The following is a 115622-nucleotide window of genomic DNA, read 5'->3' as shown; positions in this document are numbered from 1 at the left end:
TACAAGATGATTTGTATTGGAGACAAAGAGCGAAAACTCACTGGTATAAGGATGGTGATCTGAATACTAAGTTTTTCCACGCTTCAGCCACAGCAAGGAAAAAAGTCAATAAAATTCAATTTTTAGAAAAGGAAGATGGCATGAGGGTGTCAGATGGAGTTGGTATGGCAAGTGTAGCTAAAGAATATTTTAATGAACTGTTTCAGGCCAAGGATTGTGTAAGAGCACCGCTCTTGAGTGCTCTCCGACAAGTGGTTACTAATGAAGATAACATCCAACTTACGACACCATTTCAAATAGAGGAGTTTAAAGAAGCGATGTTTTCTATGCAGTCAGATAAATGCCCAGGGCCAGATGGATTTAATCCGGGTTTCTATCAACATTTTTGGAAGGTTTGTAGTCCTGATATTTTTAAGGATTGTGTTTCTTGGTTAGCAAATGGTCAATTACCATCTTCCCTAAACGCTACCAACATTGCTCTCATCCCAAAAGGCGCGGAACAACGTGCTATGAAAGATTGGCGGCCTATAGCTCTTTGTAATGTTCTGTATAAAGTGTTATCAAAGGTGCTAGTAAATCAGTTAAAGGTAGTGTTACATAAGTGTATCTCGGATAACCAGTCTGCATTTGTTCCAGGGAGGTCTATCTTGGATAATGCAATGGTTGCCATTGAAGTTGTTCATTATATGAAACTGAAAACTAATGGAAAAATAGGAAATATAGCCTTGAAGCTTGACATTAGCAAGGCATATGATAGAATTGACTGGATGTATTTAAAAGAGGTGATGTTAAAGATGGGTTTTTGCCAGCAATGGGTGGATTGGATTATGATGTGTGTAGAGACTATGAACTATTCAGTGATATTCAATCAAGAGTCAGTCGGGCCTGTTATACCTGGTAGGGGCCTTCGTCAAGGAGACCCGTTGTTTCCCTATCTATTTATCTTATGTGCTGAAGTTCTCTCGGCCCTCATTCACCAGGAAAAAATCATAGGGGAATTACATGGCGCAAAAATTTGTCGGAATGCACCTATTGTTACTCACCTTCTATTTGCAGATGACTGCTTTTTATTTTTCAGGGCTACACAAGAAGAGACGCAAAAAATGAAGGGTATCCTCAACATGTATGAAGCTGCATCAAGTCAAGCTATTAGCTTGCCAAAGTCTGAAATCTATTACAGTAGGAATGTGCATAGTGATATTCAAAGTTAGATTACTTCGACTCTTGGAGTGCAAGCGGTTCTAGGAACTGGAAAATATCTAGGGTTACCATCTATGATAGGCAGGAACAAGCAAGCAACCTTCAGTTTCATTAAAGATAGAGTGTGTGGCAGAAAATCACTTCATGGAGCAGTAAATGCTTGTCGAAAGCTGGAAGGGAAGTGTTGATTAAGTCGGTGTTGCAATCCATTCCGTCTTATGTCATGAGTATATTTCTATTACCTTCTACTCTTATTGATTCTATTGAAAAAATGATAAATGGCTTCTGGTGGGGAAATGGGGGTAATGGCAGTAGAGGAATTCACTGGCTTTCTTGGGATAAGCTCACGGTTCATAAGACAAAAGGAGGGATGGGTTTTCGAGACTTGACAGCCTTCAACTTGGCGATGTTAGGCAAGCAGGGTTGGAAGTTTCAAACTCAACCTGAGTGTTTGGTTACAAGATTATTTAAAGCTCGTTATTTCCCTCGCAATGATTATCTAGAGGCGAAGATAGGTCATAATCCGAGTTTTGTATGGAGAAGTATTTTTAGTGCAAGAAGGGTGGTTCGTGAAGGTACCAGATGGAGAATCGGGAATGGTATAAAAATCCCCATTTTTGAAGCGTCTTGGTTAATAAATGGAGGTTGTATCTCAGGTGTTGGCCAATCCAATGAGGTTACACAGGCTAAAGTTCATTCTCTCATTGATCATAATAATGATTGTTGGAATTATAACTTGATTATTATTATTTTGATCAAGACACAGTTCATGAGATTCTTAATACTCCTCTTATTCGTCAAGTTAAAGAAGATAAATTAATTTGGAGAGCTGAGAAAAATGGGCACTATTCTGTTAAAAGTGCGTACAGGTTGTGTATGGAAAATATAGCAGATAATTCTCACTTGCATCGCTCGGGTGACTGGGCTAATATTTGGAAGCTTAAAGTCCCTCCGAAAGTAAAAAATCTACTGTGGAGAATTTGAAGGGAATGTTTGCCTACTCGAGCACGGTTATTGGATAAAGGAGTGAACTACACATCATTGTGCGTTATGTGTGAAGAAAGCTATGAAGATGCGAGTCATGTGTTGTTCGATTGTCCGCGAGCAAGGAAAATATGACAGGATTGTTTGCTACTAAGTAAGGTGAATTCAGTGATGCTAAATAATAACACAACGGCTGAACTCATTTTTGCGTTGCTATGAGAACTGTCATGTGTTCAAGCTGAGTTGTTTGCAACGGTTCTTTGGAGTTTGTGGAAGAGCCATAATATGAGATTGTGGCAGAATGTCATGGAAACAAGTCAAGCCATATTAGAACGCGCAAGGCAGCTGCTTTTCTGCTGGAGGGATGCGAATCGGAAGCAGCAGAACAACAGGCTGGCTGTACAGCAACATGACAGCACAGCTGCTACACCAGCTGGGCTGATTTCAGCTGTTCAGCAGTTAACAGATGGGGAAAATGTTGTACAGCAGGTTCAGGTTAGATGGTAGAAGCCGGAACATGGAAGATTGAAATGTAACATTGATGCATCATTTTCGGAAGCTTTAAACTGTGTTGGTTTTGGTTTTTGCATTCGGGATGAGGCTGGAAATTTTGTACAAGCACAAACAATGTGGTCGAATCCGGTTTGCTCAACGGATGTTGGAGAAGCTTTGGGACTCTCACATGCTATCTGATGGGTACATGTGCTACAACTAACAAATGTGGATTTTGAATTGGATGCAAAGAAAGTTGTGGACTATTTCAATAAAGGGAGTAATGATATAACTGAGTTTCGAGCAATAATGGAAGAATGTAGAAGAAGTTGTAATCTTCACTTTGAAAACTCTAAGGTAGAGTTTACTCGGAGACAAGCGAATGAGGTCGCTCACACTCTAGCTCGAGAGGCCACGTTCTTAGCTAGTCCCCATACCTTTAATGTTGCACCTCTTTGTATTGCGACTTTGATTATTAATGAAAAGCTATAAGCTATTTTCCCTCAAAAAAAAAATAAATCAATACAATATATTAAGTACGGTTCATTAACTTTTTTTACCCATACAATATATTAACATGTGAAATTTTCTTATTATAAATTAAGTAATTAACAATGAATTGATTCAAAAGGTAAAGAATCAGACCTTTTAAGTGTGTGTTTGGTTCAACTTTGAATATAATTGATTCTGACAGAATTGATTCTGAGAGAATTGATTTATGTTTGGATACAATTATGTAGAATTGATTAAACAAACTGAATGTTGTTTGGATGATTTTGATCAAAATTGCTTTTGAATGTATAATTACTAAAATACACATAGAATTTAGACATAGTTGAATGTGTATGTAGATCAAAACTAAATGTAGATATATTATTTAATTTAAATAAATATATTTTCTATATATTAATTTAAAAATAATAAATACGATCATTAAAGAAATGCACCTCGATATGCAGATGATTATTTGTGCTGAAGGACTCTCTTCTCTTATCCGTGAAGCTGAACGTTGCAATAATATTAGAGGTACCTCGATATGCAGAAATGCACCAATTATTTCTCACCTCTTCTTTGCAAATGATTGTTTTTTTTCTTTAGAGCTTGTGCAAGTGAGGCTGTTTATATAAAAAATATTTTGACTACTTATGAAGAAGCCTCGGGGCAAGCCATTAATCTCCAGAAGTCAGAATTGTTTTGCAGTCGTAATACTCCAGATGATTTAAAGAATCTCATTGCTACTACACTTGGTGTTCGTCAAGTGTTGGGTACAGGTAAATATCTTGGACTACCATCAATGATTGGTCGTAGCAAACATGAAACTTTTAAATTTATTAAGGATCGTATCTGGAACAAAATAAATTCTTGGAGTAGTAGATGTCTCTCGCAGGCTGGTAGGGAGGTTCGTATTAAGTCTGTTTTGCAATCTATTCCTTCCTATGTGATGAGTATTTTCCTTCTTCCGGGATCCCTAATAAATGAGATAGAAAAAATGTTAAATTCTTTTTGGTGGGGACATAATTCAGCAAATTCTCGAGGATTACACTGGCTATCTTGGGAACGTCTTTCAGTTCCAAAGGTGTTTGGAGGTATGGGAGTTAAGAGCCTTAAGGCATTTAATATGGCTATGGTTGGAAAGCAGGCATGGAAGTTGGTTTCTTCTCCAGAATCTCTAATTACTCGATTACTCAAAGCTAAATATTTTCTTCGAAGTGACTATTTTGGAACTAGTTTAGGCCATAATCCTAGTTATGTTTGGCGTAGTATTTGGAGCGCCAAAGATGTGATTCGACGCGGTTTTCAGTGGATTATAGGCACAAGCGAACACATACCAGTTTGGGATCACCCTTGGATCAGTAATGTTGCACGAGTGTTACCCTCAACTCCTCATCAACTGGAGTGGCCATCCATCATTGTTTCTGATTTGTTGACTGCACCCCATAAACAATGGAATATGGAGTTCATTAATGCTTTTTTTGACAATGCAACTGCTAGAAATATTTTTAACACTCCTTTGCTTTCTTCTGTAATTCATGATGTGCCGGTTTGGAAGTTCGAGAGGGATGGTACTTACTCAGTTAAAAGTGCTTATAAGGATATTTTGAATCATGATGTGGCAGTTGTTCAACACCGTGTGCCGGGTAACTGGAATTGTATCTGGAGTTTAAAATTGCCTCCGAAAGTTAAGAATTTCCTTTGGCGAGCTTGTCGTAACTGCTTGCCCACAAGAATCCGTTTGCAATCTAAGGGAGTTCAGTGTACTGATAGGTGTGCAGTGTGTGATGATTCTGGCGAGGATAGTACTCATCTGTTTTTTCTGTGTAATAAAAGTATGTTATGTTGGCAACGTATTGGTTTATGGAGCCCTTTGATGGCTGTTTTTGACATTACTGCCAGTTTTTCAACCAATGTGTTTGCTATCCTACTACATCTAGATATGCAGCAAAAGCACATTTTTAGTGTAACCCTCTGAAGTATTTGGAAGCATCAAAATAATAAGGTATGGAATAACATTACTGAAACAACTCAAGCTATTTGTGCCCGTGCAGATTCTCTTCTTACTAGTTGGAGGAATGCTCAACATATTAGACATTCTATCCCTCATAATCCTGACACCTCGAACAATTCAAAGTGGATCAAACCAAGTCCTGGCAGGTTTACTTGTAATGTTGATGCATCCTTCTCTCAAGCTCGGAATCGAGTTGGTATTGGTGTTTGCATTCGAGATGATGAAGGTCGTTTTGTTTTAGCCAAGATTGAATGGATGACTCCGCTCCTTGATGTGGATTTGGGTGAAGCTTTGGGCTTGTTATCAGCAATGTACTGGGTTCGTGATCTGCATCTCAGTATTGTGGACTTTGAGCTTGACTCTAAAACTGTGGTAGATAGTATCTATGGTAGTAAAAGTGGCGTCTCTAATTTTAGCGCAGTCATTAATGATTGTAGACGTCTGTTAGCTTCTGATTTAGTAACCTCTGATGTTAGGTTCATTCGGAGACAAGCCAACGAAGTCACTCATAGCTTTGCTAGAGTGGCTTTGCGTCATGCTAGTTTCCATATTCATATTAGGATTCTATCTTGTATCTCTACTATTATTATGAATGAAATGCAATAAGCTTCTTCTTGTCAAAAAAAAAAAACGATCATTAAACAAATTTTTTTACAAAAATATTTGTTCATATATTTTATATTTTTTTACAAAAATATTTGTTCATATATTTTATATTTTTTGATAAAATATATTTAAGTTAAACAATACTAGAGTTTGTTGCCAAAAATAATAAAGTTTTTTGATTACCACTTTCAAAAAAAAGTTTTGAAAAAATTCGTTAATTTTTTTGATTACCACTTTCAAAAAAAAAGTTTTTTGATTACCATAAACTTTTTTTTAAGTTACAAAAATATTCGTTAACTTTTTTTTTAAGTTTCAAAAAAAATAAACTTTCAAAAATAATAAAGTTTTTTTAAGTTAGAAAAATATTCGTTAATTTTTTTGATTACCACTTTCAAAAAAAAAGTTTTTTGATTACCATAAACTTTTTTTTTCTTGTAAAAAAAAGTTTTTTGATTAAATTTGGTTCATCAAATTAAATTACAAACAAAAAGAAGGAGAATTGATAAAGGGCAATAAAGGAAAATAATAGATTGTAATAATAAAATATAAAATTTATTGGAGAATTGATTCAGCTAGAAGCTAGGATTTGTAGCTTCAAGGATAATTGCTTTTGGGGGATAGAAACAATTTTGAAAAGCCAAACCAAACACCATTGAAAATCCAGTTTTTCACTTTTGAGACTCTATAATTGCTTCTGGTCGTAGAATAAGGTGAACCAAACAGACTCTAAGTAAGTGAGGTTTAATCTGGGAGGAGAGAACCCACATCTCTCCCTTTAATGAATGTTGTTCAATAAACTTTTGATAAAATCTGATCAAAATTAAATGTAACTTTTGATCGACTTTTTTCAATAAGATAAATGATTTTGATGGACATATTGAACAACTATCCTCTTCAATTGAGCCCTCCCTGGCCCACGTACCCTGGGTAAGGGATTGATAGTGGGAAGGTTCTATCCGTAATAGTGTTGTAATATTAGCTAATGGATTCATTCATTCAAATGGTTAACAAACAGGTCACATGGAGGGAAAGATTAGAATCCTATGCTATAGTTGAACGGCCCCCCTTTTTTATCATTAAAAATCTATGCTATTGTGATCACCAATAATTGGCAGGTTCAACACTATCATAATAATGTGAAGTCATTGTTATCCTATCTATCACCCCCATATTCTTGCTATTATTATATAAACAAACTACGTACACCACAAAGAAAAAAGCCAAATTACATGAAAAAAATAATCTAAACAAGTTTATATATACTTGTAGATTGTTTATTCTAGTTACACCCCATATTTTCTTGGTAACTGCCCCAAAATCAAAATATTTAACGGCAATACCCAAAATATCCTTAGCATAAACATACTTGAAATGAATTTTTGTAAACTTACTTGAACTAAGTTTGTGTAAAAATTCAAAAGGTACATGTGATGTGACCGAGTTTGCGTAAACCACACTTGAGTTGAGTTTGTATAAATGTATTTAAACCTAATTTGTGTAAACATTCTTGAATTGAGTTTAATTAAGTAAATGCACATGAATTACGTTTAGGTACGATTCTCAACCATGAAAAACGATACAAAAAATCATTCAACTAGAAATATTTACGTACACTGGTGTGAAACAAGTTCACATATTTTGTTAATTTTTTTTAATCGTACTTAAATTTCATTCACTTAAATGTATACCTATTAATCCGTAGAAATCTCCAAATCTAAATTACTAACGAGCAATGCTATATCTCTAGAAAAATAACATCAAGAATTCTTCAAGAATAAAGAGTAGCCAATCACAATGCACTATTTGCCACAATTCAAGGAGGTGTGGCTGAAAAATAGGAAGTGGACAAATAAATCATCCAATTAAAATTTGCCAACTGTGTCTTGAAAAATTCTTGAAGCTATTTTTCTTGAGAAGTAGCATTTTCCATTACTAAATAAAAAAACTTAATCTCAACAATAAGCATTTGAAAAGGTCACATGAGATGACAAAATCGAAGATGCTTGCTGTGATTGCTTCTTCATTTTCATGGCTAGAATTGATGCTACACATTTACATTTGGAGACATCATGTGTTCATGATTGCGAACTTGTTCTGGTGCTTATGATGGAGGTCGCAGATTCAGTTCACGTGGAAAGAAAGAGAAGGAGATGTGGTTGTGGATGTTCTGGTTAGTGTTTTGAAAATTTGAATTAATTACAAGATATATTGTTCCTTTTGTTATGTTTAAAATGTGTAGCGGTGGTCCTATAAAGTCCTAGCTCAACTGGCAAAAATGTCGAAATTATTAGGTTGGACGTCATGACCGGGGTTCGAACCCCCGTACCTCCACTTTGTGTGTGTGAGTTTATGATAGCTTTGCCATCTCGTCTATCTACAAAAAAAAAAGTGTAGCAGGTGTAACTAGATAAAAAGAGGGTGTAACTAACAAAAACCTTATTCACTCATACAAGGTCCTTCTCACTTGATATACCGGCCCTTTCATTTTTTTATAGGGTAATGCTACTTATCACGAGCATTTTTTCTCGCGAATCATTCTGAGAAGTTAGTCATATCTATGAGTTATTGTAGCAGACGCCATATTTTCTATCCCGCCGTTCATTTATGCCGCCAAATGAGAATACTGCGACACTATTCGTGATAGGTTCGTGATGCCATACCTCACGAGAAATAGCAGTACTCTTTTTTATATGAGAATGAAATGAACAATTATATCTTATAACCTTATATACTAGTGATAATACATTCTCACTTGATATACCGGTCCTTTTGTTATGTTTTGAATCATATTATATGTCTATCGAGAAGTCACTTGGTTGAAAGATTATCCTTCCACCTCAAGGTACTCTCGAGTCTTCGAGACTTGGGCAGAGAGAGAATAAGAGAGAAAGTCGATCATATATTCACATTATCCAACATGACGGTGTAGTTGGCTATATACCACTAGATTAAGAGAGAAAATTACATCTATATACAAACAAATTCCACATTAAACTGTCTTCAAATAACCAAGGTTACACACCACCATGGATTAATTAAGACAAGCAGTAATATTAAATGTTCAATTAGGTAGAATAAAACTACTTATTCAATTTTATTTTTGAAGAACCACTTATTTCACATAAAGAGGCTTGATGAGCTTGAATATCTTTGCTTTTGGAGCTTTCAAAGCTTGGCAATTAACCCATTCTGACTAGGCTTGGCAGGCATACCATTTTCCTTATCATCCAAATCACCTGGGCTTGGTGGAACATCTACTGCTGGTGAGCAATTGAAAAATCCATGTGGCTGCATCATAAATAAATTGTGTATATATGTACACAATCAGATTAAGATCTTGTATATTTGAGTGTCAAGTGTTTCAATATCAAACTCATTTCAATTTTGGAAAGAAAGAGTGACAAAGACTTATAAGTTAAGGCGAACGGAAATACCATAAGCATAAAACCAATGTGTTCCACGGGCATAACAGGCCAGTCTTCCAATCGAGGAATGTGTGTCACCCCAAATACGTACCTGAAATATTTCCGCTAAATAAGAAAATATTATGTACAAAAATTAATGATAACAGTATCAAAGGCTTAAGTACATTTTTGGTCCATATAATTTTTTTTCGTTTTAGTGTTGAATATTTGGTTCATGTTCGATTAGTCTTTGGTCATTGAAATCATCAACCACAATCACAAACTACCTAAGGTACTTGTAATAAGCTCCAATTCATGCAAATGGATTAGATAATCCATGCACATATATTATCTTTGACAATATGATATCATATTTTGAAAAAAAGTGAAGACACTAACCAGAGAACTATGTCAGCTTCTTCAAGTGGTCGATTTTGCTTAACCCAAGTAGCCAATCCCTCTCCAACGCGGGGATTTTGATTAGGGAACTCTCCTCCAGGATGCAATTCATCGCGTGCGTAAGGTGTAACCCATAGATTGTGCTTCAAGAAAGCTGCTCTTCTTAAAAACTTAGCCTCTGATCCAGCTAAAGGTAAACAATTTGAACCAGGAACTAGTTTGTAACCCGTTAGATGCCCGGTTCGGTTCACACTCCTCGTGTTCCTAACCTAAAAACAGAAGATGTACCTGAGCAACTCTAGGTAGACGCTAGAGACGGTGTATATGTTTGTAGGAAATGTGCACTTGGGAAATTTGAGTAAAGATAAATTAGTAGAAATAGAAGATGAACTAATTAACTTAAATGCATTCTAGTGGCATAGATGTTCATGAATATGATTTTAAAAACAAGATTGCATATAAATCTACAAGAAAAAATTGGTCTAATTAATTGTCTATGCTTTCTTAATAGACGTGGATATGATACTACTATGTTACAATATTCTTGAACTAATAGCCTACCAGAATCATGAATTTCCTGCAACAAAAACAATATTTATTTATGTGAATACAATATGAGTGTAATGGAGAATCATTGACGGTCAATAATAACTCGTGATATTGCCATGTAACGTAAATATTTGGACATCGGTGTAAAACTAGTTTTAATCGACAATGTATGTTCTATTTCCTCATAAAATATATATAATACATGCAGCACAAAAACTTGGCAACATCTTCCATAACTTACAGAACAACAGATGAAGCATAGAACAGCAGCCAGATTTGAAAATATACAGATTGTCCCTGTTACAATTTCTACAGTGGAGTGTGATAGAGGAAAGATCATATAGGAAAAATAATTAACCTCTGATGATTTTTCTTTCCTTTTTTTGGGGATAAAAAATGAAGGAATGAAAACTTACAATCCAATGACGAGCAGATAAAGGGTCACAATCACGCATTGCTTCTAATTCTGATTTTAGCAGTTTTTCCTCGGCATAAAATGCATTGTTGTGAACATTATTCTTTCCCGGCTCTTCAACTTTGACATTCACCTCAACAACCTGGGAAGACCGAAGGTGAATATCGGTTTATTTATGCATCGCCATTGTTTTTTTCTTTCTTGAAGACTAGAAGTTCCTTTTACTTTTCTAGGAATTAAATTGGATTTCTCACGGATTAAAACGAGTCTCCATTCAAAATATAATAGCATGCTGACCTGATTAAATGCTTCACCGGGCTTGCAATCAACTGCCATGTCCATACGAGCAACAAAAAAGTGTTGGTGGACAGGCGCATATAATCCAGGTGCAATCGTTGTGCCATATTTTCGAGTTTCACCTTGTTGCAATGCACCTAAGCTGAGAATTCCTGTGAGCTTGACCTCAGCTTCTATTTTTCCATCCTACAAGGAAGAAATAACAAATACTTAATCACAGAGAAACTCAACTCGCATGCTTGATGTTCAAACATTTGCATCTAAAAGAAAGCCATGATTAGATGCTCGGAAAGAATTTTGGAATATCAGATAAGAAAAAGCAAAAATTCAATAACCATACGCTTGTTGAAAACATTGAAATCGAATATGCATTCACAGTCAGCATAACTATAGCATAATGATCCAAGTGATGCTATTAATTGAACTTTTATCCTAATCTAGAGTACATTGCTCGACTCTTCCATTGAGTCTCTTTGAATACTCTATACAAAAACTACCTGAAATATTACCTTCTATGCAATTAGGCCTGTTTGGATAAACAATTCAATTAAGTTCACATGTGTAAGTTATTTCTATAATAAAAGGTAAAATTATTGAATGGTTTTACCAATGTAGTATAACAGACAAGATAAATGCATGACTAATTGACTTGCCTGATAAAAGTGCCAGTAAAATCCATACTCATAGTTAGCAACAGTGCATATAAAAGACACTGTCAACCTTCTAGACCGTCGAACTTCAGCCAAACCTGTTCTCCAATCTTGATGCTTCCATAATATACCATGATCTTCTTCATGCATGCAAACACAATTCTCGATTGTTTCAACGCCTCCATAAAAGTTTGTAAAGTGTGCATCGAAGTACTTGATATAGCCTAAACAATCACAACCCTGAAACAATGGCAACAATGGCATCAAGCAAAACAAATTCAATAACATCTAAACTAAAGAAAAAATTAGAGAAGACTAAGGTATGAATGGTCGTAACCACAAGCAAATAAATGCATTGACCTTCTTGAGTGAATGAGCATTTTTACCGAGGCCATCTTCCCCGGCATCAAAAGCATTTTTCCTATAATGAGGATCATTTGGATCTCCATAAGGGACAACCATCTCAACAAAACTCAATCTGTGGGCCACAGGCCTTCGGCCACGACTTCCATCAATATAAGCTACTGAATAAATAACCAAACCCTCCCTAGGAGTGAATCCAATACGAAAGTTCCACTGCAAAATCGACAATTAGTTTTAGCATTTCTCAATGTAGCTCATATGAAATAAATTTAGAAAAAGCAAATAGAAAATTAGTTTTAGCACCTTCTGCCATTGAATGAAGTTCCCATTGACACGAAAGCTTGGACCATCTGGCTGAATAATCTGTAAGGGTTTCACATCACTTCGATCAACTCCTCCCCGTGTTTCACCAGAAGTATAATTTCTTAATGGATCAGCCTGTGGAAGGGGAACAAGCTTACGATCTTCAAACTCAAGGACAACCATATTTTGCATATCGACAAGTACATGTATTCCTTCAACTGGACGAGCATAGCCGTTTTCCATAGGACAGTCACTCTCAGTCCTACAAAAGAATAGTGGTTTAGCAAGTCTGCGGCTTGGAGCATCACCTTCACTATGATATCCGGCACACCTATAAGATTCAACATCACAATCATTAGAAAGGAAAGGCTGAAATAAATTGTAACGTGTCAATCAAAATCATCTTGATTTAGCAGCTAACCATGGATCCACCATCACAAGATCCATATCTTCAATTCCTCTCTTCTTCATTGCCTCTCGAAATGGAGGAAAGTCCTTTACAACAGCTTCACATTCAGCATACTCCACAGCATCCTATAGGTGCAGAGTGAATTATGCAAATAAACAATTTTGAATTAGATTATTGGTTATATTAATAATCCCAATTTTTCTAATCCCGCCAGACATGTGTATCTTTCCAAATCCATTCAAATTGATTAATAGTATATATTTACCATGGGAGGCTGAACATCGGGAACAACTGTAGAAGTAATCACTTTTCCCCTATGATGACCGCCACGAGTTGTTGCATGAACTTCTGTAAGTTCAACAATCCATATGCTTGTCTCATTTGACTTCTTATTATAGACAACCAATCTCGCTTTCCTTGGAGGCAATTTAGATGGAATCACAGGTCCACCTTTTATTCTCGGGAGCAACGAGGGTTGGAAAGGTGGGAAGAAGTACGCATCTGCTAACGCAACAACTTGCTTTTCTGGTTCTACCAAACCTACTTCAATGAACCGCATTCCGTCCCTCACCTAACAAGATTATCAAAGATCTTCATCGGTGTGCAGACTCAAGAAAAATCTACACCAAAAGAGAAGAATGTTTAATGTACCTCAGGTGTTGCTCCGGCTGCTCGAACAGTTGCAACAGCTACGGATATTTCAGCAGCAGAAAGTGGATCCAAAGGATGGCAGGTTTGTGCTTTCGCCATTACTGTAATACCTATGTCAAAGGAAATGGTTTCTTTTCTATCTTTTAATTCTGATAGAAGAAAAAATTTCATTGAAGAGAAATAGAGGTTAAACTAGGCAGCAAAAATCAAGATCAACAACAAAAAAGCCAAGAAAAATGCAGGTATGAAACTTAGTGTACAACAAGGCTTCCTAATCCACCACCAAACAAAACATAGCAACAAAGTTGAAGCATCCATAAACAGAACACTGCATAGACGCTAAATCCTATAGTCCTAATTCTGTTCCAATCGAAAATGGAGGTAAAATAAAAAACAGGTCGGTTATTTAACAACTAAAATTTGACAACTTCCGTGACAACTAAAATATGTTATTAATTATGTTCGGTATATGGTAAATTGATACACCAAGTGTCGAAACTCATTAACAACCGGTGTAACTTCATCAAACACGAATTTGGACGTGCTTAACCATATTTTTAGGTGTTCAACTACATGTAGATTTGAACACCTTAAAATTGTGGTTAATCATGTTCAAATTTGTGAAAATTTGAAACCCGTAATATCCATTTTAGTGTAATTAACCACCTATTTGAACCGTGTTAACCATTTAAAAGGTTGTCACGAAAGTTGTCTAAATTTGATTGTACAAAAATTATTTCTCCTTCTCCCATATGATAAGTTAACACTTCTACTTATCCAGCAACCAAGCATACAGAGAAAGAAAACAAGAACAAGGTATAGAAGTAAGCAACACACAAAAAAGCAAAACAACAAAAGAGAAAAGATTGAGAACCAGCATATATAAAAGAACATGCAGTGTATAATTACCATCAATGCTTTGAGGTGAAGTTATATGAGAACAATAATACTAAAACTTGAAATTAAATTCGGAGTCAGATAATTAGAATAAAGAAAGACAAATAAATAGACTCAGTACAATACTACCCTGAGAAAACATGGAGTGAATTTATAGCCATATTATACGTACAAAGTATTCAACGAAGTTCGATTTGACTAATCTCTGCCGGGAAACTTGTTGGACACACAAGGTAAGTTCTCCCTCCCAACTGAAATTTTTCCATACACATACTCAGAGATTGAACTCTTGACCACTTATTTAAGGTACTCGAGTCCCTTACCACTTGGATCAACCACGCGTTATTGCTAACTCGTGCTTTACTTAGACACAATAAAATTTGACTCAAAAACAACACTAATTTAATTTGACTGACTTGTTTATTCCACCCCAACAACCTAAAGTTAAACTCTTTCTATCCTTTCAAATAATTTATTACCATAACAAGCGTAATCACAAGCGTAATCGCGACCACTACCACAATTTAAAACTATGGCAGTGTTGATCAAGTCAAACACCAAAACGATCACATCAAAAATAAATAAATACTTCAACAAATAAAAATATTTTGAAATTAAAGAAGAACCTTTGGAAGAAGCGGATTTTGGAGGAGGATCAAGGCGCGAATCAACGGCAGAAATGAAAGGTGGGTGTTGTTTTTGCTGAGGAACATTAGCAGAGGTTGCACTTGCAGCTGCAGCAGTTTTGTTGTTGTTTTGGAGGGAACAACAAATAGGCGTCGTTTTTTCCTCAACTGTGGCCATTGCAAAGGATTAGCAAGCTCACCGTAGTAAATTCCACTGTAATATTCCACTGACATACAGTAATAGTAATCACACTTGTTTCACCTTCCTTCCTTCCACCACTCTCACTCTCTGCAACTCAATGCCAAGATCAACACAAACACACACACGAACACTCTCTTTTGAAGTAGCTAGAGGAATGAGGAGTTGTGATTGGATGGAAGATACTTAGTTTTATAATAAGTAGATTTTTAATGCTTTCCAGCTAGACCACCAATGTCACTTAAAAAACAAAAATGTTTCCTAGTAATCCATTTTTCTACGCATGCGACATCTGGTTAATCACATGCAAAAAATGTTACTTATGTAGTTGAACTAACCATAATTTTGATAGTAAATTGAATGCCATAATTTTGATAGTAAATTGAATTAATCATTTACTCAAGTGATTAATCAGGTGTCACGCTAATGTACAATGTAACTTCAAAAAATAAAAATATTTCCTACTAATCCATTTTTCTATGCATGCGACATCTGGTTAATCACAAAAAAATATTAATTATATAGTTGAATTAACCCTATTTTTGATCGTAAATTAAATTAATCATTTACTCAAGTGATTAATCAGTAGCAAAGGTGTCCATGTGTTATTAGTGCTTAAAAAATAAGTGGGGTTTGGTGAATATTCCAAAAACATTCATGGCTATTGTTTTAGAAATGGAAATGAAGGAATGACGAATTAAGTGGTCGAAGTGGGAATGTGAGGTTGATGTGTGGGAAGAGAGAGTGGTGACGTGAGGAACAAGACAAAGGTTGCCAAATCAGCTAGTTAACCACCACTCAATATGAGACAACAAGACCCAAACTTAATGGAAATGAAGCATCCAATAATGCAACTCAAATAATGGCATGTTGTAGGACCCATTCTTCTTTTTAAAGAAAAAAACAAACATTGGTGAGGAACTTTGGTTTAGTGGATGAGACGGAGAAGTTTAATATGATAAAAAGATTGAGAGTTCAATCTACACTCAAATATTTGTGTATGGACCCCCTATGGAGGATCTAACACCATCCCAAATGCAGGGAACCTAGCTCCATAAGCCTTAGTATTAAATATGTATTTTTATTTGGGGAGAAAAAGTGAGTGGTGTTTGTGGAGTAGAAGAGCTAATTTACTTTTGTGGGTGTGGAACAACTTTAAACGACATGTAGTGAGGTAAATTGGTGATGGTAGAAATAACAACTTTTGGTTGGATAAGTGGGTTCTATGTAATGTGGAGTTTCTCCTATTAGCTTCTCAAAATTACATTGACATCACTCTTTTTGTGAGAGATACTTTGAATCAAAATGGGGAGTGAGATGTGAGATACTTGAGTGAGAACCTTCCTAATGCCATTGTGAATCAAGTGATTGCATTTTCGTCTCTTAAAGATATTGACGGTCTTGTATTTATTTTGGTGTGTGAAGGAATCATCACCCGCCTGTTTACCGTTCAAAGTGCTTACACTTAAATGATCATACTATTTCTATGCCTCATGCAGTTGAGGGTGATTGGAAGACTTTATAGGGTTAGAAAGGTCTCAATCGTATTTAAACTTTTATGTGGCTGGCTGCTCATGAGCGCATTCTCACAAATGCTCGTAGGAGCAAGTGGGGAGTGAGAATCAACTCCAAAGTGTAAAAATTTATTAATTAATGTATTTTCATTAACCACGAATTTACACGAATTTAATCGTCACTATAACCACAATTTAGAAGTGCTCAAATATACATATATTAAACACCTAAAATTATAGTTATACCCATCCACAAACATTCATGGCTAATGAATATGTGATGGTGGTTAATAAAAAAAAATTTGGTGTTAACTCTCCGGTTACCAGGGAAAGGGGTCATAGTATTCCGGAGTTCGATTGTAATGTAAGAATAATCTGGTTAAGAATTGTTCCACCCAAAAATCGAACCCGGTTCTCTCAAACGATTCGTCTTTGGTGAAACTCATTTACCATTTTAGCTCAATTGTTTGGTTGGTGGTTAATAAGTTTTGGTACTTAGTAAATTTATCAATGGATCTACCGAACTTGTATTTACTTCAATAAAAATCATCTCTTTTTTTTCCTCAAAAAATAAAAATCATCTCTTTTTTTTTTTTGTTCTTAAAAATCATCTCTCTTTATTTATACAACTCTACTATTAAGTTGTTATAAGTATTATACAATGAAGGCTGTTATAGGAATTAAACTATTTAATTGCTTATGATATGTCCTATTTATGAGTTTGTATATATGAATCTATATATTCTTTTTTGTAATGTTTATCAATAAACTATTTAATTGCTTATGATATGTCCTATTTATGAGTTTGTATATATGAATCTATATATTCTTTTTTGTAATATTTATAAATTCTCCGTTTAATCGTCTCTTTTAATTCCCTATGATATACTGTATTATATTTTTTTTTAAATTAAGGATGTCCTATTTTTTTAGAGAGACATATTATTACTATCCTATTTATCCATCCATATATACCACGTTTGCATGAGTGAGGCTAGCAAAGAAACCATGTAGCGTGAACATACTTAGTCTCACGTTGACAATTTTGTGAAGAATATAGAACAAGGAGCATTGCTATATCATGCGAAAGAATTCTCATGAAAGCTTTCCGAAACTAATTTGGCCAATCAAAATTGTAACCCAGCGAAATCATACACGTAAGTCAAGTTCCATGATTCCATCCAAAATCTATCAGCTTCTCCTCAGGGCAAATTGTTTGCATTAACTAGACTTTCCACCCGTGCGCAGCACGGGTCATATACATTGTAAATGTAGTAGACAAAAGCAAAATTTTATATTACAATACCAACTTATAATTTTAATGTCATAATTTTAAATACAACTATAAAAGGAAATTGTATATTTGATTCAAAATATTTTTAGTGACATTAAGCAGCAATCTATAATTTAATAACAAAAGAGATTTTGCCAAAAACTCTACACACATCTCTTTTTCTCGTGAGTCAATTACATTCAAAATTGATGTACTATAGATCACTTAAACAAAGATACACAAATTTTGGTTACATTGAGCAACAATCTATAATTTTAACAAATGAGAAAAGTACAATGTTATTATACAGCTCAATTACAATAGGCCTACGGTTGGGATCAGCATCCAAATTTATAAGGCACCTCTCACAAAATATAACAACTCCAAATGAATGTGGTGAGCAGAAAAACATCCTGAAATGAATAGTATGCAAGCTGCATCTCTGCTGATAGTGATACAACAACTTCCCACTCAAGATATAGCTGCCAAGATCCTAAAACAATATGGATATATCAACACCGTTAAAACTGGAAGACACTACTTGTGCAATTCCAACTTGATGACAGGCTAAATCAAAAGCAAAAGGACCACACCCAATCATATGAGATGCATCCAACAGGAACCGAAGCATATGGTCTGCATATCAAGAAATCAGCCAAAAAATATAGATTCCGGTCCTAAATTAACTAATAAAACTATACTAATTCTTTCAATACTAAACGTAGAACTAATTGCTCTATCCCAATTCAAAAGACTACAAAATATACAATACCATTTAATTACCTAATAGTTCAGCCACCAAAATATAGAATTCTGTCAAGTGTTAGAAAGATTTAGCTCATGGCATACAAAAGCAAAACTAATCACATCAGTGTCATTCATTCAGATAAAAAATTAAAAGACAATAGTTTGAATACAATATCATTACCCAATAGTTCAGCCACCAATTCTCTTATCCAATCCTCAAATTACCTCAAAACATTTTTTGTATAAGCTGTCAATATATCAGCAGCCATGTGCCTTAAATGCCCACGATCCTGATGTAGTCTGTACACATTCCCATTACAAAACTAAGTTTTCATAAAAGAAATAAGTTAGAACTCACATGTCACTCCATTACAAAACTAAATTTTCATAAAAGAATTAAGTTAGAACTCACATGTCACTAACTTTCAGCATAATAGCATGCATAGTTATCATGTTATTATCATTTCAAAAGTTATCAAATTGTAGTTGCCTTTGGTCATTATTCAGTAGGAATAGAAGTCACATGTAAAGTTAAGAATCAAAAAACAATATATCATGCTCAATCACCCTATATGCAGCGATGCTCAATGCTAAATACATCAATGCATCCAAAAACAAAAACAGGAAAATGAACCAACTTACCCAGCCTGACCATAATTAAATGGACAAATAAAACCTTTCGATAAGGAACCTAGTATGACAAGGAACCCTGCAAAGAAACTTCATCATTGTCGTGATGTATACCAAAATCTATGTTGGAGAGAATGTTGGAGAGGGAGAGATATGTGGCTTACCAAAGCAAAAGGAAGAAAGTCTTTGGAGGTGTTCATGTCTGCTCCTTGTTGTTTGTTACCTCTGCGATTCTTACGTAGACAACTCGAGCCAGAATCGTTCTTCTAAGAATTGGAATCAGGAATCGAATTCCTTCAGTTGTTTATGTTCAAACACACGTCGCATTATTCTTGTTTTTTTTTTAATCAACAAATTTAATCTCGACAGGTTGTGTAAGGCATACTAACCCGCGGTAAACCAAGAATAATGATTACAAACTCGGCACCGTATATATGCGGATTACCATAACAACAACCAAGAAAAACAAACGCCAAATACCTCTAACTAACCACAAAGAGGCGCCCCAATAGAAATGAATAATTCCACTTAAAAATGAGGCTAAGGTATACATTAAATAGGACACCAGTGAGCTAAAAACAACATCTGGATCCTATAAAACACAACCCAAACGCATATCCCTGCCTCAAGATTATGGAAAGAAAAACAAAAGAAAAAGGCTAGGCACAAAACAAAAGAGGTGCAGCCCCCTAAATCACAATCAGCACAATGATTCCTAATGACATAACCAAAAATCTGCTACCTAAAAGAGCAGCAGCCTCACACAGCCAACACAGAAGCACTACACACGTCGCATTATTCATAGTTTCAAAATCACTTAAAAATTTCTCTTGATTAGACCGGAACCCGCCATTCTTTTTACCACTGTACATTATGGAAAACATCATCGTTTAACCATCAGAAAAAATACAAAAAATTAAGCAATTTAATGTTAACTCACAAACCTCATGAATCCTTAAAAAAGAAAAACACATGAACCTCATGAAACAGAGACTAATTCATAGTGCTGTATTTATTTCTCATTTACTTAAGTCGTCTTATCTTATGACCGGTTGAAATTCTTTGAGCTATTTTTGTGCTCATTGGAGTAGTTTTTTTTTTTTTTTCATTTGTTTTATTTCATTTGAGCTAACGAGTCGAACCGAGTTGTTTATGAGTTTGAATCGAGTGGAGTTTAAGCTAAAAAAAAATAATTGACAAACTTGAGTCAAGTTTCGAGCCGGTCTAATTCTTATATCGAGTCTAGACGAACTCAGCCAAGTTCAATTCAACTTAACTCATTTCCAGCTACATCGTAGCCTATGTATGACTTGCCCAATTTCTACTTTTTCTCAATCTCTCAAGAGATTTACAAAAGTGACAAAAATATTTATCTCTAATTGCTCCTTAATTTATCTTTTTTCCTCTCTCAACCTCTCACTTGAATATCACTCAATACAAAGATATAAAACTTTTGATCCTTCCTCCAATAAAATCATATTATACAAGGTGTTTGGAATGTTTTTCCCAATCTCAAAATCACACTCAAAAGACACAAATCTTGGCCCTTAAATTTTCCAAGTGTCTCCTCTTTTTGTTCTCACTCTAGGTTACCAAATTATCACAATAAAATAAAATTATATACTACTAGGTCCGCTACTGGCGCAAACTACCAGAATCGTAGAAAACTGATTTAAGGCAACTTTTTCAACATACTCCCTCCGGTCTCAAATATAAGAAAAGATTCCTTTTTTAGGTTCATTAAATAATTAATGTATCTGCTTTACAATGTGGACCACATACATTAACTACTCAATGAATCTAAAAAAGGAATATTTTCTTATATTTGAGACCGGAGAGAGTATATCTTTTATATGTTCTGCCCCTCGCAAATTTTGGCCAAGCTCCACCACGGTTTAAAGTTGATCTAATTGAAGAGGAAAGCAGACTATTGACATTGTTGTATGCTTTGAGTTTTAATTTGGAAGTAATGTAATAAGCATAAGTGTATAATGTTTGCAAGTGCATCAGTGACTTACAAGAGATATTATGGTTTATATATTTTTGTACACAAATTGGACTAATTTCACTCTAGGAAAAATTTGATAAAGGGGACAGATCAACACTGTCAGTATGCTAGAATGATAGTTAGAGATTAATTAGTTGAGCTAATGATAATTTACAGCTATTAACTTAGGAGACTATATAAAGCACTTTTATTCTGCTAATGCAATTCATTCAATCAGAATCATATTCATTTTCTCTTCGCAAATTCGCTCGTTTCAGTTTCTCAGCTCTTCATAAAATAACAAGGAAAATGTTAATAAATGTTGTAAAAATAGTATTTGTTAAGGAATCTATTATAGTAATAAACTCTTGGAAGTTGTGTAGACAATTCTTTAAAAATCTAAAAAGTGTTATTTTTAGGGAAATGATATTTGTACAATCATTTTTGTGACAACTTTCACTTTCAAACTCACATTGTGTTTTTACTTTTTCTCTCATTGTTTTGGTTTTCGTGTTAATACATGTTTCTCTTTGTTTACCTTTGATTGTCTCATAAGTTGTCCAACAAACAAAAAGATGATACAATTTACAAACAAACAAAAAGAAGATGCATGTTATTCGTATAAGTAGTACCAATTTTTTTTTATAAGTATTCCTTTAACCATGTAGTCCCATACCTGCACGGTCTCAGGATCTCTCTCATTCTGATGTGGACTCAGTTTGCCTAGAAGCTTTCAGGAGCCGTTCATTGTCATGCCTTGTGCACCAACGAGAACTCCTCACCCTCATCAGCCTTAGGCATTACATGCCCACCAACTTCTGCTTGGTTCTTCCACGAGCCACATCGTACTAGGAGAGGTCTTCTCTTATACCATTTATAACACCACATACGACTTTCAGGATTGTCGACTGACCCTACAAACCAACTCAAGTCTTTTCAGCATGGTTTGTCCTTACTCGCATGTTTTCTGTAAACATTTCAAGAAGATGACTCATCCCAAAATTGGTCCAAGTCAAACAAGCTTAACTGTTGAGTTTTGATGGGATTTGGTGCAATAGTGATGATATGATGGTTGTAACTAACTAACTAACTAAAATACCTTAATTTTAAAACAAACAAAAAGTTACTTACACAACAAGTTACAAACTCAAGCTAACTTGAGTTACGCATCTCTCAACAAATCGCCTTAATTCATGTTAGTCAATGATACAATTCCCATTAAACCTCTCAACTTCTTAAACCCTTCGATTGTAACTCCTTTAGTCAATAAATTTGTCACTTGATCTTCACTTCTACAATGCTCCTATTTAAATTTTCTTTATTTTTTTTACTTGCTCTCTCCAGTAATGAAACCTCATCTTTTATGCTTACTTATCTCATGTGAAATCAGATTTTGGCTAGATTGGTGGCAAAAATGTTTTTAATTTTGATTATCACGGCTTGTTCAAAAAAAATTTGATTATCACGGTATCACATTTCTCATTACTAAGTTCCTCTATCAAATTCATTAACCAGAAAACTTGACAAGCACTCAAAGATGTTGTTATATATTCTGCTTCATAGGATGAGAGAGCTACCATTGGTTCCTTCCTTGAGTACCAAGATATTGGAGCTCCTCTGACTAGAAAAATGTATCTTGCAGTAGATTTTCTGTCATCTTTGTGACCACGGCAATTTAAATCAATATACCCAAGCAATTTGAACATTTTTCCATGATCAACTGCTAGAAACAACATATCACTATCAATTGTGTCTCTGATGTATCTCAACATTCTCTTTATTGCTACGAAGTGAGACGATTTTGGTTTCACCGTGAATCTACTCACAAATACCTACACTATATGTCAAATATGGCTTTGTGTTTCAAAGGTATCTCGATGATCCAATGAGTCTTTTGTATTGAGTTGGATCCACTTCTCTCTCTTTTATTTCTTTTGATAATTGTGGTCTTGGTTCAATAGGGGTTACATCAAGATTGCGATGCTCCATTTAAAACCTTTTAAGAATTTCACTAGCATATATGTCTCTTTTGATGAATTAGAAGCCCTATACTTGTTCTTTGAAACTCCAGTACGGCAAGGAAAGGAAATATGAAATGTGACGTAGATCAACCATCTCAAATTCCTTCATCAAATCATTCTTAAAGTCGTTTATGTAAGATCCATTGCTACATGTGACAAGAAAATCATTTACATAAAGACATAGAATGATTACCCCTTTGCATGTGTCATTAATGAAATACATTCCATGTTCTGAGTCACATTTGTTGAAACCAGTTTAATTTAGGAACCCATCTATTTTCTTGTTTCATGCTTTTGGGTTCTTACTTGAGCCCATATAATGCCTTTCTCAATTTGTAAACATTTGATTCATGATTCCTCACATCAAAGCCAGGAGGTTGTGCAACAAATACCTCTTAATCTAGTGCATCGTCTATTTTCACAACCATTTAATACTTTGTCTCTCTACTATGGATTATATTGCTTGGATTGCATACATTCTTCACACACTAATACTGACATTTAAATTTTAAGCATCCTTACGCCTTGTTTCTGCATAAGATTGAGATCTCTAAAATTGAGATGTCCAAGCATATAGTGCCAAGTAGAAATAAATAATAGGGGTGAGTAAGCTAGTTGACTAATTCAAATTTTTATCATGCTTAGTGAGACGTGTGAAATTGCAACTGAAGCATTTCCTTTCTTTTAGGAAAATCCTTCTAAAAATTAATAACCGTATAATGCCTTGATCTTCCTATAAGATAGCTACATGTTTAGATTCATGGCTTATAAAACTGAGATGAGATCATTTGGTTCCAAATCCTGTTACTCAATTTTAATTCTACAAAACCATCCATGTGTATCATTTCTTGTAATCTGTCTTTAGTTTACTTAATTCTTTCTATTTTTCTTCCCATACTTTTCTACCTTTCACACATATCTTACATGCTTCCATTCTTCATTTTGAGATAAGCCATAAACCACTTCATTGTGGACTAGTTTGATTTCAACAATTATCTTATACAAAAATTAGGATCGTACGTATATTCTTTACCATAAGCTAGCATGTCAAACCGTTTCCCCCACTTTTGATTTCATACACTCGGTTTCACTTCATGCTGCCTAAATCTCCAGTTTAAAATTCTCTCACTTTTCTCGTTAATTATATATAGAAGCAATTAGAATCACGTTCATCTCTCTCATTCCCTCACACTTCACAAAAGTGGGAACTTTTGCAGAGCTTCCAGAGAGACATAGAGAGACATTTTCATAGCCATTGCCTTGGGGGTAGACTTAGCAGAGTAAAGAACAAATTGCATGGATTAGAGTTCTTCTGCTAGGAAGTAAAGTGGCCAAGGTAAGGGCTCTAGTCTTGACCATGATTTAAATGAAAATAATAGGTTATGATATTGAATTTAATATGCTTCATGATTCAATGGATGAGTGAAGAGATTAATTAATTATTATTAATAAATATAAGAATTGTTATTTAGTAATTTTGTTAAAAAAAATTGATTTTGATGAATAGGTGAATTTTGATAATATTGATTTATATATATGATTGTTGATATGTTAAATTGAGAATTTTATCCGTTGTTTTATCTTTAGATGTCTAAAGAAATTTTATTAATTATGAGGAGTTGGTGATTTTGTGGAATTGATAAGGTGGTTTGTGAGTATAAAACTACAAAGATTTAAAGAAAGATTACATTGCATGCATAACACTGCATATAAAGCATATCATATAGAGCAGTGCTATTGATCCCGATTGGAAACACAGCGAATTCATCCAGAAAGATTGTAACCGTTAGATGTTGCCTTTACACAATACATGAATGGCTGGCCAAAAAAGAGTTGGAGAAGGGTATTATAATTTGTACGGTCGGGACGTTTTCGTGATTATTTTTCTCGGGAAAAGTAGTATTTCCCTATCATATAATAGTGTCATAAGTGCCAAATGAGGCGATTCATATCCATGTGCCAAATGGGACAATTAAAAATTATTTTGCCAGATGGGGCGATTAAAATTAGTATGTCAATTGAGGCGATATTTGGATCATGGTCTAGTTGCATTTCATGCATTTGCATTAACATTAAATCTTGTGTCTTCTTCACAAAAAATAAAAAAACATTGAGCTTTTGTGTTTGTTTTTCTAGTATATTTTGGAGTGATGAATATTTTAAACATTTTAAATTAAAAAGAATTAACACAATTCCTTGATGATGTGGTATATTCATATTTGATGTTATAATTTATTATTGATTTTATTTCATGGGTGTTGAAGACTAATCCTTACGACCAACAATTTAAGTATCAAAGGAGATAGGATTTGTGCTTGATTTTTTTGCTTGAAGCGTATACGCGGGAAATAAATTTGGGTTTTTCTGAATTGTAATTTAAAATAGTTTTTGAAGTTTATTGTTTCCTAGTTAACTCGACTTGAAATGTTAGGTTTGTAATTAAATTAGTTTAACTATATTTGTTAAGTTCTATTTAGGAATTTATAATGCTTGACTATTGTTAAAAAAATAGCGTTGCTATATATCGCGACCCATTTGTCCTGAGCGCTTCGCGAATATAATTTCATCCAATTAAATCAGGCTTTGCACAAAAAACAAGGAGAGATTGTGCGTGATGTGGGTCACACATTATATAGCACACTGCCATCGGGATATCCTCGTGAAGCAAAATTCAAGATATCCACCATTATTGTAAAAAAAAAATAGTCATATTTTTCTAAAAAGAAAGAACTAGACGTAATGTCTTAGATCAAAAATCATGTGTGTTACATCCAATGTCCATATCTTCGAGGTTCATATGAGTTGAACTTCAAATGTCCAAATACCATTGATCACCACATGTCCATTTCTTCTTTGGTCGTCACCATTAACATGACTGGTTCATGATCTTTATCTTGTCTTTATCGGTCTTGCTTCATCTTCATGTGGTTCTTTCTTGTTGGCATAACACTCATCTGCAACGGGTCCATATCTTTGACAATTGTATCATTAAAGTTTACCTTTCACACATTTCTTCTTGCCACCTCTTCCTCTATTGTTGTTGTCGCATATATAATTTCTACTTGAGCCACCACAACGATGGTTGTTGTTGATGCTATTTTGTTGATGCCACCTCTTCCTCTCCCATTTGAAATAATTTCCTTTGCCTCTATTTCTAGATCATTTTCCTTTCTTTTCTGCTTCTCTTATGTTTATCCTTTGTTTGTGTGCTTCAAGTGAATCATGTAGTTCATCTATGCTCACACTTGCAAGGTCTTTTGTTTCTTCAATGGCTACGCCGGCTACCATTATATAATCAAATCTTTGTTAAACTGACCTCAAGATATTTTCAACCATAAAATGATTAATGATAGCTACTCCACAACTGTTCATTTGGGTCACCAATTTTGCAGTTCACGTAAATAAACCGTCGATACTTTCTTTATCTTCCATTTGAAGTAATTTATAGTGTTGTATTGGAGTTTATAACCTCACTTTTTCACTTTCTTAGCTCCTGCATATACATTCCCCCAAGCTCTCTCATGTCTACTTCGATTATTCTTTTACTCCAACCCTTTCAAAGTTATATGCATTGACAAACTAATGAATTATGAATAAAGCCTTGAAATCTTTCTTCTTTGCCTTTTTATGCGCAACCTTTTAAGCATAAGTTTTTTGAATCAGAATTTTTTTATTAAAAATCAGGTCTCTGCACAAGACGAAGAGAGACTGATGTTACCCTTTTAAGCATAAGTTGAATTCCCATTGATGGGATCAACATCATACTTCACTAAATCTCATACGTCCTGATATCCAAACAACCTTCATTTGTTTGCACCATTTATATCATAATTCTAATTTCCATCCAAGATGGGAAGATTTGTTGAAAACTAACCACTAAATCTCATACCATGTGTTATAGCAAGAAAACTATTTTTTATTGTGCACACTCACTCGCTCTATATAGATATCTTTGAAAGAGAGAAAGATGAGAAGATTGAAAAAAGATAACATACAATATTTCACTTGAATAAGATATTCAAATATTACTATCAACCAAATCACTTTGTTAAGAAGTTTAAAGAAGAAATTTTGTTTTGAGATTGTTGCATTCAATACATTAAAAAGTAATTTTTTTTACATAAAACTTATCAATTATTTTTATTTTAGAATCTTTAACAAGTGTCCTTATGACACTTGTTAGCGAGACACTTTATATATATTTACACAAATTGAATGTCACACACATTTGGATCATAAAACAAAAACGTTTGTAACAAACTGAAAAACGAGAATTTTTAAACTAAAAATATCAGTTACTTGCAAGCCAAGTTACTAACTCAAACTAACATGAATTACACATCTCAACACTATATATATTTGCCATTTTAACATCAATCTAATCTCTCTCTCCAAGTTGACTTAGTAGATGAGATATCATTTTATTTTCTCTAGTAATAATAATTAAGAGAAAACCAATTAATGTTGCAGTGAACGTGGGCACTTGTCCAATATTGGTGATAGATATGCATGTGGTGAGATTTGATGGCAGCAATAAAAGCGGGGGCTTGGAGGTCACCTTGACCAATTATAATTTATATTGTTTGGTTTGAAATGGGTTTAACCCAAATAAGAAAACAAAAAAGGGGGTTGGATTCTACTCCCTCTGGTCTTTTATACAAGAAACAATTGACTTTTTAGATATATTGGATAGTTAATGTATTTGATCTATATTTTAGACTAGATACATCAATTATCAAATGTATCTAAAAAGTCAATTATTTCTTATATATAGGACCGGAGGGAGTATCTAACAAATCTTATTGACTGGGATTAAATATTGGTATCATTTAATTAGTAAATAATATTGTGTGCAGGCCTAGAACGAGATTTGTTTATCTTATCACATGATTCTTTTATCTTCTTATTTTAAAGGTTTGGATTTTTAAATTTTAGTTAAACTTTAATTTTTATATAGTGTTGAAAATTTTACACCGTTAACAAATCATACTCAATCATTTTTTATTTTGGAAGTAGTTACAATTGAAATCAAATGTTTTTTTTTCATGATAAGACAACTATGCCCGATTGTGAGTATGAAAAAAAATATAATGAATTATGTCAATTATTTAACTTGTTGTCTTTTATGATTGTCTTCTCTAACAAATTATAACAAAAAGTCATTAAGAGATCAATTCAAATGATCGATGAAATTAGGTAAAGAATATATTTGAGAGAATTTTGAGTTTGAATACTAATTGTTACATCATTGATCATATTTTACTTATTTTTCAACCATATTTCAACAACTATAGGAGCCCTTGTCCCACAATCAAAAAAGGTTAAGAGCAACAAAATATTAAACAAGAGTGCATGTATTACACGAGGAACCATGTGTAGGACATAACATTTACTTCACCATCTTTCCCTTTCATTCTTTATATATAAACACTAAACTAGAATTTTCTATGTAAGAGAAATTTTCATTCATAACTTCAAATCTTCTTCAATAGTCTATAGATCATATGGAGGAAAATGACACACAAACCTTCCCACTCCTCACACCATTAAACAACCAACAACATGATCAAATCAACACAGCAGTATTCACAGCTAAATCCGATGATATTTCTCCGATCATCGGTGCCGGAGACTTTGCCAGAGAATTTCTCAATGAATCTAAGAAACTTTGGTACCTTGCTGGACCTGCCATATTCACCTCCATCTCTCAATATTCTCTTGGTGCTGTTACTCAAGTCTTTGCTGGTCAAGTTGGGACTCTTCAACTTGCGGCTGTTTCCGTCGAAAACTCCGTCATCGCCGGCTTTTGCTTAGGCATCACGGTAATATCAAAATCCTAATATCGAAAATAATCTGCAAAACTATGTTTCGTATAATTTCATAATTTTTTTTTCTCGTTTGAATTTTGAATTATTTCTATTTTTTTCTTTCTTTTGGACGTTTTATTGTAATTTGTAACTTGTAAATGAAACAAAAAAATATTAGTATAACTTTATCAACTCAATTTCTCTTTTTCTTCTCGTTCTAGACAAAGGCTATGACTAATCATTCAATACGACAAAAAAATTTAAAAAGTAATTAAGGAGCAAAATTTAATTTATTAAAGAATAATAAAAATTGTAAAATTAGATATAGTCATTTAAAAAAGTCAGATTGTAACCAAAAAAAAAATTAAAAAAGTCAGATATTTGATTGGATAAAATATGATAAAGTTACATATAAATGAAAATAGTTTAAATAATATATATACACACACACATATAATTAAAAAGAAAATAGTGAGATCATAAATTTGAAATTCTCTTTATATCTTAATAGAGATACCCCATTGATACCACTGCTAATAATTTTTGTTTGAATTTATTTATTTTCTCATTCCATTGTAACTAAATAAAAACTACAAATGAGCTCGAAAACTCAAAACTAATCGATGAAGTATTAACTTAGTGGTAAGAGATTATCATTGTAGTTGTAAATAACAAAGTTTAAAATTCCTATAAAAAGGTTTTAAAATAGTTATTAATGTCATTTTAATTAATAATAATTTCATCTTCGCTATTTATTTTTAAAAAAAACATAAAACTGTGTTTGAACCGAACTGTTTTGTTTCCAGATGGGGATGGGAAGCGCATTGGAGACACTATGTGGACAAGCTTTTGGAGCCGGAAAACTGAACATGTTAGGAATATACATGCAAAGATCATGGTTGATTCTCAGCGCCACCGCGCTTATTCTTAGCTTTCTCTACATTTTCGCGTCGCCTCTTCTAAAACTTATAGGCCAAACAACCGCGATATCAGAGGCAGCCGGAGTTTTTGCACTATGGATGATTCCTCAACTCTTCGCCTACGCGATAAACTTTCCAACCCAAAAGTTCTTGCAAGCCCAGAGTAAGATCATGGCTATGGCATGGATTTCTGCGGTAGCGTTGGTGGGACACACATTTTTTAGTTGGTTCCTTATGTTGCACCTAGGGTGGGGACTTGTTGGTGCAGCCGTGGTGCTTAATTCTTCTTGGTGGTTTATTGTTTTGGCTCAAATTGTTTATGTTTTGAGTGGTTCTTGTGGTGAAGCTTGGAGTGGTTTTTCTTTTCAAGCCTTTCAGAATCTTTGGGGTTTTGTTCGTCTCTCACTAGCTTCTGCTGTTATGATGTGGTTTGTTCTTTTAACTTTCTTAAAAGTTTATGCTACTATTTCTGTAAAAAAAAAAATTCAGTCTTTTTTATAGCAAAAAAGTACATAGTTATAATTATACATTTCATCTTGTAGGTTAGGAAAAATTAATATAACCAAATTTTTTATTAAAATGATATATATATATATATATATATATATATATATATAATTAATTAAAAAGCTAAATGAATTTTGTCTATGTTTGGATGAATTTCATTTAATTATTTGACTTTTCGTTATATTTAAGATTGGAGAGTATATAAAAAGAAGAAGGAAAAAGTAAACAATAATGAAATCATTTGATTCAATAAATTTGATGGACTATACCATTGAAAGTATATATGATTTTTATTATAGATCACATACATTTAAATGAATGAATCTAAAATGTTGATTTTATGATGTATGTGATCTATAATAAAAATTTATGAATCCAAATGAAATCATATATATTAGGTTATATTAGGGATCTATAATTAAATGAATCTAAAATATTAATTTTTGTTTATAATAATGACCATGGTGTATATTAATAGTACCCTAATATAAGAATGATGTTGGCAACTCACTCTAGCACCCTCTTCTTACACACATGTATCTAATTTGAGGAGTATATATGACCATACACGTACTATTAATGAGATAAGATTATAGTTATGAATTTATGATATTTTGGTTGGCGTTGTTAATTATGCAGCCTTGAAGTATGGTATTTTATGGCATTAATACTATTTGCTGGATATCTGGAGAATGCAGAAGTTTCAGTTGATGCATTGTCTATACTAGTATTCGACCCGTGCAACGCACGGGAAAAAAAATGCATTAGTGTAGTGCATTAGAATGTTGACGCTCAACACAAATAACAAAATACTTTAATATATATTGTCATTCATATATATTTATATGAATATGATGATTATCTTGTTACAACCGATAAAGCAAATGAATGACAACCATCATACTATTTTAGTTAGGTTTCACGGTAATGTCTTTTAGTCATCAAATGACCACATTAATGACAAACAAATACAAAGTACATAAATAGCAAAAAAAGCAATCAAAAAATGTCCTTCAATGCATTTGCTACCCCTTTATAGCTCCAAAATAAACAAAAGATATCTCAATATTATTTCTATAGTTTTAACCACATGAGTAAAAGTCACCCAAAAAAGATGAACATAAAAAAAATCTTTCTCAACAACAGATTCAACATCTTTTGATGACTTCAAATATCACTACAAAAAATTGTTTCTCAACAATATATTCAACATCTCTTCTGATAAATGAAATTTATTGTATATAATATATTATTTAAACATATCCAATATATTAAAACATATATATTGAATACCTACAGCCCCATGTTTGAGGATATCCAATATATTGGAACATAAATTAAATACTTATAGCCCCCCGTGTTTATAGAATATAAAACTTTGGACTTACATCAAATACCTATAACCTCCGCATTTGAGGAAAATAAAATTTCAGAATTAAATTAAACTGTGAGATATTGCATTTCGGACTTAAATGGATATGGTTTCTAATGAATGATAGATGATAACATTTCGGACTCACAGCACAAAATAAGCTCTAATATAGAATCATGCACAAAACCTTATAGCATAGTATTTGACGGGGAATATCATGCACATTACAAAGCTTTACACAAAAAGGACATTGCAAGAAACTAATTCCAACCATATGAGTAAATACATTAAAGTATGTGCCCCTTAGAGTATATTGAGATAAACAAAACTATGCAATTAAACAGTTAATTAAATAATAACTAATAATTTCACCTTGCAATGACCGATTCCAAAACTTTAATCACATAGAATCCATTTGAATGAGAAATTCCTGAAGAAAAAAGAAAAAAAAAAAAAAGAGACATTTCCAACATGAGATATAATTTCAACCAAAGAAAAACTATAAAAGTAAGAATTTGCAACTCTTATTTCCAATTGCGAGACTCTTTGTGGCCTTTTAAAGATTCAATTTAAAATAGAATCCTTATTTCAAATTGTTGGACACGCTATAATTACGCTAGCACACATCACATTTCTGTCTAGTACACATTATACAATAAACAAAGCCTTCTGTTTTTGGGAAGAGATTCCAAGCTTAAGCAACTCAAAACACGGTGCATCGCAAACTTAATGAATTCCAAGGGTGTAAGGAAGATTAATCTATACAACTATATAACACCATCCTATTAACATAGACGGTCTATAATATTAACAAAACTAATACATGTATATACTTGTGATTATAATGTCATCCAATAATATAACTTAAAAGTTTCTGTTATAAGAAATGATGAATAGGGAATAAAAGTGGACAGTTAATTATACAATGAATCATGTATTGGACAGTTAAGAGAATGCAAACGAAAAATGACTAAGTGAAAGGACATCAAACTGCTATATTTGCTTCCCAATATTGAGCTTAATGATGTCGAAGGCTGTATTAAAGGATCAAAATCGAGTGGCTCTACAATCCGAAAATGAACATGTTTCTGGAATCAGTGGTTCATGCTAAAAAAATTAATTAGTTTGATAAACCCTCTAACATGCATTTTCTTCATTCATGACTTTTATACTTTGGAAAATGTATTTGAACATGTTTGTAAATTAAAAATATTTAAGATTGAAAGACATAATGAGGATTGAAACATATAAAGTCAAAATAGGTAGAGATCATACGTTAATTGGCATGCCTAATTCCACAAATTCATCCTCAAATTCATGAGCAGCAATCTCTGATCGAACATGAGCAAAAAACGGTTTTAGTAGAGTAAGAAACAATATAATGTCAGATTGAAGGAACAAATCAGAGTGGTTTAAGATTTGAATGGGTGTTAGTTGCAGGAATTGTTTTTTTATTATCAAAACTGAAAAAATAGGTACTAATTCTAGCATCAAAAGATGATGAATCAAATTAAGGAATGAGAAACAACTTTATGGCACAAATAGCTCCAAACAAATTATGAAGTGAATAAGCTATGAGAAGCAAAAGATATCATATGACCATGACAGATTTTTACTATCATTTAGGCAATTATATGACTATAATTAGAAATATAAGTCAATGAAAAAATGGTTATTAAAAAATAAGATGCCTATAATTAAAAAATTATCAATTCCACATGGTTGAGTAACATAAACTAAAAACAGACCTGAATAACGTAAACTAAAAACAACATATCACCATGTGTGATGTAAGCATTGTGCTATCAAGTACAGTAGAATAGAATTAAGGTGGCAAACATGTGGACTTTTTTACACATTTAACTATAACTATTTTTTAGATTTTCCAAAGTATCTAATGAGGGCCATAATCTGTATTATCCAAACAGGGCTATAAACTATATTGTTATTATGAATCCTTCATATTACACTCCATTACTATCGCTTCTTTTACTTGGGATTCAATTCAAACCTCATGAAAATTAAGTCAACTCCAGGCATTTGATGTTTGCATTTTAGTAATCTTTTTGCTGCAAGAAAGCCACTACCTACTTCTCAAACTTGCTCATTTTAGGATGCCATTTTTTTTAAGAGCAAGAAAAATAGACAGACACCGTCTACCAAACTATCATTAACAAAGAATGGCATAAAACCAACACAGTAGTGTTCTTACACCAACCAACCATATAAATAAAATCAAGCAGTTCGCATGTTATATATCATGTGGCTCATATATAAAAGCAGTAAAAAATAAAAGCCAATATAACAAAAGGATTATTCTTTTATAACAAAAGATCAACAATCTGAAGTAACTTGTGAAGAGCCAATGTAAGTCTCAATACTGCTACATCCATTATGCATAAGAAAATACATTTCAAGGTTGTTGAATAGCTCATTGCTTCTTTCATTGATTCAAACAATTATACAAACATCTTATAGATTGTATATTCATCAGCCTTGAATATACAAAATTAAAAAGGTCAAAACAGAGAGCATTTGAATTAAAAATTATACCAGAAAGTTGTATAAGAATCCCTGATAACTCAGCAAATGCTTCAATCACTTAAAAGCCCACCTGATTTGGAGAGAGAAACATGCCTAATACAGATAAGAGAAAAAGGATCTTTAGAAGGAAAAAAAAAAAAACCAATACAGTTAATGAAAGAAATCAAAAAAAGTAAAAAAAGAAATCATCTATTAAACTCATGAATGATTAATAAAATAAGATTAATTAATAAAAGTAAAAAAAAAATAGTAATTTTCAGAGACCTACCTTCAAACTATTATCAGAAAGTGTTTTGAGAAGCTTGTTTTCGCTGCATCTTGCTCAACACGTGTTTTTGCGGCATCAACGACAAAATCAAGTTTTCAAAAATCAAAAAACGATTTGAAGTGATTTTGATATCATAAATTTGGGGATTTCGAGTTACTTACCTTCTGATTGTAACTCCGGTACGGCAGAAGCGGATTCCGGCGGACGAAGAGGGGTTTGCGGCAAGAGAAAAGATTGGAGGATGAGTTTTGTGAGGATTTAGAGAAACCAAAGCTATTAATTGATGACATAGAAGAGTAGAAAGGAATAGATCACTGAGAGAGATGTAATGGTGAGAAAGAAAAGAAAAAGAGAGAGAATTGAATTTGAATTTGAATTTGAATTGTTACAAACCCAACATTTTACATGCTGATGTTTCAGAAAGAAGAAAGACAGAGTGTGGTACAGAGGTGTGTTATGGGGTTTGTCTGAAAGCACAAAATTTGTTCACAATCTGGGTTGGAGGGTACTTGTTTGAGCGTGAGAAGAGGGAAAAGCTTCCCTTTTTGCCAACTGCATTTATTGTTTCTGAAGAAAAGGTTTAAAGGGTTAGGTTTGAGTGTTGGGCTTACCAAAACATGGGCCTAATTTGAAATTGAACTTTGTTTTTTTCTGCAAAATAGGTCTGAAAATGATATTTCTTGGAGGGAAATTAAGCAATTTAAATTTTGTTGGTTAAAAGTGAATATTGATGATGTAAAAATTGTGAAAAATTGTGGATTTCATGGTTTTCTTATCCAAATTACTATAAGAGATGATAAAATGTACTTTGAAAATTTGATGACTTGGCATTGGATGCTTGAGAGTGTGACACATTGGATTAGAGGTCTTAAAATTGTTCCCCATTTGTATATTATTAAGATGGTGAGTCTAATCTATCTACACGCGGTGGTGACCCATCTCTCTAAATGGTGAGACCCCGTACGTTAATTTAATAAATATTCCATTCATGTATTTTACTACACCACTAGTACTAGCTACCCCGTTAATTAACTATATAAAACAAAAATAGCTATGTCACACACACACTATCATTAATAAATGGAGAAAATGATGGTGGTACGTGGCAGTTAGAGTTCACCATCCAACAGTCAGAAAAATATATATATTTATATATAAATAAAATAGAAAAATCATATATTTAAAATTGCACATATGAATATCAAGGAGACAAGACAAGGACGATGGTTTTGTCAAAAAAGAGCAATTCTTACATGGTCACAGACCCAAATCAAATTTATTTGGTCACACACACAAATGTAATAAATTTAAAGAAAAATTATTTAGTCACATCATTCAAATTCATTCTCTTTTATTTTTTCTTCATTTATGAGTGTGAAATGAAATTAATTTAGGGTTGTGTCCAAGTTATAATTTCTCGTCAAAAAATATCAAGTATGATGCTGTAGACCCCACCTTGTTGCTTCACTTTTTCAATTTTTCAACTAAGACGACAAAATAGAATTTTATATTATCCTTCTATTCCACAATTTTTTGACCAGATTATAATTGAGTTGGAAAGGTTTAAGGTTCCAGATGCCCCAGAATTGCATCATAGTGAGAGTTCTTGCTCATTATTATGAGTATGTGCATCAATTTTTGTTTTTGAAAGATAATCATTATTCCTGTTCATAACCCACTCTCTAACACATATCAAATGAAAGAATATACTTATTTACTAAGGATGTGTTAAAAAATTTCTTGTTAGCATTATTCTTTATGTAACAAAAACACAATTTCGAAGAAGAAAAACTTATTTCTTTCCACTTGCTAAACAATACACTTAGGTTAAATCCTTCAAAAAAAAAAAAATACACTTAGGTTAAATAAAAAAGAAATACATTTAGAACACTCATTAGTATGTCCTCTCTCTGTCACATATTAAGTGACTTACTTGATTTTTTTTTATAGATTATAAGAAAATTGTATAAATGAAAGAGAGAACATAATATTTTTACTAAATTATGTTTTTTCGTAAACAAATTATAGAATTTTTACTAAATTATCCAATGATGTATTCATAATTGTCATAAATATAAAGTGAAAGACATTGAATTCAGGATACAATCGAAAAAATAATTAATATTATATTCAAAATTGAAATTGTCATTTATTTTAAGACAAAATATTTTTCAAAATACCAGCAATTTTTAGTCACACCCTAAAAATTTCCTCATTACATCTAATTTTAATTAAAGTTAAATGATAATGCTAAAATTGCTTTTGCACATTCAATATTATTTACGTCTAAAAATTTAATATTTAAAAAATACAAAATTTAGTTTACATGTACATTCCTGAATTTACATGTATGCTACATAAAACTCAGATTATACATCGTAAACTCAGATTACATACAATGAATATGTAAACTCAATTTAGGAGCACCACATGACTTAAAATACAATTGGAAATTGATATTATTGGAAGAATATTTTGTGTAATTAGATTTTTTTTTTTAAATGTGACTGAAAATTGTCATAGGTACTGCGTTATAAATTAATGGTACGTGAATATCATTTGTTAGAAGAAAAAGCTGGCCAAAATCAACCGAAAAATTAACTTTTTAGTGCTTAAAGTATATACTATATGCTGCCAGGCAGGCTTTTTCCTGCCAAAAGTGAAATCACAGTTGGCTACAAACAACAAACTCCTCAGTGTACCTATGAAATAATGTAACTTTGTGAACAATAATTTGTTTTTAAAGGGAATTTTAAAAAAAATTAAATATTTTGTCTTGACAATTGACGTCTATAATTTAAGCAACTTTTTAATTTTATGCGAAATTTTCATTTTTTTTTTAACAAATATGTTAAAGATACTTTATGAATGGATAAGAGATCTCAAACCTAATTGGTATGACGATCTTCTGTATTGCTTTGTTGATATTATACTAAGTTCTTTTCAAAATTAATTGTTAGACCGTTAAAGATTTAGATATTTAAATACTTATTTTATGATATTAGTGAACTAATAAGATGATATAAAATACTACTTTAATTTATAATACTTCAAATAAATATATAATACTATGATTTATCAAACTAAGGAAATTAAGAGAGAAAGAAGTAGGATGGAATGTTTTGATTTCTCAAAAATGGTGTGTTTTTACATGAACCAAAGTCTGGTATTTATACTACAAAATTTATCACTATTACATGTGTGAAATTATTTGTTTTACTATTCTAATTTGGCATTTACCTAGGTAATAGATAATTATCACTTACTATTGTAAGTTGACAATTTGGATAGATATTTCAACCTAAATAGTAAAAACTATAGTAATTATGTTTATACAATTTATTATAACACTCCCCCTTTGAAATATCTATCACGGTACTCCATTGATGTCTTGTTGAGGATAATTTGATTGGAACATATGTTGCCTCGTTAAAAACCTTATTAGGAAAAATCCATTGGGATAAAAACCTTAATAAGGGAAAAAGAGTACAACATTATGCCCCCCTCAACCAAACACATGTTCTTCTTCTTTAAAGATCTCGAAGCTGACGCATTCCAATACTTTGTATGTGCTTCTTGAAAACTGATGTAGGGAGTGCCTTTGTGAAGAGGTCTGCCACATTATCACTCGAATGGATATATTGAATATCCACTTCTTTGTTTCTTTCAAGTTCTTGTGCGAATGAGAAGAACTTAGGGGGGTTATGTTTGGTTCTATCACTTTTGATGTAACCTTCTTTCATTTGAGTAACACATGCAGCATTGTCTTCATACAAGATTGTTGGATTCTTATCAACTGTTAAACAAGACGCTCCTTGGATTTGTCGCAAAACCGAACGTAATCATCTACACTCTTTGCTTGCTTCATGAAGGGCTATTACTTCAGCATGATTTGAAGAAGTTGCTACAAGCGTTTGCTTTTGAGATATCCATGATATTGCAGTGCCACCATATGTAAATACATATCCAGTTTGTGATTTAGCATTATGTGGATCTGACAAATATCCTGCATCTGCATAGCCAAGCAAAACTGGTTTTGTATTGTTAGAATAAAACAAACCAATATCAGATGTATCTCATATATATCGAAATATATGTTTTATTCCTTTCCAATGTCTATTTATAGGACATGAACTGAATCTCGCCAGTAAATTTACTGCAAAAGCTATATCAGGTCTTGTACAGTTAGCAAGGTACATGAGTGCCCCAATGGCACTTAGATATGGTACTTCAGAGCCAAGATCCTTTTCATTATCTTCCTTAGGTCTAAAGGGATCCCTTTCAACGTTAAGTGTTCTTCCCATCATTGGAGTACTCAAAGGGTTTGCCTTGTCCATGTTAAACCTTTTTAACACTCTTTCTGTATAATTTGATTGATGTACTAATGTACCATTTTTAGTATACTCAATTTGTAAATCAAGGCAAAACCTAGTTTTCCCTAGATCTTTCATTTCAAATTCTTTCTTTAAGTACTCTCTTGCTTCTTTAATTTCTTTAGTAGTTCCAATGATATTTAAATCATCAACATAAACATCAATTATTACAAAACCGGATATTGTTTTCTTATAAAAACACAGGGGCAAATTGGGATCATCATTTTCATTTGTAATTTCACATGCAATGGAGAATGAAAATATTTCATCAATATTTATGTCTTTTCGGCTCCACAAATTTCCTGTATTAACATAATTAATTCAAATCTCGAGATCATTCTTGTTTTCAGTTTCATTATCAATGATTTCATTATCATCATCTTGTGCTTTTTCGAGAGCACACTTTTCATTTTCAGATTTATCATTATCTAGTGTCTTTTCAAGATCACATTTAATCATATTCACCTTTTTTTGTTCCCTTTCTTTTTCGGGGATTTTTGTCTTTGGAACCTATAGGTCGGCCACGCTTTAAGCGTGCCTTAGATGTACTTGTTACATTATTTAGTTTCGAAATCTTAATCCGAGATGGGACATTTACAGTAGGTACATGTGACTTTGTCACCTTTTTCAAATCAGTAAATAAATCTGGCAGTTGATTTACTAAATCTTGTAAGTGTACTATTTTCTTTACATTTTCTTCCCATGATTTATTATATGGGTCCAAATGTAATAAATGTGGTACATGCCATGTTATTTCATTTTCCAATGGTTTATTTTCTCCCCTAGTGTTGGAAATTTTGTTTCGTCAAAAAGACAGTCAGCAAATCTTGCTTGAAAAACATCACTTGTTAAAGGTTCAAGATATCTAATAATTGATGGTGATTCATACCCCACATATATTCATATCCTTCTTTGAGGTCCCATTTTTGTTCTTTGTGGTGGAGCTATTAGTACATATATTGCACAACCAAAAATCCTTAAATGAGAGATATTTGGTTCCTTACCAATTGCAAGATGATAAAGGGTATGTTTATGATCAGCACTTGGCCTTAGACGTATGAGTGCTGCAACATGTAAAATTGCATGAACCCAAACTGTAATTGGTAGCTTAGTTCTCAATATTAAAGGTCTAGCAATATATTGAAGATGTTTGATTAATGACTCAGCTAAACCATTTTGTGTATGTACATGAGGAACATGATGTTCGACAGTAATTCCAATTGACATTCAATTATTATTGAATGATTCATATGAAAATTCACCGGCATTGTCAAGTCTAATTTTCTTTATAGTATAATCAGGAAATTGTGCCCTTAATTTAATTATTTGTGCAAGAAATTTTGCAAATGCCATATCACGACTTGACAGTAAACAGACATATGACCATCTACTAGATGCATCAATTAATACCATAAAGTACCTGAATGGTCCTAACGGTGGATGGATGGGTCCACATATATCTCCTTGGATTCTTTCAAGAAATGCAGGTGATTCTGTCTGAATCTTGTCTGACGAATGTTTTGTTATTAATTTGCCAAGAGAACAAGCTTCACATGGTCTATCTTCTCTTGTAAACTTTAAACCTTTCAATGAATGACCATGAGTACTTTCAACTATTTTACGCATCATTGTTGAACCAGGGTGACCTAAGCGGTCATGCCATAAAGTCATAGTTTTGGGTTCTTCTTTTACCACTAAATTACATTCAATTTCATGTATATATGTATAATGTAATCCAGAAGGCAATTTTGGTAGTTTTTCTAAAATTTTCTTAATTCCCAAAATATTAGTAGTAATATTAATGTATTTTATATTACCTTCGGTTGTAGTTTCAGTATCATATCCTTGACTATATATGTCATTAAAACTCAACAAATTTCTCTTTGATTTCGGAGAGTATAGAGCATTATTAATGACAAACTTTGTCTCATTTGGTAACATGAACATAGCATTACCTATTCCTTCAATTAAATCTGCAGGACCTGCGATTGTGTTTATTACACCTTTAGTAGGAAATATTTTGGTGAAATATTTCTTACTTTTGAGGATCGTATGGGTAGTTCCACTGTCTGGAATGCAAATGTCTTTGTCATGATCCATTTCTAACCTTCTTAAAATAAAAATAAGATTAACGAAAGAGAGAGAGTAAAGCAAAACAACAAATTTAACAATATTATTTTATATAAACCATGGAAATATTGCGTATTACACAAGTCACGCAACATGCAAATTCTTAATTAAGTACATATTAAAAATATAAAAGTAATTCGAGCAACACACACATTATTCAAATACATATATATATATATATATATATATATATATATATATATATATATATATATATATATATATATATATATATATATATAGGTTATGTTACAAGACACCCTTTGGTGGTGTCTTTTATCAAGCAACACCTTAAGGTGTGATTTTCACTTTTTAGTTATAACTTTGCTAAAAGACACCTTCATAAAAGTAAGTTGGTGTCTTATCGCAAAAGCTCATAGAGTAACTTGATAAAAGACACATTCACAAAAGGTGTCTTCTATCATAACCCTATATATATATATATATATATATATATATATATATATATATATATATATAGGGTTATGTTACAAGCCACCCTTTGGTGGTGTCTTTTATCAAGTCACACCTTAAGGTGTGATTTTCACTTTTTAGTTATAACTTTGATAAAAGACACCTTCCTAAAAGTAAGTTGGTGTCTTTTCGCAAATGCTCATAGAGTAACTTAATAAAAGACACCTTCATAAAAGGTGTCTTCTATCATAACCCATATATATATATATATATATATATATATATATTAAGTAATTAATTAATCCATATTAATTTCTCCTCCAACGTAATCAGCAGCCTCAAGGCAGGTAGTATCATCCTTGATTTCAATTTCATTAAAATTTACTTCCTTTTCCTTTCCATCTATAGATGCCTTGTATCTTTTACACAGATATTCTGGTGTCCTACATGCTTTAGACCAATGACCTTTCTTTCTGCATCTATAACAAAGATCATCATTATTTCTAGAGGGACCTTCTTGGATGTATTTACCCTTACCTTGATGATTCTTGTTGGTTTGGTCATTTTTGGGAGGCCTATAATTCATATAACCTCGTCCACGGCTTCCACCACGAAAATGGTTTCAACCATGATTTCTGCCTCTACCACGACCACCAAAACGAGCATGACCACCACGTCCTTTTTGGCGACTATAACCACCACGCCCTTGATTAAAAGTTGTGGCAATTATTTCAGGATATGTCATTGTTCCTGTAGGACGCAACTGATCATTTTTTATGAGGAGCTCGTTATTTTGTTCAGCCACTAGTTGGGCTGCAACCAAATCAGAGTACTCAGTAAATCCCCTCAGTATATATTGTTGTTGCAACAACACCTGAGATGCATGGAAAGTTGAGAATGTTTTCTCCAACTTTTCCTCTTCAGTTATAATTACGCAACAAAATTCTAATTGTGCTATAATTTGGTGCATGACAGTGTTATATGCAACAACACTTTTATAATCTTGGAACCTTAATTTGTTTCATTGATCCATCAACGAGGGCAGTAAAACTTTTCTATGATGCCCAAATATTTCCTTAAGCTTGTCCCACAAGATCTTGGGATCCTTTGCATTCGAGTACTCTGTTTGTAATCCATTATCAAGGTGGTGCTTGATTATCCGATTTACTTTCGACTTTTTCTTTGCCAATTCCTCTGGGACATCTCCCAAATCGTCTCCTTCAAGAATTTTGTCGAGTCCCTCACATGCAAGATACTCAATTAAGTTGTTGTTCCAAGTTATGTGTTGTCTCCAGTTATGTTTAAAATTTTGAATTGGTGCTTAACATTCGACATGATTATATCTAGAATACAGAAGATCATAATCAACATTTAATATATATATATATATATATATATATATATATATATATATATATATATGTACTATGACGAAAATAAAAATATCATTTTATTTAATAGCAACGATTACAAAAACATGATAATATTTTAATCTAAGTCTCTACCAAAACAAAAAAGTAACCACACAAGCTAACCCCAATAATGGTAAAACACTAATTATAATTAATCCTACAAAATCTTTTCATAATTCTTCAATATGGATGAAACTGAGGAAGAACAAAATAACAACAAGTAGAGTGATGCATGGAAGAAAGATTTTAGTCATTTTGAAAGTATGGGTAAATATTTTGAGATGTGAAAATTATGAATGAAGGTGAGGTGTTTATAGAGTGAATTTTGTAAAAATTACCGTTAATTTCACTATTCATGATCGTTGAAATCACTGTTCATGACCGTTGATTTTACTGCTCATGATAATCAACGTTCATGAACATTGATTTCAACGGTCATGAATAGTGAAATTAACGGTAACAGTAACGGTCATTTTTACAAAATTCACTCTATAAATACATCACCTTCATTCATAATTTTCACATCTCAAAATATTTACCTATACTTTCAAAATGACTAAAATCTTTCTTCTATGCATCATTCTACTTGTTGTTATTTTGTTCTTCCTCAGTTTCACCCATATTGAAGAATTAGAAAAAAGATTTTGTAGGATTAGTTATAATTAGCGTTTTACCATTACTGGGCTTAGCTTGTGTGGTTACTTTTCGTTTTGGTAGAGACTTAGATTAAAATATTATCATGTTTTTGTAATCGTTGCTATTAAATAAAATGATATTTTTATTTTCGTCATAGTATATATATTAAATGTTGATTATGCTCTTCTGTAGTCTAGATATAATCATGTCGAATGTTAAGCACCAATTCAAAATTTTAAACATAACTGGAGACAACTACATAACTTGGAACAACAACTTAATTGAGTATCTTGCATGTGAGGGACTCGACAAAATTCTTGAAGGAGACGATTTGGGAGATGTCCCAGAGGAATTGGCAAAGAAAAAGTCGAAAGTAAATCGGATAATCAAGCACCATCTTGATGATGGATTACAAACAGAGTACTCGAATGCAAAGGATCCCAAGATCTTGTGAGACAAGCTTAAGGCAAGATTTGGGCATTAGAGGAAAGTCTTACTGCCCTCGTTGATGGATCAATGGAACAAATTAAGGTTTCAAGATTATAAAAGTGTTATTGCATATAACTCTGCCATGCACCAAATTATAGCACGATTAGAATTTTGTGGCGTAATTATAACTGAAGAGGAAAAGTTGGAGAAAACATTCTCAACTTTCCATGCATCTCAGGTGTTGCAACAACAATATAGACTGAGGGGATTTACTGAGTACTCTGATTTGGTTTTGAGCCCTTCTGGTGGCTGAACAAAATAACAAGTTCCTCATAAAAAACCATCAATTGCGTCCTACAGGAATAATGACATATCCTGAAATAAATGCCACAACTTTTAATCAAGGGCGTGGTGGTTATGGTCTCGTTTTAGTGGTCGTGGTCGAGCCAGAAATCATGGTCAAAACCATTTTCGTGGTGGAAGTCGTGGACGAGGTTATATGAATTATAGGCCTCCCAAAAATGACCAAACCAACGAGAATCATCAAGGTAAGGGTAAATACATCCAAGAAGGTCCCTCTAGAAATAATGATGATCTTTGTTATAGATGCGGAAAGAAAGGTCATTGGTCTAAAGCATGTAGGACACCAAAATATATGTGTAAAAGATACAAGGCATCTATAGATGGAAAGGAAAAGGAAGTAAATTTTAATGAAATTGAAACCAAGGATGATACTACCTGCCTCGAGGCTGCTGATTTCGTTGGAGGAGAAATTAATATTGATTAATTAATTACTTAATATATATATATATATATATATATATATATATATATGTATTTTAATAATGTGTGTTGTGCTCGAATTACTTTTATATTTTTAATATGTACTTAATTAAGAATTTGCATGTTGCGTGACTTGTATAATACATAATATTTCCATGGTCTATATAAATAATATTGTTAAATATGTTGTTTTGCTTTACTCTCTCACTTTCGTTAATCTTATTTTTATTTTAAGAAGGTTAGAAATGGATCATGGCAAAGACGTTTGCATTCCAGACAGTGGAACTACCCATACAATCCTCAAAAGTAAGAAATATTTCACCAAAATATTTCCTACTAAAGGTGAAATAAACACAATCTTAGGTCCTGCAGATTTAATTGAAGGAACAGGTAATGTTATGTTCATGTTACCAAATGGGACAAATTTTGTCATTAATAATGCTCTATACTCTCCGAAATCAAAGAGAAATTTGTTGAGGTTTAATGACATATATAGTCAATGATATGATACTGAAACTACAACCGAAAGTAATATGAAATACATTAATATTACTACTAATATTTTGGGAAAGAAGAAAATTTTAGAAAAACTACCAAAATTGCCTTCTGGATTACATTATACATATATACATGAAATTGAATGTAATTTAGTGGTAAAAGAATATCCCAAAACCATGACTTTATGGCATGACCGCTTAGGTCACCCTGGTTCAACAATGATGAGTAAAATAGTTGAAAGTACTCATGGTCATTCATTGAAAGGTTTAAAGCTTACAAGAGAAGATAGACCATTTGAAGCTTGTTCTCTTGGCAAATTAATAACAAAACATTCGCCAGGCAAGATTCAGACAGAATCACCTGCATTTCTTGAAAGAATCCAAGCAGATATATGTGGACCCATCCATCCACCGTCAGGACCATTCAGGTACTTTATGGTATTAACTGATGCATCTAGTAGATGGTCATATGTTTGTTTACTGTCAAGTCGTGATATGGCATTTGCAAAATTTCTTGCACAAATAATTAAATTTAGGGCACAATTTCCTGATTATACTATAAAGAAGATTAGACTTGACAATGCCGGTGAATTTTCATCTGAATCTTTCAATAATAATTGCATGTCAATTGGAATTACTGTTGAACATCATGTTCCTCATGTACATACACAAAATGGTTTAGCTGAGTCATTAATCAAACGTCTTCAATATATTGATATACCTTTAATAATGAGAACTAAGCTACCAGTTACAGTTTGGGGTCATGCAATTTTACATGCTGCAACACTCATAGGTCTAAGGCCAAGTACTGATCATAAACATACCACTTATCAACTTGCAATTGGTAAGGAACCAAATATCTCTCATTTAAGGATTTTTGGTTGTGCAGTATATGTATCAATAGCTCCACCACAAAGAACAAAAATGGGACCTCAAAGAAGGTTAGGAATATATGTGGGGTATGAATCACCATCAATTATTAGATATCTTGAACCTTTAACAAGTGATGTTTTTCAGGCAAGATTTGCTGATTGTCATTTTGACGAAACAAAATTTCCAACACTAGGGGGAGAAAATAAACCATTGGAAAATGAAATAACATGGCATGTACCACATTTATTACATTTGGACCCATATAATAAATCATGGGAAGAAAATGCAAAGAAAATAGTACACTTACAAGATTTAGCAAATCAACTGTCAGATTCATTTACTGATTTGAAAAAGGTGACAAAGTCACATGTACCAGCTGTAAATGTCCCAGCACGGATTGAGATTTCGAAACTAAATGATGTAGCAAGTACATCTAAGGCACGCTTAAAGTGTGGCCGATCTATAGGTTCCAAAGACAAAAATCCCCGAAAAAGAAAAGGTGAATATGATTGAAAGTGATCTTGAAAAGACACTAGATAATGATAAATCTGAAAATAAAAAGTGTGCTCTCAAAAAAGCACAAGATGATGATAATGAGATCATTGATAATGAAACTAAAAACAAGAATGATCTCCAGATTTCAATTACTTATGTTAATACGGGAAATTTGTGGAGCCGAAAACATAAATATTGATGAAATATTTTCATTCTCCATTTCATGTGAAATTACAAATGAAAATGATGATCTCGAACCCAGAACTGTTAATGAATGTCAAAATAGACATGATTGGAAAAATTGGAAAGATGCAATAGATACTGAATTAAATTCTCTTAAAAATTGAAAAGTATTTGGACCTATTGTGGTTATACCTGAAGGTATGAAACTTGTTGGTTATAAGTGGGTTTTTGTAAGAAAACGAAATGAGAAAAATGAAATTGTTAGATACAAGGTCCGTCTTGTTGCACAAGGTTTTTCCCAACGACCAGGAATTGATTACGAGGTAACATATTCTCCTGTTACGGATACCATTACTTTTCGTTATTTAATTGGTTTATCATTATTTAATAATCTTGATATGTATCTTATGGATGTTGTTACTGCTTATTTATATGGATCACTTGATAATGATATATACATGAAAATACCAGAGGGACTTAAGATGCATGATACATCAAAACCAAGAGAAATGTATGCAATTAAGTTGCAAAGATCATTATATGGATTAAAACAATCCGGGCGCATGTGGTACAATAGTCTAAGTGAATATTTGCTTAAAGAAGGCTACGAGAATAATCCAATTTGCCCCTGTGTTTTTATAAGAAAAACAATATCCAGTTTTGTAATAATTGTTGTTTATGTTGATGATTTAAATATCATTGGAACTACTAAAGAAATTAAAGAAGAAAAAGAGTACTTAAAGAAAGAATTTGAAATTAAAGATCTAGGGAAAACTAGGTTTTGCGTTGGTTTACAAATTAAGTATACTAAAAATGGTATATTAGTACATCAATCAAATTATACATAAAGAGTGTTAAAAATGTTTAACATGGACAAGGCAAACCCTTTGAGTACTCCAATGATGGGAAGAACACTTAACGTTGAAAAGGATCCCTTTAGACCTAAGGAAGATAATGAAAAGGATCTTGGCTCTGAAGTACTGTTTTTCCCTTATTAAGGTTTTTATCCCAATGCGTTTTTCCTAATAAGGTTTTTAACGAGACAACATATATTCCAATCAAATTATCCTTAACAAGACTTCAATGGAGCACCGTGATAGATATTTCAAAGGGGGAGTGTTATAATAAATTATATAAACATAATGATTATAGTTTTTACTATTTAGGTTGAAATATCTATCCAAATTGCCAACTTACAATAGTAAGTGATAATTGGAATATTTACCCCATACCCCTACATCTATACCTTCACCCTTACATTTCACACAAACTTCCTATTATACCCTCCTATATTAACAGAAGCATCCAGTTTACTCATTTTTTCTCTCAAAAACTCGTCGCCTTCCTTCTGAGTAATCTTTGTTCCTTCATAAACCTCATAGTGTGTGTTCCGGTTTCGATCTGTTGCTTAGAAATCTCAAATTTGGGTTGGTTTTGAGATCTCTGTTTTAATCTGGTGTTTATGAATCGTTGGCTGGATTTTTCAGTTTTGATTTATTGTTCGCATCTCAAATTGAGTTTCGACCTGTTTTTCGATTTTTAAGATGTTAGCTTCTAGATCTGTTGTTATAATGAGAATTGAGAATTGAGAAGCATAGCCCACATATAAAAAATTAGTAGTTAGAATCCAATTCAAAGAATTCAAAAAAACACAAGCAAGTACCAATACCCTCGCTTGCCATTTTAACATCACCTTTCATTTTATTACTTTTTATGTTGTTAACATCTCTATCTCTTGCAATTCTGCAATTCTGAAAATGTGCTAATTGAGCTTTGTTAAATGTTCACCCACCAGAACAATTTCAAAGGTTTTTCAGATTTATTTTACTTAAAGTAAACATGAGTTTTTCACACAATTAATGTCAACCAGAAATGTCATTTAGAGTATTCCGTGAAGAAATTAATGTGAACCAGAAATGTCATTTAGAGTATTCCGTGAAGAAATATCATGTAGGGGTGAAGACTTAAAAATTGAAACTGAAGGTGAAAAATTAAGGGGTCAAGAGTTAAATGATAAAAAGGCTAAGATTGGAATTTTTAATAATTTGTAAGGGTGAAAGTATAGATGTAGGGGTATAGGGTAAAATTTCCGTGATAATTATCTATTACCTAGGTAAATGCCAAATTAGAATAGTAAAACAAATAATTTCACACATGTAATAGTGGTGAATTTAGTAGTATAAATACCACACTTTGGTTCATGTAAAAACACACAATTTTTGAGAAATCAAAACATTCCATCCTACTTCATTCTCTCTTAATTTCCTTAGTTTGATAAATCATAGTGTTATATATTTATTTGAAGTATTATAAATTAAAGTAGTATTTTATATCATCTTATTAGTTCACTAATATCATAAAATAAGTATTTAAATATCTAAATCTTTAACAGTCTAACAATTTGTTATACCCTAATTTTGGACCTAAAAATACTTGATCAATTCTTCTTTTCTTGCATTATAAGTCATTTGATATGTCTCTGATCAATTGCATCCTTCTCTGCATTTTATTTCAATGTTATTTGCAAAATTCATGTAAAAGGGTATTTTAGTCATTTCTTGCATTCAACTCATCTTAATCCTTGAAAAGTGTTTGAGTCTTTTAAATTGATTTGCATAAGTCCTTGTTTCAATCCCATGTCAAAATTCATTTCAAAAATATCAGTCGAGTCATTTTTTAGTCAGTTTAGCCTCTAGGGGGCATTTTAGTCATTTCCCATGTCAAAATCTCTTTCAATCTTTAAAAATTTGTTTGAGTCCTTTCAAATAGTGTGAATAAGTCTTCATTTCAATTCTATGTCAAAATCCATTTCAAAAAACTGCATTTGAAGTCATTTTGGGTCAGTTTTGCCCCTAGGGGCATTTTAGTCTTTTCACGTGATAAAACCCTGTTTAAATCCTAAAAATTGTCTCTGAGTCTTTTAATTTTGCTTGTATGAGTCTTTGATTCAATTTCTGTTAAAAATCCATTTTTAAATTGCATCTGAGTCATTTTTAGTCGTTTTAAGCCCCTAGGGGCATTTTGGTCATTTCACATAATATTTCTGTTTCATTTTAATCTGCTTTGTTGTTTTAATCGTCTCGCTTTACGTTAATTTTCAGTTTACTTTTTCGATTCAATTTTAGTTTTAATTTTCATTTTAGTCCGCGCACTTTTGTTATTTACGTTTTAATCCCTTTTAAGTTTGTTAGAGTCCAAGTGCCATGTGTCCAAGTGTTATTGGTCCTTAAAAGTTTGTTACAAGTCAAGTCCATGTGGCATTTCCTCATTGGTCCAAGCATCCCTTTCATCACCTATATAAGTCAAACTATGGTCAAAATTTCACAATTTCAATCATTTTCACAAAAACTCCAAAAAATCACAAAATCATTTTAATTATTTTCTCTCTATTTTCCCTCTCTAACCAACTTTTTCCACCTCCATCACCACCCTAACTAACTTTCCACCACCACTTCCTCCACCCTAACAAACTCTAACAACCTCTATCATCATCATAACAACCACCACAAAACTTCCATAACCAAAAGCTTGAAACCTTCATCACAAACCATATTCACCTCAATTTCGAATCCATCATCAATTTTCAATCCAAACCAAAAACACAAACTCAGAATTGCGGTATTCATCTTCGTTCGTAAACAACAATTTTTCCATTATCGAAATTAAACAACAGTAGTACCGCAGTGTTCGACTCGTTCCGAATATCAACATCAGCAAGGTCAATTCGAGTTTGGAGAAGCAAGAAGAAGGTGGATTGGAATTGGAATCGCAACCGTAAAGAAACAAAGAAGATCTGAGCAGCAACAGGATCACGTGGGAAGGATAGGAGCATATTCGAATCAATCCCCACACATCCAACGAGTGCGAATACAAACCAAACGTGAACCATTGAGAGGCACAAGTCGGAATAATCACAACTGCAGTTCCAGATTGAACAAAGAAAGAAGCATACGAACCAGTTTGAATCATGAAGAATAGCAAAAGATAGAATCGGAACAGCAACGTACTTTGCTTTCTCCAGAAGCACGAATCTGTAAAGCTCATCTCCACCTTGCTCAAGCCAGATTCACGATTTAAAGAACAAGAGGTATTCCACCTTCCTTTTGGTGTTCTATTTGAATGTTAGATCTAGAATGTTTGTGATTTATTTTGAAAATTAGGAGTCCGGATTTGAGTTTAGAACAAAAAAGGATGTGTGAATATGTAATTTGTTTTGAATTTGGAGTGTTTTGAAACTCCGGCACGGTGGTGCCACCACCGACCACCGTGCCGGAAAATGAGCCTTTACCGAAGAAGAAGGAGTTAGGCGGCGCTGTTCATGAGTGGTGAGGGAGGGAGTACACGTGAAGGGAGAAAAGGAACACTTGGTGACTTGTTGTTTTACCACACAGCAATCTTATATTTACTTCCTTCACAATTGTATGACCCTACCCACTATCCATGGGTCTTACCCGCTCCATGTACCCATACCCTACCCATTTCGTTTGGGCTTGGGCCTAATCTGCCTACAGCCTCTGTTTATTCTAATATTTTGCTGTTCCTACACCATTTCTTGCTTTTTGCGCCTCTGTTCATCGAAAATCCTCAAAAAAAATTCCTAGAAAATGTTCAGATCGTTTCCTTGACATTTTTTGATGAATCTTGATATATTTGTATGTTAAGTATTCATCAAAAAATTGAGGAAATATTTTAACACTTGTGATTTCAATTCTCTTTCCATTTCTTGTTAAACCTTGCTAAAATTCCTAAAATCTTGTTAATTGTTTTGCAATCATATTTGATGCTTGAAATTGGTCTCTCATGATATTTTGGCATGTCAAAAAAATGATAAAAATGTATGTAAAATTTCCTTGTAATCTTGTGATACTTCTTGTCAACTTTTATGAAGTTTTTTTTTGTGTTTTCGATCCTAATATTTTGCCACCTTGTGTTGATACTTCATATGCAAATGTGTAATATACTTACTTCTGAAAATTGTGTTTGTTTGGCTATTTTGAAAGTGCAAGTTGTGAATTTCTTGTTTTGTAAGTAATGTGTGTTGTTACCATGAGAAATAATGTGTAAAATGGACTTGAAAGTGCACTATAAGTCTTGGCTCATACTTGTCCTTATGATTCTCATAATGTGGCTGAAATGAACCATTTGAAAATTACCATTGATATGAGAATTTTAAGCCTTAAATTTGCTTTGGCGTTAGTGCAATTTCTTCAAGTCCATTTTCCCATTTTTTTGGCTAAAGTGTTTGTTACTTTTTGGTTAAGTCTTGTTCATTTTGTTATGCAATTTCTACTTGCTTCATTTTCCATATTATATCTTGTACTACTAATCCCTTTGCTTCATGTTTCATCATTTCATAAGCACTCCCATTTTATTCCACATCTCATCTCTTTCTCCACTTTTATTTCTTGCAATTTAATTTGTACCAAGACTTAGAATGTAAAGGTTTAGGAGTTCTTGTAATATTTTTACTTTCATGCTTTTAATTTCTTGGCAAAGAGGCCATAGAATGTATCTAGGGTATGATGTAAAGGACAATGGACTCTAATGATGTACACCGACACAAGCACCGACACATGCACACACTTCACTTTAGATAAATAGTTAGAATATGCATGTTTAGATGTATGCTTAGGATTGTATGTTTAGATGAATGCCTAGGACTTATACTTAGAAAAACCCAATTTTCCAAACAAATGTGAACAACTTCACTCAAACCTTTTCCAAATAAACCTTGGGATCCAATATCCCATTGTATTTTCTTTTCCATTTTCTTAATCAAATTTCAATGAAAATAATCAAACTTTGACTTCTTTTGCAATTCACTAATCCAACCTCACTATTTCCTAATCTCATGCCCTTGAGGCCTCTTTCTATTCTTTCAAAATCCATTTTCAAACTTAAAATCAACCAACAAAAACAAAAAACATTTTTGAGAGAGAACTACGGTGGATTTGATCCCTTAAACGGGTACGTAGGCAAGGAACAAAATTCCTTCAATTCAACTAAAATAAAAATCCAAAAACATTCTTCTCCCTCCAATTCTTCATTTAGTAACTTTTAGGTGTAAATAACATTTTCAAATAGCATTTAAAAATAAAGCGCGCGCGTAGAAATTAAAGACGGTTCCTATAGGTTACTATAGTCGTTATGGGTGCCTAACACCTTCCCGTAGCGAAAACAACTCCCGGACCTCGATTCTCAAGGGTTTTGCTTACTTTTTCCCTTCCCAAGAAAAAATAAGATATCACCGGTTTAAAAGGTTCAAACGTAATCAATGTTTGACACCCGAAAACCAAGATAAAACAGCTGGCGACTTCACTGGGGAGTCAAGAGTTACGCCTAGTCTTTATTTCCACGCTTGCGCTTGTATTTTTACTTGTTTCTTTTACTTGCTTTCCTATGTGAATAAATGTTCAATTTCTTGCAAACGTGTGGGGTGAGAATATCAAAAGTCCTGCACCCGGGCTGAGTGAACTTAGGATTTAGGAGGGATATAATCGACAATTCATTCCGGGGGTTGCCTCGTGTTTTGGATTATGCGATCAATCCCACATAGCTGAGGCATTTTGGGGGTGATGTTGTCGGCGCGTGTACGTCGCGTTTAGGCACTTTGCTTCTAATTGTTCTATGACGCTATGAACCGTAGATAACCAAACCCATCCATGGCCATTTTCTAGGACGTAGTGCGGAGGCTAAACCGAGTGTCGTCTCGAGTTTTAGTCGTCACGCGATACTACACTCAAGTTAGACCTTCCACGTATAATCATGGAGCGAGGGTTGTCTCGTGACACCATGAGATACGTCGGAGAGGTTGCAACTTGGGAACCTTTTTAGAACCCGGTTACTATTATCCTAAAACCCTAGTTTCACCGGACACCGTGTCCACCCGTGACTCCTCGACTTTGAACTTCAAACCCACCATGTTTTCTCCGAACTTGAACATAATCATGCATTCATGCATACATGCATAAACTTTTTTCCACGCATTTATCGGAGGACTTAGACGAGTCATCTTTTGAACATCACGGATGTGAACACCAAGTGATACCGTCTCAACTAAACTTCTAGTTTTGCTCAAGATCTTCAAATAAAACCGTGTTTCTCCGTGATGTTCACAACCACTTTGACAAGTCTTCTGACAAAAAAAGAGTCTTTTTACATTTGCATATCATGCATCATATGCATCATTCATCGGTCACAAATGGCTTCCCGCGCTCATTGTCTCCTGGTTTTGTCCGCCGCAGTCTGAAAAGTGGCTCGTGCTCGCAAAGTTTACCAACCAGTTAGAGTTCATCAGACAAGATTGTACAAGAGAAGAAACATGGCTAACCTTGAGGAAGAGAATGCCAGCCCCTCGGGCCAGCCCATTAAAGAGTCTAATCTGGACGAAATTCTGAGGCTCATCAAAAAGAGCGATTATAAAATTGTTGACCAGCTGCTGCAAACTCCATCAGAGATATCCATCTTGTCCCTGCTCTTGAGCTCAGAAGCTCACAGGAAAGTGTTAATGAAAGTACTTGAGCAAGCATATGTTGATCACGAAGTCTCTGTGGAGCAATTCAATGGAATAGTGGGTAATATCACTGCTTGCAACAATTTGGGATTCGGTGATGATGAACTCCCCGAAGCAGGGAAACACCACAATTTAGCTCTGCATATCTCGGTACACTGCAAGTCTGACATGATATCCAATGTGCTGGTGGACACTGGATCGTCGTTGAATGTAATGCCTGAGTCCACACTAAGGCAATTGAGTCATCATGGAATTTCTCTGAGGGGTAGCAGCTATCTGGTTAAGGCTTTTGATGGATCCCGCAAAGATGTTCTCGGGGAAGTGGACTTGCCAATCACCATTGGTCCTGAGACATTTCAGATAACTTTCCAAGTCATGGATATCAATGCCTCTTACAGCTGTCTCCTCGGAAGACCGTGGATCCACGACGCAGGAGCAGTTACTTCCACTTTGCATCAGAAGCTCAAGTTCATGAGGAATGGTAAGATTGTCACTGTGCATGGTGAAGAAGCATATCTAGTTAGCCAGGTATCCTCGTTCTCTTGTGTTGAAGCAGGGTCCGCTGAAGGGACGTCGTTTCAAGGATTGACTGTTGAGGGTGCAGAGCCCCGGAGGGCTGGTGCTAGCATGGCTTCACTAAAGGACGCCCAGAAGGCTGTTCAAGCAGGGCAAGCTGCTGGCTGGGGCAAAGTGATTCAGATTCTGGAAAACAAGCGTAAAGAGGGCCTTGGATTCTCCCCGACATCTGCTGTTTCAAAGGGAACCTTCTACAGTGCTGGGTTCATCAATGCTATTACTGAAGATGCTGCTGAAGGTGGTTACGTGCCTGCTTTTGTTATACCAGGAGGCACTGTGAGAAATTGGGAAGCCATTGATGTTCCTTTAGTCATGCATGCTTCCATGTAATGTGTTTTGTTGCTCATGTCTTTTGTTTTCAAAATAACAATCCTTTCGCTCTGCCCAAGGCGAAAGTGATATCATTGTAAGGGCGTGTTTGTTTTGGCATTGCCGTTATCAATAAAAGTTGTCGTCTTTCTCACGACTCTTTGTTTTTTATTTTTTTAGTGCCTTTTTCTTGGAAATAATGGTAATGCCAGAAAAAACCAAAACATCTGTATTTTCTTATTAATTTCAAAAATCTGCATAAAAACTTTTTCTAAAAATCATCCCAATCATATTATGCAGATTGAACCATAATAAACCCGTTGAACACAGTGACCCTATGGTTCCTCCAAATTTTGAATTCCCTGTATATGAAGCTGAAGATGAGGATGATGATTACGAAGAGATACCGTATGAGATCACTCGACAGCTCGAGCAAGAAAGAAGAGCCATTCAGCCTCACCAGGAAGAAGTTGAACTCATCAACCTGGGTACTGAAGAGAACAAGCGAGAGATCAAGATCGGTGCCGCACTTGAGCCAGAGGTGAAAAAGAAGATTATTCAGCTTCTCCATGATTATCCAGATGTCTTTGCATGGTCCTATGAAGATATGCCGGGTCTAGATCCCAAGATTGTGGAACATCGGATACCGACAAGACCCGAATGTCCTCCCGTCAAACAGAAATTGAGAAGGTCTCGTCCAGACATGGCTCTTAAGATCAAGGCTGAAGTACAGAAGCAGATTGATGCGGGCTTCCTCATGACAGCTGAATACCCTGAGTGGATTGCCAACATCGTACCAGTACCAAAGAAAGATGGGAAAGTTCGAATGTGTGTTGATTACAGAGATCTGAATAAAGCCAGTCCAAAAGATAACTTCCCATTGCCTCATATTGATGTGCTTATTGACAGTACTGCTCAATCAAAAGTGTTCTCCTTTATGGATGGTTTCTCTGGTTATAATCAAATACGAATGTCTCCTGAAGATAGAGAAAAGACGTCCTTCATCACTCCGTGGGGAACGTTCTGTTACAAAGTGATGCCATTCGGCTTGATAAACGCTGGTGCTACCTATCAAAGGGGTATGACCACTCTGTTTCATGATATGATTCACAAAGAGATTGAAGTATACGTTGATGATATGATTGTGAAGTCAAGTGATGAAGAGCAGCATGTTGTGTATTTGAAAAAGATGTTTGAAAGATTGAGAAAGTACAAGCTGCGGCTGAATCCTAACAAGTGCACATTTGGTGTAAGTTCCGGAAAGTTGCTAGGCTTCATTGTCAGCCAGAGAGGCATTGAAGTTGATCCTGACAAAGTCCGAGCCATCAGAGAGATGCCGGCCCCTCAAACTGAGAAGCAAGTCAGAGGTTTCCTCGGACGTCTGAATTATATTTCAAGATTCATATCTCACATGACTACTACTTGTGGTCCAATTTTCAAATTGCTCAGAAAGAATCAGCCTGTTGTATGGAATGATGAATGCCAAGCAGCTTTTGATAGCATTAAAGAATACCTGTTGGAGCCACCTATCCTTGTCCCGCCAGTGGAAGGAAGGCCTTTGATTATGTATCTGTCAGTGTTAGATGATTCAGTGGGCTGTGTTCTCGGTCAGCAAGATGAGACTGGTAAGAAAGAGCATGCTATCTACTATCTGAGCAAGAAGTTCACCGACTGCGAGACTCGGTATACGATGCTTGAAAAAACTTGTTGTGCTTTAGCTTGGGCTGCCAAACGCCTGCGTCATTATATGGTGAATCATACAACTTGGTTGATATCCCGAATGGATCCAATCAAGTACATCTTTGAAAAGCCTGCTGTTACTGGAAAGATCGCACGTTGGCAGATGTTGTTGTCTGAATATGATATTGCGTACAAAGCTCAGAAAGCAATCAAAGGAAGTATCCTTGCTGAGCATCTTGCTTGTCAGCCTCTTAATGATTACCAGCCAATTAATTTTGATTTCCCTGATGAAGAGATTATGTATCTGAAAGCAAAAGATTGTGAAGAGCCACTGATCAATGAAGGGCCAGATCCCAACAGCAAATGGGGATTGGTGTTTGATGGTGCTGTTAATGCTTATGGTAAAGGAATTGGAGCCATCATTGTAACTCCACAGGGGCACCACATTCCTTTCACCGCTCGAATAACTTTTGAATGCACGAACAACATAGCTGAATATGAAGCATGTATTTTGGGCATTGAAGAAGCCCTTGACCTGAGAATCAAACACCTTGACATCTATGGAGATTCTGCACTTGTTATTAATCAGATAAAGGGTGAATGGGAGACTCATCATGAGAAGCTGATCCCATACCGTCACTATGCAAGACGTCTGTTGACATACTTTACCAAGGTTGAGCTGCACCATATCCCTCGGGATGAAAATCAGATGGCTGATGCTCTCGCAACTTTGTCTTCCATGTTTCGTGTCAATCATTGGAATGATGTGCCCGTAATCAAAGTACAGCGTCTTGATAGACCCGCTCATGTGTTCACTATTGAAAATATGCCAGATCAAGCTGATAAAGACGTGAATAATAAAAAGCCTTGGTATTACAACATCAAGCAATTCTTGCAGAATCATGAATATCCACCTGGTGCTTCCAACAGGGATAAAAAGACCTTGAGACGATGGGCTAGCAGATTCCTTCTGGACGGAGAAATCCTATACAAGAGGAACTACGACATGGTCTTGTTGAGATGTGTTGACAAACAAGAAGCTGAGAAATTGATGCATGATGTGCATGACGGTACTTTTGGGACCCATGCTTCGGGTCACACCATGTCAAGGAAGCTGTTAAGAGCCGGCTATTACTGGATAACTATGGAGCGTGACTGCAACAAACATGCTAAAAGATGCCACAAATGTCAAATTTATGCTGACAAGATTCATGTGCCTCCACATGCTCTCAATGTTATATCTTCCCCATGGCCTTTCTCTATGTGGGGCATTGACATGATCGGAAGAATTGAACCAAAGGCTTCCAATGGGCATCGTTTCATTCTAGTGGCAATTGATTACTTCACCAAGTGGGTTGAGGCTGCCTCCTATGCAAACGTGACCAAGCAAGTGGTTGTCAAGTTTATCAAGAATAACATCATCTGTCGATATGGTGTTCCCAACAAAATCATCACTGACAATGGTTCCAATCTGAACAATAGCATGATGCAAGCTTTATGTGAAGAATTCAAGATTGAACATCACAACTCTTCTCCTTACAGACCTCAGATGAATGGTGCAGTTGAGGCCGCTAACAAGAACATCAAGAAGATTGTTCAGAAGATGGTCACTACTTACAAAGACTGGCATGAAATGCTACCTTTTGCCTTGCATGGTTACCGTACTACAGTGCGCAGTTCAACCGGGGCAACTCCCTTCTCTCTTGTATATGGTATGGAAGCAGTTCTCCCTCTGGAAGTGGAGATTCCATCTCTTCGAGTAATCATGGAAGCAAAGTTAACTGAGGCTGAATGGTGTCAAAGTCGGTATGATCAATTGAATCTGATTGAAGAAAAACGTATGGATGCTATGACTCATGGACAGTTGTATCAAGTGCGAATGAAGAATGCTTTTGACAAGAAGGTCCGACCTCGAGAATTCAAGGAAGGAGAACTTGTATTGAAAAGAAGAATAAGTCAGCAACCCGACCCAAGGGGCAAGTGGACACCTAACTATGAAGGTCCTTATGTCGTCAAGAAGGCTTTCTCTGGTGGTGCTTTGATTCTTACACACATGGATGGTGTTGAACTCCCAAATCCTGTTAATGCCGATATAGTCAAGAAATACTTTGTCTAAAAAGAAAAGAACAGCGTGGTAGGTCGAAAACCCGAAAGGGCGGCCTAGGCAAAAATGCGCTTCCCGGTGGATCGAAAACCCGAAAGGGCGATCCAGGCAAAAGTTAGGGACAAAAAAAATGAATATGAAAAAGCTCGCTGAGATTGTACGCAACTCAGGCAAGAATGAGCGCCTCGATGAGCCGAAAACCCGAAAGGGCGGTTCATGCAAAAATGAGGTTGATAAAAGACAAGTAACTATATCTGGCAAATCACCATCACCCCTTGGGGCATCTGCAACTGTCAATGATCTTCTTCATCAGAGGCTTCTGTACTTGCGAATTCAAAATTTCTATGAAATGTAGCGGTCATCGTGTTCAATGTATCACCAACCAATAAAATTACCATTTTCCAAGCTTTGTAAATCCGTGGAGTCATGCCCTTGGCTGACTTTCACTCTTCTACATCAATTTGAGCCTTTCTATTGTTTGAAACTCTACTTTTCTTTCTACTTTCAATGCTTTATACAAAATATTTTCTTTCTATTTGATAATGTCAGTGTCTGAAACAAACATCTTTTGAAAACTAAACAATCTTTTTCCGTCTATTTTGAAAGCAAACCTGAGCAACAGGGTACATTTCAATGAAACATGCATGAATGAATGAATATCAATGTCTATTTCAATACATGTTACAAGCAGGTTACTCCCCAGGATGATCTGTGGTCAATGGCAAGAATGAAAAAACAGAATGAAAATGAAAGTGAAAAAATGAAAAATGAAAATAAAAAGCTCGCTAAGTTGAAAACCCGAAAGGGCGGTTCAGGCAAGAGTGGGGTTTGAAAGAATGAAAATATAAAAGCATTGACCACAGATGCGAACATCCAATGTCTACCCAGCACTGACACGCCTAGCAACGGCGACCTGTATTCAAGGACTTTCCAAGGGTCCCTCCTTTACAAGTTTTATTGCCCTCAGCCATGGTTTTGATACGTCTCCCAACGACGGTCTCTCCAAAAGAGGTTTTTCCCCCGTGAATATGTTGCAGCACGAGCCACTACGTGCCCAATCTTCCAATGTTTCATCTGCCTTTGCGAAACTTTCTCTGCCAAATTGCCAATCAATCATGCATTTCAAGCATTCATACATGCATAATCATGCATTTTATGTGCTCATACATCCAATAATCTTTGCTATACCATACATACATGTTGCATATCCAACTTTCAACTGCCAAATTCAATACAAGTTTCCACTCTCCAACTTCAATTCCAATCATGTCAACTGTCAAATTCGAAGCAATTTCCAATCTCCAATGTCAATTCCAATCTCAATCTCAACTGTCAACTGTCAAAATTCAATTTCAAATGTCAATATCCAATTGCCAATGTCAATGTCAATGTCAATGTCAACGTCAATGTCAATGTCAATGTCAATATCCAATGTCAATGTCAAATGTCAATGTCAATGTCAATGTCAATGTCAATTTTCAATTCAATTCCAATATCCAATGTCAATTCTCTCTTAATTTGCTTTTGGGCCAACAAAAATGGTCATGTCTATTTTCAAATCAAATCAATAACAACTTACCCTCAATTGGTATCTTGTTAAATCCAACTTCCAATTTGTATCCTGTTATGGGTCAAGTGGCTAGTTCGATCCAAAGAACAGCTTGTACCTGCTTATATGCCTATGTTTCCGGTCAAACGGCAAGTTCGATCCAAAGAACAGTTTGTACCCAGCTTATGCTTTGTTATCGGTCAAACGGCAAGTTCGATCCAAAAGAACAGTTTGTACCCAGCCTATGCTTTGTTATCGGTCAAACGGCAAGTTCGATAGAACAGTTTGTACCCAGTCTATGCTTTGTTATCGGTCAAACGGCAAGTTCGATAGAACAGTTTGTACCCAGTCTATGTTTTGTTACCAGTCAGACGGCAAGTTCAATCTGAAGAACAGTTTGTACCCAGCTTATGCTTTGTTATCGGTCAAACGACAAGTTCGATCTAAGAGAACAGTCTGCACTCTCCCACATGATGTGGTGATAATCCAACAAGCAAGTTCGATCCAAAGAAACAGCTTGTATCAACCCTTTTGTCTATAGCTCCAGCCAAACGGCCAGTTCAATCCGAAGAACAGTTTGTGTCTGTCTATCTGTTTGTATTTTCAATCAAGTGTCAAGTTCGATCCAAAGAACAGCTTGTATCTGCCTATATGTCTATGTTTCCGATCAAGTGTCAAGTTCGATCCAAAGAACAGCTTGTATCTGCCTATATGTCTATGTTTCCGGTCAAGTGGCAAGTTCGATCCAAAGAACAGCTTGTACCCGTCTCTTGTTTGTATCTCTCGGTCAAGTGGCAAGTTCGATCCAAAGAACAGCTTGTACCTGTCTATTTGTTGCCCGTTCTTTCTACCTTGATGTCTATAAATCCCTTGGTGGTGTGACACAGCCCGTAGATTCCGGTTCGATTGTCTTGCATTCATAATCAAAATGTTGCATGGCATTCATGTTTTTGAAAATCTGAAAGCGTATTTTTATGTCCAAAAGCAGTGCAAATGTTAATATTTAAGTATCTTCGTCCCGTCAATTCTAAGACTTCGTCTCTTGACTCTCCGGACAAAGAAACTTAAATAGGGGCAGCTGTTATACCCTAATTTTGGACCTAAAAATACTTGATCAATTCTTCTTTTCTTGCATTATAAGTCATTTGATATGTCTCTGATCAATTGCATCCTTCTCTGCATTTTATTTCAATGTTATTTGCAAAATTCATGTAAAAGGGTATTTTAGTCATTTCTTGCATTCAACTCATCTTAATCCTTGAAAATTGTTTGAGTCTTTTAAATTGATTTGCATAAGTCCTTGTTTCAATCCCATGTCAAAATTCATTTCAAAAATATCAGTCGAGTCATTTTTTAGTCAGTTTAGCCTCTAGGGGGCATTTTAGTCATTTCCCATGTCAAAATCTCTTTCAATCTTTAAAAATTTGTTTGAGTCCTTTCAAATAGTGTGAATAAGTCTTCATTTCAATTCTATGTCAAAATCCATTTCAAAAAACTGCATTTGAAGTCATTTTGGGTCAGTTTTGCCCCTAGGGGCATTTTAGTCTTTTCACGTGATAAAACCCTGTTTAAATCCTAAAAATTGTCTCTGAGTCTTTTAATTTTGCTTGTATGAGTCTTTGATTCAATTTCTGTTAAAAATCCATTTTTAAATTGCATCTGAGTCATTTTTAGTCGTTTTAAGCCCCTAGGGGCATTTTGGTCATTTCACATAATATTTCTGTTTCATTTTAATCTGCTTTGTTGTTTTAATCGTCTCGCTTTACGTTAATTTTCAGTTTACTTTTTCGATTCAATTTTAGTTTTAATTTTCATTTTAGTCCGCGCACTTTTGTTATTTACGTTTTAATCCCTTTTAAGTTTGTTAGAGTCCAAGTGCCATGTGTCCAAGTGTTATTGGTCCTTAAAAGTTTGTTACAAGTCAAGTCCATGTGGCATTTCCTCATTGGTCCAAGCATCCCTTTCATCACCTATATAAGTCAAACTATGGTCAAAATTTCACAATTTCAATCATTTTCACAAAAACTCCAAAAAATCACAAAATCATTTTAATTATTTTCTCTCTATTTTCCCTCTCTAACCAACTTTTTCCACCTCCATCACCACCCTAACTAACTTTCCACCACCACTTCCTCCACCCTAACAAACTCTAACAACCTCTATCATCATCATAACAACCACCACAAAACTTCCATAACCAAAAGCTTGAAACCTTCATCACAAACCATATTCACCTCAATTTCGAATCCATCATCAATTTTCAATCCAAACCAAAAACACAAACTCAGAATTGCGGTATTCATCTTCGTTCGTAAACAACAATTTTTCCATTATCGAAATTAAACAACAGTAGTACCGCAGTGTTCGACTCGTTCCGAATATCAACATCAGCAAGGTCAATTCGAGTTTGGAGAAGCAAGAAGAAGGTGGATTGGAATTGGAATCGCAACCGTAAAGAAACAAAGAAGATCTGAGCAGCAACAGGATCACGTGGGAAGGATAGGAGCATATTCGAATCAATCCCCACACATCCAACGAGTGCGAATACAAACCAAACGTGAACCATTGAGAGGCACAAGTCGGAATAATCACAACTGCAGTTCCAGATTGAACAAAGAAAGAAGCATACGAACCAGTTTGAATCATGAAGAATAGCAAAAGATAGAATCGGAACAGCAACGTACTTTGCTTTCTCCAGAAGCACGAATCTGTAAAGCTCATCTCCACCTTGCTCAAGCCAGATTCACGATTTAAAGAACAAGAGGTATTCCACCTTCCTTTTGGTGTTCTATTTGAATGTTAGATCTAGAATGTTTGTGATTTATTTTGAAAATTAGGAGTCCGGATTTGAGTTTAGAACAAAAAAGGATGTGTGAATATGTAATTTGTTTTGAATTTGGAGTGTTTTGAAACTCCGGCACGGTGGTGCCACCACCGACCACCGTGCCGGAAAATGAGCCTTTACCGAAGAAGAAGGAGTTAGGCGGCGCTGTTCATGAGTGGTGAGGGAGGGAGTACACGTGAAGGGAGAAAAGGAACACTTGGTGACTTGTTGTTTTACCACACAGCAATCTTATATTTACTTCCTTCACAATTGTATGACCCTACCCACTATCCATGGGTCTTACCCGCTCCATGTACCCATACCCTACCCATTTCGTTTGGGCTTGGGCCTAATCTGCCTACAGCCTCTGTTTATTCTAATATTTTGCTGTTCCTACACCATTTCTTGCTTTTTGCGCCTCTGTTCATCGAAAATCCTCAAAAAAAATTCCTAGAAAATGTTCAGATCGTTTCCTTGACATTTTTTGATGAATCTTGATATATTTGTATGTTAAGTATTCATCAAAAAATTGAGGAAATATTTTAACACTTGTGATTTCAATTCTCTTTCCATTTCTTGTTAAACCTTGCTAAAATTCCTAAAATCTTGTTAATTGTTTTGCAATCATATTTGATGCTTGAAATTGGTCTCTCATGATATTTTGGCATGTCAAAAAAATGATAAAAATGTATGTAAAATTTCCTTGTAATCTTGTGATACTTCTTGTCAACTTTTATGAAGTTTTTTTTTGTGTTTTCGATCCTAATATTTTGCCACCTTGTGTTGATACTTCATATGCAAATGTGTAATATACTTACTTCTGAAAATTGTGTTTGTTTGGCTATTTTGAAAGTGCAAGTTGTGAATTTCTTGTTTTGTAAGTAATGTGTGTTGTTACCATGAGAAATAATGTGTAAAATGGACTTGAAAGTGCACTATAAGTCTTGGCTCATACTTGTCCTTATGATTCTCATAATGTGGCTGAAATGAACCATTTGAAAATTACCATTGATATGAGAATTTTAAGCCTTAAATTTGCTTTGGCGTTAGTGCAATTTCTTCAAGTCCATTTTCCCATTTTTTTGGCTAAAGTGTTTGTTACTTTTTGGTTAAGTCTTGTTCATTTTGTTATGCAATTTCTACTTGCTTCATTTTCCATATTATATCTTGTACTACTAATCCCTTTGCTTCATGTTTCATCATTTCATAAGCACTCCCATTTTATTCCACATCTCATCTCTTTCTCCACTTTTATTTCTTGCAATTTAATTTGTACCAAGACTTAGAATGTAAAGGTTTAGGAGTTCTTGTAATATTTTTACTTTCATGCTTTTAATTTCTTGGCAAAGAGGCCATAGAATGTATCTAGGGTATGATGTAAAGGACAATGGACTCTAATGATGTACACCGACACAAGCACCGACACATGCACACACTTCACTTTAGATAAATAGTTAGAATATGCATGTTTAGATGTATGCTTAGGATTGTATGTTTAGATGAATGCCTAGGACTTATACTTAGAAAAACCCAATTTTCCAAACAAATGTGAACAACTTCACTCAAACCTTTTCCAAATAAACCTTGGGATCCAATATCCCATTGTATTTTCTTTTCCATTTTCTTAATCAAATTTCAATGAAAATAATCAAACTTTGACTTCTTTTGCAATTCACTAATCCAACCTCACTATTTCCTAATCTCATGCCCTTGAGGCCTCTTTCTATTCTTTCAAAATCCATTTTCAAACTTAAAATCAACCAACAAAAACAAAAAACATTTTTGAGAGAGAACTACGGTGGATTTGATCCCTTAAACGGGTACGTAGGCAAGGAACAAAATTCCTTCAATTCAACTAAAATAAAAATCCAAAAACATTCTTCTCCCTCCAATTCTTCATTTAGTAACTTTTAGGTGTAAATAACATTTTCAAATAGCATTTAAAAATAAAGCGCGCGCGTAGAAATTAAAGACGGTTCCTATAGGTTACTATAGTCGTTATGGGTGCCTAACACCTTCCCGTAGCGAAAACAACTCCCGGACCTCGATTCTCAAGGGTTTTGCTTACTTTTTCCCTTCCCAAGAAAAAATAAGATATCACCGGTTTAAAAGGTTCAAACGTAATCAATGTTTGACACCCGAAAACCAAGATAAAACACAATTAATTTTGAAAAGAACTTAATATAATATCAACAAAGCAATACAAAGCCACCATCATAATATCTATATATTGAACAAAACTTGTGAGAAAAAGAAATCATATGCAAACATATATTTCCTTTAGATTCAAGCATAAACCAAAATATAGATAGATCATATTTAGTGGCCTCAAGTATAAGAAACTGTTTGAAGAATATTACTCCCTCCGTCTCGGAATAACTGACCTATTTTCTAAAAAAAAGTGTCTCAAAATAACTGACTCATTTCAATTTTCAATACAACTTTCATCATTCCCAATACAATATAACACTAAATAATACTACTTTTATCATTCTCAATACAATATATTCCACTTTCCCCTTTATTTATACACTTTTCTTAATCTGTGTGAAAAACCAAAGTAGGTCAATTATACCGGGACGGAGGTAGTAGCACTTTTTTTACAAAAATGTTTGGTAGACATTTTTTCTGAGTAAATGTTGGTAGGCATGTCAATAGATGTATATTTGTAAAAAAGAATGTCAGTAGATGTATAGAGGGAGATGATATACGAGAGCAATGCGATAGATGTGATAGCATGATCATGAGATAAGAATAAATAAATAGCGAGAAAATAATATGTTGAATGTATGTTGGAAAAAATTAAAGTGTTTAAATATAATGTATGTTCAAACCCTGGTATTTTTACTTATACTAGTATTTGATTGGATAGGAAAGTATGCGTATCATTAATATGCGTATCATTAACATATGCGTATCATTAATATGTGTATCATTATTTTTACTTATACTAGTATTTGATTGGATAGGAAAGTACACACTAACACTGGTATAACATGGGGAAGGAAAACCATTCTTTTAAACGACAATCATATGTTTGAACATCTCAAATATTCATATACTGGTTCAACGTCTCATTTTATGTCTATTTTTTTCTTTTCTTTTTCATGTTACTTTCTTTTATCTCCATCTCTTTCATGATGTACATGTTTTGGATGTCTAACAAACATTTTCCTTTTTTCTTTTCTCTCTCAAGTCACCTATTTTCAAAATTTGAAGTTTATTGAGAGACAACCAAATGAGTTCGCCATTTAACAAGTGCCCTTAGTTGCATTCACAACTAGTCCAAGTTTTTTTTTTATTCTCCCTCCTTGTATTGCTCCATTGATTATTACTTTTTTATCTATATATTATATTTGTCATCTCAATAAAAATAAAAATTGCTCCAATTAAATGGCTTAAACTTCTCCTGCTATAAAAATTATGATTTGAAGGATCAATAATGTGTCCCTCATGTTTTTGTATTTAATTTGCAGCGCAAACATATTGGGGTGGACTGTCATGGCATCCTTTGGAATTAATGCAGCCATAAGGTTTGTTTCATTTACAGGCATCTTCGTCACAAAATGCTTCAAGCCTTCCAATACATGCAAAAAAAGAAAAATTACTTTGCTGGACTTTACTATTGATTTTAATAAAATATGTCTATGAATAAAAATGTTAAAATTAGATCCTTAAACTTTTTACTGATTTGTAACTAAGTCTTCAATCTTAATTTGGTCCCTAAACTTTTAAGAGATTTATAATTAGACCTTTGAACTTTGAAAATTATTTAAAAGTATAAAAACCTAACTACAAATTATTAAAATATTTAGGGATCCAATTTAAAACTTGTTTAGCTTACTTCTTCAAAAAAAAAAAAAAAACTTGTTTAGCTTAAATTATTGATAAATTCAAAGATCCAACTACAAATATTTTTAGTTCAAAGACTTGATTATTTAAAAATATTCAAATATTTTAGAGATATTCACAATTATTAAATCAATTATAAAAAAATTGTTAAATGGTCTGGATCTCACTCTCAAAAGTTAACTTATAAGATGAAGTTGTCTAATCACATATACACATCCAATATTCCAAGAACTTTAGTAAGGGCTCTCATACGTACCATGGTAAATGGATTTGAATCTCACCTTCAAAAGATAGCTTTAGATCATAAGATGATCGTCTCAAACAAAGTTAAAATTTATATATAATTTCTTCACTATATTTAGGCACAAAGTTAACTAGATCAAACATATCTATTTTTCACTTGTGTAATTCAAGATTTTGTTCATAATGAATCGTAGGTCTACTTAACTTAAATTCGAATTATAATTAAAATAATGCAGTGTGAGGGTATCAAATGAATTGGGAGCATCTCATCCAAGAGCAGCAAAATTCTCACTAGTGGTCGCAGTGATTACATCATTTGTCCTTGGTCTCATTCTTTCACTGATTTTAATAATCTTCCGGAAACAATATCCAGTGTTATTTTCAAATGATCCAGAAGTGAGAGAGGTAGTGATTGAGTTGACACCAATGTTGGCATTATGCATTGTCATCAACAACATTCAGCCTGTTCTTTCAGGTGTTGCCATTGGTGCTGGGTGGCAATCAGCTGTTGCTTATGTAAATATTGCATGTTACTATCTCTTTGGTATTCCTTTGGGTCTTTTCTTTGGGTACTATCTTGACTTTGGTGTCTTGGTAAGTCTTTTTCTTTCTCTATCTTCAATTATGATTACCTTATTATTTGTTTTTATTCGTTGGTACTACTATCACCTTGATTGTAAGCAAAATTAACATAGTTCACACTTATTAAAACTTTAATTAATTACAATTGAATTTCTTTATCTCATGTAAAAGAAATAAGTGTATTCTCAAAAATCACATTCATAGGAACTAAAGTATTTAAGCTTATTTATATTTAATTTAAGACCACCAAAATGACATCACCAATGAAGTACTACCTATTTTTCACAACATAGTGAACTAATGTTTGAATTCTAAGTGAAAGAAGTACTAAAATTTAATGTTCAACACACCATGAATATGATTACCTCCAATGGAAGGAAATTGTGAGAACTTGAAAAGAAAAATAAAGTAATTGTGTTTAATTTGGGTACAAAATATTACAAAAATACCTTTGTATATTGATCTATTCAATTCCAACTTTTTACAAATTACTAGTATTAAAAAAATAATATATTATTTTTAGATAAAGGTTGTTTAAATGAATTGGTAGTAATTTAAACAAGTCAATATTGACACATTAAAAGCCAAATGAACAATAATAATTAAGAACAGAGGACACATCCAGCATACTTTTATGCATTTGAAAGAAGATAGTAGGAGTGACTCATTAATTTAGTTTGTTGAATTGTAAGTGCCGGGTAATTTAATCTCTACAATTGACAAAATTTTAAAATGGTTTTTTTTAGGAATTTTTTTAAAATGGTTTATAAAATTAAGAATTCACAATTACATTATTCCTCTTTGAAATACTAATATAATAACAAATTCAATTCATATATTGTTTGGTTTGTAGTTTCAATTTGTCTCCATTGTTTTTTTTTTACAAGAATTTGTCTCCATTGTTGTAATTTAATTGATTTCTTGATGGATTAATAATTCTTGTATGGTGGATGATTTCCAGGGGATTTGGTCTGGAATGCTGTCAGGGACAGTCCTACAAACTCTTGTGTTATTCTTCATGGTCTATAGAACTGACTGGAATAATGAGGTAAAAACATATTTAGTATAGTGTATACATATTGCCAACAAAAACAAGTAACAATCCAGCTCAATAATTTTTCTGTGAATATTTGATGATATTATTAATAAGGGTGTAAATATATTAGTTACGCTAATTTTTTATGTCAATGACAGGCATCACTTGCGGAAGAAAGGATAAGCAAGTGGGGTGGGCAAAAAGTTTTAAAGATGAACGATAATGGAAAAGATATTCAAGAAACATGAAACTTCTGCAAATTATAGCTGATTTTTGTGGCTATGCGTCTGCAATTGCAGTATAAGAGATTAAGAAATATGTGATTCTGAAAGATGAAATATGTGATTCATGGGATGAAATTTGAGCCTATACGTTTGAACTTTAGAATCACAGTAGAGTTGGTCAACCGTGATTCACCACAAATTTGTTTTTGTTTGTGGCTTCCAAAGATGGAGCATGTCCAAGAATCATACAAGCAGTAAATTCAATCAATGACTATATAAATTCAATCAATGGATTCAATCGATGGCTATGTCGAAGAGACATAACCTTTGGTTTAGTGTGCATTTGGTTTCTTGTTTACAACACACAAACTCAATGTGTTTTTATCGTGATTTCCAAAAGCTTCAAATACTAGCTTCTACATTAGTGGCTTTTAGCCGCACTTTTGATCAAAGTGACATTTTACAATCGCAGTACCAAACAGAAGCTTGGTTCTATTATTGATTCTATGTTCACTCAATAAATGTTTCTACCACTGTGTCAAGCTGGAACTCACGAGACAGCAGCTAGTTCCAACTTCCAACTAAATTTTCTCAAGCTGTTATAACAGGTTAATGTGTTCTAGAATGCACACCATAAAATCATATAATACCTTTACCGATAAAAACTGGACAAAAATTTCTCAAGAGAGTGTCATATTTACAGACAGGAGAAAGAAAAATCTTAGCAGTGTTATATTTACAGAGACATGATGCAGTAATTAATAAAAAGTTGTCATGCAGAAAATCCCAAGATCATTTCACAAACGCTAATGAGAAAAATGTTACGCTTGTTTTCTGACAACATTGGTTAAACATGTGCAAGTACTCTAAACTAATTTGCTTACTTAAGAACAGCTACACTAGTACACAGTAGATGAGTCGATAAGATTGCACTAAGCAGCCCCTATCTAAGTGCTATATCAAAATATACATCGGTCGACTTTACAGGGTTGAAATTGTATGGTAAAAACTAGGAATGAAAAGCAAATTCAAAACTATTGCTTGCAAACTTTGAAAGCACAACTAACGGATCACAGGGTATGCATTCTACATCATTCTTGTATTAAGCACCATTTTGTCAATTTCTAACATTGTTGTACGAAACGTACGTGTCTATCGAACTAATGAGACCTCCAAAACAGGGTTTAATTACTACAAACCATCATAATCAAAACAAAACTGTTGCTCAAATAAGACAACCATACACACTGTGGGTTCACATTTCAATCAGCTAATTCGAACTAGGTTGATTTTCAAAACATTGATTAATATCAGCTTATTTCAACACCAAAAAATCATAAATGATCACTAATGCAAAAGTTGCAGACTCTAAAACAACACAACACATCCAATGAAAATTCCAAGAACAAGTTGTTCTCAACATCTAAAACCACCAAATCAAATTTAGTTTTCAATTATCATCAAGACCTAAACCACTAGAGTTCAGCTTTGCTCCATTAATTGTCCATTTATGCGAGAGAGAGATAGATAAGTGATTTAGTGAAACCCACTAAAGCTATCACTTGTGTCTATCTCGGGAAAATGAACAATAACTAAAGCAAAGTAAATGGGGTAAAGTCGAACTTCTAAACTACACATTCTAATACCACGTACCACATTTCAAAAATTATCATCAAAAAACTAAAACTACAACATTCTATCATAAATTATTCCACAAAAATTCTACAAACCAATGCTAATAATCAAAACAAACAAACCAAAATCAGAATTATACTTCAAAAATCATGAAACCAACCATTTCATATAAAACAAAGTCTAATATCAATTATGAGTTCAAATAGATAAAAACTCTAAAACATTAGCTTAAAATCTTAAAACATAACATCTAAAACAAAAAAACCTAATTAAGCAGTAAGAAGAACAGCACCACCAGCTTCCTTAATCTTCTTCTCAGCAATCTTCGAAACCAGCTTCGCTTTAACAACAACACTCTGATTCTTCGGCAACACACCTTTCCCAAGAACCTTAAAGAACCCAAACTGCGTAACATCAATCACAGGAGCAACATCCTTCGACTTTGATGCCTTGTCCTTCACTTCTTGAGGTAGAAGAGACCAGAGAGTATCGATGTTCACGGTGGGACAGTGGAATTTGTTGCGGAGTTTGTGAAAGTAACGCATACCCACTTTGCCGAAGTAACCAGGGTGATACTTGTCGAAGAGGATGCGGTGGTGGTGCATTCCTCCGGCGTTTCCTCGGCCTCCCGGGTGTTTGCGGTGTTTGCCGATACGGCCGTGGCCGGCGCTTACGTGGCCGCGCTTCTTCCGGTTTTTCTTGAGGCTGGTTGTCATTTTTTTTCTGGTTTTCTGGTTAGGTTTCGGCGCTGTGATGAGTGTGGAAATGGAGTGAGGATTGTTTTTTGGAACGAAATGAAAATTGCGTTTTTGTATATATTTTTGGGTTTTGAGTTGGGCTTTTTGTAACATGAGTTAAGAATCTACAAAATTACTATTCTCACTTTCAAAATTTCTCGTTTTAGATCCAGTGAATCACTTTTTAAATTGGTTTAACTAATTTAAAAAGTATCTTAAACGGAGTAGTTAACAACCGTTGTGGATATGTGGATAAATGAATAATTTTGTGGTGGATTGGAGAAATTTTAGAAGCCTAAAGAATAACATGAGAGTTGCTTCATAGACCCTTGTATTGCTCAAAATTTAGTGGAGACACTTGTCAAAATATAGCTTCTGGTAGGCTGGGCTCTGTAAGAAAAAAATTTATTAGAATAAATGTATCACATATATTCTCATATTCTTTAATTTGTATACACTGACAGTGTAATTTTTTTATGTATGCATTCTCGATTAAATAACGCTATGCAGATATTTGTAAAGATATTTTTAAAAACTAATATGTAAAAGTGGCACTATGGGGTGATTTAATTGGATGTACGTGGGAAAAAAATACACTGCATTAAAATATTTCTCTTTCATGCATGTCTTTCTCCCTTTTAACTTTTTTTTCTTTTCATTCATTTTCTTCTTCCTTTTTCATTGGCCAATTTTACCTATTATCTTCCTATTTACAGGAAGTGTTGTTTATTATCTTCCTATTTACAGGAAGGGTTGTTGTAAACAGTGTTGGTCTTCCAATTTTACCCATCGTCTTCCACTAACCAATTCCGTTTTCTTTTTAGAGTAGTGCTAGAGATATTTTTTTTTAGGAAGTAGTGCTAGAGATATTCACTCTAACACTCTTTCTAATACTCCTATCTAATTGAATAAAATGCATGTTGGTCCCTCGCAACACTTACTCTATCCCCTGGCGAGCAACGTGCTATTGGTCTAAGCAACAACACAGTGGTTAATACTTGAATCTTTAAACCATTTTAGTTAAGGTTTGGTGTTTTTTTTTTTTTTTAATCAGCAAATTTTATTATGCTAGGCTAGCACGAATTGCGCTATACCCGCAAGGAGGAAAAAGAGTACAAATGCATGCCAAAACCAGCAGCACAGGTTCGGTGCTTGGAAATCTACGCGTTACAAATAGGTCGATGCCATATCACCGTAACATATGCACTTGCGTGCAAGAACATATTTGTTTATCCAAAAAAAAAAAATTTGTTCAACACCTAAGTATTTGGTCACTAAGTCATTCATAATATCTTTGCCTTTTAGACTCAATACATGAGGCGTCTAGTACAGTAGGACCAAGCATACGTTAGAGCATCCACAATGGTAGTCCCCTAACAAGGACTCCTTAAATAGACCCCACGTGACACATCACTTATTTATAATTTTTTAATAAAAGTGACTCAATGACTCCAATGACAATACACTAATAAGGACTCCAATGAAAAATACTTAAATATGTTTCAGTATCTTTACATATTAAACAAAAATAATTTATCTATTACTCATTTTTACAAGTGAGACAAAGTAGTACACATTTTATTATTTCTTTATGCAAGTGGGACCAAGTAGTACATATTTTATTACTTTTTTAAACGTGGAACCCGTTAGTTACCCAGGAGAGAGAGGGTCCTTATATAGTTGTCCATTCCTTAACGATGACTCAATTTTTCTTCCTCCAATGGAGTGTCCTTAACGAGGAGTGGTCCCCATTGGAGATGCTCTTACTAAAGGACTTGGTAGAATGGAGGTTGTTAAGAGGATTTCATAATTGAAAAGTATATGAATCGCTTTGTCACTATAAATCGGGAATGGAGTTGATCTGCTAATCAACCCAAAGCTGATGCTCTCCATTATGTTTTCAGACGTGAACACTATCAAAGCAGCTAATTGATGACAAAATTTATCATAGACATTGCACACTTTAATTCATTTCACACGAGTTTCTTTGGAAGCTAATGACGTGTATTATGGCGGGGGCACCATTTGCTAGAAAAGTGTAAAGTTTCTTGATGGAGATGCATTCTGTATGCATTTGTCTTTCAAAAGCTAAGTTTCAGAGGTAACATATGGGCTGCATTACATTCAAATCAAACCACAGCACCCCAAAAAAAAAAAAAAACAGACCTGAGGAGGGTTGAAGTTGAATTACAGCAGAACAGGTGCTTTGTTCTTTTTGTAAACCTACCACAGAAACACAGTTAATAGACATTACTATAAAAATTTGTAATTTCAACAGACTATTTTTTTCATATACAACTGTAACAATTATATTTGAACTTACAATCTTGTAATTTCAAGAGGACAACCAAACGGGGAAATATAATAAAATAACATATTTTTCCTATTTGTGACATACAATAATTTTACAGCATGGACTATACACTACAAACTAAAATGAAAAATTATAGCACAAAATTAGAATCGTCATAAATTGGAGAAGTGGAACTCTGTATGGAAGTCTCTTCTTCATCTTTGAATGTAGAGAGCAGCACCAACTAATACCAACCATATGGTCAAACCAATCCAGAAAGCTCGATTTTTCCCTAATCCAGCAGGAGGTCTCCACACAAGCAAGTCCAAAAAGTTATCTTTAGATGATGGAAATGGACTGTTGACTGTTCCACTCTTTCGATCCTTGTTTTTATCGCTCCATGTTCCCGCATAACTACAGATGTAAAAATAACAAATACATGATACATCTTATTTTCTCAGTCACAAAAGTATTATCAATAATACAGTAATTTAGAGTTTGCAGTTATAAACAAACCAGCATAAAAACAAGTATATATAGTCAAAATGTTACTCGATATCGATGCTAATGAAAGTTCTTTTCATAGGGAAGCAGAAAATTAATGAAGAGTATGAAACATTGATAATAACAGCATGAGACATGTTAGCAAGTAGTCGGAAAAAATTAATCTTGTATTCAAAACCGAATAAGCCCTGATAATGACAATAAGAAATGAGGGTAACAAAACCAATACGGTAGGAGCAACCATAATTGATAATTGCATTCTTGATTCAAGCAACAGATTCAGTTCTGCATGCTTTATCTGTTTTTCTTCAGTTTCTACAAATAGAAGATAGATATTATGAGTTAACATAAGATAGTAACAGCAAAGCAATTCAGCTTTGCTAGTGATATTTGTCGAGTTATTTATAAAAAAAATAGTATCATTGATATTGACATTGTTTGTTAAATGTCGGGAGTTCGAGACAAATTTTAGTATATTGGTTAGGTTAGTATTTTCTCCTTCGCCAGCGTTTGAACCTTGATCGTTAACTAACTCCTTCTACTCCTTTAATTCTTAGATCAACCAGTTAAACTACCCAACCCCCTTACAATATGTTTGATATGAAGAGAGTAAAGAAGATGGAATATAGAAATCAAACTGTGCTTATATTGTGAAGAGAACACTCCTAAAGATGAAGTTTGCCCCCACAGCTGCGGAAAAAACCATTTGATGTCATCCCAGTGATATGCAATTCATTCTATTTATAATATAATTGTTGAAGGAACAATGAATGTTGGTGATTGGTGATTTTAACTGTCAGGCTAATATCCCTTCATGGCCGCAGCTTAAGAAGTGGTTTCTAGGAGCCTAGTGTGGTTGGAAAACTCAAAAATCTTGGTTAAAAATATCAATGGAAAAGAAGCTATGCGTTGGAGGGAGCTTCTAAAAATCATGGTGGGAGAGCTCTAAACTCATGATGGCGGTTGGCCACCGCTGAACAAAACACACATGTGCAACAGGCAGAAAAGGCTAATGCCACTGCTCAGCCATCATCTAAAAAAAATCAGGACGTAGCCTAAGAGCAATCCCTTTGGATTCCCATTGTGAAAACCCACTATAGAACTCTACCCTGCTTTACAACGATCTTAACAATTTTCCACTTAGTTTGTATAGATACAAAAATCTGATAGCATTTAGTTAGAGATGAGACGGCTCTCAATTTGAACTTCACTTAATGTAAGTATATTTTGAAGTTTCAACATTTTTTGTGCTAGTTAAATGCTTTGAACCACTATCAGTCTATCACTTGTGTTAGAATAAAAAATACCACAGGCATAATCACATTATACTTTATGTTAATGCCGGATGGAACATAATTAGGCAAATTATTAGGTCTGGTTGTAATTACTATGCTGTTATTATTGTATGTATATAGCAAGTTATAACTGTAACATTCCCCTACAATATTTTTTGTCAAAAAAGATTCTCCTACAATATTTATAGGTTGTAACTTGTAACTGCCACAGTATTCTGGACTTGGGATGAATGGTGCATCTGAATTGACTTATAAACAACTTATTTGGGCTTATCTACTAACATATGCACTTGTATGAGTGTAAAAGCTTATGAAAATAGCGTATAACATGTTTATAAGCTAGTTGTTGAGTATTTCAATAATCTCTTTAGGATAACTTATGGAACAGTTTAACCACATTTTCTCCTTGTTTATAGAGAAACAGCTAATACATATTTTTTGGTGAATAAACAGCTTATACATAAGTTCATAATAAAGTTGTTTATCCAAACGCCCCCAAAATCTATACAGTCTCTATTGTCGTGTATATCTAGAAGATTTGTTTTCTGTCTATATAGGCCTCAAAACTTGGTAGCACTGACGCGTCCGGTCCAACACGTATGATTACATTCACATAATTCATTTTCTTAAATTGTTACCAGCATTGAATGTCAATGTCGTGTCTATGTCGGTGCTTCATAGTTTGTAGCCTCAAAGAGCTTTTACAGTTTCCCTAAATCGTATGTCTTGACTTTTATCATGGTATCTTAGTTTTTGACAACTCAAGACCAATTCACTAAAAATAAATAGCACTGGCATGGACAGTCTCTGCTGCATCCTAATTCCTAGTTTATGACCATTTCAAAAGTCAACCTAAACTTTTGAGGTGGCACCACTCCCTGCGGTTTTCTATTATGGGTTTATTTAACATGCCTTAGTTAATTTTAATAAGACAGTAACAATCATTCGAAGAACTTGGAATGCTTATATCTCTCTAGTGGTTCAAGTCATTTTAGCTTGTATCCATACTTAAGTTTATCATTGATATGATTTTTGCAAGAAATCAAAGCATGCTTTAATTTGTGTGGCACTGATTTATTTATAACTGTAGTATAATGTGCTAACCTATTATGCCATTATGAACATTATCATCTAAGAACCAGTGATCTTACCAACAACAAAGAAATGGAAACAAACACGAAAAACAGCACTCTCATATTGCAAAGAAAAATGAAGAACGTGATAAACAAAAAGACTTGAATGAATCGTAATTAGTAACATGAAGAATCAAATGACCTGTCATAACTGGAACCAATCAAGGGTATAGTCACCATCTCTTCTTGGGTTATCTTGAGCTTTGGTGCTTCCAAAATGTAACGAAGTTCTGCAGCTTGACGTTTGATGCTAATACTAGGGTGCGACTTTTCTAATTGCTTGTAAAGAGCAATGCAGTCTTTATGGCGATTATTGGCCTCATAAGCCATAGCCAGCCATATTTGTATCTGAAATTCACAATTTTTTTTAATAAAAAAACTCCTTTAACTTACTCTTCAATCAATTAAAGACAAATGAAAATAAATCAAAGAAGAAAATGTAGAGATTCTTATTTAGTTAAGAATGGACTAACCTCACCACCAAATAATGTAGATCTTGGTATGATGGTGAGTGCACCTTCAAGAAACTCAACAGCACGTCCGTACGTGCCTCTCCCGTAAGCTTTCTTACCTAAATCATACATCAACTGAGCTGTGGCCCTCCTCTCTGCCTGCTCCTTAGCCACCTGATTCGTCAAACCACAAACAATATGTCAACGAGTGCCAATTTAATCATCACCCTCCACCCGAGAGGAGAAAAATAATGGTCATCTCAACAACTTCAGTTTTGCTTACAAATATTTGTTTAGGAAACTATGAAAACAATATGTATTGAAAATAAGTAGTAGTTTAGTTTTAAGAAATAAGATTGAAAACATAAAGTATAATTAAGAATGAAAACATAACTCCTCAAACAAAAAGTATGAAAACAAAATAATAAAAATAGAAAACATTTTCTCAAACCAAAAAACCAAGAATAGTTATTATGCACCATATAATATTACAATCCATCTTAATGTTTCACTTCTAGTGACTTGTTAGGACAATTGTGTCAGTTGTCTAATGATAAAGGTTGACAAACACCAACGAGACATCGCTTAATTGGTGTATGTAAAGAAAACAAAAGGAAATAACCACAAAGTTTCACGATAACAGTGGGTACAACAACAATGAGTGCGTGCAAGAATTCTTTCTAAACATAACCAATCAACAAATTAGTCAAAAAAAATAGCAAATATTAAAATATTAAAAACATACTTCTTCTTGTCTCAATTATAAGCAACTTTTCATTTTTTAAGTCCGTTGAATAAATGATGTATATGATCTATATTATGGACCACATACATCATTTATTCAATGAACCTAAAAAATAAAAAATTGCTTATAATTGAGACTAGAGGGAGTACAAACATACACTCTCTCGATCTTTTTGTTGGGACTTATGGGAAGCCTTAAAACACTAGAGAGGATCATCACATTAGAGTAAGAACAATTACACAAGTATGTCTAGATACTAGGTCATCGCCCAAAACCCGAAAGCAGTTATATGGCAGGGCTCAACATCTATTTTTTAGTAGTAAATTTTAACTCTAACACATCAACAAACTTATGATACACAGTTATGAGAAAATCATTTGGGTTAATATACTAATTTCTATGATAAAATATACTTCCTTTAAGAAATTATCCTTGTTAAACAGTAGTTTAGTATTTAGGCCTTTCCAAAAACAAAAACTACAAAATTGAGATATATTAATTGATATATTTCAAACTATTACATATGAGACAGAGGAGTACTAATTAAGGAAAGAAGACAAGAAAATCGTATAATTATAGAAGTAATAATAATTAGTTTAATTAATTAACTCAAACCTTTTCAAGCTCTTTCCTAACTCTCATCCTCTTCTCTTCCTCACTCTCTTCCTCACCATCATCACCCTTACTCTCCAAATACTCTTCAGCTTTCTTCTCAAGCTCTCTCCTCTCCTCAAACTCCTTAACTCTCCTCCTTATCTTCGTATCAAAATCATCTCCATCCCCTAACCCTCCTTCCTCATCACTCTCCGAGTCAAAGTCCACTCCATTCTGCTCCGAGTTTGACTTCCCACGAGCCACCACCACTCGTCCACGCCCCTCCCCCTCAAAAGCATAACTACAACAGCAAGAGGATGAAGTTGAAGAAGATGAAGAGTCTCTCTTGAGAGGTAACGTGAGAAGAGGTTTTCTGTCGAGAGTTAAGCTTCGTGGTGAAGATATGTCGAGGAGTAAGGTTAGGTTTCCTAAGCTTACAGCCATGGTGGAAAAGAGAGAAGAAAGAAGGTTTTGAATGTTGAAAAGGAAGAGGTGAAGATATTTTATGTGGTTGTAGTAACTTGTAAGGAAGAAGATGGCTATGGGATATTTGTCGGTTTTGCAGTAACGTGGAAATGTGTAGGCCAGTGACGTGTGGCAGCTTCTCTCAACTAAAACGACGTGGTTTTGAGTTTACTCATTGTTATACTAGTCAACATGCATGGACCCAAACAATATTATTTGGATAGTTATTTTGTTTCTTTGAACGTGTAATGAATAATCAATTTATTTTTTTTATGTATCAAAATTTTAGAATAATTTATGATTTTAAACTTTTTTAATTGAAATAGTTTTTGATGTTAAAAAATAATAGTTCTTCAATGCTAATATTAACTTTTTTTATATAGAAAGAAAGTAGACTAGTAAAGCGGACAGAACAGACTTAAGGAGTATCACACGACCCCTATCGACAAGTTATTACTCTTCAACCCAGACAACCAATTTCTAACCCGATCAATCAGCGGATACCAAAAATTCAATTTCCTAGGATCGCCCCCAATAGGCAGCCCCAAATTCAAAAAAGGGAGACTGTCATGTTTACAATTCATAACCAACGCAGTCTCATGTAACCAAGAATCAGAGGTATTCACCCAAACAACCTACTCTTATGGAAGTTAACTTTTAGGCCAGAAATAACTTCAAACAGTAACAACACTGCTTTCAAAGCACGAATGTTCACCCAACTTTTAGTATCAACAAACAATGTATCATCGGCGAACTGAAGATGAGTTGTAGTAACATTACCTTACGAGTTACGACCCCATATCATAACCTTGAAACAACCCCTTCTTGACCACTGCCTTCATCATAACATTTAACCCCTCTGTCGCGAGCAAAAATAGTAAAGGCGACAAAGGGTCCCCTTGATGAAGGTTTCTTTCCATCTTGATTTCATTTGTAGAGCTGCAATTCACAAGAACAGACATAGATACTGATGAAATACATTCGAGCATCCATGTCCTCCATTTGCTTGGAAAATTCATTTTACCCATCACATCAATTAAATAACATCAATCCACCGAATCGTACGCTTTTTCAAAATCCAGTTTGAACAATAATAATTCTTTTTTCCTACTAGTTGCATCATCAACCAGCTCATTTGCAATTAGAATTCCATCAAGTATCTGACGCCCCTTCACAAAAGCTGACTGTGTGTCTGAAATTACGGTACCAATAACTTGACACAGACGATTAGCCAGAACCTTTGAAAGAATTTTGTACACGTTGTTCACCAAAGAAATGGGCCGAAAGTCAGCCAAACACCGAGGACTCTCGACTTTAGGGATCAACACAATGAAGGTGTTATTTATTCCACGAGTCAATTTACCGTACTGGTGGAACTCATCAAAGAACCGCTTCAAATCATTTTTACCTCCTCCCAAAAATCCTTAAAAAAACCAAAATTAATTTCATCCGACCTTGGACTTTTGATGCTATCACACTCCCACACCGGATTCTTAATCTCTTCCTCAGAAAAAGGTGATGTCAACAACACACCACCCTCCTCCGATATTGGAGATGGTCCCCATTGGAGATGCTCTTACTAAAGGACTTGGTAGAATGGAGGTTGTTAAGAGGATTTCATAATTGAAAAGTATATGAATCGCTTTGTCACTATAAATCGGGAATGGAGTTGATCTGCTAATCAACCCAAAGCTGATGCTCTCCATTATGTTTTCAGACGTGAACACTATCAAAGCAGCTAATTGATGACAAAATTTATCATAGACATTGCACACTTTAATTCATTTCACACGAGTTTCTTTGGAAGCTAATGACGTGTATTATGGCGGGGGCACCATTTGCTAGAAAAGTGTAAAGTTTCTTGATGGAGATGCATTCTGTATGCATTTGTCTTTCAAAAGCTAAGTTTCAGAGGTAACATATGGGCTGCATTACATTCAAATCAAACCACAGCACCCCAAAAAAAAAAAAAAACAGACCTGAGGAGGGTTGAAGTTGAATTACAGCAGAACAGGTGCTTTGTTCTTTTTGTAAACCTACCACAGAAACACAGTTAATAGACATTACTATAAAAATTTGTAATTTCAACAGACTATTTTTTTCATATACAACTGTAACAATTATATTTGAACTTACAATCTTGTAATTTCAAGAGGACAACCAAACGGGGAAATATAATAAAATAACATATTTTTCCTATTTGTGACATACAATAATTTTACAGCATGGACTATACACTACAAACTAAAATGAAAAATTATAGCACAAAATTAGAATCGTCATAAATTGGAGAAGTGGAACTCTGTATGGAAGTCTCTTCTTCATCTTTGAATGTAGAGAGCAGCACCAACTAATACCAACCATATGGTCAAACCAATCCAGAAAGCTCGATTTTTCCCTAATCCAGCAGGAGGTCTCCACACAAGCAAGTCCAAAAAGTTATCTTTAGATGATGGAAATGGACTGTTGACTGTTCCACTCTTTCGATCCTTGTTTTTATCGCTCCATGTTCCCGCATAACTACAGATGTAAAAATAACAAATACATGATACATCTTATTTTCTCAGTCACAAAAGTATTATCAATAATACAGTAATTTAGAGTTTGCAGTTATAAACAAACCAGCATAAAAACAAGTATATATAGTCAAAATGTTACTCGATATCGATGCTAATGAAAGTTCTTTTCATAGGGAAGCAGAAAATTAATGAAGAGTATGAAACATTGATAATAACAGCATGAGACATGTTAGCAAGTAGTCGGAAAAAATTAATCTTGTATTCAAAACCGAATAAGCCCTGATAATGACAATAAGAAATGAGGGTAACAAAACCAATACGGTAGGAGCAACCATAATTGATAATTGCATTCTTGATTCAAGCAACAGATTCAGTTCTGCATGCTTTATCTGTTTTTCTTCAGTTTCTACAAATAGAAGATAGATATTATGAGTTAACATAAGATAGTAACAGCAAAGCAATTCAGCTTTGCTAGTGATATTTGTCGAGTTATTTATAAAAAAAATAGTATCATTGATATTGACATTGTTTGTTAAATGTCGGGAGTTCGAGACAAATTTTAGTATATTGGTTAGGTTAGTATTTTCTCCTTCGCCAGCGTTTGAACCTTGATCGTTAACTAACTCCTTCTACTCCTTTAATTCTTAGATCAACCAGTTAAACTACCCAACCCCCTTACAATATGTTTGATATGAAGAGAGTAAAGAAGATGGAATATAGAAATCAAACTGTGCTTATATTGTGAAGAGAACACTCCTAAAGATGAAGTTTGCCCCCACAGCTGCGGAAAAAACCATTTGATGTCATCCCAGTGATATGCAATTCATTCTATTTATAATATAATTGTTGAAGGAACAATGAATGTTGGTGATTGGTGATTTTAACTGTCAGGCTAATATCCCTTCATGGCCGCAGCTTAAGAAGTGGTTTCTAGGAGCCTAGTGTGGTTGGAAAACTCAAAAATCTTGGTTAAAAATATCAATGGAAAAGAAGCTATGCGTTGGAGGGAGCTTCTAAAAATCATGGTGGGAGAGCTCTAAACTCATGATGGCGGTTGGCCACCGCTGAACAAAACACACATGTGCAACAGGCAGAAAAGGCTAATGCCACTGCTCAGCCATCATCTAAAAAAAATCAGGACGTAGCCTAAGAGCAATCCCTTTGGATTCCCATTGTGAAAACCCACTATAGAACTCTACCCTGCTTTACAACGATCTTAACAATTTTCCACTTAGTTTGTATAGATACAAAAATCTGATAGCATTTAGTTAGAGATGAGACGGCTCTCAATTTGAACTTCACTTAATGTAAGTATATTTTGAAGTTTCAACATTTTTTGTGCTAGTTAAATGCTTTGAACCACTATCAGTCTATCACTTGTGTTAGAATAAAAAATACCACAGGCATAATCACATTATACTTTATGTTAATGCCGGATGGAACATAATTAGGCAAATTATTAGGTCTGGTTGTAATTACTATGCTGTTATTATTGTATGTATATAGCAAGTTATAACTGTAACATTCCCCTACAATATTTTTTGTCAAAAAAGATTCTCCTACAATATTTATAGGTTGTAACTTGTAACTGCCACAGTATTCTGGACTTGGGATGAATGGTGCATCTGAATTGACTTATAAACAACTTATTTGGGCTTATCTACTAACATATGCACTTGTATGAGTGTAAAAGCTTATGAAAATAGCGTATAACATGTTTATAAGCTAGTTGTTGAGTATTTCAATAATCTCTTTAGGATAACTTATGGAACAGTTTAACCACATTTTCTCCTTGTTTATAGAGAAACAGCTAATACATATTTTTTGGTGAATAAACAGCTTATACATAAGTTCATAATAAAGTTGTTTATCCAAACGCCCCCAAAATCTATACAGTCTCTATTGTCGTGTATATCTAGAAGATTTGTTTTCTGTCTATATAGGCCTCAAAACTTGGTAGCACTGACGCGTCCGGTCCAACACGTATGATTACATTCACATAATTCATTTTCTTAAATTGTTACCAGCATTGAATGTCAATGTCGTGTCTATGTCGGTGCTTCATAGTTTGTAGCCTCAAAGAGCTTTTACAGTTTCCCTAAATCGTATGTCTTGACTTTTATCATGGTATCTTAGTTTTTGACAACTCAAGACCAATTCACTAAAAATAAATAGCACTGGCATGGACAGTCTCTGCTGCATCCTAATTCCTAGTTTATGACCATTTCAAAAGTCAACCTAAACTTTTGAGGTGGCACCACTCCCTGCGGTTTTCTATTATGGGTTTATTTAACATGCCTTAGTTAATTTTAATAAGACAGTAACAATCATTCGAAGAACTTGGAATGCTTATATCTCTCTAGTGGTTCAAGTCATTTTAGCTTGTATCCATACTTAAGTTTATCATTGATATGATTTTTGCAAGAAATCAAAGCATGCTTTAATTTGTGTGGCACTGATTTATTTATAACTGTAGTATAATGTGCTAACCTATTATGCCATTATGAACATTATCATCTAAGAACCAGTGATCTTACCAACAACAAAGAAATGGAAACAAACACGAAAAACAGCACTCTCATATTGCAAAGAAAAATGAAGAACGTGATAAACAAAAAGACTTGAATGAATCGTAATTAGTAACATGAAGAATCAAATGACCTGTCATAACTGGAACCAATCAAGGGTATAGTCACCATCTCTTCTTGGGTTATCTTGAGCTTTGGTGCTTCCAAAATGTAACGAAGTTCTGCAGCTTGACGTTTGATGCTAATACTAGGGTGCGACTTTTCTAATTGCTTGTAAAGAGCAATGCAGTCTTTATGGCGATTATTGGCCTCATAAGCCATAGCCAGCCATATTTGTATCTGAAATTCACAATTTTTTTTAATAAAAAAACTCCTTTAACTTACTCTTCAATCAATTAAAGACAAATGAAAATAAATCAAAGAAGAAAATGTAGAGATTCTTATTTAGTTAAGAATGGACTAACCTCACCACCAAATAATGTAGATCTTGGTATGATGGTGAGTGCACCTTCAAGAAACTCAACAGCACGTCCGTACGTGCCTCTCCCGTAAGCTTTCTTACCTAAATCATACATCAACTGAGCTGTGGCCCTCCTCTCTGCCTGCTCCTTAGCCACCTGATTCGTCAAACCACAAACAATATGTCAACGAGTGCCAATTTAATCATCACCCTCCACCCGAGAGGAGAAAAATAATGGTCATCTCAACAACTTCAGTTTTGCTTACAAATATTTGTTTAGGAAACTATGAAAACAATATGTATTGAAAATAAGTAGTAGTTTAGTTTTAAGAAATAAGATTGAAAACATAAAGTATAATTAAGAATGAAAACATAACTCCTCAAACAAAAAGTATGAAAACAAAATAATAAAAATAGAAAACATTTTCTCAAACCAAAAAACCAAGAATAGTTATTATGCACCATATAATATTACAATCCATCTTAATGTTTCACTTCTAGTGACTTGTTAGGACAATTGTGTCAGTTGTCTAATGATAAAGGTTGACAAACACCAACGAGACATCGCTTAATTGGTGTATGTAAAGAAAACAAAAGGAAATAACCACAAAGTTTCACGATAACAGTGGGTACAACAACAATGAGTGCGTGCAAGAATTCTTTCTAAACATAACCAATCAACAAATTAGTCAAAAAAAATAGCAAATATTAAAATATTAAAAACATACTTCTTCTTGTCTCAATTATAAGCAACTTTTCATTTTTTAAGTCCGTTGAATAAATGATGTATATGATCTATATTATGGACCACATACATCATTTATTCAATGAACCTAAAAAATAAAAAATTGCTTATAATTGAGACTAGAGGGAGTACAAACATACACTCTCTCGATCTTTTTGTTGGGACTTATGGGAAGCCTTAAAACACTAGAGAGGATCATCACATTAGAGTAAGAACAATTACACAAGTATGTCTAGATACTAGGTCATCGCCCAAAACCCGAAAGCAGTTATATGGCAGGGCTCAACATCTATTTTTTAGTAGTAAATTTTAACTCTAACACATCAACAAACTTATGATACACAGTTATGAGAAAATCATTTGGGTTAATATACTAATTTCTATGATAAAATATACTTCCTTTAAGAAATTATCCTTGTTAAACAGTAGTTTAGTATTTAGGCCTTTCCAAAAACAAAAACTACAAAATTGAGATATATTAATTGATATATTTCAAACTATTACATATGAGACAGAGGAGTACTAATTAAGGAAAGAAGACAAGAAAATCGTATAATTATAGAAGTAATAATAATTAGTTTAATTAATTAACTCAAACCTTTTCAAGCTCTTTCCTAACTCTCATCCTCTTCTCTTCCTCACTCTCTTCCTCACCATCATCACCCTTACTCTCCAAATACTCTTCAGCTTTCTTCTCAAGCTCTCTCCTCTCCTCAAACTCCTTAACTCTCCTCCTTATCTTCGTATCAAAATCATCTCCATCCCCTAACCCTCCTTCCTCATCACTCTCCGAGTCAAAGTCCACTCCATTCTGCTCCGAGTTTGACTTCCCACGAGCCACCACCACTCGTCCACGCCCCTCCCCCTCAAAAGCATAACTACAACAGCAAGAGGATGAAGTTGAAGAAGATGAAGAGTCTCTCTTGAGAGGTAACGTGAGAAGAGGTTTTCTGTCGAGAGTTAAGCTTCGTGGTGAAGATATGTCGAGGAGTAAGGTTAGGTTTCCTAAGCTTACAGCCATGGTGGAAAAGAGAGAAGAAAGAAGGTTTTGAATGTTGAAAAGGAAGAGGTGAAGATATTTTATGTGGTTGTAGTAACTTGTAAGGAAGAAGATGGCTATGGGATATTTGTCGGTTTTGCAGTAACGTGGAAATGTGTAGGCCAGTGACGTGTGGCAGCTTCTCTCAACTAAAACGACGTGGTTTTGAGTTTACTCATTGTTATACTAGTCAACATGCATGGACCCAAACAATATTATTTGGATAGTTATTTTGTTTCTTTGAACGTGTAATGAATAATCAATTTATTTTTTTTATGTATCAAAATTTTAGAATAATTTATGATTTTAAACTTTTTTAATTGAAATAGTTTTTGATGTTAAAAAATAATAGTTCTTCAATGCTAATATTAACTTTTTTTATATAGAAAGAAAGTAGACTAGTAAAGCGGACAGAACAGACTTAAGGAGTATCACACGACCCCTATCGACAAGTTATTACTCTTCAACCCAGACAACCAATTTCTAACCCGATCAATCAGCGGATACCAAAAATTCAATTTCCTAGGATCGCCCCCAATAGGCAGCCCCAAATTCAAAAAAGGGAGACTGTCATGTTTACAATTCATAACCAACGCAGTCTCATGTAACCAAGAATCAGAGGTATTCACCCAAACAACCTACTCTTATGGAAGTTAACTTTTAGGCCAGAAATAACTTCAAACAGTAACAACACTGCTTTCAAAGCACGAATGTTCACCCAACTTTTAGTATCAACAAACAATGTATCATCGGCGAACTGAAGATGAGTTGTAGTAACATTACCTTACGAGTTACGACCCCATATCATAACCTTGAAACAACCCCTTCTTGACCACTGCCTTCATCATAACATTTAACCCCTCTGTCGCGAGCAAAAATAGTAAAGGCGACAAAGGGTCCCCTTGATGAAGGTTTCTTTCCATCTTGATTTCATTTGTAGAGCTGCAATTCACAAGAACAGACATAGATACTGATGAAATACATTCGAGCATCCATGTCCTCCATTTGCTTGGAAAATTCATTTTACCCATCACATCAATTAAATAACATCAATCCACCGAATCGTACGCTTTTTCAAAATCCAGTTTGAACAATAATAATTCTTTTTTCCTACTAGTTGCATCATCAACCAGCTCATTTGCAATTAGAATTCCATCAAGTATCTGACGCCCCTTCACAAAAGCTGACTGTGTGTCTGAAATTACGGTACCAATAACTTGACACAGACGATTAGCCAGAACCTTTGAAAGAATTTTGTACACGTTGTTCACCAAAGAAATGGGCCGAAAGTCAGCCAAACACCGAGGACTCTCGACTTTAGGGATCAACACAATGAAGGTGTTATTTATTCCACGAGTCAATTTACCGTACTGGTGGAACTCATCAAAGAACCGCTTCAAATCATTTTTACCTCCTCCCAAAAATCCTTAAAAAAACCAAAATTAATTTCATCCGACCTTGGACTTTTGATGCTATCACACTCCCACACCGGATTCTTAATCTCTTCCTCAGAAAAAGGTGATGTCAACAACACACCACCCTCCTCCGATATTGAGTTAAACGATAAATTTTTTATGCATAACAGACTTGAAGTGATTTTGGAAATGGTAAAAACAACTCCTATGACACCTGAGACTGAAGGTGAGAAAAACACAAGAAGGAGGGTTGAATTGTGTTAGATTTTTCTTCGTTTCTCCTAAACTGAAACACACTGATCAGAAGCAAAGTGAAACAGCTTCTGAAGTGATATTCAGGATCTAAACGCAGCGGATAAAAACAGAGAGAAAGAAGAAAGACACAAAGCAATTATACTGGTTCATTCCACAATCCGGAAGTAGTCCAGTCCCCCTTGCACTTCCAAGGAGAGTTCACTAAAGTGTAATATCTGATTACAATTGCTCAAGCACACAGCAAGAGACTTCCTTTGCTCAAGCACACTTTGCAATAGTCTTCCTATGCTCAAGAACACAATCAAGAGAGTTCTATGCTCAAGCACAACTGCAAGAGACTTCCTAATCAAACAAGATTACAAAGAAAAATGTTTGAGGTTGAACACTTGATATACAATCAGAGGTGCTCACAATACAAATCAGATACAGACTCTTAAGACTTTAGAATTTCTAAGATATGAACTTGAGAAACAGAAATTCTAAGTGAACTTTGGATGCAGAATGATTTCAACAGAGTTTTTACGCTTTCAACTTGTTGTAGAGTCTTATTCATTCTTCAAGTATTCACTCCTATTTATAGAGGTGTGAAATGAACGTTGTAAGTGCCAGCACATTCAAAAAGAGTCGTTGTTGAAGCTTGATCTTTCACCAGTGATTCTTTGCCTGATTTAGTGATTGTCCTAAGAAGGATCAATTTCAAATCCATTCCAATTGAGAGGGAACACTTCTGCAGGCTTGGTTGTATATTCAGAGCTGTTATCTTGTCTTGTAGCAGAGACACAAAACAGAGTAGTGGAGAAGGTGGTTGTACAGTTCGTACATAGTACAATGTCAACGCTCTTGTTCCTTTTTGCAAGCCAGTGCCTTCAAATATCTTTGAAATGACCGTTGCAAAATTCCACTAGTCTTCTGCCATCTTTAGACGAGTTTCAATCCATGAAACAACTCTTGAATCCTTGAATTCTACAAATTCAGTTGATCTTCAGCTTCTGGTGAAAATAGCTTCTGATAAGGTAGCTTCTGATGAGGCAACTTCTGATGACGTGACACTTCAAGACCTCTAGTCTTCAGGAGCATTAGTCTTCAGGAGCTTCTAGTCTTCAGGAGCACTTTGCCTTCATGAGCTTCTAGTCTTCAGGAGCACTTTGCCTTCAGGAGCTTTTAAGCTTCAATCTTGTTGATTCCTTTGCTCTTTATTTACTCATTCAGAACCTTTGTATGATGTAAATTTTTAACTATGGTCATGTACACTTGAACAAATATTAACTAGTCCAATTGACAATTTTTAATACCTTGTTATCATCAAAACTCTCTAAGGTTTATTGTTAAACACATTTTGTCCCAACAGAGACACCTTCAACTTGCACCCCATTCTTACGGACATAATAGAGTGGAAGAATTTAGAGTTCGCATCTCCCGCCCTTAACAAATTCAACTGGGACTTTTGCCACTTCATGTTAGAATGTAATTTTGTAAAAGACAAGATTTAAGCTGAGAGGTTATGTAACTCATCCACCTCTTCTTCTTCTAAACCCCGCGTCTCTGCTTTCAAATCCAAACAAGAATACAGTCTTTTACCAAGGAGATTCTGCCTTCAAGATTCTACTTAACAACATTTTTTTTTTGGGTCAAGTAGCCTGATAGCTGAAATTCACCTTTTTCAAAACAAATAAGTGGGGTGTTTGATTTCGAACCCCAATCTCTACATATAATTTTAATTTAGGTCAAATGTATGTCTCTGCCAACTGAACTATGTTCACGAAACATCTTAAACGACTAATATTGTAAAACATAATGTGTACTTTTAATTTGACCACTAAAATCCCTCTCTTTGTCAAAAAAAAAAAAAAAAATTTGACCACTATAATCCCTCTCTAATTAGTAAGATTAGATTAGATGTAATTAATTTACTTTTGTAAAAATTAAAAAAAGCCATTCTGATTCTGTCGAGCTAAGCTCATTCTAATTTTTCCCATTCAGAAAGAAGAGAACTCTTTATCGAGTGAGAAAAAAAGGGGTTTTTGTTCACAAGCGGCGTCTCTCACCCTTCATTTCTTGTTTCGCGATCAAAACGTAACGCATCACATTCAATGGATTCGTATCAGCAACAACCTCACGGTGGTGGTTACATGAGACCACCACAACCACCACCTCCTCCGCCACACACGGCGGATCCTCACCAACAACAACATCACCAGTTTCATCAAATCCCGCCTCCTCCTCCTCCACAAGGTCCCTGGTTCACCCCTCAATTTCAGTACCAAACCCCCTCACCTCCGCAACAGTGGCCTCCTCCTTCAGCTCCGGCCCCTCCTCCGCAGTCGAATCCTTATGCATACCATCCTAATCAGTTTCCTCCACCTCCGGCGCCACCTCCTCCTCATCATCATGCTCGTCCTCCTCCTCCGCCGCAGTTTCAGCCTCACTCTCACGTTCCTCAGCCTTATCCTCAGGTGAAATTTCTTCTTAATTAGGGTTTATTTCATTTACACTTTTTCATTTTTGATACTTGTGATTTTGTTAATTATTTGATTTTTTTATAGGAATGGAACAACAACCCTGGCTGGCCTCTAAATCAAGCGTATCCAGGTTTGTTTTTGATCTATGAAGCATCGACACGGACACAGCACCAGTAATTATTTACATAACTGATTGTAATCACATGTGTTAGACACTGACATGCGTCGGACACCGGACTGCCTTCAATCAGAAGTGTCGGTGCTATAGAGGTTTTGATATGCTTTTGCCAAGAACTTTGTTTTCTTAATTTTTCTTTTTTTTTTTACTAGAGTCAGGGTTTTGATTTTTGTTAGTATAGGTTAAAGTTTATAGGATTTGGAAGTTATCATCAACTTTAGAGGAAGCATTTTAAGAGCAAATGGAAAAAGAAAACAATGAAAATGCATGTATTATTGTGATGAGATGTTGGTTTTTGTTTTATGTTAGTTGAGTTATGGTGATCATTGAAGCACAAACACATGACACGACACTCACACTCATCGACACCGATAATAATTTGAAAAAAAGGTATAATTCAATGTAATCACATTGGTGTGAGACACTGGACACCCACCTTTGATCAGAAGTGTTAGTGCTACAGAGACAGTGATCTTATCTTGGCCGAGTGCATTGTTTTGTCGTTTTAGAAATATGATTCACAATGTGTTTCATTTGTATTTATTAATGAAATTATTGTGATCTGTTACTTGATACTGAATATCGACCAAAAGGGATACATGTCTGCGTATGAGAAAGAGGAGTAAGGATATTGTGATCAAAACCAAGTTTCAACTGAAGTTTGTAATAGTGTTGTCAAATAGCAGCGATAGCAGCACTATAGCATAGTGGATTTTGTTGAATCCACTATGAAAACGACGACACTATCCTAGTTTTACTACTTGGGAGCTAGTGGCTACTATTCCAGTTTCTACTAGCTGATGTAGAAAAAAGAGAATTTTAGGGGTTTTAAATTGATAAAACTGAAGAATCTACACGTGTCTCTGTCAGATAGGACCTATTTTAAAGTACAAAAACTGAAAAGTCAATGAGTATTATCCCTGTAATACGTAAATCTTTCAATATGTAAGCTATGCCCTGCCTCCATTCGCTTTATGATTTCTATGCAGTGTGCCTTTTTTTTATCTATAATTGACTTATTTCAACAGCTATGCGGCGCCCACTATATGCCCGTTACCGTTATGCTATACGCTATTTCACACAGCATATTATGTGTTTCCCTAACATGTATTACTAATAATTGGCTTGGCATGTTGTCATTGAATGTATGAAGTGATATAACTGTGCAGCGTATTGTTTTGGTTTGCTACATGTGTCTCTTGATACTTTTAAAGTACTATTTGGTCACTTGGAAACATGGTCCCCTTCCATACCAAATTTATATATGATTTCTTAATTTAGTGAGTGTTGTTTTTTTGTTTGCCATAACGGCGTGATTGTAGCCCATACGAATGAAGAAGATTGGGCTGCCAAGGCCAGAGCATGGGCTGATGCTAAGTCTGCAATGGATAATCAGCATCCACAACCACATTATTCGCCTGCTGGAAGATTGCCAGAGCAAACCCATTATCATGATCCATATCAGCAGTCTGTAGACCCACGTTATACCGATGTTCAAAACCATTCTCATTCATCATCAGGCTATCAACAATTTTCCTTCGTAGATCCATCTATGCAGCGAAATTCAGGACATTCCCAGGAGGCTCCATCTGCCAATTTAGAGGCAGCTTATACTTCAGATGGACATTCATACAGTACCAGAGACGGGACCAGCGTCGGGGATCCAACTACTTCGTTTGAACAAGCAAACTTGTCTACAATTCCATCAGTTCATCCGCAGGAGGTACCTTCTAGTTATAGTTCTGTTGCAGGTAATTATTTATTTATTTAATATATTGATATTGCAAGTGAAGCTCTGTGGCAATCACTCATTGATAATATTCTAAAATTTCTCTATACTGTAGTATTTGTAATGTGATAATGTTAAAGTTTGGTTCGAAGAGAGTTCATGGTAGTTGGATTAGTTTAATTTTGTCATTGGATTCGCTTGCGGAATTGCTAGAGCTGTGCCGGAATAGTAATAGTAGTAGGAATCTCGATTTTGTTCTGTTTCCAACAATACAGATCTTAAGAGTTGGGTGGGAGCCAAACTGCTATCGTGGGGTGATGAACCGAGTTAGTGTTGGGTTGATGTGGCTGGAATGTCATTGTTTGGGAGGTCTTCAAAAATATTACCTCATAGCTGTCGCTTTGCCTGAGGCCCACATGGATATAGACACAACAGACTAATGATTGGGACAGCTGCTTTGGAGAGAGAAACCAATGGGCTGGTTGATAAAAATTATGGTTCTAGTAATTAATGTTGAACTAAGGAACATTATTAGAAACCCCAATAATAAATGTACATATAAAGGAAACATATTATTTATATCTTTACGTAATTGTACAATTTTATTATGTTTAAAATATATCTGCTATTTTTAAGTTGACTACGATTCTTATGACTCATGAATTATTTTGATTCAGGACTGACAAAATAGGTCTTCCAATTTTCAATTTGATTCATGGTTTGATAACCATGAGAGAGATCTCTTTCAACTTCTGCACATTATCGTCCTTATATCGTTTTAAACATATGCTATCAGGCTATCATAATTCTTGTCTTTAGACGACAAGTATGATTTTATAATTTTTTTAGGCAGAAAAAGATATTATTACCAGGGTGGGGGATGATAACTTACCCTCCAAGAGAAACGCTAAAGCTTAAGGAAACAAAAGTATCTGGAACTCTGGATTCTGGAAGTGAGATTGAAACACTGGAATACATTTATGTATTACTCATGTAGGTCTGGGTCCGTTGACATGCCTTTGTAACACAACAAAACAAGTAGATCTGAAACTGTTTTAACAGAAAGTCTACTTTTATGTTTGGAAATATTGGGAACCATATTTAAAACCACATGATTCCTGTCAAGAAAATAGTTTGGAATTGTATCTATGTGCTAGTTGAGCTGAGGCATGCGGGTGGCTCAAATTTAGGAATAGTTGCGTTTTTTTCCCACATTTCCTAGTGCTTTAAAATAACAAGTCAATATCCGTAATAAATGAAGTCCTAATGAAATGGTCATGCTATATAGCAATATCATAAAATTCATTATTCACTTCAATGTGCATTGGTGCTTAGCTAGCTTTCAAACAAGTTGTTTATAAGGGGGTGCAAGACTACTTGTTTATGTCAGCCATCTTATTGTTTCCTGTACATTGTTGATTGTAAGATGATATAGGGATTGTGTGAGCCAATATATTTCTTAGCACCACACCGCCTTACCTGCAAAATTTAACTCATTTCACACATTTGAAGAAGACTTGGGTAGAACCCGCCCCCCGCCATCAGTGCTTCTTTATTTTGTATCTGATGATTATGATTATTAGACGAGTGTTAAATATTTTCTTTCTAAAGATGAATTTTAAAACTGCTAGTCGTCAGAATTATCGGTGAGAGAGGGTTTATAAAGATAACTAAGCTTTGATGAATATAAGCATGCCCTTTGAGAGCATGATTCTTGGACTTGGAGGCTTTATCTTGAACTTCAGCGATTCCTGTTTTCCCTCATTTGTAATTCCATGTTCAATCTGAATTCTGATTTACAGGTAAAGAGGCAGCTGATCAGGCTCAACAATCGTATGCAATGATGTCTTTGCCAAGTTCCTCATCTCAAGAACAATACCATGGGCAACCATCAATGCATGCACCATCGTTTGCATCTCACAGCCATTCTGTTGACTCGTCTATCAATCTTGCAGATCAACCTTTAAATTTTGCACCTACATTTAGTCGTGACAGTGACCTGCAAATGCAATCAACTTATAATCATCATGATTCTGGTTCTTCAATGAATAACTGGGGGGCTCCAGTGGCACCTGGTGTTGGTTATCCACCAATACATCCAAGTCATCCCTCAGGGCCACAGGTTATAAATTTTGACACATTTTGTTTTTTTCTAGTCGACTAGTAGGTTTCTTTTGATACACCTGACACTTGGTTAATTTAACAGCATGATCCTTCTATTACTACTCCTGGTCATGTAGCAGCACCATATGGAAGGTTTCCTGGACCTGGTCACCCTCCAACGATTCCACCGAATGGTGCACCCTATTCCCTTAACACAGCAGCTACAATTCATTCTACTGCAGCTTTTTCTGCTGATGCATATGGTGTTTCTGGTGTTCCTGAACGTCCCAAGAAGGTAAGTAATTTCTGAAGGTTAGTGCTTTGATGCATATGATACATCAAACCTCATGTTGGAATTATTTTTCAGGCGTCAGTCCCTAACTGGCTTAGAGAGGAAATAAAGAAAACAGTCATTGCTGCTCCTTCTGCCGATCATCCAAAAGTGGAAGAAACACTTGTGGTTGATGGCATTGATAAATCATATGTGAAGGCTGATGACGAGACAGACAGTAAAAGTATTGATTCGTCTAGATCAGCTGAGGATGAAGAGGAGGAAGAGGTTTGCTTCTTCGCTATTTCTTACCATAACCATAAAAATAAGCTCTCTCTACACACACACACACACACACTTCATTCTGAGGATGAAGAGGAGGAAGAGGTTTGCTTCTTCACTATTTCTTACCATAACCATAAAAATAAGCTCTCTCTCTCTCCACACACACACACACACACACACACACACACACACACACACACACACACTTCATTTGTTATTGAATGTCCATCCACTTCGGATTTGATCTGACATATGTAATATGTATGATCAGGTTGAAGTAGCTAGAACTGCAGCAATCAACCAAGAAATAAAAAAAATTCTTACTGAAGTTCTTTTGAAGGTAAGCATTGTTTGAAACATGAATTGTTGTCTTTTTTTTTTTTTTAATAATGAATTGTTGTGTCTTGTTTAACATCTGTTTTTTGGTGGAATAAAAATGTTAAATAAGACACGACAATTCACGAATAACATCTGTATACGTCTGTAGCAGAAAAAAAAAAAAATTACAGTTCTAATTTTATAGCTTCTTCCTTAGGTTACTGATGAATTGTTTGATGAAATTGCAACCAAAGTTCTCAGTGAAGACGATCTGACTGCTGAAGGTAAGCCTGATCCTTCTAATTTTCTCTATCTTCCATACACACAAATGGTTAGATGCTAGCTATGGAGTATTACGTATTGAAAGTTCTAACAATTTTTTGTTTCACCAGTGGGTGTTAGCACTTCAAACCATAAGGCATCTATCTCTCCACCCTCTGCACCGGTTCCTAAGGCAACTGCTAAAGTTTTAGTTCCAGTTAAAGCAAAGGAAACAGAGAATGATGGTGCCAATGAAAATTCTAATTCCAGCTCTCCTGGAGATGTTTTAGGTCTTGGAAATTATGGTTCTGATGCCGATGATGAAATTGAGAGTTCCACTGTGCCCGCTCCTGCAAAAGATGATGCATATATGGTGAATAATACCGCCAAAACCAACTCATCACTATCAAGAAATAGCAATGGTGCTGCCATTGATCAATCACACGATGCTAAGATGACCAAAGAATCTGATCATTCAGATTCTTCCAATGTAGTTTCTAAAGATGCTAGGGATAATGGGCTTGATGAAATTGAAAGAAGCCACAATAGGTTTAATGGTTTTAGCTCGAAAGACATGTCAGGGGTGCCAAGATCTGAATTGCGTGAACAGAATGGCGCGGAGAAAGCAACGGATGATCATCTAGGAAAGGAAAGCAGAAGAAAATCAGAAAAAAATGACCGACACGACAAGAGTTCTTCTGAGAAGGATTTTAAGGAGGTAAAAAGTGGCCATAAGACCAGGCCAGATGAAAAAGGTGATGAGAGCAAAAGAAGAAAGGATGAAAAAAATCAGAACAAGGAACAAACAGATTACATCAGTGAGTCAAAAGAAAGAGTGAAGGAGCACAATGATAGGCATGGGGAGAAGGCAAAGGAATCAGAATCAAGGAAAAGGTCCTCGCATGTTGATGTCAAGGATGATAGGAAGGGAGCAGAAAAGCCTCACAGAGGTACCGAAGATACTAGCCGGAAAAAGGAACATACAAAGGATAAGGGGGAGAATAAATCTAGGCGAAGAGAAGCTAGTGACCACGACAGGCACAAAAGAAGACGTTCGTCGTCAGTAAGCAGTAGAGGTAGAACCAGCAAGGATCATAATCACGCCGATGATTCAAGTGGTGAAGGCTCAGATGGCTCAAAAAGGTCCAGAACAGATTCCATTTGCCTTTCATTTGTCTGGTTGTCATATGTTGCCTAATTTCATTTTTGTACTGCAGGAAGCTGCGTTCGAGGAAACGTGACTTGTCACCATCTCCAGTCAGGTCTAAACGAAGGTATTATTTATAAAGAGACTCCTTACCTTTTTCAGGTTTGCAATATCAATATGTATTTCAGAGCATCTGTCAGATGTGTAGATGAGCTGTTTATGTATATGGGCTATAGTATTATCTTTATTTGATAGTGTATCGTTTTGTTTCCCTGGTTATTAATAGCATTTTGGTAAAACAAACATCATGTCTTAGTTTGATGTGCTGAAATTTAGTCTTAAAGTGGGCAGGGCATGATTAGGATACACAATTTATAGGGGTGGGCATGGTTCGGTTAACCTAAAAAACCGAACCGAACCGAACCGAAATTTTGAAATGGTTCGGGAAAACCGAACCGAACCGTTTCAAGTATGGAGCTAACCGAACTGAACCAAAGTTATGGTTCGGTTAACCGTTTTCTTCCCTATGAACCGAACCGAACCGAACCGAAACCAAACCAATATATTTTTTTTTTACCAAACCAATATTTTTTTTTTACCAAACCAATATTATTATTTTTTTTACCAAACCAATATTTTGAACCGAAATGTATTTTTTTTTATCCTTTTGCAAATTTAATTGTGTTTTTTTATCCTTTTTTATATCCAAAATGCAAAATATTTTTTTATTTACTTTTTTTTAAGAATATAATTTTTTTATTAATATTAATATTATTATTACACAAATACGGTAAAATATATTAATAAATAAAAATTACATTATGAAAATTATTATCGATTATTTTTTGAAAGATATGAAGTAATAATATCTTTCACGAACCTCCGTTTCCAATCATGTTTTGGATTTTAAGTACTGTAATTTATAATGTTTTAATTACAAGTTTATAAACAAAATCACAAACACCACCTAAGTCACAAATTCGAATCTGAGCAAGTGCCCCAAGCATTACAACCTAAATTTGTATTGAAGTATAATTTTCATCTTATTGAGGACAAGGTGGTTAATCATTTCGAAATTTGGCAAAATCACAATTACCAACATAGTCAAACTCATCACTAATCCAGCCCTATTTACAGCAACTCAAATCGCAAGTTCAAATCCAAATTTAGCTATAGAGCTAAAAACACCTTTTTTTCAAATTCAAGCCATGATAACAGCATCAAGAGTAATATCCAACATACATGTTTAATAGACAGAAAAGACCAAAATGGTAGCAGCAAGTCTAGTCTAGTTTAAGCCCTACAGAGTAACCAAACTGATAAAAACCAATAAAACAACTCTGGTACATGATTATCCATTAAATAATTCAAATCAACTCAAATATAATTCCAATATCCCAGAATAATGCAGGAGCTTCAGAGATCCGCCTGCATTTGTCAGCAAATCAACCGCTACCAGACAGAACCTGCAAAAAAAAATCCATGCTTCATTTTAGGACGAACATGACAAATTTCTATAACAAATATGCAAAAGAAATAGGCATGTGTAGCCTAAAACTTGTGTAAATTAGTAAATTACTACTCTGTTCTGGTAAAAAAATAAGGAAATAAATTTATCACCCAGATGTTCATCCTCACTTAACAACTGCTTTGTGTAACAACCAAAATTTCAATTGTTCCTACTTTCTGTAATATAGGCTCTAAAGTGAAAACATGATTGTTCCTACTAACAGTCTCCATGATGTACTTATTTGTACTACTCATATGCTTGTTGATCCCTTTCCCAATGGTGAACACCTCTGCCATATACGAAGCACTTGTCACATACAAAGATCCAGACAAACGAATTGTGGATTTATAAAACAACTCAAGCAAGGGAAGCACCGATTCAACATAGTCCCAATCTCCATCTGTTATTCCATGAGTTGTTTTCTCTTCCATTTCTCGACGAAATGTGACCTCTCGTATGCTTAACTTGTGAAAGGCCTTTCTATACTTCAAGGCAACCGTCAACATTGAATACATTGAGTTCCAACGAGTGTCAACATCAAGTACAACAGCACCTTTGTATGGAATTTTCTCATCAGAAGCACATATCATGAACTTTTCCAATCTAGATGGCGAGGATTTGACCCATTTAACAGCATGACGAATCTTTGAAATAGACCCTTGTTTATCCTCCTTCAAGCCAGATTTCACAATAAGGTTTAATACATGCGTGCAACATCGCATGTGAACATAATCCCCATTTAGGACGTGATTGTCCCAAGAACTCATCATGTTATGCAAATATCGAATCATTACATCATTTGCCTTGGCATTATCCACTGTTACCGTTAATATCTTACCATACAACCCCCAATCCCTCAAATAAGTGTCAACATATTTACCTAACATGTCTCCCGTGTGACCCGTGATTTGGCAAAAGTTGATGATTTTCTTGTGCAGCTTCAATTCACGATCAACAAAATGAACGGTCAAACTCATGTAGCTTAAGTTTTGATTCGATGTCCATGTATCTGTTGTCAAACTTACTCTACCACAATTCTTCAAGACTTTTTTCAATTTCCCCAACTCCTCAATATAGAGCGCCCAGATGTCACGCCTCAATGTATATCGTGAGGGGATGTCGAATCGAGGCTGCAAGATAATCAACAACTTTCTAAATTCCTCATGTTCCACAAAGCGGAAAGGGAGCTCGGCACACACAAAAGTTCTCACTAATTGCGCTCGGCAAGCCTCTTGATCAAATTTTGAATGGCTTGGAGATGAAACAACTTGACCCTCTTTAACGATTTTTCTCCTTTTCCTTGATTGGGTCCCTTGGGTGTCACCATTGTTATACTTAGTGCATCTTCCTAGATGAGTCCACATACCACTTGTCCCACTAATTACAATGAGCTGAGGGCAATAATTGCATTTAGCCTTTTTCTTTCCATTTTCCCCTATGCCGGGTACCTCTGTGAAATGTTCCCACACACTAGACCGCTTGTTACTAGTGTTGCCAGTAGATTGAACATCATGTTCAGCATTAGATTCAAGTTCATGTGATACTTCATTCGACGTATCTTGTGGCACTGTGAAGTCTAAGATATTATCTGACATCTGTATAACAAGAAAATGGACAACAGATCAGAATGTGACAGAAATAATGAAGACCATAACTTAATTAGATTATCCAAGTCTTACAAGGACTAAATTGGCTATAGTCTATGTGTTTTAATGATGAGTTAATGAAAGCTTCTAGCAGTAGTAGCAGTAACAAAATGCAGAAAATACGCTGCAACAGAATGTGACAGAAATAATGAAGAAACGCATAAACAGATGCAGCAATGCAATAAAAAATTTATGCACATAAGACAAACTAAATGGAATTCAAGGTAGAATTTACACCAATTCATGCATTTAGACATCAAACAGCATGTCAGTAACTAAATTCATACAAGGAACTAATATATTCTATAAACCAATACTTAGCAGTTTATCTTTTTTAACTAAATTTTAACTTACGTTTAATGTTCCTATGTATGTTGTTAAAATGGGTCAAAGCTTAACTCACATTTTCTAAATAATTAGTTAAACTGTGTAGGTTTTATCAACAAATTGATCAATAACTATGCACTGTATTCGCAAGTCCAATATCAGTTAATTTATTATCAACTTAACAAAAGGTAAATAAACATAACTTTCGAACAACACACAAACACTACACAAACAACAGAAGCTAGGAGGATTACATAATATGCTTTTTACCATACAAATTTTCTCAGCAATAATAGCATACCCAGAAACTATAGACAAAGCCAAAATCAAAAACAAAAATCAACCCTAGAAACCCAAAACAAGCATACCCATAAGCTAATTTGTACCTTAGATTCTTCAGAGAAGATTGTGAAGAAGAGATGGAAGTTAGAGTCCCAGAAGAATGAGCTTCGATTGAAGTGAGCTCACTGTCGCAGAAATATGAGGAGAAGAGGTAGACTCGCCATCAGTGATCTTCGATTGAAGAGGTGAAGATTGAAGATGGTGAATTTCAGAAACCCAAAACGTGTTCTTCAGAAAATGAGAAAAGTTGAGGAACGATTTAGAGTTGAGATTGATTAGGGTTCATCAATTTAGGAATCATGTTCATCAATTTAGGGTTGAGATCAATTTAGGGTTCATCAATTTGGGAATATATTCATCGATTTAGGATTTTGATTTGGTTTCATTTGGTTCTCTGAAAATTTAGGGTTGAGATGGATTTTGATTTGGTTTCAGACTTCAGTGAAAAATAAGACTCTCAATAATCCAACTGAGTTATATGGTTTGGTTCGGTTCAAACGGTTCGGTTCGGTTCAATATGGTTCGGTTATGGTTCAAGAACTGTTAATAAATTAACGGTTCGGTTCGTGAACCATTATAATGGTTCGGTTATTTTAGGTTCGGTTCGGTTCGGTTCTCGCGGTTCGGTTCGGTTCATGGTTCTTTTTGCCCACCCCTACACAATTTATTAGTCATAATGCAATTCTTTACTTTCGTTCTGTATGTCTGTTTGAGTTTTGAAGCTACTTGCCTGCTTTTCTGCATTTTCCATTATTGATTCCAGCCCTAGGTCAGTCTTTTCACAACTTAAGGCTCAGGGTCATGATTGCCTCCCCCAGATCTTTTGACCGAAGTACTATGTTGCTATCTCAAGACCAGAAATATATATTTAATCCTGCATTGTTTATGGACTTTAACTTCAGCCCTCTAACATCTTTTATATATTTAATTGTTTATCATTTATTTACTTGTTTGGGAGATTATAATTTTTTAGTTGAATATCAATATTTTATGATAGTTATCTAAATGTGGAAAGAAGGTATTTTCAGACATGTATATGATCAGTTTTACTCTTCTGCGAAAACATCATTATTTACCCCTGCATCTTATTGCAACTTGAGAGATTACTATTACAAAGTAGTGAGTTTGCCTAAAGATTGTTGATACTTGAATTTTGTCCAACTTATGATAGTTGACTTATTTTGAACCTTGTTTCCGCAAAAGCATTTAGCTATGATTTTTGGCAGTTTGAGGATCCAGAAGCTGATATTTTATACCACTGATTTAATCATTTCAGTGTTTCTGTAGTTGAAAACTTGAAGTCCTATTATCATATATATTGCTTTTTAAATGGAATGATTTTCTTGCTGTACAAGTTGTTATGTTCGGAATAATAAACATCTTCATGCATTAATTACTCTACTGTGTGCAATCTCTCGATTTATTTGTTTGCCATCTGTTATACAATATTAAAAAAACCCAAGAAACTTAAAACTTTGTGCACAAATATGTGGCATTTGTTTATTTTAGACTGTCAGGGTTTCTATGCCATGAGTGTAACCAGGATGGAGAATAACAACACTAGCACATTTATATCATTAGAAACAAATTAGATTTTTGGTAGTAGGTTGCTTCCAATGGGAGTGTTGACACTACACAGGTTGAGCTATTTTTTATAAACTTCGTTTACTTTAAACTCACCAAGTCAGTACGGTGGTTTCATTTTTAGACAAGTTTCGCGGTCTCCTCATAGCAAGCGTTCTCATCGCGGGAATTCTCCCTATTCTTCTCTTGATAATTCCAGGTTTGTTGCCATTAAGTTAATCATGTTTAAGGTTTATATTTTTGAGACAAACTACCATCATCATATAACAATATAAGCTACTCAGGTGAATTTGTACGGGTTCCCATTTATACTACAGTTGTGCCTTGTTTATTTACAGGGTTTCCTTTTTATGCAGGGTAAGAAGGTCAAGATCCAAATCACCAGTTCGGAAGCATAGGTCAAGATCAAGATCACCTGTTCGGAAGCATAGGTCAAGATCCAGATCCCCTGTTCGGAAGCATAAGTCAAGATCCAGATCACCTGTTCGGAAGCATAGATCAAGATCTAAATCACCTGTTCGGAAGCATAGGTCAAGATCACCTGTTCGGAAGCATAGGTCAAGATCCAGATCTCCTGTTCGGCAGCATAGGTCAAGATCCAGATCACCAGTTCGGCGGCATAGGTGAACGGCGAGGACAGCTGTTGATGACAGTTGTTGATGTTTCTACCGGGTTCGTACAAGAGAACATAGTTATGGAAGATAGGCTAAGGTTGTTATGCATGGTCTTTGGAAGGACTATCGTTGGGGATGACGACTTGCCCTATTTTTGTAGGTTCAACATAAAGATACAGTTGCTTTCCTGATCTGCTACTCTTCTTTGGGAAGAACTGGTATAAAACTCCGGTAGAGTTGGATATGTGTGGAATATGTTTTGATTTGATGTAAAAAAACTTGACAGTTCCAAGCTATATCTTTTGATAGAATTCTGTTATGTATTTAAGTTCCACCGATATTAAAATCCCCACTGACAAATTTAATAGATGAGATTGTAATCCAAATTTTGCCTATTCCATTAGAGGAATGTTTCAGATAACTTTTGTTTCATTAAATTGCTACCCATTTCTCATATTTCCCTCCTCTTACTGCTGTCTGACTGATACTCAATCCAACTTAGTAAATAGTGAATAGATGAGTTGAGTGGATCAATTTTTAAATTGCAGGGTAAGATGAAGCTTATGATTTTCGTTACTGGTATGAGGATTCGAGTAGCAATGACTACTTTTCCAAATTAATAGAGTTAATTATAGTGTTATAATTATATTGTATTAAACTGGGCTGGTCGTTGAAATGTGTGGTAACTTGTTTTGATAAAAATTTGAATTATCTTCATTTGGATTTATATGCATATAATAAATTTGCTCAAGTTTGCTGACGTATTCTGGGATACGAAAATGATCCAAATTTTGCTGGATCTGCTAGCTGAATCACTGAAATGTGTTTTTAATTCATTCTCTTCGTATTTTCCCCTTCATTGTTCATAGAAGTACGCAGTGAATTCTGCAATACGCAATGCTGTTGAGAGAATCCATAATCATAATCCATTAACTATGTTCATTCCCATATTTTTTGTGAAGAAATCATGCATACAAACTATAGATTTTGTTTCTAGGTTGCAAATATGCATGGCTCCTTTGTTTATCTGTCCCCATCCATTCCTTTAATTATGCATTGGGATTGACCACGTTAACTTCGATTTTACTCTTGAAGTTTGTTTATGCGTTTTTTAATTTATTAATTTTTTTGAATAATAATATAGTAGTATTGCTTTACGGGTGGCACTTTGGTGACATAATGTCACCGTGACATTAAATCTGGGCCACACAACACATACCTTTATGTGGCCCAGATTTAATGTCACCCATACAACACATCTGGGCCACACAACACAAACTTTTGTGTGGCCCAGATTTAATGTCACCGTGACATTATGTCACTGAAGTATTATCCCTTGCTTTACTATACTGAACACAGAGCTTAAGAGCCAGCTTTGACTTTTGACTAGTAGATTGTGATCTCTTCCATCTGAAATTCAATTTGTTTTATATATATTCAATTATATTCTTTCAAGTTTCAACTTCAGTGAAAAGCCTTGGAGCAAGAGGAAGCCTAGTTAACGTGCTTGTGACGTCAAACTTCACATGTCTTTGTAGTGGCCTAGTGGGTTTGTTTTTGTTTGTTAATATTGCATTTCTTTCTTTCAGTTAAAGCATCACTTCTTTTCTCTTTTCTTAATTTTAATAACCCATCAAGAGTTGACAAAAACAATGTGGTAACACAATTTTCTCACTAATACAATTACAAACAAACCATGAAGGTCTTTTTTTTTTCTTTCTCTTCCCTTATATGCATTCTTCATTGTGTTTCAAAATCCTTGTTTTCATTTTCATAACATGTTACTTTTCTTGCATTTGATTAACAGGCATTTCATGTGGAGCTTTGGTCAATTTGGCTATCTGGGTTTGTCTTGATACTTCTCTCTCTATATGCAACACAAAGATTACCTTCAATCAACAAGGATCACACCAGAATTTTCAAGCTCAATAAAAATGATGTTTCGGATTCAAGAAACCTTAGCATTACCATATTCACAGCTCCTAAGCCTTTTATGGACTCTACTGGAACCAGACAGACGCTTGCTGTTCGGTCATGGTTGGCTTTATCTCCTTATGTTACTATTGTTTTGTTCAGCCAACACCCTTCTGTTGCCTCATTTGCAAGTTCTTTTGATACCGGCCAGGTTTCAGTTGATACCGACATCGATTTCACGTAAGCAAACTAGCATTGATGTGCCTTCATGAGTTGGTATTCATTATGAAAATCACGGTTCTAAATTGCAGTTGCAGTTGTGTTTACACTGCAAACCTTGTTATTGTGGAAAATTACAGACAAATGCGGCCAATGCAACCGTAATTGCATTTGCGATGTTGTTGCAGAGACTTCTAAAATCTCTATATCGAGGCCGCAATTGTATTGCAGACCACAATTTAGAACCATGATAGAAATTGTTGAACAATATTTCGATTTAGTACTAAATAAATTGGTGGTATTCTTTTAAGAATACACCAATTTGGTTTTTGAATGCACAAAATAGTACTATATAAAAATTGGTTAAGACTTGAGGTATCTTTATATATCATGCAAGACAAATAACATCATCATATTTTACCTGTTTGCTTCCAAAGATTCTGATTTTGTATGTATCTAGGTAGGTATGTACTCATGTATGTAAAACAATAGTACATTGTGGTGAATTTTAGGTATTAGTTACACCTGATGATGTAAAAGGAGAAACGTAAACTAATTTCTTCCAATCTATATTTTGTTTATCCAGCTTCCTTGGCAGTCCTTATTTCCATTCCATGATTGCGAAATCGTGCTCATTCCCATCAGACATATTTGTCATCGTTGATCCTGAAACAGTTATCCTTTCTGGATTCATCTCCACCCTAAATCATGTCTATAAACTTGATCTTGATTGGCTTCTTGTCGCTTCACCTCAAAATGCTTCAGCTCAAAATATTCTTCAGCTGCAGAAAATACCAAAACAGAATTGGCAGTGGAATCATTGTTATAATGCAGAAAGAATGATCATGGCATGGAATAACAAAGATATGCCTCTACATAATGGAGTTCTTCCACCTTTCATCTATGGTAAAGGTACACATAACAGTTGGATAATTCATGAGGCTATTTCATCTGAGTTCAGGTTTGTGTTTGATGCTAGTTGGACCATCACAAGTTTCAATCTGAATAATGCTACATTTGGAAATTCAACTGGTTTAGATGTTGAAAATAGAGACTGGGAATACATTGGTAATTCACATTTAGGAGAACACTATGGCTCATTCTACTATAGTGAAGCTAATTACTCAAACCTACCGAAACTTTTGACTTTTGAAAACCGTTACATCATGGTTGATACCAAAAACAACACTGTCTACCCAATCGGACACCTAAGTGGAGTGAAATTGATGAAGGAAAAGCTTTTTCCTTCTAGGTTAAAAGAAAATGCAATGCATTGCATTGATCATCAGAAATCAATGACAAGAATGTTGGATTGCTCTCTAAAGGATCAGAAGAAAATTTCAGCCTCTTTAGAGCTTCCATTTTCCTTAGAATCACTCTTGTCTATCACTGCAGACAGAAATAAAACAATTGTACTAACAGTTGCTGGCTATAGCTATAAGGATATGCTAATGAGTTGGGTTTGCAGATTAAGAAAATTGTCCATTGAAAATTTTATTGTCTCTGCCCTTGATCAGGAAACTTACCAATTCTCCGTCTTGCAGGTATGTTCTGTCTTTCTCTGCAAAAATAATACTATTTCATAAAGTACTCGATTATTTAGAACTTGCGTGCTAGCCCATTTGTTTGTTTTCTCGATAAAAATAACAAAAGTTACATTTTTTTTCTTTGCGATTATTTAAATATATTTAGGTATTTGATTCGATAGATAATGATACAATTACTAGTAAAATAGTTTAGATGAAAGGTAAAATTGGGAAAAATGGTTATACCAAAACTTGACATCCCCTTTATATTAATAGGTAATGTATAATCAGTTAATGATTTTCTTAAGCATGTTATATTGGCCTACGACACTATGATGATTTGCATAAAGGTAATCAAGTGTAGGCTTTTGAATCCATTAACTATTTCCTTTTTGTTCAAACAGAATGAAAATGAGAGACATATGGTGAAACCGAGTGTTTGAACTACAAAGTCGCATCAATTTCACATAGGCTCAAAGCAAAAATCACAAAAATTCAAAGATTAGAATATATTTTGAATGCTTTTTAACTTTATATTCTGATCTTAGTAATGATCTTATAAATTCTTGACACACTTTTTGCTATGGCAGGGAATTCCAGTTTTCAAAGATCCAATAGCTCCAAGTGATATTAGTTTTGATGATTGTCACTTTGGAACAAAGTGTTTCCAAAGGGTGACAAAAGTGAAGTCAAGAATTGTTTTGAAGATACTCAAGCTAGGTTACAATGTACTACTTAGTGATGTTGATACATATTGGTTCAGAAACCCTATTCCCTTTCTTAACTCCTTTGGCCATGCAGTTCTTGTTGCACAGTCTGATGAATACCAAGAACAAGGTAATTATTCCTGCATCTCACACTTGAAAATCATATTAACTATATATATTAAGTGTTTTCATAAGCTATCTTGAAAAACTTATTAACTTAATCTGAAAACAACATATAAACATGTCATGAACTATCTTCAACACTATGCAAGTATTTGTCGCACCGCTAAAAAAAAGTGTATATGTCATAGAATAAATTCAAATAATCTGTAAATAAGCTCTTCTGTGACACCTTTTTGCAAATTTTCTGTTCTTTTAGTCCCTTTCTACAATGATTGTTTTTCAATTGTTTCATTTGTGCAGGACCAATAAACCTACCTAGACGTTTGAACTCTGGCTTCTATTATGCTCATTCTGATAATCAAACAATTGCAGCGATAGAGAAAGTGGTGAAACATGCAGAAACTTCAGGCTTATCTGAACAACCAAGCTTCTATGACATATTATGTGGACAAGGAGGATCCAACCGTGTCGGTGATAACAAATGTGTAGAACCTGAAACAAATGTAATAGTACATTTCTTAGACAGAAACCTTTTTCCAAATGGCGCATACCAAAACCTGTGGCAAGATAAAACCGTCAAAGCAACATGTTTAAAAAAAGGATGCTATATTATTCACAATAATTGGATCAGTGGAAGGCTAAAGAAACTTACGCGCCAAGTTTTGTCAGGTTTATGGGAGTATGATCCTAGTACAAGAATGTGTCTGCAGAGCTAGCATAGTATCAAACCATGGACGCAGATTCCCCGCAGCAAGAAAACCACACATTTCTACGCAGTAAAGAATATTGGCAGTTAATCTGAGATCGGACGGTTTATATTACGCATTAACAAAATCAGTTTTAAATGATCTTGGCCGTTAATTTGAGATTGAACGGTTGAGATCGAAAACTGCTTGACGCAGTTACTGCACCAAATCCAAATCCCAAACCATGGAGTTAATATTGAGGAAATTACTTGATTCCTTCTTATCCATTCTATGACGAATTTTTGTTCTCATCTCACAAGACTGGAACAAAATCCATTCCTTTCCCTTTGTCTTCACATGTTCAAAGCATTGGTATCATCTTCACAACATTTAATGAGAAATATTAAATCATAAAACGGCCGGCCATAGTACACTAAGAATAATTCTTTAAATACTATTGACATAGCCAACGTTACACCCTCTACCTAACATATCCTTCTGATAGAATACGATGAAACATTTAGATTGTATAACTTTGAATTGCAGGCTATGCTGAAACGCGTCGTTCACTCGTTAGGTTTCATAGAGAACACTGATAACAAAGACTCGAAAAGTAAGAAGAAAGGAAACACCATGGGATACAAGGATCATCAATTCAGTTCCAAATCAAAGGACTTTGTTGTTAAAATAGCTCATGCAGGTGGAAAACAAGATGTTTATAGACACGCGGTTCCTGTTTACGCGTTGATGACAAAGTATCCAGGCATGTGTATTGCAAGTCCAGAAGTTTTCAAATCTCCTCACCAATCTGTATTATGGAAAGAAGATCTTTTGCTTCCTGGTCACAAGTATATCTTAATATCTTTGAAAGATGTTGAGAGGCTGAAAAGAAAACATCCAGAGAAAGATCATACCAAAGAGACTAATGGGGTGGTAGAAAAAGATAATCTTGGTACAAAATCCAAGTCTCCTAGCAATGGACACAAACACAAAGAGAATGGTAAAATGAAAGAGTTAAATGGTGTTGTAGAGGGAATGGCAGTGGATACAAAGATGAATGAATATGTAGTGGAAGGAGAAGTTTTAGAGGATTCTTTTAGGCTTGCAAAGAACTTTTATAATAATCCTAAGGAGAAGCCAACAAAACCTTCAAGAAAAAGAGGCCTAAGACCAATGAAAAATTTTGTTCCACCTTTTCCAAAGGCAAGACAATATAGAAGTTTGGGATGGAAACCTAGTCTTCCAGCTGTGAAGGAACTCTCTCCATGATTTTGTATATTGGATTTTTTTTTTTTTTTTGTATATTAGTTTTTTTGTTTCCTTTTACTTTTTTTATGTAACTCCTTGTTATGATACTATGTTTGTAAGTTAATTGCTGATTCCTCTCCATGGATCTAATAGATTGATAGTGTTACTTTACATCTTTGTTAATAAAATCCAAACATCTTCCAACTTTTTTCCCCTTTTTTATACAAGCTTCTAATTATGCACAAGATACTTTTGTGCATATATTAGAGAGAAGAAAAGGGGTAAGTTAAAGTAGATTTCACACCTTCACTTTTTTTATTGCTTTAACTTTCTTGCAGTTGGTAACCGAATAAATCCGGCTTCACAACCCGACACACACCCAATCAGCCGAAACCAATGCTCCAAACGGTCAGACTTGGGCCGGAGTTTTCCACCTGCGGCTTTTTCGGGGGCGGTTTCAGGCAAAACCGACTGATACTTATGCCTAATAAAAATATAATCATATTTAAGCTCCACTGTCTAGATCTTAAAAGCCAAAGGTTCACCATGTTAAATTATCAAAAGATAAAGCTTGAATCTCAGTGCTCTCTATTACTGAAGAATATTTCAACAGATGGATTTAAAGCACACATAAGCAAAAACAAAAATGTTAAAATGAATTTATTAAGTACATGCATAGAAGCTTTTTTTCCAATATTTTCTCTGAATTTTCATCCTTCAAAGTCCAAAGATTGCTAAATTATTTCAACTTAGCTACAGAAAAGTAACATGTCTGCAATTTCATCAGTCTCTTCTGCAATCACAGTCTTCACATAGAAACCAAACACCAAAAATTTCATCCCTTGCCGATCCTCTTCTCCAAATTTCACCACAAATAAACAGTTAATCTCAAAAGACGGCGCTAGTGAATTGAATTAAGTAACCACATACATATAACCTGTTCTATTATATCTTGAAAATGCAGACTCATAAAACATAAGACAAAAGCTTAGTCAAAATCCACGTGTAAATCACCGATAAGGTAGCACCAACCGGAATAGTAACCGCCCATGAAGCACAAATCTCCTTCACTGTTTCTGATCTAACATTGTTAAATCCTCTCGCGAATCCAACTCCCATTACTGCACCAACTAGCGTATGTGTCCCCGATATCGGTAGCCCTAGCTTCGAAGCAAACAGAACAACCGATGCAGCTGCAAACTCGGCTGCAAATCCTCTTGTCGGTGTAAGTTCTGTTATTTTCTTTCCAATTGTAGCTATAACTCTATAACCCCACATCATTAGTCCTGCAACAATTCCAAATCCACCCCAAGCAAGAACATCAATCGGAATAACTATATCAGCTCCTTTTGCTGCGCCTTGTAGAATAGCTAACGCACCGGCCAATGGACCTATTGCGTTGGAGACATCGTTTCCACCGTGAGCAAATGACATGAAACACGCTGATAAAACCTGCATATAACCGAAAACTCCGTAAACTATTTCAAGTTGAGTACCCTTTGGACCTGTAATATCAGAGAAGAAGCTTATGTTTTGGGGGACAGGTTCCAGATGTGGAGTATTTGACTTGTCTAGAAGATGTCCGAGTTGTTTACGGATAGTTCTGTTGACCAGGAAAGCCCCGACGGTTCCACAAGCTAATGCCTGGCTTAGAGCTATTGGAAAAATCTTGCTAAGTGGGAAAGCAGCAAAGGAAATTCCAGTTACGCCAAGAAATACAGCAATTGGTGCTGCTGCAGCTGCTGCTTGTCCTGGGTTACTTGCACTGTATACAAACTGCATGGGGGAAAATATTAGGGTTGAATGAGCATGAATCTAACATATCTGTTTAGATAAACACCTTAATTAAGTGATTATAGCATAAAGCTTGTCAAACAAGTGTTTATATATTAGCTATTTCTAGAGCAAAAGATTATTCAAGTCCACTGTCAGTTCATAATAGTTTAACATTGTCGTCCAACGATCTATTGCCACTTCATTTGACGAATTTTACAACTCGTGTTGTCAAACTACATGATTTCACCACACATTATTGGGTGATCTGAAACATTTTTACACAGAAAGTGCATGAACAGATTTGAATAATTTTCACTAACATGACTTTTGCATTATCAAACCATGAAATAAATGTTGCATTAATGAGCTTACCCTTCGAATGCATTTGTAGACAATGAACGATACTGCTGCTCCCAATAGTGGCGAGAAAATCCATGACGAAATCACTCTTGCCAGTGAACCCCAAAATACAGCTCCAGCACCTCCATAAACTAGGCCAAACCCTACCATTGCTCCCACTATACAATGTGTAGTAGATACCGGCCAACCATAATATGATGCAAACTGCATAGCACAAAAAACAAGTACCTAATTAAATTCATTGAATTGTTACTGCATAATTAAGGCATAATTTTATTCATTTTGTTTTCCTTATTTTCTTGACCAAAAATAAAAGATAATGACATTAGTTTCCTCAATAACTCAGAAAACTCAATAACTGCATGTTGTTTCAAGGAAAAAAATGAGTATCTGTTGAGAAACAAGACAAGTCTTGTCTTTGCTTGCTGACACATATTTGAGTTCAATTTTTTCAATTTCTTCAGTCATAAAAGAGATAACTTTGGATGTAAATCTCAAAGAAATTTAGTTTCATCAGTATATATTTATTAATTAAAATGATGCTGTTGTTTTGGAAACCTTTTGGCCTTTACTTTCCAACTATAGCAATAAAAAGCTGAGATACATTGATCTTGAAAGAAAATATATACTAATATTTTCAATGCATAATAAAGAAAATACAGACAAATTCCCATGTAGCCGCATACACTAATATCTGACACTTAGAAAATGTAAACTAAGGAACACCCCAATGTCATACAAATGACACATTTCTAATGGCTAAAATAAAGAATCAATTGTTTCCTTGTTTTCTTCAGCTAGGGAGTCCTATGTTCCTATTCCTAACCAAGGTTTTTGTTAAGAGTCCTACGTTGGAAGAGCTATGTTCTGAATATAAGTTTATAAGTGGTGTAATAATCCCCTCACAAGCCGATTTTGTAAAGTTAAATTAGACCCAACTGAAATTTTAAGATGGTATCAGAGCTTATTTAGATCCGTTGAGCCATCTGCTACGAGGTCACCACTATCAGTCCTGAACGTCAAGGGTATGTGTTAAAAGTCTCACATTGGACGTGGCATTCCACAATTTAAAACTATGTTCCTAAGTTCTAGATTCCTTCAAAGTTTTCTCCATATCAATTATCTCAACATGCTTATAGTAATAGTTCCAACATCACAAAACCAGATTGCAAATTTTTAAAGTGTAATTTAAAAATTGGCCTTTGTATTATCATTGTTTTGACCCCATTTGAAAACTTCCGCATAAGAACACAATTGATTATTTCTTGTCCCTTTTTATAAGTCCCCCTTCAAATTTTCAACTTGATTAATTATTTCTTTACCATAATACACCTAATTACTTTGCCTCCTTTTGCAACTAACTTAGAAAATATAAATCCATCCTCTCTCATAAATGGTAAACTTAGAAAACAATACCAATTGTTTTTTTTTTTTTTTTAAGAAGCTAAATTAGCCACTCAAATTGGCACCGGGGAGAATTGGCACGAGGGATAATCGAACTTGAGACCTTGAGGAGGAGCACACTCCCAGGTCCCAAGTCAGTACCACCAGCCCAACCCAAGTGGGTTAACAATACCAATTGTTAACAAACTTAATACTACTATAAATTTTCTTAATCTCCATAATTTACTCAACAAGTTCTTATATTCAGGGACGAAGATAGTACTAAATTGCGAAACGGTGTTGTTTTTGTTTACCTGTAACCAAGTACCAGCAGCAGCAAGTGAAGAAAGCAACCCAGCAAAAAGCAAAGTATCCTTCCCCTGAAAAACATTAGCAACAAGAATTCCCTTCTGCATTGTACTTGTCACATGAGTTCCCATCAACAATGCCCCTGAAAACTCCAACACTGCAGCTGTCAACACAGCTTGCCTAAGTGACAATGCACCAGATCCAACTGAAGTTCCCATTGCATTTGCAACATCATTAGCACCAATGTTCCAAGCCATGTAAAATCCAAACAAAAGTGTTCCATATGATAACATCTTTGTCTTCAATGCCAAACCTTGTCCTAAAGATGTCATAAACAAAGGAAAAACAAGTGCAGCCATTACTATACATATTGTTATAGCAGAAGCTGTTCTTGATGATATGTGAAATGCTTTAGCCATTCCTGATACTTCATCGTTATTCTCTCCGTTTTCGGTTGCAGCATGTTGGTGATGTTCATTGTGCTGAATTTCTTCTTTTGAACCTTCTTCTCCTTCTGCTTCTGCAAAAGATGATAAGCTTGCAAAAGGGTGTCTGAGTTTACAGTTTTTCAAACTTTTTGCTATGTTTGGTGAAAGTGGAAGAGGCTTGACATGGAGAAACTCTCTTAGAAACAAGGGTGAAGTGTTTCTAGAGAGAAAGATATAAGAGTTTCTATGGAAATTAGAAGAAGTTAATGATGTTTTTTTTGTATGTTTGGTTAAAGAAAAACCACAAGAGTGATTCAAATTCATTTCTTGATGGAAAGATAAAAAAAACAATGAACAATTAGAGTGAAAGAAGTGTGTGTTTTTGGAATCTTTGTGTGATTATTTAGGAAGATTCTTTGCCATATGAATGAAGAGAAAGGGTGGAAGTAGGTGAAGATGGTGAAGAAAGAGTGAAAAGAATGTGGAAGAAAGCATTTTTGGTATTTGCATTATTTTTGTTAAAGAAGAATATAAGGGAATGAGTGGTGCATGAAGCTTCTTGAGGTATTGTAATGTTGTTAATCTTTGTCAACCATATATTTCATATTCCATCATAGCAACAAAAATAGTTTTTTTTTTTTTTGAGGGGAAAAAATAGTTGAAATTGATGTTTTTATATGGTTGAAATTTTGGAAAAATATGAGAAATTGTTACATAACATTATCTAGAGATAAAAGAGTACGACATTTTGTGTATATGTGAGTTACACGTGTATGGATTGGTTTGCTTTGTTGATTCCATGTTTATATTTTTGTATGTGTTGTATGCAATGCAATGCAATGAAATACACGATTTTGAAGATTCTCTTTGAATCACAGGTAAAATGTGCTACATATTTTTTTTTGAGAGAGATATATGTTACATTTATATAAAGATTAGTCACTAATAAGATATCTTAATCAGGGGCGTAGCCCTTCAGCACCATGTGGTAGCCAAGGCTACCCCAAAAAAATTATTTTTCTTGAATGAGTGGGTATGATTTTATATCTAGCTACCTCAAGTAAAAAATATTTAGCTACCCCAAACAAATTTATTTGTTAAATTAGCATAAATAATAAAGTAAAAATATTACTACATGATTGATAAATTTATTTGTATTAATTTGTCGTTTTCAGTCTCAACAACAAATAATGAGTTTCTTGCAAATAACTTATTTGTTTACATTGAAAACGACATTATTACTCTATTTAGTATATAAATCAATTATGAATAAAATTGGCTTTTTGAAATGTTGTGTCCAGCTTTTCTAAATAGCTATTGTCAATTTTGATTTTCTTTGTTATTGTTTTGTTTACATTTCATGTAAGTAAAAATTATAGTGATTGTTTTTTAACATATTGGTCTCTAGAACGGGTAACACTTGGGTGACATTGGGGTGCCAATGTCATGTGACTTGGGTGATTTTAAAACTCTTCTTCTTTTCTTTTGGTAAAAATTTGAGAGAAAAAATAATTTTTTTTAGTGACTAAACTTAAAAAGATATAATTTATTGGACTACAATTATATTTTATCTTTAAATTTAATATTTTATTTTTCTTTAAACGTGGCCCCCGCGTAATATTTCTGCTAGCTTCGCCGCTGATCTTAATACTATGTTTTTTTTTTTTTTGAAGATCTTGCTACTATGTTGTTGTCATTTACATCATATATAATTCAAATCGTATTTATTATATCATCCTTTGTATCATAAAAATATTATATTATTAGAATACACACACATATATGCTTATCATATTCAAGAGGAGTCACATGATTTTGACTTAAATTTTTTTTAATGATATCATTTGATTAAAGTTACAGAAAACATTTTGAATATTATTCTTAGACGGAGCCTTTGAAAAAATTGTTAGAATGTTTTTTTTAAGACAAGGAAAATTGTCCATAAAATAGGGATGGGGGTTTGAAAATTGTTGATAACACAATAAGATAGAATCCCAACCCGATCAAATTTAGTTCGTCGACATGTTCTTCAACTTACCGATAATGTTTGTGTTGGTGGATGTGGTTCCTCGGAGACGGCGGATCACCTTTTCATCGG

At 34.5% G+C, this 115622-nt stretch overlaps 8 protein-coding genes, 1 long non-coding RNA gene and 1 pseudogene across 20 annotated transcripts; 4 read left to right on the top strand and 6 right to left on the bottom strand.

Moving 5' to 3' along the window:
• Positions 1–8667: 8667 nt before the first annotated feature.
• Positions 8668–15117, bottom strand: LOC146900273 (spermidine copper dependent amine oxidase 1). Of its 7 annotated transcripts, XR_015024135.1 has the most exons (13): positions 14752–15117; positions 13229–13377; positions 12843–13148; positions 12590–12702; positions 12169–12499; positions 11863–12078; positions 11506–11742; positions 10853–11038; positions 10557–10697; positions 10382–10449; positions 9592–9860; positions 9223–9304; positions 8668–9076 (listed from the first exon to the last, which is right to left on the bottom strand). XR_015024135.1 is itself a non-coding variant. In XM_085739137.1 (12 exons), exons 1-12 carry the CDS (start codon positions 14927–14929, stop codon positions 8954–8956), a joined length of 2331 nt encoding a protein of 776 aa, XP_085595263.1. In that variant the 5' UTR covers positions 14930–15117; the 3' UTR covers positions 8668–8953. The 7 variants fall into 7 exon arrangements, 6 of the variants coding, with proteins under 6 accessions (XP_085595263.1, XP_085595264.1, XP_085595266.1 ...); XM_085739137.1 differs by lacking the exon at positions 10382–10449; XM_085739138.1 differs by lacking the exon at positions 10382–10449 and having other exon boundaries at positions 13229–13338.
• Positions 15118–28573: 13456 nt separating this feature from the next.
• LOC146900271 (protein DETOXIFICATION 29-like) lies at positions 28574–69709 on the top strand. 2 transcript variants are annotated; one of them, XR_015024133.1, is made up of 6 exons: positions 28574–28944; positions 29736–30277; positions 30996–31080; positions 35442–35490; positions 66797–66853; positions 67652–67733. XR_015024133.1 is itself a non-coding variant. In XM_085739136.1 (5 exons), the coding sequence occupies exons 1-5, from the start codon at positions 47009–47011 to the stop codon at positions 69279–69281; spliced, it is 672 nt and encodes a 223-aa protein (XP_085595262.1). In that variant the 5' UTR covers positions 47003–47008; the 3' UTR covers positions 69282–69709. The 2 variants fall into 2 exon arrangements, 1 of the variants encoding a protein (XP_085595262.1); XM_085739136.1 differs by lacking the exons at positions 28574–28944; positions 29736–30277; positions 30996–31080; positions 35442–35490 and adding exons at positions 47003–47088; positions 68959–69045; positions 69192–69709 and having other exon boundaries at positions 67652–68009.
• LOC146900272 (uncharacterized) lies at positions 32018–35096 on the bottom strand. Its single transcript, XR_015024134.1, has 4 exons — positions 34541–35096; positions 34282–34365; positions 33004–33059; positions 32018–32158 (listed from the first exon to the last, which is right to left on the bottom strand). It is a non-coding gene; the product is annotated as an uncharacterized LOC146900272 (long non-coding RNA).
• Positions 69710–71031: 1322 nt separating the features above from the next.
• On the bottom strand, positions 71032–71690 carry LOC146900270 (large ribosomal subunit protein uL15y pseudogene; annotated as a pseudogene). The gene has a single exon (XR_015024132.1). The product of XR_015024132.1 is annotated as a large ribosomal subunit protein uL15y pseudogene (transcript).
• A 2201-nt stretch (positions 71691–73891) lies between these two features.
• LOC146900269 (Tetratricopeptide repeat (TPR)-like superfamily protein) lies at positions 73892–79139 on the bottom strand. The gene is made up of 4 exons (XM_085739135.1): positions 78667–79139; positions 77328–77480; positions 76997–77202; positions 73892–74336 (listed from the first exon to the last, which is right to left on the bottom strand). Exons 1-4 carry the CDS (start codon positions 79087–79089, stop codon positions 74138–74140), a joined length of 981 nt encoding a protein of 326 aa, XP_085595261.1. The 5' UTR covers positions 79090–79139; the 3' UTR covers positions 73892–74137.
• Positions 79140–81185: 2046 nt separating this feature from the next.
• On the bottom strand, positions 81186–86433 carry LOC146900268 (uncharacterized). Its single transcript, XM_085739134.1, has 4 exons — positions 85961–86433; positions 84622–84774; positions 84291–84496; positions 81186–81630 (listed from the first exon to the last, which is right to left on the bottom strand). The coding sequence occupies exons 1-4, from the start codon at positions 86381–86383 to the stop codon at positions 81432–81434; spliced, it is 981 nt and encodes a 326-aa protein (XP_085595260.1). The 5' UTR covers positions 86384–86433; the 3' UTR covers positions 81186–81431.
• A 3602-nt stretch (positions 86434–90035) lies between these two features.
• On the top strand, positions 90036–103266 carry LOC146900267 (cyclin-like protein). Of its 4 annotated transcripts, none has more exons than XM_085739128.1 (12): positions 90036–90524; positions 90615–90660; positions 92031–92459; positions 94240–94559; positions 94644–94835; positions 94908–95099; positions 95368–95436; positions 95632–95698; positions 95807–96818; positions 96893–96949; positions 102356–102430; positions 102588–103266. In XM_085739128.1, the coding sequence occupies exons 1-12, from the start codon at positions 90162–90164 to the stop codon at positions 102856–102858; spliced, it is 3093 nt and encodes a 1030-aa protein (XP_085595254.1). In that variant the 5' UTR covers positions 90036–90161; the 3' UTR covers positions 102859–103266. The 4 variants fall into 4 exon arrangements, with proteins under 4 accessions (XP_085595254.1, XP_085595252.1, XP_085595255.1 ...); XM_085739126.1 differs by having other exon boundaries at positions 94908–95198; XM_085739129.1 differs by lacking the exon at positions 102356–102430.
• A 1233-nt stretch (positions 103267–104499) lies between these two features.
• On the top strand, positions 104500–109478 carry LOC146900265 (Nucleotide-diphospho-sugar transferase family protein). Its single transcript, XM_085739130.1, has 5 exons — positions 104500–104547; positions 104653–104999; positions 105565–106522; positions 107095–107341; positions 107635–109478. Exons 1-5 carry the CDS (start codon positions 104542–104544, stop codon positions 108048–108050), a joined length of 1974 nt encoding a protein of 657 aa, XP_085595256.1. The 5' UTR covers positions 104500–104541; the 3' UTR covers positions 108051–109478.
• On the top strand, positions 108570–109478 carry LOC146900266 (uncharacterized). The gene has a single exon (XM_085739133.1). The coding sequence runs from the start codon at positions 108570–108572 to the stop codon at positions 109287–109289; it is 720 nt and encodes a 239-aa protein (XP_085595259.1). The 3' UTR covers positions 109290–109478.
• A 344-nt stretch (positions 109479–109822) lies between these two features.
• On the bottom strand, positions 109823–114017 carry PHT2;1 (phosphate transporter 2;1). Its single transcript, XM_085739132.1, has 3 exons — positions 113102–114017; positions 111417–111608; positions 109823–111044 (listed from the first exon to the last, which is right to left on the bottom strand). The coding sequence occupies exons 1-3, from the start codon at positions 113846–113848 to the stop codon at positions 110235–110237; spliced, it is 1749 nt and encodes a 582-aa protein (XP_085595258.1). The 5' UTR covers positions 113849–114017; the 3' UTR covers positions 109823–110234.
• Between the last annotated feature and the right edge of the window lie 1605 nt (positions 114018–115622).

The sequence above is a fragment of the Medicago sativa genome, chromosome 8 (genome assembly GCF_051527215.1).
Source record: "Medicago sativa cultivar Bolivia chromosome 8, Bolivia_mono, whole genome shotgun sequence".
Classification (NCBI taxonomy): domain Eukaryota; kingdom Viridiplantae; phylum Streptophyta; class Magnoliopsida; order Fabales; family Fabaceae; genus Medicago; species Medicago sativa.
The sequence above is the reverse complement of the archived record's forward strand: the minus strand, read 5'-3'. Positions and strand labels throughout refer to the sequence as shown.

Coding starts and splice junctions, on each gene's coding strand:
- LOC146900268 (XM_085739134.1), bottom strand. CDS start 86,383: ATGGCTGTAAGCTTAGGAAACCTAACCTTACTCCTCGACATATCTTCA. Junction 84,775..85,960: donor TTAGGAAAGAGCTTGAAAAG/GTTTGAGTTAAT, acceptor TTGACGAATCAG/GTGGCTAAGGAGCAGGCAGA. Junction 84,497..84,621: donor CTACATTATTTGGTGGTGAG/GTTAGTCCATTC, acceptor TGTGAATTTCAG/ATACAAATATGGCTGGCTAT.
- LOC146900269 (XM_085739135.1), bottom strand. CDS start 79,089: ATGGCTGTAAGCTTAGGAAACCTAACCTTACTCCTCGACATATCTTCA. Junction 77,481..78,666: donor TTAGGAAAGAGCTTGAAAAG/GTTTGAGTTAAT, acceptor TTGACGAATCAG/GTGGCTAAGGAGCAGGCAGA. Junction 74,337..76,996: donor ATTGGTTCCAGTTATGACAG/GTCATTTGATTC, acceptor TTACATCTGTAG/TTATGCGGGAACATGGAGCG.
- LOC146900271 (XM_085739136.1), top strand. CDS start 47,009: ATGAGAAAAATGAAATTGTTAGATACAAGGTCCGTCTTGTTGCACAAG. Junction 68,010..68,958: donor ATCTTGACTTTGGTGTCTTG/GTAAGTCTTTTT, acceptor GATGATTTCCAG/GGGATTTGGTCTGGAATGCT. Junction 69,046..69,191: donor GAACTGACTGGAATAATGAG/GTAAAAACATAT, acceptor TGTCAATGACAG/GCATCACTTGCGGAAGAAAG.
- LOC146900267 (XM_085739126.1), top strand. CDS start 90,162: ATGGATTCGTATCAGCAACAACCTCACGGTGGTGGTTACATGAGACCA. Junction 94,560..94,643: donor GTCATCCCTCAGGGCCACAG/GTTATAAATTTT, acceptor TTAATTTAACAG/CATGATCCTTCTATTACTAC. Junction 95,199..95,367: donor AGGATGAAGAGGAGGAAGAG/GTTTGCTTCTTC, acceptor ATGTATGATCAG/GTTGAAGTAGCTAGAACTGC.
- LOC146900273 (XM_085739137.1), bottom strand. CDS start 14,929: ATGGCCACAGTTGAGGAAAAAACGACGCCTATTTGTTGTTCCCTCCAA. Junction 12,079..12,168: donor ACTTCATTCAATGGCAGAAG/GTGCTAAAACTA, acceptor TCGATTTTGCAG/TGGAACTTTCGTATTGGATT. Junction 11,039..11,505: donor TTTACTGGCACTTTTATCAG/GCAAGTCAATTA, acceptor TCTTCCTTGTAG/GATGGAAAAATAGAAGCTGA.
- LOC146900266 (XM_085739133.1), top strand. CDS start 108,570: ATGCTGAAACGCGTCGTTCACTCGTTAGGTTTCATAGAGAACACTGAT.
- LOC146900265 (XM_085739130.1), top strand. Junction 105,000..105,564: donor GATACCGACATCGATTTCAC/GTAAGCAAACTA, acceptor TTGTTTATCCAG/CTTCCTTGGCAGTCCTTATT. Junction 107,342..107,634: donor TGATGAATACCAAGAACAAG/GTAATTATTCCT, acceptor TCATTTGTGCAG/GACCAATAAACCTACCTAGA.